This window comes from Oryza sativa, chromosome 12, assembly GCF_034140825.1.
Source record: "Oryza sativa Japonica Group chromosome 12, ASM3414082v1".
In the NCBI taxonomy this organism is placed as follows: domain Eukaryota; kingdom Viridiplantae; phylum Streptophyta; class Magnoliopsida; order Poales; family Poaceae; genus Oryza; species Oryza sativa.
This window is the reverse complement of record NC_089046.1, coordinates 7,697,441-7,815,285: the sequence shown is the minus strand read 5'-3', so window position 1 is coordinate 7,815,285 and position 117,845 is coordinate 7,697,441. Positions and strand designations below refer to the sequence as shown.

At 40.2% G+C, this 117,845-nt stretch overlaps 4 protein-coding genes across 12 annotated transcripts; 3 read left to right on the top strand and 1 right to left on the bottom strand.

The window, feature by feature from the left end:
- The first annotated feature begins 26,219 nt into the window (after positions 1-26,219).
- Positions 26,220-44,048, top strand: LOC9268322 (ABC transporter G family member 49-like). Of its 3 annotated transcripts, none has more exons than XR_010738574.1 (24): positions 26,220-26,783; positions 32,017-32,140; positions 32,253-32,338; positions 32,422-32,506; positions 32,778-32,937; positions 33,032-33,108; positions 33,384-33,437; positions 33,518-33,608; positions 34,322-34,623; positions 35,301-35,582; positions 36,445-36,758; positions 37,047-37,207; positions 37,311-37,414; positions 37,503-37,656; positions 37,879-37,974; positions 38,108-38,181; positions 38,634-38,966; positions 39,156-39,446; positions 40,333-40,416; positions 42,037-42,170; positions 42,426-42,659; positions 42,796-42,924; positions 43,029-43,361; positions 43,502-44,048. XR_010738574.1 is itself a non-coding variant. In XM_015764684.3 (24 exons), exons 1-24 carry the CDS (start codon positions 26,278-26,280, stop codon positions 43,769-43,771), a joined length of 4,443 nt encoding a protein of 1,480 aa, XP_015620170.1. In that variant the 5' UTR covers positions 26,223-26,277; the 3' UTR covers positions 43,772-44,048. The 3 variants fall into 3 exon arrangements, 1 of the variants encoding a protein (XP_015620170.1); XR_010738573.1 differs by having other exon boundaries at positions 42,796-42,936; XM_015764684.3 differs by having other exon boundaries at positions 26,223-26,783; positions 42,796-42,967; positions 43,107-43,361.
- Positions 44,049-76,298: 32,250 nt separating this feature from the next.
- LOC4351861 (uncharacterized) lies at positions 76,299-86,535 on the top strand. 6 transcript variants are annotated; one of them, XM_066306412.1, is made up of 8 exons: positions 76,302-76,676; positions 77,883-78,186; positions 78,343-78,448; positions 80,390-80,513; positions 80,617-81,390; positions 81,922-82,659; positions 82,747-83,854; positions 85,763-86,535. In XM_066306412.1, exons 2-8 carry the CDS (start codon positions 78,000-78,002, stop codon positions 86,188-86,190), a joined length of 3,465 nt encoding a protein of 1,154 aa, XP_066162509.1. In that variant the 5' UTR covers positions 76,302-76,676; positions 77,883-77,999; the 3' UTR covers positions 86,191-86,535. The 6 variants fall into 6 exon arrangements, with proteins under 6 accessions (XP_015619905.1, XP_066162509.1, XP_015619906.1 ...); XM_015764420.3 differs by having other exon boundaries at positions 85,760-86,535; XM_015764419.3 differs by having other exon boundaries at positions 76,299-76,676; positions 81,922-83,854.
- A 2,933-nt stretch (positions 86,536-89,468) lies between these two features.
- Positions 89,469-96,815, top strand: LOC4351860 (probable GPI-anchored adhesin-like protein PGA55). 2 transcript variants are annotated; one of them, XM_015764421.3, is made up of 7 exons: positions 89,469-89,868; positions 90,425-90,707; positions 90,837-90,942; positions 91,708-91,831; positions 92,549-93,301; positions 93,589-95,536; positions 96,088-96,815. In XM_015764421.3, the coding sequence occupies exons 2-7, from the start codon at positions 90,521-90,523 to the stop codon at positions 96,492-96,494; spliced, it is 3,525 nt and encodes a 1,174-aa protein (XP_015619907.1). In that variant the 5' UTR covers positions 89,469-89,868; positions 90,425-90,520; the 3' UTR covers positions 96,495-96,815. The 2 variants fall into 2 exon arrangements, with proteins under 2 accessions (XP_015619907.1, XP_066162352.1); XM_066306255.1 differs by lacking the exon at positions 89,469-89,868 and adding an exon at positions 90,080-90,161.
- A 9,107-nt stretch (positions 96,816-105,922) lies between these two features.
- Positions 105,923-110,783, bottom strand: LOC4351859 (alpha-1,3-arabinosyltransferase XAT2-like). The gene is made up of 4 exons (XM_015763037.3): positions 110,418-110,783; positions 110,053-110,310; positions 109,852-109,944; positions 105,923-107,410 (listed from the first exon to the last, which is right to left on the bottom strand). Exons 1-4 carry the CDS (start codon positions 110,572-110,574, stop codon positions 106,164-106,166), a joined length of 1,755 nt encoding a protein of 584 aa, XP_015618523.1. The 5' UTR covers positions 110,575-110,783; the 3' UTR covers positions 105,923-106,163.
- Between the last annotated feature and the right edge of the window lie 7,062 nt (positions 110,784-117,845).

The window sequence follows — 117,845 nt, the reverse complement described above, 5'->3', positions numbered from 1 at the left end:
ATTCACCTTTATTGCACATTTAAAATTTTGTGTTGCAACGGATTATTAAATGTTGCACATACTATTATCTAGGTGTTTCAATAATTATTTTCAAATGCTTCACTAGTTTATTTGCAAATGTTGCAATAGTGTTCTTTTGATGTTTCAGTACTTATAACTCGATTGTTTCATTTATGGTATAAAAATGTTTCATATACTTTTTCAACGTAATATACTTATGTGAGATCTTGTTATAAAGATTTAATTAGAATGAATACCATGATATAATTAGATGATAGATTGGATAAATAGTTTAGGAGATAAATAGTTTCAAAAATTGCTAAAGAGTGTACATGCATGTAGTAGGAAAGGGAGGGTGCATGGCACATGTTTTGCATGAATCCTCTTATCTGCAACAGGTAAGGTATTCGATCTTTTGAGTTTTATTGGTTCCGAGGTGTAGTCTTCTCCGAAAGCTCCAATATCGTTTGGAGATCACTCTTCAAATTAAGACAAGTCAAGCGTCAAGATATCTCGTTCAACCGGACCTATAGATGGCCATATGGTCCGATGCCCGTGGTCCGGTCCAAGGCACGCTATTTTGGCCCGGCCCAAGCACGGCACGGCCCGACTGGGGTCGTGCCCGTGCTGGCCCGGCCCGACAGCCGGGCCGTGCCTAGGCTACACCCTCGGTATGGTGGGCCGGTCCAGCACGGCACGATCGAATAAAAAAATATAGGTATGTACAATAGACTTAAATAACCGTATAAGGCAAGGCCCAAAGAGAGAGGAATACAAAATAGACTTATTTTTCTAGCCATATGAACACAGCCCACGGAGTTGAGGGATGAAAAATAGACTTATTCTGTGGAGAAGTACGATGGGCCATGGTGCCTTTGGGCCGGCCTAGCATAGCCCGAGTCATATTGGGCCGTGCCTAGGCCGTGTATGCACCCCCTGGGCTGGCACAGCACGGCTCGACGTGTCGGTCGAGCCGTGCGGGCCCGACTAACCTCGGCCCAGGCATGGCCGGGCCTGGGTCGTGCCGTGCCGGGCGGCCCAGTTGGCCAACTATAATCGGACCATGAAGATCGTGGTGGTTCCTGTTCGCGAGTAGGGCAACTACAGGGCAACAGGTAAAAATCAATGAGACAGAAACGTATAGGTGAATTAGGTCGTGCCCCGCGGTAAAGCCACGGACACTGATCAGAATAAATGAACATGGACATATAAAGAAAATAAAACATATGGGTGAAAGAAGAGTTATCTAGAGAATACTTCTAATGCTTATTAGTTTACTGAGGAATTTATCTTGTCAAAAACATTGTCCAACAATACAAATTGGAACAATCCAATGCCATATACATCACAAATACATCATAGGCATAGACGCAGTATAGGACATAGATTATAGACCAAGTGCGTGATTAGTGTTGGAAGCACATATAACCTATCCTGCTCCTGCATACTATATATAAAAGCATGCATATCAACCATACAAAAGCTTATGGAATGGTAACACAAGAAAGGAAATGAAATGAGAATGGTCATCTTTTGTGTTAATGGTTGTCATTTTTCACAACCAAACAGTTTCAGGAGCCTATTAGCAGGTAGGAGGAGCCTGTTTAGCAGGTAGGATGTCATGCTATCAAAGCATGATCTATTTAGTTATTTTAAAAAGGAAAAGCAATAGCATCAAAGTGAAAACTTGGGCAAAGTAAAACAACACAAAATGTTTTAAACTGAGCTACACCAAGCTAAATATACATCTATGTGGGGTAAGCAATTAATCACCCATAATCTATTTGAGCAAACTTTAAAGCTGAATGAGAATAAATAGCACATGGTAGAGGGTCCATTAGGAAGTAAATCGTAGAGAATTATTTTGTGTGTTGAGGTGCAAGTGTTTGAATGAATGTAACAGTCTTTTTTTTCTTGCAGTTACAGTATTTGCTAAGCGATCCAAAGGAATGAAATGAGAAAATGCGATCCAAAGGAAGGAAATGAGAACATATCATAACTTTTTAAGATAGGTTAAGCTAATAAATTGATAAGATTTGTTCAAAATATATACATCAATATTTGGTGACATGCAATACATATCATATATGATTGGATGACATGCAGAAACAATGACCCCATCCTGCTCTCTATACACAATGCAAAATGAGTCACTAACTTGCACGGTAATCATTGATGTTGCTCACCAGGTCATGCAATTTGCACAGAAATATTCAGGGAAAGATCTACTAATATAGTGTTAAATAGAAACTACCTCTTTTTTTTTGTGGGGGGGGGGGGATGAGCACAATGGGAACAGACAACCACATTGTGTTAACGACCAAATTTGGTAAGATATAAACCAGGTTCGGCATTGGAATCAAAACAGATTCGGCAAAGAGGTAGATTCGAAGAACAGAGTATGCATCGGCTGCGAAGGCATCGACTGAGATGGATTGGTCGGAGGACAGCCGATACGGCTGATTCTGATGAAGACGGTTGTGAAGCTGCTTCTAGAATCGATCAACGTGGTATACAAGGATTGCCACGATGGAGATAAGCTCTCAGATAGGCCATTGTATCTATTAATTAGGATATTTCGAATAGTTTCCTTAGAGATATGTTTGGGCAAAAGTCTGCCGTAAAGACTTATGTGTATCGTAGAGTTTGTTAGAGATAAGAGTCGTGTTCGGCAAGGACATATCATGTACCTCGGGTATAAATATGACCCGAACCCAATGTAAACGATAACACACAGTTAAACAACACTTTCGGCGCATCGCCACCCTTTTACTTTCGTTCTATTTCGACGAGTTCTTGCTTTCGGGTTGAGCTGCATCGGTTTCGATCTTCAACTAGAGGTAAACTTGTCATGACGGCTTGTGTTCTCGGGATTAGTGCTTCCATCTTCATGATACTCTAATCTTGTTTATGTAATTCGTCGAATTATCATATATACTTTATAATCTCTTTTAGTTGCGCTATATAACTTGCAATCGGCTGGTTTTTACTATTAGAAAGTAGCCGATAGAGTTAGATCTCATTATTAATTTAGATTGTATTGTATTTCTACCATCTCTCAGAGGTTTTTATCGACTTGTTTAGATCTTACGGTTATCTTTATGCTTAATGCTGCATCGGTTGAGTTCGATCTATTAAGTTTTATCTATAATTGTGATATCTAGTTTGTTTTATGATCATCAATGGAGATAGTTTCGGAGTTTCAGCCGATCTTACCTGATTTAGCTATTTATATTTCATATGCTTGATTGTTATGCTAAATCTGCCCTTTATATTAAGATCTTATTGCATTAAAGTATATTAGGCTTCTCATTTGATACATGCTAGATCTATTTGATCGGCTATACTATAAACGCCTATATAATCATTGTTTTAATATATATTTCGACTTAAGTGATTTATATTGTCTCGGCATGGCGACCGATCTATCCCAATCACTTAGTTTAAATATATATCGAAATAAAGATTATATGTTGTTAATATCTACAGCCGATCAAGTAGATTTAGTTTTATCTTATTCATTCATTACTGTCGATTGATTCCAACATGACATCGGCTCGAAGATAAATGATATGTCATCGGCAATTAGCCGATCGGCTATCGTTCATGGATTTAACCGTGGGTTTTCTTGTCTTTCTTTCTTGTTGATTGCAGGATCAAATCAACTGGCACGCTCGCGAACCTAAAAGCAAGATTTTGGACCTGCACAGGAGTTAAGCAGATCTCCCAGGCCAGTGTGTGTTTTTCGCATTAACAGGTGGGCAGCGGGTGGATCCGCCACCCCGCCCTCAGCGGTGGCGGGAGCGGGCGGCCGGCACTTGGATCTTTCATCCCTGTCCTCAGGAGCAGCGGGAGCGGACGGCCGGCGGGATGATCTGCCGCCCCCGTCCTCAAGAGCGACGACGGCGTGTGGATCCACCACCTCCACTCTCGAGAGCGACGGTGGCAGGCAGCGGCGGCGCGACAACGACGACTGGAGGTGACGGCTGCCCCAACAATGGTGGTGATGGTGGTTGCTCCAACTATGACGACGATGGCGGCTAGGATTTCGGGAAATTTTCTTTTTTTGGGATTTTTATTTTTTTTGCCAAAACCACTTTTGCTTGTGGTCGGTATAGGTGACCGCATGCGAAATTCCGGTTTTTGCATGCGGTTGTACTACCCACATGAAAAAATGGTGATTTTCACAGATGCCTAGATGCAAACGAGCTAGAGGCCCACAGGTGAAAATCTGTTCTGGCCGACTGGAAAAATGGTTTCTAGTAGTTATAATATGTAAAGTTGTACTCTTATGTTGAAATTATTAGTGGTTGATTAATGTCTATTTTATTTTATTAATACACTAGAAAAATACCCGTGCATATTGTAACGTGATGTATGTTTAGAGTTGAGAAGAAATCATTATCAACATCAAATGGCTTCAATGGCACGAATGGGTGGCAACATACTCGGAGTATTATTTGAATTAAATAAGTTACTGACTATTTTTTAGAAAACATCTCAAATTAAATCTTTAAAGGCACCGTTTGATTTAGATTATTACCGTGAATTAGTCCCTTCATCTGATAGAGAGAGTAGCTACGGAATGATAAAGATAAACTAAATAACTATCTATCTATCTATCTATCTATCTATCTATCTATCTATCTATCTATCTTCTATCTATCTATCTTCTATCTTTATCTATCTATCTTCTATTGTATACTAAAAGTCCATTAAACTTCCTCAAAACGCTCTCAAGCCGACACGTGGCGCTCTAATAAATTAGAGAAAATCCTAGAAAATCTGAGAAAAAAGCAAAACATCCATTCGTTGATCTTCACTTAAATCGGTGGGTCCAATATTATAAGCCGTTAGATTAGATATTGATCTTAAAACAACCTGAACAGCGGCTACTCCTTCCGTTCCCTTCGGTTCTGTTACATAGGTACCTACGTACGTAACCAACAATGGTTACTCCTTCCCGTGTACGTACGTAATTAACCTTTCCTTCTTTTTATTTTCCATGTACATAGTGGAGACAAAAATAATAATAATAATTTTTATTATTGATAATAAATCAATCTATCTATCTTCTATTACTCCCTCCGTTTCGTTTTATTTGACACCGTTGACTTTTTAGCACATGTTTGACCGTTCGTCTTATTCAAAAACTTTTGTGAAATATGTAAAACTATACGTATGCATAAAAGTATATTTAACAATGAATCAAATGATAGCAAAAGAATTAATAATTATTTAAATTTTTTGAATAAGACGAGCGGTCAAACATGTGCTAAAAAGTCAACTGTGTCAAATAAAACGAAACGGAGGGAGTATATAGTAAAATTCCATTAGTCTCTCCTGTACATACTGTTCGTTTGGAAAAAAACAAACGACGTTTACTGGAAAAACTTGCGATGGGAAAAAAATACCTTTACCTATACTGTTCATTTGAAAAAAGCACGTAAGTACGATAAAAAAAGCTATAAAACCTTAAAGAAAAATATATGTGTTAGAACCATCGTGGAAAAATAGACTATCTTTTTAAATAGGATTTTCTACACTATAAAAATATAATTTAATGCTCATAAATATGGTCATGTGGCACTTCTACAATCACTCTTAGACTGCCACGTGGAACTACGTAATCTCGTCATCAATTTTCATTTAAATTGATGGACCTGTTATGAATAATAGGGGATGAAAACAAACTAGACGCTAAAATATAGATATTTATCAAAATATAAACAATAATATGATACTCTGAAGATTATCAATAATATGATACTCTGAAGATTATCACGGTCGTATGTATGTTTAACGATACATTTTTTAATGACCAACCTCACTCATTTTAAAAGAGAATATTGTATCTATACCATATAAAATTTAAGCAGTACTGATTAACACTACAAACAAATTGTGTCAACGCAAAACGTAAAAAATAATATTTTTAAGGAAAGAATTAGTTTCATCACATCCATCTTCTCTTTCTTTCCTAAAGGGCAACAAGTAGTAAACATAATTATAGGAGGGACATACATATGATTAAGTTGAGGCAGACCCATTGAAGGCCACCGTTGATAATAGCACTCAACTTCCTACTTACTAATGATCTTTGAGGGTGCTGATAGTGAAATACGACTTAAAATTATGCTCCATGCTAGCTTTGATAGGCACGAGTACGTCACTATAAAACCCATGTTTGAAGGCAAAAGAGAAATAAATCCTTGGTAGCTCCACCTATTAGAGGGATATTGATGTCTAATTTTTATCAGTGTTATCCCATTAACCAATAGAAGCAGTGTTTTTAGAATATTTATTTATATATTTAGAAATAAGAGTTGAGATAAATATTTAGGTATGCATATAGTGGAGATTAATGTTTTATGTATTAATAATGTATTAGGCTTATTTTGGTGATACAGATGTAATTCCATTTATTAAAAAGGCATCTAGCAACAATGATAGTTAGTAATGGTGACAATAGGTGAGTTTACGTGTATTATGAACGAAAATGATTTTTGTTTGAATATAAGAAACATTCTTATCGTTTATTAAAGTCTACGGTCTATTTCACGACATATATTTTTTTAATTGTAAGGCAAAATCTATAATTTCTTATATGCATATAGTGAGATATGACTTAATTTTATTAACAATAAATAAGGTGCCCGCGCATATGCGCGGGCTTCCTTTCTAGTTTTAATAAATAGCAAAATGCTTGTGTGTTGCAACATACGAAATTAAAGCAACTTTGATTATATATGTGTATTATATACTTCATAATATCAAATATGAAGCCAATAGTTGCAGGTGATCAATTAGGTGACTTACTCCCTCCGGTTTCATTTTAATTGACGTTTCGGACAATGACACGGTCTACAAAATATATTTTTGACCTTATTTTTCTATTATAATATACACAATAAATAAATACATGTTTACTTTTATTATAGTGCTTTGAAAGACAAATCTATATATGTTGTACTAGTTTCTTTAAACTAAATATTTTTAAAGTTATTGATGGTCAAAGTTATAAAAGCTTGATCTCAACCTTGTCCAAAACGTCAATTATTATAGAACCGGAGGGATTATGTTTTTTTAGCCAATTCGTACATTGCTTTATATATTTTTCTCATAGAACAGTTTGACCGTGCAACATGACTTTTTAAGGATAAAACTGATTTGATCTTTTAGGGATGAAAACGTTTTAGACCACTTTTTTTATTCAGACTTCCCTCGATTCTGTGATAAATTAATTTATGTATTCAATTTAATTATGCTGATGAGAATTATCTGTTCAAAGCAATATATCGGTAAAAAATTGTGATCAGAGAGAAGAGAGATATCCAGAAGCCCATGCAAAATGTGAGGGGGACAGTACAAAAGTAGAATCCCACTACTGTGAGAACATTTTTATGTCGAACCAGTTAGTACTTATCACATTTTTAGAATTTTATTTTTATGTTGTATGTTTATGTATTTGCATATTCTGTGTACACCCGCTTCAAGTGTAAAGGCCAGACTTTTAATCTACTTTCTGAAAAAGGTTTATGTGTTTGTAAATATAATGGCAACAACGTACCCAAAGCATCAGAGGAGGTTCTTGGGCAAAAGATTGGAACTATTCTCTGTCTCTGCTTTTGAAAAAGAGGATAATATATATAATAAGTCATAAAGTCACCTAATTTTATCCTTTTTTACTTTTCATATGATGTACCTATATATTAAACATTTTATACTAAAGTAGGTGTCGACCAACTAAATAAGTGAATGGCATATATATGCACACATGCAATAAATTGAAACAACAAATAGGCAGAGTAGAGACAGCAGGTGCTGGCAACACCCCATATCCAATAAAAAAAAAGATCAAAGACAATAAAAGGAAATCAAAACTGGCAGTTTTTTTTTTTACCGATACGATTAAAACAACCCATTAATTAACTTCCATAACATTGGCGTGATTCAGTCCTATTCTATGCTGATCCCTATCTGCTTTCTGAAAAGGAAGAATGCAAATGAACCACAGTCCACAGTAGAGGAACAACGATAGATTACCTGCAAATATCTAAGTCAGGCACACTTACAAACAGAATCGAATAAAATGTGTCTCTCTTTTTGCGTTAGATTGTTAGACTTATTGTTAGTCAATCTGGTTTCCTGCAGCACTACTGGAAACCTGATCTTTGCTCGGTCGCCCCAAAACCACAATAGTCGCGGTTATAAAAAGAACCCGGACTAAAGATGATTTTTAGTCCCGGTTTAAAACCCCATAGCCATTCTACGATCTTTAGTCCCGGTTGGTAACACCAACCGGGAAAAAAGATGATCTTTAGTCCCGGTTCATCCCCTATCAGTCCCTTGTCAGAGGGGCGGGGATCTTTAGTCCCGGTTGGTATCACAAACCGGGACTAAATATCACCACTTTAGTCCCGGTTGGTATTACTAGCGTAGTATATAATCCCTATTCCCTATCCTCTCCCCCATAACCGGCCTCAAACTCCTCAACAACCGGCCTCTCATCTCCTCAGATCCATCTCCCTCTCCTCCTCCCCCTCCTCCCCTTCCTCCTCCCATCCCGGCCCTCTCTCCTCCCCCTCCTCCCTTCCCATCCGATGCCCGGCGAGGGCCGCCTCCTCCCCCTCCTCCCTTCCCGCACGCATCAGGCGGGGCCGCGCCCGGCGGGGCCGCACGCGTTAGGCGGCTGGCGGGGCCGCATGCAGGCCGAGTAGCGAGCGGCGGCAGGCGGCGCTACCGTATCCATTCTTTTTTTCTTTTACAATTTGTGATTCACTTAGATGTATAATTTTGTGATTTGTTGTATGGATCTGAGATGTATAATATGTGATGTATTTAGTTTGTGTGTAATTTTTTTAAGATTTGTGATATATTTGATTTGTGTGTACAAGTAACTTAAGATTTGTGATGTGAATGTTTTGAGATGTTACTTTGATTTGGGGTTTGATTTGGGAATATGCATCCCACTTGATTTGGGAGAAAATATAGGGATTAAACTCTGGCTAAAAAATAATAAAAAAAAGAAAAGGAGATATAATGGGACTGCCGCTACCCTCTCTTTAGTCCCGGTTGGTGTTACCAACCGGGACTAAAGATCGGTTATTTCACCCGGGACTAAAGATAGCGATCTTTAGTCCTGGATTCGTAGTCTCGGTTGGATAACCGGGACTAAAGGGGGGTTACGAACCGGGAGTACAAAGGGTTTCTCCACTAGTGCAGCTTAATGTTTAGCGAACAATTTTTGTAATCGGGGGCTATAGGCCTATAGCTTCTTTTCAAGAAAATGTTGGATGTAATTTCCGTTACAAAATAAAAGTAAGTCACATTTATTGTTTGCATTCTGTTCATAATAGAGTTTTTTTTCCTTTTCTATGGCAGACTGGCTCTTAAGATGAAAGTATGAATCCAGTGCACATCCAGGGAACTAGATTTACATGAGTGTAAGTTTAGAATATTTGGGATGTCGTAGAGTTTTAGCCTTTTTTTTGTCAAGTCTCCTGAATGTGTAACACATCTGGTCACCGCATTCATGTGGTTTGACGGACACATCTCAGGCTGAAGTTGACTGACAGGCTAAAGTCCTAGCAATATCCCCTATGTTGTTTACTTGAGGCTTCGGAGTTTATATCATGCTTGCGAATTGATTTGAGATGTTCACTTTGATCAGCTAATATAATGTAAAGTCTGGGTGTCCTCTACAAGCTTTTTGGTGGAGCAATACAGGCCTCCAATGTAAACAACGGGTTTTCAGTACCAGATCTATCAGTGGCCAGTATATCCATTGTCGAAAATGATATCGAATCTATATGCACCCACAATAGTGACATAAACTTTGGACCTAAGGACCAGCCTAGTTACCTTTTGAAAAGTCATCATAAATAAGAAAAATACTATGATAACAATAAGTAAAAATAATGTGTACAGTAGCTAGACGACAATGGCGGATGTAGGAAGAAATAACAGGAGGGTCTGAAGAAACTAGACAAGGTTGTAGCCCCCTTCCTATCAACTTATAGCACAAAAATTTAGTGGGGCTTCGTGGGGCTCCCATGGTCCTCATACTAGTAGTGGAGGCTCGAGACCCCGCCCCCATGCTACATCAGCCCCTACTAGATGATATTACTTTACATAAGTTGATGTGGTTTACGATAATTTAAATAGCATATAGAATGATGATTCAAATGTAAAAGTAACATAATGTGGCTTTATGAGAGAAGAAAAGAATGGAGATAATTTAAACCATAGATTAATCATCTAAGGGCTAAAGACAATTGAGGTGATATGGCTCAATGAGAAAAGAAAAAAAAAGATAATTTAGATCATAGATTAATCATCTAAGGGCTAGGATATGACTTAATGAGGGAAAAGAGAAATAACATTAATAAGTGAGGATGAACTATATAGTTATATAATAAAAAATAAATGAGAGATATATATTGAAATATCATGTGAATTATGTAAAATGATGATTTAATATGCTTGAATTTTAAAGCTCTAAAATTTAATAAATTCTAGAACTATAGATAATATAGCATGCTTGCATGATGTTTAAGTTATAATAATTATTCGTGGATAATGATGTGATATCTTTGCATGTTAAACTTTACTAGTATTTTGTGGGTTGTAACTTTACATTATGCTATCTTCCTCTGTTGGAAACAAGGGTGCTTGTAGTACTGTGGATACTTAATTCAAACCATTTTTATCCTACAAACTACTTTATCTCTTGAGCCAGTATCTTTTTTGGGTTATACTACCAATGATGAATCGATCATGCATCCGCTACGCTTTTGGTGAACAATTGCATGCCCAACCCAGCCCTGACAAAAAAAAAGGAAAAAAAAAAAGAAACTCGCAATAGGACTACTGTACTGGGTTGAAGATCAACCTACTCGGGAATTCATTTTCCCCAATCAGCCATCATTGCAGCTCACTTTTCCTAAGAGAATCCCATCCCGAACAAATTAAGCCAATAAGCAAGTCCAATGCCATGCAAGAGATCTGGTTGATGTATATCCAAATTCAAAGTCAATCGACATGTAAGCTTAGGAAATCATGACAAAGCTAGGTGGGGACTGGTCGCATACCAATGCGAGCGTTAATTTGTTTTTATGTGAGAATTTATATCAAATATATGTACAAAGTTAGTTACAGTCAATGGCGGAGCCAGGGCCCGGTCAGGACGGGCAAGTGCCCAGGCTCCACCTAATGAAGCAGTAAGATGATTAATTTACTGCTTAATCTGCCACAGCGCTAGTTCTAATGGAGTGCTCGATGTGTTCTTCCAATACTCCCATTGTCTGCTTTATGTTATGTAGCTTGAAGCCAAAGCGATAGAACTCTATACCACCATCTTCTTTTTCTTCAAAGATAATATATACTAGTCTCATATACTTGCTACAGTTAGGCTTGTCCAGGCTCAAAAAATTTTCTGAATCGCCATTGGTTACAGTTTAGACCTTAAAGTTGCATTAGGTATTATGATAGAGTAAGAGTGGGACTCTGTTCTATGCTCTCTGATAAATAGAGAGGCGGATCTGTTATAACCGCATGCATGGTGACTTAGCATAGGCGAGAGATAATGGTTGTCGGTAGCATCCAATTGATGGTCGTTGTAGCTCCGATACACTATAATTATGTCGAATCGGGGAGGAGCGCCTGCAATCAATGCTATAGGGATGTAGCACTACAAGAAAAAAGGTTTTTGCAGGCGAACCAAATCCATCTTTTCAGGCGGACCGGCGTTCCGCCTGTAAGCAAACGACTGTGACAATAGATGATTATCGCAGGCGGGCCCGCTTGCGAAAATCAATTTTTCCAGGCGGACGATATATTCACAAGCGGTAGATTCACCCGCCTGCAAAGCACATTTCAGAAAATTAAAAAAAAAAGACGCACCACCGCCAGCCTCTCCCTCCGGCCAATGATGGCTCTCCTCCTCCGTCCGCTGCCGTCCCCACAAGCATTGGCGACGTCGTCGCGTCGTGGTCCCGGTAGTCGTCGTGTTGGCGGCAGTCGTCGTCGTCGTCGTCGCGGTTGAGGGGAGCTGGCGGCGTCGTGGTCATCGTCATCGTCGAGGGGGAAGCCAGCGGCGGAGGCGGGGAGGAGGGAGCCGATGACGAGGAGGGGAGACGGCGGCGGATGCGGGGAGGAGGGAAGCCGGTGGATCCGTAGCTTCGCGGTATCGCGAAGGTCGTCGTTGTCGTCGAGGAGGGAGCCAGCGGCGGAGGCGCAGAGGAGGGAGCCGACGGCAGAGGCCCGGAGCCGGCGGCCGGCGGCAGAGGCGGGGAGGAGGGGAGCCGGTGGATCCGCAACTTCAGGGAGTCGCGAAGGTTGTCGTCGTCGCGGCTGAGGGGAGCCGTCGGCGTCGCGGTCATCGTCCTCGTCAAGGAGGGAGCCCACCGGTGGCGAGGAGGGAGCCGGCGGCAGAGGCGGGGAGGAGGGAGCCGGCGGCGGAGGTGGGGAGGAGGGAGCCGACGGAGGATTTTTTATAAGTGAGAGAGACGGAGAGAGAGAGAGGAGGGGGAGGGAAATGAGTGGTGGAGAGGAGAGGATAAGGATGGCTAGATTTATTTTTGTGGAGGCATGATTTTTGCAAGGGGACCATATAAGGTTCCGCCTGCAAAGATCATATTTTTTTCAGACGGATCACTTAAGAGGTCCGCCTGTGAAAATAAAGGTGTAGAGTCCACCTGGAAAAATTGATTTTCGCAGGCGGACGGTGAGCTCCACCCCGATGTACATTTTCCTAGGTGGCTATTTAGCTCCGAGGGTCATACCCGTTTAGAAAAATAAAAGACCATCGTTGCTAAAAATCATTTTTCTAGTAGAGTAGGTTATACTGAATCTCATTAACAAATATCATATCTAGGTGGTGTTGTTATTGTGTTTAGATATTTTATGGTGTTTTTTCGTGTTTGATTTTGAATTTCAATTGCGGAACCGGTTTTCTAACCGTTCAGTATCTTAATCATTGCTTAGCACCGGCTTGAAGGACGGAGATCTGATATGTAGGCAAATTTCTCGGTACTTGTAAGATTTGTGTCAATTTGATTAATGGCTGATTCTAATTTACAGTCAGACAGTGCTGACACCTCCCATTAAATTGATCAGAGTGTTGACCTGAATTGACTAATAGAGGGAACTAGGCAGATTTGAATTAATCAATTCAAGTCAACACTGTCAATTTATACATAAGTTCTATCTTTTCTTTGATGAAACGACAATGATTTTTTTAAGTGATCAACATAAATTGTCTTAGCTGTAGTAAGATTCAGTAGTTCTGAAAAAAAAAACTGTCATGATAGTAGAAATGTAAGTTATCCAATCAATGTTATGAAAAGAGAGATAATTCTTCAAATGTAGTGCTTGTAACGCAGTTGTAGAGCCTACAGCAGAGAGGGCGCGCCGACGCAGGGTTGGACGTACCTGGGTTTAGCCAAGCTACTAGTAGAAGCATATGCTGCCCCATGTGAGGTTGAGTGCAACTAGTCCACGTTTGCAAGGATTTTTCTTGACTTTGTTGAACGTAGTCCATCTTAAACCCCTCGTTGGTTCAGTGAAAAGTTATATTTAGACTAATAACCAAGAGAACCCTACCCTTAAAAAAACTGAAAAATATTTATTTTACTCCCCTGAACTATGTCGTCGGAGCACTTTTGACTCATTTTACACTCTCAACTATTGATAAAAACGTTCAACAATGTTGTCTTATTACCATATCAATCTATCTGGCGCTTCATGCTAGTGTAACTGGCGTGGCAACACGATACTTTCACACCCCGGGGGTTGGTATGGTAGTATCTGATCGACGGGGCAAAAGTTTCATACTTATAAATAAGGTTTTTGGAGGGTTTATTTTTAATAAGACTGGCAAGGTTTAAAATTTTAAAACATCTTTGTCGAAACATGAATTCGGCAATAATAAAAGGGGGTAGCGCACGAGACCTAAAAGTGGATGGATGCGGAGACAAATGATTTAGACAGGTTCAGGCTCTCTCAATGAGAGGTAATACCCTACTCCTGTTTGGGGATTTGAATCCGCCGAGTGTGTATTGATCTGACGATCAGGTTGTCTCATGCCCCTAGAGGGGGCTCCCTGCCCTCCTTATATAGGTTGGGGGGCAGGGTTACAAGATAGAAACATTAACCAATACGGTATCGGTTTCCTAAATCTACTTTACAATCTTATCAAACCAGGACTTTAGGCCGTTCCATAATATACAGGGAAACGTAATACCCAAGTCATGATCTGTTACATATTTCATATATATAAGTTATCCTCTATAACTAGTCGGATAACCATGCCATGTGGGTATGGGGTACCCATAATATCCACAGTAGCCCCTGAGACCTTCGCAGTCGAAAAGATAATCTTCTCTCGAACCAGATTACTCCAAAGCCGAGTGCTTCAATCATCTTTGTCATGGTCTCCCGAGTACTTTTACCAAATCTGAAGACTGTGGAGGGCTGGAAAATAAAGTCAGGTGCACCGACTAGATGCACCTAATAGGTGTAGCCCCCGACAATGTGGTTAATTGAACAAACCAAGCATATAGTCAAGGAATAAATAATCCAACCAACCGAGTGGTTTTGATAATTGTAATCAACCAAGTGACTTGATATCAATATATAGCATATGCGGTGTGAATCCTCCAAATAACATGATCCAAGTGATATACCGACTGCTTTGTAAAATATGATGAGTGTAACCTAAAGTTGGCTACATTATTGAAAATTCACATAGCAAAACAGCTATAAAGAAGCTTGTATGTTGTGAATAAATAAATTTCCAAAGTATTGGGCATACGCCATGCGCACACTGCTTTAACAGACGTGCTTTAGTCCCTAAAAGACACATGGTTTCACCACACCTGGAAATATATGGCATATGTGGTATAAAATCCGAGTAAATAAACTCATAAGGATTTATCAATCGTCTGGAAAATGACCAAAATATATAATCAGCCTAAGCCATAATATTGGTCAATAAAAATGCACACTTACGTGGCAAAAAGCAATGATGTTGTATCCAATCAATTGCTTGATAAACCCAAACAGCGCCATGACTATATAAAAAGTCAGCGGGGCAGCTATATAAAGCTTTACTGTTTGACACCTTTTAAGATGCATTGTACCAACTCCTAAAAAGTTGAGTAACTGCGGTATAAAAGGATTTTAAGGTATTGGGCACTAGATCACGCGCACTTTGGCCTAAGCAAAAAGTGCCTAAGTCCCTAAAAGAACGTGACAGGCCACACCTGAAAATATGGGCTGCAGACATATTAGGCCTAGGCCAAAAAATATGCCTTCGACACCCTTTAAAGGATGACGCATATAACATGCTCCCGAGTAATAAATCTTCCGGGTAATATAGACCAAGCGTAGCTCATATGAATAGCTTCTGATCTGAGTGATTATCCCTTATGGGATACTCCAAAATAGATGTAACAATTGAATCCCGACTGGCGCAAGTATTCAGTTGATAACCCTTACGGGGAATAATAAATAGTCCAGTCTTTGAGCATATAAAATAGACCTATGATCATGAATTCATGTTGCATGTATCCGGAGCAAGTCCAAATTGAAGATATAATACTTGTAATTGAGCTAGTAAGCCCCTGAGCACGTAGTCACGATTGTTCATTGATGGTAGCTGACGCAGTTGGCATAGAGACAAGACGACCAATATAGAGATAATATTGCCCAACAGAGGTGGCAAAAATATTGGTGGTAGTGAAGATAGTGATACCAATCAAAAGTGATGAAGTTGCACAGCCGTGGAGGCGAAGAAACCAGTCGGCAACAGTCAGGTCAGCCATCAATGAAGATGAAGGTGCCCAGCGATAAAGTTGTGTAGCCATGGCAGCGAAATAATCAGTCGGTGACAGACGAGGCAGATCAAAGGCGATGACGAAATCCACCAATCATGAAGATGACGATGTCGGTGATCCAGTCAATAGCGGTGTAATTGCCGATGATAATGACGAAGACGCTCATCAGCGTTTGCATAGTTGGTCAACCGTGAAGGCGAAATAGCAAGTTGGCGAAGTCTTAATCATCCATTAGCAACGGCGGAATGTCAGATCCGATGAAGCAGAGGTGCTGGTGATGATGTCAGTGACAATAATCCATCAAACTGTTGTAGATGCTTCACTTGGAGGAAAGTATATGCTGTTGTTCAACTCAGTGAATCTGATATGAGTTGATTGGTTGATGACTCCAAACTCCCAGACATGTAAATTTAATCTTGACCTACTGATCTGAAGCGAAGACAAAATTGATGACTCCCAGAGTTGACTTGTTGGCTGATTAATTGATTGCTTCATCTTGACATAAAGCTTGTCAAATTTTGAGCCATGTATTTGTGTAGCCCCCGACTCTTTGATTAGTTGGGAAACAACTGAACATAGAGTCGAGAATTATAGCTTCTTGTTGTCGAGTAGTCATCACTTGATTGAAGATATGTGTTGAAGATGTCCAAGTAGAAATCATGAATGTTGGAGAGCCACTTGTTGTAATTAAATAACACGGCATCGCATGCCGATATGTCGAGATTCACAACAACGTCATGGTTGGTGATGTAGCAAAACTTGTGAAGTAGCAGCAATAGAGTTTGCCAGTGCCGAAGATAATAAAGATGAAGTCGCTCCACCATGATGACAAAGTTGTGTTGCCGTGATGAAGTGAACACGAGTCGGCGGCAACAGAAGCAAACCGGTAGTGAAGACGAGTCGGCGGCGGAAGACGATGATGTCCATCAGTAGTGGTAGCTGTATAAACCAGATGTAGAGGCGAGGGCACTAGTCAGCAGCAGACGAGACGACCAGCGATGAAGATGGTAAGGCCAATCAACACTGGCAGAATCATGCAGCCATGGAAGTGAAGAAACCAGTCGGCAGCCATGGCAAACGTAGGTAGCTTGTGTTGAAGATACTGATGCCTATTAGTAGTGACAGCGATGTAGCCAGCCGTGAAGAAGATAGCATCAGTTGGCGTTATAACAGGCCAGCCGTGCAGGCGGTGACACCAGTCAGCGGCGGATGCGGCGGCCGGTCGGTGAAGACGTAGACGCCCAACAACGGCGGCATAAAGGCCAGCCGTGCAGGCGGAAGCACCAGTCGGCGGCGGTCGAGGCGTCCGGTCGGTGAAGACGTAGACGCCCAACAACGGCGGCATAAAGGCCAACCGTGCAGGCGGAAACACCAGTCGGCAGCGGCGAAGGCAAGCCGGTCGGTAAAGACGTAGACGCCCAACAACGGCGGCATAAAGGCCAGCCGTGCAGGCGGAAACACCAGTCGGCGGCGGCGAAGGCAAGCCGGTCGGTGAAGACGTAGACGCCCAACAACGGCGGCATAAAGGCCAGCCGTGCAGGCGGAAACACCAGTCGGCGGCGGCGAAGGCAAGCCGGTCGGTGAAGACGTAGACGCCCAACAACGGCGGCATAAAGGCCAGCCGTGCAGGCGGAAACACCAGTCGGCGGCGGCGAAGGCAAGCCGGTCGGTGAAGATGTAGACGCCCAACAACGGCGGCATAAAGGCCAGCCGTGCAGGCGGAAACACCAGCCGGCGGCGGCGAAGGCAAGCCGATCGGTAAAGACGTAGACGCCCAACAACGGCGGCATAAAGGCCAGCCGTGCAGGCAGAAACACCAGTCGGCGGCGGCGAAGGCAAGCCGGTCGGTGAAGACGTAGACGCCCAACAACGGCGGCATAAAGGCCAGCCGTGCAGGCGGAAACACCAGTCGGCAGCGGACGAGGCGGCCGGTCGGTGAAGACGTAGACGCCCAACAACGGCAGCATAGTAGGCCAGCCGTGCAGGCGGAAACACCAGTCGGCGGCGGTCGAGGCGAGCCGGTGGTGATGTTCTGACTGATCCATTCCTGGAGCGTAAGAGATAAGCTTAAAGCCATGAATCCCTTTTATGCATATCTGGATCTGGATCCTGCAGAACAAACATATAGGATGAGTAGTATCTGATATAAATATAATACTCGAGAAAAAATCAAGTATTTTAAAATATGTATTTCTTCTCTTGTTAATTTTGATTTCCCCGAGCGGATGACTCATTACGTTTAAACACTCTGCCCGACTAGTCATAGCCACCAAGCACTGGGAGTCGGCCTAAGCACTTCCCAAACATGCATATGAGTGACATGAGTTCGTCATTAATGGAACAAAGTTTCACGGATCGGAGTTTACTACTCGGGTACTTTTGCAATTATTAAGAGCAGAAAATAAATTATCTTATCTCTATGCTTTTGATTTATTCCGAATAATACTTAGCACCTTGCGTTACTCGGTCCATCCAACGAGCCCCCGGGTGCTAGGAATCGGCCCAAAGGCAACCATCCATTGGCAAACCAAACGGAAAGCATAGGAAGATAGAACTCCATAACTCGATAGGTACTTTTGTACTCAGATTATGTCGCAAGCAATCAAGATAAATATTATGAAAAATATGATATAACATCTGTAGCCCCCGACTCACTACTCAATGGAAGACCAATTGGTGTAGTGAGGCAGAGGAAAAGGAAAAATATCATATAAAGAATAAAATAAATGATGACTTAGCTTTGTAATATTCCCCTTGGTGATGGCAGAAGTGGCCAATGTGGGAACAAAGTCGTCCATCAATGACAATGAAGACACCAGTCGGCGGCGACGAAGGCGGTCGACGGTGAAAGCGAAGATGCCCACTAACGGCGGCATAATAGGCTAGCCGTGTAAGCGGAAACACCAGTCGACGGCAACGAAGGTGAGCCAACGGTGAAGATGTAGACATCCAACAACGGCGGCATAATAGGCCAGCCGTGCAGGCGGAAACACCAGTCGGCGAAGGCCAGCCGGTCGGTGAAGACGTGGACGCCCATGAACGGTGGTGTGACCAACCGACCGTATAGGCGGGGACACCAGTCGGCGGCGACGGAGGCAGGCCGGCGGTGTAGATGACGATGCCCATCAACGGTGGTGTGACCAACCGACCGTATAGGCGAAGACACCAGTCGGCGGCGACGACGGCGAGCCGGTGGTGAAGTCGTAGACGCCCAACAGCTGCGGCATAGTAGGCCAGCCGTGCAGGCGGAAACACCAGTCGGCGGCGGTGGAGGCAGGCCGGTGGTGAAGTCGTAGACGCCCAACAGCGGCGGCATAATAGGCCAGCCGTGCAGGCGGAAACACCAGTCGGCGGCGGCGAAGGCCAGCCGGTCGGTGAAGACGTGGACGCCCATGAACGGTGGTGTGGCCGACCAACCGTATAGGCGATGACACCAGTCGGCGGCGACGGAGGCAGGCCGGCAGTGTAGATGACGATGCCCATCAACGGTGGTGTGACCAACCGACCGTATAGGCGATGACACCAGTCGGCGGCGACGGAGGCAGGCTGGTGGTGAAGTCGTAGACGCCCAACAGCGGCGGCATAATAGGCCAGCCGTGCAGGCGGAGACACCAGTCAGCGGCGATGAAGGCGAGCCGGTCGGTGAAGACGTGGACGCCCATGAACGGTGGTGTGGCCGACCAACCGTATAGGCGATGACACCAGTCGGCGGCGACGGAGGCAGGCCGGCAGTGTAGATGACGATGCCCATCAACGGTGGTGTGACCAACCGACCGTATAGGCGGGGACACCAGTCGGCGGCGACGGAGGCTGGCCGGTGGTGAAGAGGTTAGGACTGCTGTTTTTATATGAAAACTAACAAATTAGCTAGCCCCTTTTTATATATTCCAATAGAATTTTGTCAGGCTTTGTTTGCATATATATATTAGTATTTAATTAGTGGTTGTTCTCCAAGATTTCTATACTCATGATTTTGATGGTGGTGGGATGGAATCATAACTCTGCTGGCCATTTGTGTGTTAAAAAGAGGTAAAATAAGCTAATAAAATACAGTAGTTCAGGCATATTTTTGTTTTCATAATGTCTGTTAGAAAATAATCACTATTAGACTTGATACATCGTTCTCTTGCACAATTATATTGATTTCCATTTTCACGATTCTTTCAAACAATAAGAATAGAGAAATACCAAGGATAAGTTACTTTAATTTCGCTGCATGGCATTAGTTATACATGGTAGCAAAATTAAAAGACCAAAAGGGTCTAGTTCTTAAACTATGGTACCAAATTAAAAATCAGTCAGGTCTAGTTCTACGACAAGATTTATTAATTGAGATATTTTTATCCCAGTACTATTTGGAACGGAGCGGTTTTAATTCAAAATGTGTAGATGGACCAAATTGTTTGTTCAGATAAGAACTTTCAGTGTCAAATTAAAGATAAGGTTGGTTCTATTTGCTAAAAAAAAGGGGCAAATTTTGCTATGGAGCACCGTGACTTCGCGGTTTTAGCTGTAGGACATGGCACAAAATGAATCTTGGGGGAAAACACTCCTAAAAGTTGGATATTTGCTGATGGACACCACACACACACTAAAGTAATAATTTCCGGTTGAAGAGGAGAGAGAAATCGTGTGAAATATCAAAAATACCCTTGGACCCACATGTCAGCTCTCCTATCTCTCTTCAATCTATCCCCTCCTTCTCTTCTCTCTCTCATCTCTTCTCTCGACAGGCGAGGTCCGGCGGCGGCGGGAGGGCTAGGGCGGAGCGGCCACGGCGACGCGCGGGCGAGGGCGAGGTCCAGCAGCGGTGGCGGCGGGAGGGCAAGGACGGAGCGGCAGCGGCGCCCGAAACTGGACATCAGGCGAGGTCCGGCGGTGGCTGCTTGATGACGCTCTCTCTCATGACTCGATCTTCTAGTGATGGGGATAACTCTCGCTTTGATCGAGTGCGACGTTTGTGATGTGGCTACTGACTGGAACAAGTCCAGGACGCCGTGCAATCGCTACACCACAAACGATGTCATACCAACCGTGACGCGCGGTTGATGATCCCTGCAATGCAAACGAGAGAACACTGCAAGAACAAGATAAGATGCAATCTAAATATTGCGAATAGATGATTAATCATAAAGAAATAGTTGCGATTGAAGTGGTAGATCTAATCGACCTGGCAAATCAACACACCAACAATTGGGGGCTCTGAATCAATAGTCGTCAACTAATCGAACGAGGACTAGAGACAAGGTGAATGGCACTTGGCAAAATTCAACTAAACAAAACCCAAAATGTTTTTAAGGATGTACAAAGCTATTTATAGAGGAAAATAAAGCTAGGGTTACGTGCTAATTCGTGGAGGTGGAGGGAGACACTTCTGAGGTGGGCCTAGTCTATTACAAGGCCCAAGGCCCAAGTTCGGTTTCAGCAACAACACTGTCCTATTTTGGCAATTCCTGTTGACTCGAGATGAATTTGCACATGAGATCCGATGTGTTTGAAAGGTAGCGAGATAAGCTTTCCACGAAGTCCAAGATCACCCAAATCGGAGTTGGCATGAAGGCGCTAGGTCCGTTTGAAGTCAGTGCTGTCTCCGGAGGCCGAACTGGACTTGGACTTGGAATTATCATTGGAACGTGTGAAGTTATGTGCGTATCCGACGAAATGATGTCCTCATCACTGCTGCGTGTGGAGGAGCAATGGCGTGGCTGGACAGCGACGGCAATGGTGACGCGCGGGCGAGGGTGAGGTCTGGCAGCGGTGGCGGCGGGAGGGCAACAGTGCCCGACCAGCAGCCCCGGCCGGACAGCAGGCGAGGTCTGGCGTAGCAACTGTGTGTGGAGGAGCGGCGGCGCGGCTAGACGACGACGGCTACGGCACGCAGAGGAGCGCCGGAGCCGGAGCGCGGAGTGTGGAGGAGCACCGGCGTGTGGAGTGAGGAGGACTCCGGCACTGTCGCCGCGGCCGCTCCGACCTAGCCTACTCGCCGCCGCCGGACCTCACCTGCCGCCATCATCGCTGACATGTGGGATAGAGAGAGAAGAGAGGAGGGGATAGAGAGAGAAGATAGATAGGAGAGCTGACATGTGGGCCCAAGGGCATTTTTATTATTTCACACGATTTCTCTCTCCTCTTCAACAAGAAATTATTGGGCATGTTCAGATTGTAGCCAAAATAAACCTTACCAAGTTTTGGTAATGCTAAAATTTTAGCAAAATAGCAATATTGTGAACATTGTAGCCAAAATAAATCTTACCAAGTTTCGGTAATGCTAAAATTTTGGCAAAATAGCAATATTGCCAAAATTTTGGCAGGATATCTTATGTATTGATCAAATTTGGCAATAAACTAAACGTAGATATTTTTTTGGTGACTTTGCCAAAAAATGGTATGGTTGAAAATGGCATCAAAGTGAACATGCCCATTATTTTAATAGGTGCGATGTCCACCAGCAAATATCCAATTTTTGATAGTGTTTTCCCCCAAAAGTCACGGCGTTCCGTGTTCTACAGCTAAATCCGCGAAATCACATTGTCATGTAGTAAAATGTGTCAAAAAAATAAGATACCTAACATCGAAAGTTTTAAAAGGAGTCAGTTAAATAGATCTTTCATATTCAGAGCTAGCTATTTGATATTGGTGCTAATTGTTTGGCTAAAATGATCCAATCAAGTAGCATAAAATATATAATGGATAAAAGATAGGCATGATACCTCGAGTTAATTGATTATTTACAAGATGGATTGAGGATTAACTTTTAGAAAAGTGAGGCTGTGATGATATTTTGGTAATGACTAATGATGTAAAAGCTGTTAAATATCCTGAGATGTTTTTTGCCAAAATGGGGAGTGGCATTTAAAGTAGCATGGGGTGCCCATCAGTACTACTATGGTAGGTTTTGTGGGGGATGATTGTGCAAAGCTAGATGAAAAACTGATAGAAAGGCTCGATGGATGACATAGTGGTTCTTAATTTATTGCTTGGTGGGAGAGCCACTTGTTCGACCAACTTTATTGCAAGTGCGCGAAAATCCACAATATATGTTTACGTAGGGAAAAATATGGAGTGAAAACTTAAAGACTACAGTAGGATTATGTAGGATCTAAAGATAAGCGTTCGAGATTTGTTCACATCACGATAAGTAAAACTTTTACTCATAATACCATGGACAAATATCAGATGTTCATTTTTATCCTAAACCTGTGTTTGATATTGAGGATGGGCTGAATTACTGCTGGCATGGGAAATGAGAAAGATGATTAACACAAAATTAATTAAGTATTAACTACTACAAATTTTAAATTTATGTTTTTTAAAAAAAATCTATATATAGTATATTTTTACACAAAACACGTTGTTTAGAAGTTTGGAAAATGTGCGTACGAACAATAAGAAAAAAGTTAAGCCAATAAGCAGTATCAAATGCAGCCTAAGTGAACAGAACAAAAGGATATTTTCTTTCTCACAAGAGGGGATAAAAGAAAAAAATGTTATTCCCTCCATTTTTTTAATATAAGGCATATTTTGAGTGGGTACAAGATCAGGGAGAGTATTAAATCAAGGGAAAGGCGTGCTAAAATTACCATGCTACCCATATTTAAATAAATTCTAAGTACTCCCTCCATTTCAATTTACTTTGTCATTCTAACAAATCACATAACTAAAATTAGGAGGTGTGAAAAATTATATTACTACCATTATTAATTACATTCTAATCATCTTTCCCAACACAAGCATTAAAATTCCTTTTGAGAATAGTACATATGGTTGCATTGACGAAGGGTAGGAATAGAATTACATATCTATTGAACTACCATCACAAAAATATGCTACGTATACTCTTGTATAAATAAATAAAATATTTATTATTTTTTCTGTCATTACATAAAAATATACTTTATCATGAATAATACCTCGTACAATAAAGTCATGAACATAATAGTCTTATATAACAAACTTATACACTACCAACAATATAGTCTACAAATTTTCACATTTCTTTCATGCTAATGGGAGAAATGGACCTTTTGATTGGAATTAAACGATCAACTAACGGTCGGATGATGGAATGGGCATAAAATATAAATATGTATATGCTTTATAATAGAAATATATGCATTGTAATTTTGTATGTATAAACTTTATGAGCAAAATATAGAAACATTAATTTGTAAAGAAAATACTTTAATCCAAACTTGAGTTTGGAATATAAATTTTATTAGACGTATAAACGTTAAACATATAAACATAGTTCTCTAAACTTAAAAAAGGAAAGCATGTGAAGATAAAAAAAAAGAAAAAAAAGGTGCCAAACAAGAAAGCAGGAAACTGATCACGCGGCTATGCGGGCACGCGAATTAGCATTTTCGTGTTACATGCGAAGAAAGTCCAAACTTTTTTTTGGATCCACGTTGTGTGCAGATATACAGGGCAACTAGCTATTAAAGCTAATTGTGATATAAAGTACTTTTAAGTGTCTCTCTCCGATGTTACAAATGAAAACCATGGAGTGCTTTTTCCATTTGCGAAAAGAAGTGTTAGCTGTATATATTTGCCAACAGAATGAACCACAATTGCAAGTGTGATAGGTAGCATTAATATATATTATATCCATTATCTAAAAAATTAATATATATTATATTACTACTCCCTTTGTGATCTAAACGCTAGGTGTATGTGTTCTCTATTAGCTGAATTCTTGTCAGTCCACCCAAAAATATATTTTACTGATAGTAAATTTTTTTCTAACAGTTTCGTGCCTGCAGGGTAGCTCCAAATTGGTACTCTCTCTGTTTATAAATATTTGACGCCGTTAACTTTTTTAAATATATTTGACTGTTCGACTTATTAAAAAAAATTAGGTAATTATTAATTTTTCCTATCATTTGATTCATTGTTAAATATACTTATATGTATACATATAGTTTTACATATTTTATAAAAAAAATTGAATAAGATGAACAGTCAAACATGTGCTAAAAAGTTAATGGATGTCAAATATTTAGAAACGGAGGGAGCAGTAATTTCTTACAGTACATGTATACGTATTGGCATGATCTAATGAAATAAAGAGAGAGAGCAAGATGATAGTACGTACAAGCAAATGAATACAAGAAAGAAAAAGACGTGGGCTGCAAAGCAAAGGTCCTCTTTTAATTTCGGGTGTTGTTGTCTTTTCTTTATGTTGCTCTTTTTAAGATAATGTTATATGTGAAGTGAGTCTAAACTTCTTCTTTTTTTCGATCCATGTTGTGTGTAAAAAAAATCATGTGGCAATGATTAAAACCACTGTAATTGTGATCTAAACTTTACGTGTGTTTTTTTGATCTGTTGTCACAAATGAAACCAGGGAGTACTTTCTTCCGTATGGGAATAGAAGTCTAGCTTAGCTATATATATTTGCCAACAGAAAAAGCAACGGTGCAACTGCAAGTGATAGGTGCCATTAATATTATATTACTATTTTTTTTCTCCTTGTGATCTAGACATTACGGTCCCCATCGGTTGCCCACTTCTTATTATAAGCCATAACGGCTTATTAGCGATTAAAAAATGATATATGAGTAAAACTTTTGTATGTATGTTCTTAGTGATTGAAAAGCCAAAGTTGAAAAAAAACTATGTTGAAAAAACATTAAAATCAAATTCAAAATCAAGTTTTAAAATTCAAATTTTGGCTTTGGCTTATAAGCTATAGAGCAATCGATGAGGCCCTACGTGTGTTTTCTGTCAGCTTGCTATTCCTGTCCACCCATAAAAATATATTTTATGATGGAAAAATATATTTTTCTAACAGTTTTCCATATTGGTAGTGATGTCCTACAATATTACATATGTACAAATAAGAAAAATCTAAGTAATTAATATATATGTATATAATATTAATATTATATATATATATATAACAATGTAGTAGGTTTTTCATTAAAAACCCATTTCATGCAATAATACTTGTATATATATTTATTGTTTGAAAAATAACTAATAATCAAACATGTGTACTAGAGAATAATGATTCGATGTCAAAAATATCAAATGAAAAAAATGGAGGCACTATAGTTTGGACTTTAGTGGAGTAGTCATCAATCATTAATGGTTGCGACCAGTTACTCCCTCTGTCCCAGAATATAAGGGATTTTGAGTTTTTGTTTGAACTGTTTGACCACTTGTCTTATTCAAAAACTTTTAGAATTATTATTTTTTTTATTTACTTTATTATCTAAAGTACTTTAAGCATAACTTTTTGCTTTTTATATTTGCACAAATTTTTTGAATAACACAAGTTGTCAAACAGTTCATCCAAAAACTCAAAATCCCTTATATATATTATGGGATGGAGGGAGTAGCATTTAGCAACACCCCTAGTCGTTTTAAATACCCAGCATATATATCATAGTATCGTATATCACCAACACTGACCCTGTGAGTGACACACCCGCATATGCACACCACTACACAAGCAACGCCACAAAAATCGATGGTCATGACGACGACCAACGGCGGCGGCGTAGATCCTCCACAATGGCCGGAGGAGGAGGAAGACGAAGATGCAGCCGCGGGGAGCAGCTGCCGCGTCACGGCGGCGAACGGGCACCACCACCACCACCAGCAGCTCGTCGTCTCCGGCGAGCTGGGAGGAGGAGGCGGCGGCGGTGGCGGCGGCCGCGAGAAGGAGGACGACGAGCTGAAGCGGAAGTGGGCGGCGATCGAGAGGCTGCCCACCGCCGACCGGCTGCGGTTGTCTCTCCTCTCCAGTACTCGCGGCGGCGGTAGCAGCGGCGATGTGAGCGAGGGAGGCGGAGGAGGAGCAGCGTCGTCGGAGTTGGAGGTGGTGGACGTGCGGTGGCTGGGTGCGGCGGAGCGGCGAGCGGTGGTGCAACGGCTGGTCGCCGACGTCAAACACGACCATGTCCGGATGCTCAGGAAGCAGCGGGAGAGGATGGAGAGGTACGTAACACGATCGAACACCTCTTTCTCTTAAGAAAAAAAAGATGTAAATTATATAAAAATTTTCATTAATAAATAGTAGTCAAATTTTGCATATTTTGTTTAAAAAATAGTAGTCAAAATTTCATTTTTCAACACGTAATTTATATTACACATTAAATTTCATATCTATCATTGTAAATTATATAAGTTTAATTTAATTTGCACTATGAATTCTAAATCTTATCCTATATAATCCTAACTTTTACTAGTGGGTATTCAACATTTGCACGTAGGATGCCCTGCAGCTATACTAGTGGCAGACATAGGATGGTTGCGTCATCAATAAAAATATAGAAAATTCTAAATTACAAAAAGTGATAAACTGTAGAAAAATATAGCAGCAAAATATTTATCTTTTTAGTTTGGTATCATTTTTGAACATATAATATAATATAATATAATATATGTGTTTTTTAAAGAAATATAATTTGCTTACGAAAGAAAAAGGAAAAAAAATCGGTACAAAAGCTGGGGTCGTAGGAATGAAAGCCCTGTTTGTTTCAGCTTAAGATTATTATAATCTATATTATTAAATCAGGTTACTCTAAGCTGGATTATAATAAGCTGACATTGAATAAGCTGCGAGCTGTTTGTTTCTCTGAATTATTGGAGGCATCTAAGGGTAGTGGGTCTTTAGCCACCCAATAATCTGAAAAAAGCTCCTCCAGAGGAGATTATTAGATTATAATAATCTGGCTTATAGATTATAATAATCTATCATAATAATCTACTTGTTTGTTTCAGCTTACTCCTAATAATCCAGATTATAATAATCCTAAGCTGAATCAAACAGGGCCTTATCTTAAGAGTATGAGAAGTGGGCTTCTGAGAATATGGGAAAGTTAGCTTAATTTATTTTCTGAATTATATAATTACGGCTTCTCAAAATCTAGATAAAAAGTTGGATTATTTGGAAAAGCTCTTGATTCTAAGAGAATCTGCAGTTGTTAGAAACTTCTTAAACCGATCCAGTTTAATTTGACACCCTAGAGTATAACTACATTATTATAAAAATATAAAATATGAGTATTCAGTTGAATATCGAATGTTGAGAGGTCCCGCTGTTGACTTTATATATATAGGAGGTTCTTGGAAAAAGCAAGGGCTCAGGTAACGACTAACGAGTATAGGAGGCAAAATAATTCAGACAAGCGAAAGCAACTCCACTGACCAAATTTTGAATTGTACGCAGTTTCAATTGGTCTCTCTCAAAATATTCAACACAAGATTTGTTTTTTAGTAGGACAAATACTCTTAGTAAAACAGTACTCCATGTGTCAAAAATATAAGTTTTAGACATTAATAACATGGCTATTAAGGAGAGGGATAAAGAAAAGTTTGTTTCCTCGATGTCTGTGAGGTATAGATCTGAACTAGATGAAAGGTAGTATAAGGGGGTATCTAGATTCACGGCGTAAAGTTTTAACGTGTCACATCGGTATTATATAGGGTGTCGCATGGGGTGTTCGGGCACTAATAAACAAACTAATTACAGAATCCGTCAGTAAACCGCGAGACGAATTTATTAAGCCTAACTAATCCGTCATTAGCAAATGTTTACTGTAGCATCACATTGTTAAATCATGGAGAAATTAGGCTTAAAAGATTCGTCTCATAAATTAGTCGCAATCTGTGCAATTAGTTTTTTTACCCTATATTAAATACTTCATGCAGGTGTTCAAACGTTCGATGTGACAGGGTGAAAAATTTTGGGGTGGGATCTAAACAGGTCCTAATTAGTTTAGTAATTAATGTATTAAGATTTACTCTCTCCTTCCCAAATTGATCATCACATATATTTATGCACCAAAACCAAGGATAATTTAAATCACATCAATCAAGACGCCATGCACACATTCCCCTACAATGCATGCATTGATTAAAACACTAGGCCAGTTACATCTTAGCATGCATACATTCTTTCACGCTGCATTAATTGTATTACGATGGAATCCGTGTCGATATGATTATATGATGATCAATTTAAGAAATTTTGAATTGTATTATATGATGATCAATTTGAGAAAGAGGGAGTATAAAGTTAGGACAAATATATTGAGATTTAATAAAGTAGGGGACACATGTTGAGACATCGATAAAGCTGAGAATAAATGCATTAGTATTTAAAAGTGAATGGCTTTTTAGTTTTTAAATTTTCATAGTGGTACGTGTAACATGAAAAATAAATTTATTTTAGAAAGAAGGTACGGAGTAATACTGCTACTTGCATGCATAACGTGAGCGCTTGCCGCGAGACCCCACACACGAACATTTTCCAAAATAGTTTTCCAATATCTAGCAGTTTAGGACTGTTGTAACTTGCTATAAGTCCAAGTTCCAATAGATTATGTCCACATAGATACATTTAGTTTAGGCTTTTCAAAGTTGGACAAAAAAGTTTAAAGACATGAGCCATGTGTTTAGTTGTATGCTTAATTAATATCCTTTTACACAAGATCTTGTGCCAAGAATTTAATTATTTTGTATAAAATGTTTCACAATACGCTTTACAAATATACCTTGTAGAGATATTTTACTAATACTATAGAAACATTTTTAAAATGCCTTTATAATGTTATAGAGACATTTTGAAGAGTGTCTCATAAGTGTCTTTTGGTGAATTGTCTATATGAACTAAGAGGCATTTTATAAGATGTCTTTATACAAATAGAGGCACTTTGTAGAGACATTAATATGTTGCGGCAACTATAGTAAATCAATATGAAAAAAAAAAGAAAAATATTATCCCTTACCAATCCTTGAACAACTCATGACCTCTTGAGTTCACATGATAAATTTAACAAAGTATGCTAAAAATGTCTCTAAAGTGTCTCTAGAGTAAAAATATTTTAGGCGATTTTGAAAGTGCCTCTAAAAAGTGCCTCTAGACTATAGAGCTTCAAAACATAGAGGCATTTTAAAAATTGTCTCTACAAAAGAGTCTCTGCATAAGGTTTTTGTTGTAGTGGGAGTACAGTTTATAAAAAAGTTCAACAAGATCAAACTACACAAATCCAACCTAATTTGTTTTCTAAAATTTTTCATTATTACCAAACGTGTAATTTTAATTTATTTTGCCAATAACTTTTTTAACTATACAGAAGACATATACACACCACTACGCACTTACTACTGCCCACCTGTGAGTGCCAAAGACTTTTGTCAAATTCCTAACCTCATTATAAAGGTAGCGCACCCTCGTGAACATAATATTTATGGGCATCACCATACCAATAAATACACACAATATGAGTATGCCTCTCTAACATATGCTTGAAGAGATGGCAACCATCACAAATCTCTAACTTATTAAATTCATATTAAAAGTGCACTGTGCACGTCAGAATTGAGGTTAATGCATTTGATTTTACTTGAATAGTTATGCACATTTGATGTTTTATATTTAAAACTTACAGATCATTGCAATTACAATTTTGTGCTGCTTTATTTCCATCGCTAGTCGATCTAAGGACCTATATTTGTCCTGCTCATGAGCTGCTCGTGTGATAATTGTTATAAGAAAAACTGTGCTCATCATAACGTCATGTTTTTCAGCTTGGCAGCAAAAAAACCCACTTCCTATGTGTTTAATGAGATTTGCAGATCTAAAACAAGAAGAATGATTAAATTATACCCATTCACAAACTATAGTATACTCGGTAAATTTCTCAATTTCTTAGGGGAAATTTTGCTAGTGGACATTGTGACTACGCGGTTTTAGCTGTATGACACGACACGAAGTGACTTTTAGGAAAAAAACACTTCCAAAAGTTGGATATTTACTGGTGGACACCGCACCCATTAAAATAATAATTTCCGGTTGAAGAGAAGAGAGAAATCGTGTAAAATGTCAAAAATACCCTTGGGCCTACATGTCAGCTCTCCCATCTCTCTTCTCTCTATCCATTCCTTCTCTTCTCTCTCTATCCCACATGTCAGCGACGATGGCGGTAGGCGAGGTCCGGCGACGGCGGGAGGGGTAGGGCGGAGCGGCCGCAGCGACGTGCGGGCGAGGGCGAGGTCCGGCAGCGTGAGGGCGAGGACGGAACAGCCGCGGCGCCCGAGCAGCGGTGCCGGCCTGACAGCAGGCGAGGTCCGGCGGTGGCAGCTGCGTGTGGAGGAGCGGCGGCGCGGCTGGATGGCGACAGCTACAGCGCGCGGAATGAGGAGGCCTCCGGCACTATCGTCGTGGTCGTGGCCGCTCCACCCTAGCCCTCCCGTCGCTGCCAGACCTCGCCTGCCACCGTCATCGCTGACATGTGGGATAGAGAGAGAAGAGAGGTAGGAGAGCTGACATGTGGGTCCAAGGTCATTTTTAACATTTCACACGATTTATATCTCATCCTCAACCGAAAATTATTATTTCAATGGGTGCGGTGTCCATCAGCAAATATACAACTTTTAGTAGTGTTTTCCTTCAAAAATCACTTCGTGCCGTGTCCTACAGCTAAAACTGCGAAGTCATGGTGTTAGCAAAATTTCCCTTTCTTAAAACATGGGTATGGATAGATTTTCATTGAAGGGATTAATTTTAGTTATCCGTAGACAGTCGCAAATAACAATGGGGTTCAAGCAGGATTTCCTGGTGCGATAACAGTAATGGCTCGGTACCAAGTTCAAATGGTTTAAAAATAAATTTTCAAATAAATTTCATCGTTTTTTTTTGTTTACCATAGTAATCACATATATAGAAGTGTAACAACATATTAACGCACATAGGGTGGGAGTGCCGGTGTAAAATGTTTCCGGAGAAATCGTAATTTTAAGAGTAAATTTCATAGAACCTCAATTTTTTAAGTCTAATTAAGTTACATAAAACCATAAAGATTTTGGTGTAACATTGGGTAATGTGATTCTAAAGTTTCACGAAACCACACCGTTAACCATTTTTAACATACTTCTATATCAAACTTTTAAAAAACGAATATAACATTTATATGATGGATAAAATTCAAATAAATTTAAAATTTAACTATAGAAGGTAGATCAAAGTTCTGTGTAACTTAATTATACTTCTTAGGTTATGTGTCACTTATCAAAATAAGTGTAATTTTGTGTAATTTAGACCATCTAAGGTCTTCAAAAATTTGCTCTAATTTCAAAATTATGGTACAAAGAATCCACGCATTTAAATCCGCCCCTGTATAAGCTAAAACGAGTGAAATTATGCTGCCGTCCGAAATGCACGCAGGGTGGGAGTGCGGCCGGCGACGGTGGAGGTGCGTTGGCGCGACGTGTGCGTGGAGGCGGAATGCCAGGTGGTCTCCGGCAAGCCGCTCCCGACGCTCTGGAACGCCGCGCTCTCCAGATTCTCGGTAAACCAAACTAGTTCCTCATCTCTCTGCCCCACGATTCCTCCCCCCTCATCTCTCTGTCCGTTGATGCGATGCCTGAGACGCCCACCACCTGTTCGTTCAAATGCCCCAGCTGCTCGCGGCCAAGCTGGGCTTCAGCCATCACCAGTCCAAGGTCCAGATCCTCGAAAATGTCAGCGGAATCATCAAGCCTTCCAGGTAAATTGGAAGTTAATTGGATTGGTGTTTAGGTTTTCAGGCCATATGCGAGATGCTCAACAGCTGAACTGCATATGCTGCAGGATTACTCTTCTGCTTGGACCCCCGGGGTGCGGCAAAACCACACTCTTGAAAGCACTTGCTGGAAGGCTCAATAAAAGCCTCAAGGTATGCGTAGCTGCTACCGATCACAATTCACCCTGCATTATCGCGCACCAATGCTACACTGTACCATCTTTATATGCATTTTTTGTTCAACACATTTATTATTAAGTTGATCATATGGTCAGTTTAAAGGCCTTCAACCACTACCAGCTGCATCATGTTCGCTTTTTTGTTGTATGTAGGTCTTGAAACTGTAAACATAGCGGATGCAATTACTAACCAGCAACCATGTGTACTGTTGCAAATTTAGTATCTATGCATATCTGTATTGCAGGAAACAGGAGAAATTGAGTACAATGGTGTGAAGCTAGATGAGTTCGTTCCAGCAAAGACATCAGCTTATGTAAGTCAGTATGACCTTCACGTTGCTGATATGACTGTGAGGGAGACGCTCGACTTCTCAGCAAGATTTCAAGGCGTTGGCAGCAGAGCAGGTGACTAAGTTAATACCCAATGTAATAAAGACCTTAATTTCATGAAAATTTAGCTACTCTTAACTAAATGCTATAACTTTGTTGTATAAACTAGAAATCATGAAGGCAGTGATTAAAAGGGAGAAGGAGGCTGGGATTACCCCTGATCCTGACATAGATGCATATATGAAGGTAAATACTAACATTCTCGCTCACCAAAAAGGGGGAAAAATGAAAAGGAGAAAAATAAACTGACCTTCTTGTATTTGGTTGTGTTGCATTTTATAAGCTTTATAGATTGTAATGTAATTCTGACAATATCATAACAAGAATGGAAATTATGATCATATGAAAACAAGAATGGACACCTATCGATTTTTTAATTAAAATTATACCATATATGTAAACTGCAGCACATTTTCTCGTTGCAACTCTTAGCATGTTATAATTGAGCTATCCTTTCATAGGCAATATCTATGGAAGGTCTACAAAGGAGCATGCAAACGGACTATATTATGAAGGTAGATTCTGCTCCAAACATGAATGTTATGGATCCAGTGCAATATTTTCTCCAGTGCATAATCTCTTTTTTACCTAGTAGATCATGGGACTTGACAAATGTGCTGATGTAAAAGTGGGAAATGCCATGAGAAGAGGTATTTCAGGTGGTGAGATGAAGAGACTTACCACAGGTGATTTCAATATATACAATAATATATCAGTTCTGTTATATTACCTGAACTATAATACAATGCCCTCTCATATAATACTGTAGTCATCACTCATCACATTAAAAATGGCAAATCATTGACCAGAATATAATTCAATGCTTTCTGTTTAAATTTATGATTTCAATGCTATTCAAATTGTTTCCTGATGCAGAAATCACCTGTTACGACTAGAAGGACATAACACTAGGTTTTACAGTCCTAATGTTTCACAAAACACCAATCTCAAGGAAATCCCAGCTGAACTGGCAAAATGGTCACTAAATAACTCAAAGCACTACCTTGTGCTCTTCGGGCTTCAGCCCTCTACAATGTCCTGCAGGATTGTCACTACAGTTGGACCCAACTTCTCAACTCAGCTGGATTTCCTTATGGGTCAGTAACACTTAGAAACAAAAACGTGGGTAGTGTTCCTCAAGACAATATTGCTCAGATTCTCTGCAACTATAAATATAGAATATCTGGTTTCTGTAATTCACCCTATTCTTTATTGGCATGTACTACTATAGTGTTATAGTTAATGAAACAACGTGAGTTGCAAATGCTGCAAAAATACCTTTATGATGAAAACATGAAATCCACCCTGCTGAGATATTAAATTTACCCTGTTAATTGTAAATTTATTCAGTGATGGATGTTTATGTTCTTTTTTCCTTGACTACTTGTCTTACAATCAGGGGAGATGATAGTCGGACCATGTAAGGTGCTCTTAATGGATGAAATATCAACTGGGTTGGATAGCTCCACAACCTTCCAAATTGTTTCTTGCCTCCAACAGTTGGCACACATCTCAGAGTATACCATACTGGTTTCACTCCTTCAACCAGCACCAGAGACATACGATCTTTTTGATGATATTATCATAATGGGAGAAGGAAAAGTTGTATATCATGGACCAAAGAATCTCATAATGACCTTCTTTGAGTCATGTGGGTTCAAATGCCCAGAAAGAAAAGGACCTGCTGACTTTCTTCAAGAGGTATATCATAGATCACTTGTCAACAAAACTCTGACTAAGGATTGTGTGATGCAAAGCAAACACCAAAAGCATATAGCAGTTCCTTTGCTCTGGTGCTATGACCTGTACTTATTTTATAAAATTCAGTGTGACATAAAATATATGTGGGATCCTTCATTTCACTAAAAAAGAGGTGGGCCTAAAAAAATCAGAACTGAACCTTTCTAGTTTTTACAATAAAATATAATCTTTCAATTGATGCAATCAGGAACATAGTCTAATAGCATCTAGTCTGCATTTAACTTAGTATATCATTTAGTGAAATATTCATCTATTTGAAAGAATATATTATAGGTCACTAAAATGATCTGATTAACCTTTCTTTTGGGAGAATTGGTTCAACATTCAACATTTGTGCATTGTACAAGAGCATTATGTTTTCTAAATATTCAATAAAGAACTACAACAGCTTTTAATATGTAAGAATGCTTAGATTACGTAATCTGGATTTGTCTGATTAGTATTTGTTCTGGCATACCATCAGATACCAATCTTTTGAATATACAATAAAAACCTACAACTGTTATTAACGTGGAATTATCGGATATGGATTACGTAATTTGGATCTTCCTGACAATTGTTGTTTTAAAATACCATGAGATTCTAGTACATCATCATTCTTCCAAAACTGTGAATAGGTGTTGTCAAAAAAAGATCAACAGCAGTACTGGAGTCGAAGTGAACAATGGTACAATTTCATTACTGTCGACCAGTTCTGTGATAAATTCAAAGCATCTCAAGTTGGTCAGAGTCTAGCTGAGGACCTTTCAAAGCTATATGAGAAATCAAAAGCAAACAAGAATGCCTTGTCCTGCAGTATTTATTCATTGTCCAAGTGGCATCTCCTCAAGGCATGTTTTGATAGAGAGCTTCTTCTCATGAAAAGGAATGCTTTCCTCCACATAACAAAAGCTGTTCAGGTCAGTAAGCTCTATGCTTCACAGTGAAAATGGTCTGAAACTCCATTCTTTTGATTACAACAAACATGCTAACTAGTGGATGTATTTTGTATTACAATAAAATACCAACTAGTGGATGCATTCTGTTTTACAAGAAACATGCGAACACCTAATTATGTTGAAGCTAAGTTTTGATGAGTTACACTCAATTCTAGTTTTATGTCTGCAGAATATCTGTACTAGCTGCAATTAGAAATATTCCAAAACTTTAAGGCAACATTCTGTTTTGTTTTTCTCTCTGAAGGAAACACTGGATACAGCTTAACTTAGAGAATGCAATGATGTGTTTGCTGTATATATTGTGATTTTTTTCCTATGCTAGATTTAAATCTCTGTCTGGATCACTTGATATTTAAAGGGTCTCTGAAACTGATGGTGGTTCAGGCGTTCAGCTAAGGGATATGCAGATTTAGTGTAGTTTTAGGTGAGCTCATTGGTGAAGTATTGCAGGGGATAGGCACTGTATGTTCATCACATTCAGTAGAGAGATTTGATAACAAATTTTACTACCTTGTTTTACATTTTACGAACAAAGCAGCCATTATAAAGAATATTATCACACCGCATCTCAGTCTGTTCAGCCCCTCCCTCCTACTGAACGTGTCATTTAAGAACTTGAATAATGAATGCTTGTGTGCTTTTATTTCTTAATGCACTATAGGACTACAGCTATAACCTCTAAAAGATCTGCAGGTGCTGTGTTAGTGGTAAACGAGTATGCCTGACTGATTTAATAATAATAATAATAATGTAAACTTATGCGTTATTTTGCATCTCTGAACATACCCTTCAGAAATTAACACAGTAAATATTTTTACTTCAGCTTGGACTTCTTGCAATTATTACTGGGACAGTGTTTTTCCGTACACACAAGAATTTTGATATAGTTAGTGCCAACTATTACATGGGTTCACTCTTCTATGCACTCATCCTGCTGATGGTCAATGGAATCCCTGAGCTGGTCATGTCAATTAGCAGACTTCCAGTTTTTTACAAACACAGAGATCACTACTTATATCCTGGATGGGCTTATGCAATACCAGCTTTTATCCTAAAGATTCCAGCCTCTTTAGTTGCGGCATTATCTTGGACATCAATATCTTATTACCTCATTGGATATACTCCAGAAGCCCCCAGGTACAATACAGTTCTGTTGTATACCTAAGTAGCTAATTACCTGGACGTACCAAACAAACTATGGTGCCGTTTTCTGTTGTTGGCTTTGCAAGTTATGCTGCTGTGTGTGAACTAGCTGTACAAGCTTGTAAAAGAAGAGGTCACCTCTATCTTTTACGTATAGCCAACATTATTTTTCAACCGTAATTCAACTATCTGATACTTCCATGATTACTATATGTCTATCCAAAAGTAGGTTTTAAGACATAAAAAAATGTGTTGTGTTAACATGCATGATTCTTCTGATAGATATTTCCGTCAGCTTCTCGTCCTCTTCCTCGTCCACACAGGAGCATTGTCATTGTATCGATGTGTTGGTTCATACTGCCAAACAATAGCGGTTGGTCCAATTGCTGCCACAATGTCACTTCTAGTCATCCTTCTGTTTGGCGGTTTCCTCATTCCTCGGCGTAAGACACCCCCATGCTTAAACAAACTACATATAGAAGAGTTATATTCTTATAAAAAAATTATTGTACATCACTATTAAAAATATCATCAACACTTCTACAGCATCTATGCCTAATTGGCTAAAATGGGGGTTTTGGCTCTCTCCATTGTCATATGCTGAGATAGGCCTAACTGGAAATGAGTTTTTGGCACCAAGATGGCTAAAGGTAATATTTACATAGAAATTCTGAACTGCAATATATGTAAAATTCAGTGGTTATACTCTCACATGGTACTAATTTATTATATTAATAGATCACAATATCTGGTGTAACAATTGGAAGGAGGATACTGATAGATCGAGGGCTAGACTTCTCTGTCTACTTTTATTGGATCTCAGTTGCTGCATTGATTGGGTTTATTTTGTTATACAATATCGGTTTTGCCATTGGTTTGACTATAAAACAATGTAAGTACTTGTCAATGGCTGAAATATCATTTCAATTAAACAAGAATTGAAGATATAATTTGCCTCTCAATTCTAACTGTGAATTGTGAATTTAGCTTAAACTCTGACAAGTAACAAATGAATGTAACAACTGAGATGGAGTAAAATCGATCTGTTCACAAGCACACATTATTTTCCGCTGTTACGTGTGCCATTTATTCCAACCTTTCATGACCCTCCCAGCTCCAGGGGCTTCTCAAGCTATTATTTCTAATGATAAGATAAGGATATGTCATGGAAGAGACCAAGAAAAGTCAAAGGACATCAAGATTGGGACGAGTAAGTTGCAAGCAGTGACTGCTTTGGTACCTAATAGGATCGATTAGTTTAATTGTAAACTATGCAACTAAATACAACTCATGCTACTAACAGAAAACAGGTGGACTGATTTATGTAACCAAATCTTGTGCAGGGAGGATGGCATTACCTTTCACACCCCTTACTATATCATTTCAAGATGTGAACTACTATGTAGACACTCCTCCGGTAATTAACATACAATATTAGCATGTAGACACCCGTCCGTCAATGATATATACATTTAAAGTAATTCCTTATGATCACTATTTTGTAATAATGAATAGGAATAAGGTATTACTAGCTAAAGTTAAGGCCAATTTGCAGTTCTGGTGATCATGCCAAGTAAAGTGGCACCTTAACTACCAAGAGTCAAGACAACTACTAATTGGATAAGTCTATGATTGATACATCAACACATGGAGGATAGTTTGTGCTTACCAATGAACTAAAAAGAGAGGGATACACAATTTATTTATTCAACGGTGCTGCACAGATACCCCTGTCTCCCATATAAACTTGCAAATGAAAACTTATTAGTGCTTCTATGTTTTCTTGAAAATACTATATTCAAAATATGTATGAACACACGAATGAAAGCATTATGTTTTTTTATGATAAAGGAACTGTTCTTGCTTCAGGAAATGAGGAAGAAAGGTTACATGGGAAGAAAACTACAACTGCTCCGGAACATCACAGGGGCATTCCAGCCTGGGATCCTGTCTGCACTAATGGGTGTTACTGGAGCAGGGAAAACAACCCTCCTCGATGTTCTTGCTGGAAGGAAAACTGGGGGTGTTATTGAAGGAGACATAAGAATAGGTGGTTATCCTAAAGTTCAACAAACATTTTCTAGGATATCAGGCTACTGTGAACAGAATGATGTTCACTCCCCACAAATCACAGTGGGGGAGTCTGTAGCATATTCGGCCTGGCTACGCCTTCCAGCAGAAATTGACACAAAAACTAGAAAAGTGAGTTATGTTGTTATTTTGAAGAAATTGCAGTTATAAATAAAAAAGAGAGATTGTGCAAATGCAAATATAAGAAAAAATTGTATGTACAGGGTGAAAGTTTTACCTCTTCTTATTTTAGGTGCAACTGAGTAAGAACAGTTTATATGAAAATTTGAGTTCTGCTGACCCCTATTATTTTTCTTGTAGGAATTTGTTGACGAAGTTCTTGAAATAATTGAGTTAGACGAAATTAGAGATGCTTTGGTTGGAACACCTGGGGTAAATGGTCTATCTAGAGAGCAACGAAAACGGCTCACAATCGCAGTTGAACTCGTGTCTAACCCTTCAATTGTATTCATGGATGAACCAACATCAGGCTTGGATGCAAGAGCAGCTGCTATTGCCATGCGTGCAGTGAAGAATGTGGCAGAAACAGGTCGAACTGTTGTGTGCACAATTCATCAACCAAGTATCGAAATATTTGAAGCATTTGATGAGGTAATTACCATGTGTTGTGTGTGTGTGTGTGTGTGTGTGTGTGTGTAACCTTCTCAATATATACTAAAAGTTCTAGTGACAATTTATAGAATTTTTGACCTTGAAAACTGCCAACAATTTATAGAATTTTGAGGAATACTTGTGTGTCCCCCAATGGGACCTCACACCTAGTGCCATCTTGATCAATACTAACCCTTACTAAACTAACTCAGGAACACTACCCCACAGATGAGCCAAAGAGGTTTATTATGCACATCTTGTTACATATTTTAAGAGCATAACTAGGATATAGAACTTCAGTATATCATTTAATCAACAACTACTAACATATTACAGCATCAGCATCCGGTTCTCTAGCTTCTCCTTGATGTAATATTGAGTAATGTTGATTGCCAATGCAAAAATATCTTTGTTGTCCACATTGCCACAATCGGTTTATTGACATAAGAAATCTTTCCACTTTTAACCTGTTCAAAGCCCTTTCCTGGGCCTATCATTCTAATAACCGTAGACCTGATACAGTTTCCATGTCTGTCCTACTCTGGGGTCATGATATTTTGACTGAACAGCCCTTGCCTTAGAAATATCATGTCTTTTGTGGTGTAAAGGCACCCAGCGAGTATTGCAATAAAAACACCCATTAAAATGTATCACCTGACTAAACAGAAAGCTTATGTTTTTCATCAATTTGCAATACAACAATATGAAAGTATTCATGTTCCCCTCTACACACACACACGCACACAGAGGCCCTTTCATGGGTATATATATGGGTAAAGTTTTTCAGCATTACAGATGTCCTTACTAAACTTTAGTTATTTCACGTAATAATTCATATCAGAGTGAAGGTACAATATATTTTTGTTTCACATGTAATACTTTGTAGTTAATGCTGATCAAAAGGGGTGGAGAGTTGATTTATGCCGGGCCACTTGGACAACATTCGTGCAAGGTCATTCAATATTTTCAGGTAACTATCAACCACACCCTTGTAAAAATCTAGTGAAATTCATTGGCACAATGAAAAAAACACTCAACTCTATGGGGAGAAATGTCCCTTGAGCATTGCCAATAGAAGTTGAGGAAGGTGCTAACTGCCAAACGCTAGAGGCCCAGGATGGAATTGCGTGTAACTCTGAAAGAATCTTACATTTAGTGCATTCGCTTGCCCCACCCACAATCCCTAAGTATTTTACATTTCTATGGAACAACTTGTGTCATTATCTAAAAAAAATACAAGAGTTTATTTTATACAAGGGTATTGCATGTTCATATCTTCTCTTCTTTATCTTAAAGTATTATTTTTGTTGAATGGGAAAAATATGTAATACCGATCAATTTAGGTTAGAAGACCAATGAAGCTTCACTATAGTAAATATTTTCACTTTTGTGCCTACGATTGCTACAGATATTTTGTGATTAGTTCCAATTTGTCCTTTAGTTCTTTCTTTTGATGTGACATTGTTGAAGACGCAGTCATTCCGGTGTTCCCAAATTTCCCAAGCCACTAAGATAATCAGAGAATTCATCCCTTTCTTAGCTTCCTTAGGGACACCTCTGACCACTTGGGACCACCAGCTAGAGAAACGCCCTACGGAAGGTTGAGGTGCTAAATCCACCATGCCTATCTTTTCCATAATTAGAAACCATATTTGATGGGCGAATACGCAAGGCACGAAGATGTGTTGTATTGTCTCATCCTGTTGATCACAGAGAGGGCAAACATCCGGGAGTGACATCCCAAACTTCTCAAGGAGATTCGATGTCCAACATCGGTTATTCACTGCCAACCACAAGAAGAACTTGCATTTAAGGGGGCACCCAACTCCTCCATATTCTCTTCCATGAGGCAAATTTTATCGACCCAATGAAATAGGTGTGGTAAGCAGAGTTGCTTGTGTAAGTTCCTGTTTTTGAAAACTTCCAAGTGTGTTGGTCAGGGACATCCTGTTATATGATTAGTCCATCAACTAAGTTTCATAGTTGCAGGTACTCGACTAACACTTGTATAGAGAGACTTCCAATAATGTCACCAACCCAGCTTCTGTTCACCAACACTTGTATAGGGAGTTGTTGCGCATCGCCTCAGCGACGCTTTTTTCTTTCTGTTCTCTCTTTTTCCCAATGTGTTCCTTTGTGATGCACTCTGTTGTACGTACTTTCTCTTCTCCTTAATGAAATGAAACACATGGCTCTTGCATTTTCGAGAAAAAGAAGTTCTTTCTTTTGATTTAACCTTCTCAAGATAAGTAGGCATGCAAGTCTATTATCCTACAACAAAAGAGTGTTTATTGGCTAAGCCTTTTGCAATCCCCTTAATTTTGGATCATCCTTTACTGTATGATAGTTTGAATCTTCTTTTATATGTGCTATCTCCCTCTTTTTCTGATTTTCGTTGTAAAAAATGTAACTAGAACTATTTGCCTTCTTTTTTTTAAAAAAAAAATGTGTATATTCTTAACACATAGTCATTGTTCCATTGTTCATTCCTGTGACACCGAATATACATTGCACATTTTCACTTTTTATGATAAGCGATATTAAACATAATTTGTCTGTTCTAGTTTAGTATAAGTGTTCTTTTTTTCAGTCAATACCAGGAGTACCCAAGATCAAGGACAACTACAATCCATCAACATGGATGCTAGAAGTTACTTCCACATCCATGGAAGCTCAACTTGGAGTAGATTTTGCACAAATTTACACGGGATCATCAATTCGCAAGTAAGTTTTGTAGAGCTCTCACAGTTATTAGTTCTACATCGTGTTCATTTTAACAATGTCATTTCTTTTCATGAGTAAATATTATGCAAGCTGAGAAACAAAACCATGCACATGTCATTAAAGGCAGTTTTGCTTAGTATGAAATTTTAGAATTGCCTACCGTACTTTACATAACTCTAGCTAGCTTTCATTCTGAAGGCAATAACTTGACATAATATTTTTCCTAATAATAAGTACTGTGAATTGTGATTGAAGGGACAAGGATGAGCTGATAAAGGGCTTCAGCATGCCACCACCAGGTACGAGCGATCTCCATTTCCCAACACGGTTTCCGCAGAAGTTTCTGGAGCAGTTCAAAGCTTGCCTCTGGAAGCAGTTCCTGTCGCATTGGAGAACTCCTTCATATAACCTGGTGCGAATTGTGTTCATGGCATTCTCTAGCATTATCTTCGGTGTGCTATACTGGCAGCAAGGCAACATCAGGCACATGTATGTCAACCATCACTTGATTTAATGTTTTAATCACATCACATGACTAAATTATATTTGCATTTCTAATGAGTGGCAGAGAGCCTAGCCTAGGAAAATGCATGATTGCATTAATTCATGTTTTGTTTTTGCGTAGAAATGACCAACAAGGTCTGTTCACTATTTTGGGATGCATGTATGGCATCACCATCTTCACTGGTATTAACAACAGCCAATCAGCGATGCCATTTGTCGCCGTTGAACGCTCTGTCATGTACAGGGAAAGGTTTGCTGGAATGTACTCTCCTTGGGCCTACTCCTTTGCACAGGTCAATCAGACTAATTACTACCAATCGCATATATAACATGTATTTCATGTACTGGTTGCAGGGCTCACTGCATCACGCAGTTAATGTTAGTGTCTGCAGACTTTCATGCTTTCTGTGCAACTATGTGATTTGGCAACAGGTTGCTATGGAGATTCCCTATGTTTTGATGCTGGCATTGTTGTTCATGTTGATCGCATACCCGACAATAGGGTATGCCTGGACAGCAGCGAAGTTCTGCTGGTTCTTTTACACCATGTTCTGCACGCTGCTCTACTTCGTCTACTTTGGAATGCTGATAGTATCAATCACCCCCAACCTCCAAGTGGCCTCAATATATGCATCCTCGTTCTACATGACACAGCATCTCCTTTCTGGCTTCGTCATGCCTCCTTCAGTAAGTCATGCTCGCTGATACTTATTATTCCTGGATTTTTATTCATCATGCTTATTATTAGTTTGCTCCAATTAATACTATAGATACATATATATTGGAGATGAATGAAAATGGTGGGTACTCGTTGATTTTCCATGCAGCAAATACCAAAATGGTGGATCTGGCTGTACTACATCTCCCCGATGTCGTGGACGCTGAATCTCCTCTTCACCACACAGTTCGGATTCGAGGACAACAGCAACATCCTTGTCTTTGGAGAGACTAAACCGATCGCAGCCTTCGTAAGAGACTATTTTGGTTTCCACCGCGAGCTGCTACCACTTTCTGCCATAATATTGGCAGCATACCCTGTCCTCTTCGCCATCCTGTACGGGTACAGCATCTCAAGGTTTAACTTCCAAAAGAGATAGACAGATCAGGGGTGTAAATAGGAAAATTTGAACAGGATAATAACTGAACCACATGTCCATTACCATATAAGTTGAGCCGGATTCGAATACGAACCGGATATCTGTTGAATGTGGATATGGATACAGATTCAGATTAGATATTGGTCTGTTTCAATCAGATTCGGTTATCCACTAATTGCAATGATGACAAAAATTTAATAGTCCAAGAGACTTATATACTATTGTATTAAATTTAAGTGAGAAGAAATGTAATGGCAGTCTTGTTTGGTTACAGCAATATGAAGGCTGAACTTCCAAAAGTAAAAACATACTATCATGGCAAAGTTTTATCTTCTGCTCAAAGAATCTTTGACAAAGATATGTACACTGAGATTTAATTTGTATTTGCCTACCAACTGGTAACAGAAGTCAGGGGCCTGTTAAACTTTTCTGGAATTTGCCATGGATTTAGTAGCTGTTGAATTGGATTCAGCTCTGAGCAATATTGTTCAAGAAAGTTATGTGTGTCCCCAGATTCTTTTGGGCCTTAAGAGCAAGTACAGTATTAGGCATATAGCTTGGGTGTAGGTGATTTCTTGTCTCATATAAGGCTCCTCCAAACTTGAGTTGATCTGGTACTAGTGCAGCACTCAAGGGCTCTGCTTCTGCAAGAGCTTTGGTGTTATTCACAATTGAATATTAGATTTCAACCTAGGCGACGTGGAGGGATGATAGCAAATCCTTTTAGAGAACTTATTTATCAAAAACTTATTTCGAAAATGAGTCATTGGTGTGCATGTGGTGTGCGTGTGCCCGGCCTGCTTGAGTGGTCGTGTATATGAGAAGCCGGCTACAGGGCAAACAAAGAGGCATATGGGGATTCTCCAGGAGATGGCAGGCTGCAGTAGGCCAAGGAGTAGACAGATCTATTTGGAATTTTTGAGGAAGAACGACTAGGGTTTTTTGGGTTGGCCTATAAATACCTACTGCCGTCACTGTTACATAAAGGCAGTCGGTAATTTATACTGCAGTTTTCCAACCAGGCTCTAGTCGAGCGCCTTTAGAAATAATATATTTGTATATATACTATCAGTACATTTGTCAATAAAAATTTTCCTAAGAATTGTCATTTGTAAATATAGAGTATAATAATAGTATAACTATATTGTAGCTTACATATAACTAGAATGTAACCAGGTATGTAACTTTTATGTAATTTTAAAAAACCATTAGATTTACTTTTAGATATCAAGATATGTGCAAGCGGAGAAAAAAATCACAATGCACACACAAGTGAAGGATTTTGTCCCGTGACCTCTGCTTCGGCAAAATAGCATGTCATCACTAGATTTTTTTTTTAAGTTACATCGGAGTAGTTATATGCAAGTTACGATATAATTACACTATAATTACGCTGCATTTACATTTGTCAATTTTTTGACAAATGTATAGCAAAAATATACAGTTTGTGCCAGAGCTTGCTCCGGCCCACCAGTAGGACAAATGTATATGGAGAAGGGTTGCTTAAGTTTGCATATTTTTTGTGTGGATTTAAACTCCAATTCAAGGGCCTTAGATGAAATGGAAGGAACCACCTATGTATTTATCGACAAATTTTCTTCTAAAATTTTGATAGATGTAATTTGACGTGGCTCAAAATTAGGCGCCCGATCTTTAAAAGAAAAAATGGACGCTTTTCACCTCTAATAGAGAAATGTTTCAGCATTGAGATAAAAATGTTTTAATATATTAAAATGATGAAACAAATTTAGATCAAAGATTGAAACATTCCGTTCTTCACTAATGAAATATCGAGCTTGAAGCACTGAAACACCCATAGATGTGCAAGAACCAAGACAAAAAAGTGAAACAACATCAAAGTATCCAGTGCAAATTTTTTTTATCCAACCCCAAAAACATTGAAAAAAAAAACAAATTTTACCAGTTTAGATCTAGCTTCTTTCTCTTCCGGTTACCACCAGCTCCTTCGGTCTCATCTGCAAATACATGCCACCACAGAGGCACAGACCCTTCTATCTCCACCGAAGCAGGCAGCCACCGCTCCCCTGGGGCTTCGTCACCTCAGCCACGTCGTCACACTACTCGGGTGAATGGAAGCCACCCCAGCTCCAGATCATGTGGGGGGACCATCATCTTCCTCCAGCTCCCCAGCCTTGAGCTGCATCGAGAGACCCTGCCGGTGAGCCGCCCAGGAGGATGTCCCCACCACTTGTGGCAGCCGCTGCATCCGCCACTTTGTTCGTCGGTCACAAAAACCTGCATGGGAGAGAGAGAGGAGCGATAGAAAGGAGAAAGAGTAGGAGGGGAAAAGTCACGGGTGTGGAAATGAGTTGGTTAGGAGAGCGCCCGATATATTTCTTATCCGTCGGACTCCCGAGAGAGAGTGTTTTTTAATATAGTTATAGTATGATAGTGGTGTAATTACAATATAATTAACTTGTAACTACAATGTAATTCGCATGTAACTTTCAAAAATCTCTTCGAAGCATGTTATTTTTGTGAAACAGATGTCATGGGACCGAATACTCTCACATATACATGTGCTATGATTTTTTTCCTTCCTTACTCGTACGAATCTTGAAACAAATCTAATGGTTCAAAGTTATGTACAAGTTATATTGTAGTTATGTATAAGTTACAATATAATTACACATGGTTATATTATAATTGCATCTGTCAAATTCTTGAGAGAAAATTATATTTGTCGATAAATATATAACAAAATTAAAACGGACTTAGCTTAAAAAAACATGCTACGGTTTTTTTAAAGAAAGCTTTCGAATTTTTAGTCATTGGATGGGCTTAGAGATTCATGCTGGGGTTGAGACAAAATTTTGCACACACGCAAGGGGGCAAGACCTGCAGCTTCAGCACTGTATCACATGTTTTATAAAATAAATTCTATCGAGAGTTTTATGTCTATTTCCTAGTAGATGAATAGGATCACGAATCATTAAGGCCGAAAAGCTGAAAGCATCCAAACCAAACATGTAGTGCTACTGTGTACTTCTCACGGCCCATACGAGACCAGTCTTGAATTTTGTTCGTTAAATGGACTTCTCGTTAAGAAAGGTGGCCCAAGGTCCACGAACATGCACATTATTTCTTGTTTTGGGAAACTTGTTCTTTCGAAAATGGACACTATAGTCTATGTTTAAACAGTCACACTTATTCAAAAACAGAAGTCATATATAAGTTATTCTGTTCCTGGCTAGAATATTTCTGACCAATTAATACTACATCTATTTTAAATATATTATACAGTCGAATTTTTAAATTCATCGGTATATTCATGTTTTTCAAAATGTTACTGCAAGTCAAACATACAAGACATGTTTTGATAACAGATCCGATCCAGTGATACTCTTTTCGCTTTATAACTGAGTAATTGAATAAATATTGATTGTTAAGGTATAATTAAAAACATTAACTAGGTCTTATCTTTACTATTATAAAAATTGAAGATGTTTTCGTCGGAATTTTGATACGTCATCCGTATTTGAGTTGATTATACGTCGTCCGTATCCAATGTGACGCCAGTCTAAAATAACTCTTATACACACCTCCCAGCCCAGCCCAACCAAATCGGCCCACCCTATCCCGCCACCCCATTTCGTGAACCTCCACTCAAAGCCACGCGTGTCCCTTCCCTGATCAGCATCTTTTTTTTCTCTCTTTTTTTCCTATTTCTTCTTTTATTTTCTCCCGATTATCCTGATACTTCCCCTCTCCTTCCAACATCCTCCTTTTCTCTTTCGATATTGACAAAAATATGCCGCAACAATTTGTACCTCCGTATATCGCCATCACAGACAATTTGTATCCCTCCGCTTCTTACTCTTTTCCCTTTTTTCTTTGCTTATTAGTCAACACTATTTTGATATATAATCAATGTCTGTAATTAATAATTTGTAGCCCGACACTTTTTATACAGTGAATATTAGCATAATTACAATGTAGTTTTTTTTTAAAATTTAAAACTATAATGTAGTTTCAATGCAGTTATATTGAAAGTGTATGTAATTTACATTTGATTGTTTTGGGGTAAAATTTGTGGCACCATATATAAAATATAGGTAGTCCCTTCTCTTTTTTTCTTTTTTCTCTTCTAAATTTCTCTCCTCATAAATATTTTTCTTTTGAAATTATCATCTTTTAAGGTGTGCATGCAGTATGTTTGTTTCATTGCAAATGCTTTTCATCTGCAATTAAAAAACTTTCACTAATTGAATAATCAATCTTTGATCGATGAGGTATAGAAAAATGCACATGCGTCAACTTATGGAATAGCTATCCAGTCGATTTGTAAGGCTATGGAAAGATGTATATAAGGGTTCTTCGTGTAATGACGCATGAAGCGAGTGCAACATGGTTCAATGATATATATGATTTTTTTACTTTATTTTGCCATTATTTTGTTTGTACTGTTTTGGTTTGTCATTTAAATTGGTAAAGTTTTTATCAATTGTGCACATGTATTTTTGCTAGTTCATTAAAAATTCAGAGAGAGTATATTCTAAGGTAATAAAATAATCCAGTCTCTCATGTAGTCCACGGACATAAATTAGTTTACTTACCCTAATTAAATACCACTCTTCTGTTGTGCTCTTTGGCAATGTCAATGGATGGAGTTCGTTGAGCTTTAAGCAAAGTGTGATTGATATGTCACCATCGACAAAAGATGGGCTCTGAAAGATTGCAAAGGCCCATGACCATGAGTAAAGCACAAGGCAAAATGCTCGGCTGGACTAGCTAAAATAGCTCCCAAGTGTTCCCTCATTTTATTATTATTATATATCTGGTTTCACAAAAAGATCAACATATTGTACACATTAACAAGCCTCTCCTTTCTTTCGTCCTTAAAGCAATTTATAGTTGTGAAGAAAAAAGAGCCCATTATTATCGTAAAGGAGAGCTAGCACCTCCACGTTTAGGTTATTGCTAGTACTACACTGTATTGATTCCTGCCTTTACAAGTAAGTGTACACACCGGTGACTCTACACGCTAAGTACTTGTCTTGCACTGAACTTGCTACCTAGGATTTTCTACTTCTCTAGTGCAATTTTGCTTGAAATCGTCGCCATGTCCTAGCCAACGGCTAGGTGTATCTTCATCCATTGTCAACTTATCCATGTGGATGTAGTAAATTCAGCAATAAGCAACAAGAAGAGATAATTATCTAGTTGAGTAATTTTCTGAAAATTACACATGCTTTGAGTAAAAGTTACTGTAAAATTGCATATTCAGATAATCAAATTTATCACAAAACTTTTAGTTTTGCAAAATCATGTCTTAAATTTATAGTTCTGTGATAAATCCATGCTAAAGTTGTAGTTTCGTGATATTGTGGCCTAAATATGTGCTTTTGTGATAATTTTATCAAAGCATCTACTGTTCTCTGAAATTTAATCAAGATATATCTATATCTACAGTTTTATTTTCATAAAATGAATTCACACACAATTTTTAAGTGAATATGCATATATAGTTGTAAAAGGTATACCTATGGAATGTCCAAAAAGGTACTGGATACCAGGAGTTATAATAGGGATTGCAACAACCTTGCGAAAATGATTGCCTCTTTAAGATCGAGGTTTAATGTGCACATATGTTTTCTGTAAGAAGAAAAGAGGTTGAGCACAGAGACGTGGAGGAAATTAATGGTGCAGCTATGGGGTTTGAATGAGACTCTATGGTTCACTCCATCAATATATTGTAAAAGTAAATCATTAGGTACGTACCCCCTCCGTCCTTAAATAAGTATAATTTTAATTAGTCAAAAACATATTAAACAATATTACTATTCCCTTATCGTTAATACGAAGAAAAAATAAGGATGGGGAGAAAACGAGAAGGAAAGATTATTATTGGTTCAATGGCGAAAAGAAAGAAGAAAGTGATGAAGCAATAGTATTAAAGAGATATATTAGACCATTCTAATGACAATCTTAGGGCTAAAACTACACTTATTTAAGGAATAGGTGAGTAATACTAAGGGATTGATCTTTTATGAGATTTCTTTTCGATTCGTTGATAGAAGGTATGTCCTAGAATATGTATGAAGGCAACGGGTGTTATATGTCATTACGATGGGAAAGCTAGATTTAGGTGACTAAAATTTCTCCAACTCTCAGTTGCCTTGCTACCAGTCCATTGGATTCCAATGAGTCGTCTTCAACCTCCGGCCAAGGAAGAGGCTAGGAGAGGCAAGAAGAGGAGGAAGAGGTAATACCTAGGCTTACTAGTGATGACGACGACAAGTTTCTTAGACAATATCCCTTCATCTTGTCCGTCACCAATGATACTCGACTCCGGCAGAGGATCTTAGATTAGGGTTAGGTTTCAGTGTAGGGGTTAGGGGCAACGATGGGATTTAGGGGAGGAGGAAGGGGGGTCGGTTTCCCTAGCTTAGTAGGATCATCAAGGAGGTGACAAACTAGTGGTGGGCAGCAGACAAGGGCTGGCCATAGGGCGACGGCTTTGTGTTGAAGGCGTGGAACAAGATAAAGACGATGTTCGAGGTTAACGGCGAGGGACCTCGAGTGCGTGTGTGCGTGAGTGTGGAGGGGAAGCAGCGGTGACTTCTAATGCGTGTGTGCGTGACTGGGAGAGGAAGAGAAGACATAGGGGGAGAGAAGAATGCACAAATCTCGATGCAATTCTAGCCGTTTGAAAAATTGACTGAAATTAGTGGTTTTTTTAGCTGATTGAAAACAGGACTGTCGCCATTATAATTTAATAAATTTTGTTATTTGTGAATTGTCTTTAGTGTTCATGCATCTAAAGTTACCCAATACTCTCTCCGGTTCGAAAAAGAGTGTCCTTTATCAGCCTGGACAAAAGACACTCTTTAGTGCCATGACTCAACTGCAACTTTAAATTTATTGTACATTATTTTTTAGACACATTATAATTTATCATTATATACACATTTCTAGTTATTTATAATAAATTTTATTTTCTTAAAATGAAAATTTTGAGATAAAGCAAAAAAAATACGACCTTCGATAAATAGATGTGCCCCCTATATAATTGAGTTTGTTGTCGAATGGACAACTATGCGTGGTTCTCCCAACAGTAGTTGGAATGTAAAAGCAATTGTATTGATTCGTAAAATTTTTTTGGGTATCTCCCATTACATGGCCCTAGAGGTCTATTTATAGCCTTAGCACAAGCTTGCACCTTCTAGGGTTTAGGGTTACAGGGGATTTTACATGGTTGCCCTTATGAAAGGGACATTTACATGGGTATGCAGTGTCATTTGCACATATAGGTCTTTAATGGGCTGATAGGCTGGGCCTGGTCTACGGCAAACGGGCCTAAAAGACCGGGAGCGGCCTGTTGGGCCTCCTTGATGCTGAACTCGTCATGGCGAAGTCTTTGTAGTTCGCCCGAGATGCCTTCGCCCAAGATGCCTTTACTTTCGGAGTACTGACGCGGCTTTCCAGCCTTCGCCATCTTTGCTTATAGCTTTCACCATAGGGCTTTGCCTGAATGGTCTTGATGTCTTTAGCTTGAATCCTTGCTTGTACTATGGTTTCGGCAGGTCCGGCCGAAGGGCTTCATGGCATGCCTCCAACAAGCCCCTCATGGGCAAGGGTGAGTAAGGAGCTTCGGCCGAGACCGTGCAAACTATACGGTATGGCATGAGGCGCCCCCTTTCGGCCGATGTTCCTGCCGAAACCTCTTTTTAGACTCCTGCAGAAAAAATATGAACATTGGCGTTCGCCTTTCGAGAATGGCGAAGCTGTATTATAACACTGGGTGATTATATTTTGCCAAGCTTGTCTGCTTTGCGCGATTCTTGACTTATATTTTTTTTCTTTCCCCTTTTCCCTATTGTTTTAGCGGAGATTTCACCAAAAGTCATGTGTTCGGCCCCCTTTCGGGGATTGGCGAAAAGATTTGTTGACTTTTCAGCTTTCGACTTCTGTTTTCGACTCATAGCATTTTGCGCTGGGAAAAACGCTTGTTTTTTTGCGTAAGTTGAATGTAACGGCATTCGGTATCTTTATTCCGAAACAAGCTGTCGCGTTTTCAATGTTCGGCGAGCAATGCTTCGGCCGATTCGTTTCGCCCCCCTGGCGTTTTCGTCGATCAAGCGTTCGCCTTTTATGTAGCTATGTGGTTGTCAAAATGGCAAATTGGAGGCGAAGACATCCTGGTCGAACCTTAGAGGATTACGACCGGTGCCACATCCAGCGCCGCGATTACATTGCCACACTTTGGTTAGACTTCGAAATGACTAATCGTCGAGCTGCTATCGCTTGACGTCGGTGTGTATTTCACCTCCTTCCCCCCTTAAAGTCGTGTACAGTATAGATGACGAACCGTGTTCGCCGGACTTGGTAGGGGCGAGGCAAAAATGTCATGAAACGGATGATGTAATATACTTATAAATTTTTTTGCTCCTTTGTATAACACGTATGTGCTTTTGCCCGATGGAGCTTGTGCGTGTTTTTAAGTTTCTTTTCGCTATCATAGCATTTTGTAACTTGTACGTTCGGAAGGGCGAAGCGTGTCGGCCCCCTTGCGTGTTAGCGAAAGGAATTCACATTGACTTTTTAGCCCTCATCATTCGCTCTCGACTTTTGGCATATGCGTCCAGAAACGCTTAAGTATTTGCATAAGTCGAGTGTAGCGACGATCGGTATGTTTTCCGAAAACAAGCTGTCGCGATTTCAATGTTCGGCGAGCTGTGCTTCGGCCGATTCGTATCGCCCCCCTGGCGTTTTCGTCGATCAAATGTTTGCCTTGGGGTTTTTCCACGAAATATCATACACAAAAAGGCAAAGACACCCATGAATTTTATATGACTGAGCATCAGTTTGCCATTGCCCAGCGTCGACGCAGCATAATCCCCGTTTTTCCTTCTTCACCGCTTTAAAATTTTTTGTGTTGATCTAACAACTAGTGATAAAAAAGATGCTCAAGGAGGTAGTCCTTCGCCATTGAGGACTGCTTTTGCTGATGAATCGGATGTAAAGTCCGAATGTCTTTTGGCGGGCAATGGAATTTATCTGTAACTTGTGCTTTTTGGCAAATAAATGAGGTGTGGTGCGTGTTACGGCTGTTCGGCTCATACTTTCCCCTTTTGGCCTTTGGCAAAGGTATTTTTAGGAGTAAATCCCTTGTGTACACATGAAAACTCACCTAATCCCTTCTATACCCTCGAATTTTACACGATCCTCTATGTACCCCTGAAATTTCGCTTTGATCCCTTCCATGCCCCTCCCGTTAAGTTTCCATTAGATACGTTGCTCAAACCGTGTATTGTGTTGTCAGAATTTTTAGAAAATACCAAAATGCCCCTGCCAACCCAAACTAAAGTTCCCCTTTTCTTCTCCCTCATCCTCTTCCATGCGAATGGCCTCTGCACGCCGCCGTCCCGCTGCCCTCCGGCCACGCAGGTCGTTGTCCAGCCGCCGTCTCGCTGCGCGGGGCGCCGTCGTCCAGCCGCCCTCCCGCTGCGCAGGCATCGCCGGCCACCGCCCTCCCGCCGCAAGGGTCGCCGGCCACCGCCATCCCACCGCGCGGGCGTCGCCGGCCACCGCCCCTCCCGCCGCGCAGGCGGCCGACCACCGCGCCCCCGCCGCACGGGCCGCCGGCCGCGCGCGCCGTCGTCCAGCCACCGCCCCTCCGGCCGCGCGCGCCGTCGTCCAGCCGCCGTCACGCCGCGCGTTGCGCCGCCGGCCACCGTCCTCCCACCGCGCGTGCCGCCGGCCACCGCCCCTCCGGCCGCGCGCACCGCCGTCCAGCCGCCGTCACGCCGCGCGGGACGCCGTCGTCCAGCCGCCCTCCCGCCGCGTGGGCGTCGCCGGCCACCGCCCTCCCGCCGCGCGCGCCATCGTCCCGCTTTCCGGCCGCGCGCGCCGTCGTCCAGCCGCTGTCACGCCGCCACCGCCCCTCCCGCCGCGTGGGTGTCGCCGGCCACCGCGCCCCCGCAGCAAGGGCCGCCGGCCACCGCCCCTCCCGTCGCGCGGGCGTCGCCGGCCACCGCCCCTCCCACCGTGCGGGCCGCCGGTCGCCGCTCCTCTTGCCGCGCGGGCTTTGCCGGCCATCTCCCTCCTGATGCCACTCTAGCTGGCACTCTTCCATCTACAAGGGTGTTTTAGACATTTGGAACCACACATAACGTGAAAATGAAGGAAACCTAACGGGAGGGGCATGGAAGGGATCAAAGCAAAATTTCAGGGGTACAGAGAGGATCGTGTAAAATTCGAGGGTATAGAAGGGATTAGGTGAGTTTTCATGTGTACACAAGGGATTTACTCTATTTTTAGGTACTTTAATCGTTTTGACCGTTGACGGCTTTCGGTCTTTTTTGTACTTCGACCTTTTCAACTGTTACCGGCTTTCGGTCTTTTCTTTAGTGCTGCTAGGGTTTTGCCATTCGTCCCTTTCGGCTGCCCCTTTCGTCTGCGGGGGTGCAACCGATGCAAACTTAATTTCAAGTTTTAGCCCCTCGCACATTTCCTTGGACTTCTCGGAGTCAAACCGCTTGTTATTGTCGGTAATGAAATCTTTCGGCACACCGAATCAGCAGAAAATGTTTTTCCGAACGGATTTTTACACTAGTGCCGAAGGTACTGCCTTAGCCCATCGAAGGCGCCTTAACACTCAGGTGCTCAATTGATTTTGCCGGCCCCTCAGAGCATCTTGAAAAATGATAAATCTCTTTCGGCTGCTCTTAGAGGCAACTCCTTAACTCATTTTCGCCCCCAGCCCTTGTCGTCGTACCTCGCTGGTACTGTGGCGAAAGGCGTGGGTGTGGCGAAACCTGTTCGCCCGCAGCCCTTGGCGCCATACCTTATTGGTACTATGGCAAAGGGCATGGGTATGGCGAAAGGCTCCAAAGGCTAGGGTGGCCTCGTAGCCCCCCAGCTTGGAAGCAACTCATTTTCGCCCCCAGCCCTTGTCGCTGTACCTTGCGGGTACTGTGGGTGTGGCGAAAGGCTTCAGAGGCTAGGGTGGCCTTGTAGCCCTCCAACTTGGAAGCAACTTATTTTCGCCCCCAGCCCTTGACGCCATACCTTATTGGTACTATGGCGAAGGGCGTGGGTGTGGCGAAACCTCTTCGCCCTCAGCCCTTGACGCCGTACCTTATTGGTACTATGGCAAAGGGCGTGGGTGGGTGAAACCTCTTCGCCCGCAGCCCTTGACACCGTGCCTTATTGGCACTATGGCGAAGGGCGTGGCGTGTGGCAAAACCTCTTCGCCTGCAGCCCTTGACGCCGTGCCTTATTGGCACTATGGCGAAGGGCGTGGGTGTGGCGAAACCTCTTCGCCCGCAGCCCTTGACGCCATGCCTTATTGACACTATGGCGAAGGGCAAGGGTTGGCGAAACATGTTCGCCCACAGCCCTTGACGCCGTGCCTTATTGGCACTATGGCGAAGGGCGTGGGTTGGCGAAACCTGTTCACCCACAGCCCTTGACGCCGTACCTTATTGGTACTATGGCGAAGGATGTGGGTGGGCGAAACCTCTTCGCCCACAAGCCCATGACGCCGTACCTTATTGGTACTATGGCGAAGGGCGTGGGTTGGCGAAACCTGGGCCCTGTTCGCCCACAGCCCTTGACGCCGTACCTTATTGGCACTATGGCAAAGGGCAAGGCGTGTGGCGAAACCTCTTCGCCCAGAGCCCTTGACGTCGTGCCTTTTTGGCACTATGGCGAAGGGCGTGGGTGTGGCGAAACCTCTTCTCCTGCAGCCCTTGACGCTGTGCCTTATTGGCACTATGGCGAAGGGCAAGGCGTGTGGCGAAACCTCTTCGCCCGTAGCCCTTGACGCCGTGCCTTATTGGCACTATGGCGAAGGGCAAGGGTTGGCGAAACCTCTTCGCCCGCAGCCCTTGACGCCGTGCCTTATTGGCACTATGGCGAAGGGCGTGGGTGTGGCGAAACCTCTTCGCCCGCAGCCCTTGACGCCGTGCCTTATTGGTACTATGGCGAAGGGCGTGGGTGGGCGAAACCTCTTCGCCCTCAGCCCTTGACACCGTACCTTATTGGCACTATGGCGAAGGGCGTGGGTAGGCGAAACCTCTTCGCCCGCAGCCCTTGACGTCGTGCCTTATTGGCACTATGGCGAAGGGCGTGGCGTGTGGCGAAACCTCTTCGCCCGCAGCCCTTGACGCCGTGCCTTATTGGCACTATGGCGATGGGCATGGGTGGGCGAAACCTCTTCACCCGCAGCCCTTGACGCCGTGCCTTATTGGCACTATGGCGAAGGGCGTGGCGTGTGGCGAAAGGGGTCCCATTTCGCCCTTTCGGTCTGGGTATCCCCACGGACGGCGCCAGCTGTTGTCAAATGAACAACTATGCCACGTCGAAGGGCATGGTTCTCCCAACAGTAGTTGGAATGTAAAAGCAATTGTATTGATTCGTAAAATTTTTTCGGGTATCTCCCATTACATGGCCCTAGAGGTCTATTTATAGCCTTAGCACAAGCTTGCACCTTCTAAGGTTTAGGGTTACAGGGGATTTTACATGGTTGCCCTTATGAAAGGGACATTTACATGGGTATGCAGTGTCATTTGCACATATGGGCTTTTAATGGGCTGATAGGCTGGGCCTAGTCTATGGCAAACGGGCCTAAAAGAACGGGGGCGGCCTGTTGGGCCTCCTTGATGCCGAACTCGTCATGACGAAGTCTTTGTAGTTTGCCCGAGATGCCTTCGCCCAAGATGCCTTTACATTCGGAGTACCGACGCGGCTTTCTAGCCTTCGCCATCTTCGCTTGTAGCTTTCACCATAGGGCTTCGCCTGAATGGTCTTGACGTCTTTAGCTTGAATCCTTGCTGGTACTATGGTTTCGGCAAATCCGGCCGAAGGGCTTCATGGCATGCCTCCAACAGAGTTAGTTCAAGCATCTCCAACAGCCTCCCTATCTCCCTCTCCAAGTTAAAATTTGGTAATTTTGGACGAAAAACGCACTCCAACAGACTTGCCAACCGGATGTCCAAGCCATCCGCCTGGCCAAACACCCCCTCACGCTGGCCAGCTTTGGCCAGCCAAAATTTCATCTCCAATGGTAGGCCCCAAGCCTTTTTCCCCTCTCCCGAAGCCGAGATGCCGTGGACGAGGACGATCTCTGCCGAGCACGACGGGCGCGGCGCCTCTCCGTTCCTCCTCCTCCCTTGCCGTGGCAACGTTGATGAGCACCGGCGCCGCCGGTCGGCTGTTGACGACCAAATTTGGTAGCTCCATGGGTTGGATTCGAAGTTGGGGACGAAGCCGATTTTGGAAATAGCCCATTCAGGGAAGCAAAGTAAAAGCTGACTACGAACAACATCGGCTATCACTCAAATCGGCTATGGTAACATCAGCTACCACATATCGGCTAAGTACCGGGTTCAACGTAGTCAAGCCGACGCCACCAATCTCGGGAAAGGTGGCCCCACAATCGTCATCGGGTTAGATGAAGACCTCCATAGCTATTGCCACATAGGGATAGGAGTCCTAATAAGGGCAATTGTATCTATTAATTAGGACATTTTCTAGTTTCCTTAGAGATATTTTGGTAAGGGCCCACCTGAAGGGCTCATTCGTATTTTAAATTATGTTAGAGATAAGAGTCGTGTCCAGCAAGGACCCATCATGTACTTCGGGTATAAATATGGTCCGACCCTATGTAATCAAAGGACGATACTTCAATACACTTCAGCACATCGCCATCCTTTTACTTTCATTATTTCAACGAATTTTTGCTTTCGAGTTAGGCTGCATCAAGTTCGATCTCTGACGAAAAGGTAAATCTTATCATGGCGGCTTGCGTTCTCGGGATTAGTGCTTACATCTTTATGACACTCTAATCCTATCCACAAAAGTCGCCGAGTTATCATATATATCGTATAATCTAGATTGATCTCGTTATCTGAGCTTCATCGACTAGCCTCTATCATCGAAAACAGCTGATAGGCTTAGGTCTCGGTATTGACCTGGATTATGCGGTATATCCACCGTCTCGAGTGAGCTTTCATCGGTTTGATTAGATCTTATGCTTCTCTTCACACTTAATGCTGCATCGGTTAGGTTCGATCTATTAAGTATTGTTCTAAAGCATTTCATATAATCTCTTCTTTGGCTGCTAATAGAGATAGTATTGGGGTTTCAGCCGATATTAACTGTTTTAGTCGTTTTACTTCCTTTTCTGGTTCTAGAACGTCTAAATCCGCCCCTATATCAAAATCCCATCCCCTTGAAATATATCAAGCTTCCCGATCGCTAGATTGACCTTAGCTTCTTATACTTCATATGCGCTGGTATCTTGGCATAAGGTGGTATTGGAGTACTAGCTGATACAGGTTAGGTCTACCCTATCGGCTATGCTGTGAGCATGCATAACCCCTACTTTGGAGCATGTTTAGATATAGAGCAATTTATACTGTCTCGATGTCACCATCGATCTATCCCAGTCGCTCGGTATAAGCGTGTCCCATCGGATGGATTACGTACTGTTGGCATCTACATCCGATCGAGTATGCCGAACAATCTCCAAGTTTTTATCTGCCTCCGCCGATCTGACTCGAGTTGCATCGGTGTGGCCCTTAATGATATGTCATCGGCAATCTTGCCGATCGGCTATCGTTGATGGATTCAACTCTTTGTTGTCTTCTTTCTTGTTGATTGCAGGATCAAACCATCTGGCACGCTCAGAACCCGAAGGCAATTTTTTCGACCTGCACTAGAGTTAAGCAGATCTCCCAGGCCACTGCGTGTTGATTTTTTGAGTCAACAGCGGCGCAGCTGCAAGCACCCCGAGGCCGCCACCACCTGCGAGATGTCCGCCGCGACGGCCGTGCTGAAGAAGAGGAACAAGAGGGAGGGGAGGGACGGCGAACCATTGGTGGCGTGGCATCTCCGGATTGGCGCGCGCGCTGTCCTACTGTCGGCGCCGCCTCCATCCTTGCGCCGCTCCCACCGGCGCCGCCTCCATCCCCTCCGCAGCTCACGCCGCTCCCGTCGGCGCCGCCTCCGCCGCTTGCGCCACTGCAGAGAAGAGAGGAGAATAATAGGAGAAGAATAGGAGAGAAGTTGGTGAAGAGACTGACGAATGGGACCCACTATTAAATTGGAGAGTGTAATGAAGATGCTGTTGGGGGAAAACCTAGATTTGACTCTCTAAAATTTTGGCAAGTTGCTAAATAGGACATTTGGAGAGTCAAAAATAGTCATTCTCTTGTAGATGCTCTTACTATAGAAATTATAGCTGGATTAATCAATTTTACATATCATCATTCTCCCATTGGTATCCACTAAGAGACATTTACTCCTATAAAGCAAAACATGCAAGAAGCCACATCATCATTAATTTTAAGCCATCAGATCGCATTAGTACAAATATAACAACCGTTAGATCAATAAGCTACCTATCCATCTAATTTAATTATTTATTAGTCATCGATTCACCTTCCTTTGCTCCACATAGCATTGTTACCTATTTTGCACATAACGCCATATTTTTCCCATCCAAGTCCTATAAAATAAAGCGAACTTTTTTCCGAATAAAATTCAAATTATTATTTAAGATGTGAGTTTTGTTTTATTACGCATGATTCGATAGCATATAATTGGTATCGTTATCTGACAAATTTTTAGAGTAAGCTTGAGTGAAGTACAGAGATGCAAACTATTTAACTGCAACAATTCTAATATTGCGCATGAAAATAATATTCATATGTTATAAGAACACCCGATAACGCTTTGAAAAGTAAAGCATAAATTGTATTGTAATAACGTAGTGTATATATAAAACCACATTATCATATATTTTACATGTACATAGAGTTTCATCTAACCATTTAAAACTTCAATTGTGTTTTGACGATAAAGCTATAAAACCCGCGGCAAAGCGCGGGATACCAATTTCACCTATTTTTTAATCGTATCCAAACCTAAAAGTCTTTAAGTTTTTATATGGAAGGAGGAACTAATTAGTTTGAAAAAAAAAAAGGATGGAGTTCAAGGAAAAAATAAAGGAGGACGCTGAACAATCATTTCAACAGCAGGGTCAACGCATGTCAGTTGAGCAGGTGTATGTGCATGGCTATCTACTTCTAGCCAACAACAGCAAGCTTAGCTGGCGCGCGCCTTGCATGTATGAGAGGAAGTTAGCTAACCAGGAAGATATTAAACATCTTTAATTAATTAATTAATTAATTAACAAGCATTTTATGGTGGACGGTTGCTGTTGAGGGTGAGAGCATGCTGCATGATTAGTTGAATGATAGTGCTTTTTGTTCTTCACAACTACGGAGCAGAGGGGATTAAAGATGTGTCTAATTGTCTCTTTCAGCTGGTTTCTAGCCTTGTATTGATGATATCAGTACTACCCACAAAGTTTTGCACTAATTACGAACCTTGTCCTTGATTAAGCATGTGCTACCAATATGGATAAGCCTCGCTTAATTAGCGGGGGGCTCCATCAATTTGTGTGGATGGATATATAAATCATTTTATCAAATCATTATTTGTTATTCACTACATTATGCAGTACACGTCTAAGTCTAGGCATTACTATAGAACAGGTCTCGGACGGTTTAGATAACATCATCAACACATGCATGGTTCTAACTAAAATATCCATGAGGTCTCCAAGGCAAAAAGAAAATGAACCTTTTCTCTTTTTTTTTTTTGAAATTTGTCTGAGACTATAGAGAGGAAACATTTATTTTCAAACACAGTACCAACGATTATGCTCAATATGCTGGCATACACTCACCCATATAAACACACATAATAATATATCTATGACTTATAAGAGAGACTGTGGCGGGCCGGCGGCTTACTTATAGGAGATCTCGCTGTTAATAACTGTGTGTCAATTCTACTAAAAGAATAATTAGTAATAAATACGTGTAGTCTTAAGTCAAAGACACAATTCAAGTGGATAGATTCTGCCACAAGAAACATGATCGACTGAACTAAAAGGCCAGTTCATATAGAGAGAGGAACGAATGTTCTCAAATACTTAATTATCTTATATTAGACAAAATAAACATATATAACCCGGATGGTAGGTTGGCTCGCACGAACCAACTTGGGTTTAATTCCCACCAACAAGAAGTCCCATGATAACTAAAAGAAGGAAAAGGTGCAAATACCACCCTCCCCCCCTAAACTTTGGGTGGAAATTTGCACCCTACATTTTAAAACTGAATATTTAACACTGAATATTTAACTCCCTAAATTTTATAGTACCGTTTATATAACCCCTAATGTGGTTTTGCATAATAGTTTATAACTAATTCGTATATAAGTTGAATGAGTTTAATCTCCACTTAAATCTTTTTTACCCTTTATTAGCTCTCACTTACAAATGAGTTCCCAACATAATAATTGTATGATATCATTGTGTAAGGATAAATTAATGACTTACAACTAATGATATACAAATATGTTATATTAGTTATTCAAAGTTGTTCATTTAAGCTTCCAAAATATGCAAAATCACTATACAAAACCATCTTAAGGGGTAATATGGATGGTATTGTAAAGTTAAAGGGGTTAGATATCCGGTTTTAAAATTCAGTGTACTAGACGGAATTCCATCCAAAGTTTATGGGGTATTTGGATTTTTTGCTTAAAGGAAAAAAGAAGTCATTGACCGCGTGGGATACCTACCTGGGAGGTGCATGGTTTTTCTTCTTGTTTTTGGCAACTTGAGTCATCATTGACAATTCACAAATATCATCGAAGATAACACGTACATACGAACCTTTCATAGCAATATACTCCTATATTGTAATAGTAATAGTAGTAAGGCTCAAATTGATGTCAATGGGACATCAGTGGTAAATAAGTATGCGTCACATTGAACTTCGAAGACCTCATAGATTTACAAGGGCCTCAATAATAGATAGAGAAGTTGATCGCCCCGCTTTTTTCTTGTTAATTTTGATCATATAGTAAGTATTTGTTTGTCTTGATTATTTACACCACGTTCTACATATATGTTTATAAGACATGTTCCTTTGTGAATGTTTGAATTTGTGTCATGCAATGCAACTTTACTTTCATGTGATCAAATTAAGCTGAGTTCAGGGAACACTAGAGGGTTTTTTTGCAATGGATTTGTGAGCACACGACTTAACTCACCTGAGTTTAAATTTGTTGGCCTATAATTACATACACAAGTATATGCAAAAATCGCTTTAAATAAGAATTTAGTGAGGTCCAGGGACTTTCCATTAGTCTTTTCTGTTAATACCTAAATTTGGCATCTAGAGTAAGAAAAGGAAAACGCGACCAAATTTAGAAAGAACCCGGGTTTGCCACGCAAGGCTGGTCTGACTGCTGCCATAGGGCTTGTCATACTGATGGTGGGGGGCCGGTCTGACCGGTGGTCATACCGATGGAGTCTGACTCTGATTTTGATTTATTGTGGTTCTCGGGTTTCCTTACTAAGACCTGAGATTTTAGATTCCTAATTAGTTTCTACACCTAATTGAACGTGGGAAAGACCCTAGGAAGTAAATTAAATCCCCTTCTCCTATAAATTATAGGAGGCCAAGACCGATTGAAACAATCATCAATCAATCGTCAAAATCAATTTATTACCTAAATCCTCTATATTCTACACCTCCCTCCTTCTTTTGCTACCTAAACATCAAGACTATTCTCCTCCAATCCCCAAGTTACTCGTTATCTCCCGTTTCTACGGTATTAGAGAACGTAGTAGCCTACCTGTCGAGCCTAGGATAAACTGGCACACGTTCACCCTAACGGGTCCCTCCCGGGTGTTCGTGGCCGCATCTACCTCCTCTCGGCGGCACATCTCTGGGCGCCACTGCAGGTTGCACACAATATTCTCAAGTGTGACGGCGTGACTCGACGTTAACACTTTGCAACTTGAGCATGTGTTAAAGAGGGGCATTGGTACCGATCATGGATACTTCAAAAATTGGCGTGCCTGTATGTTCGTGCGGTTGTGTGTGCGTTCACGCCTTCCATCTAACTGAAAAAATCAAGATGAATTTGATTACCCTGTCCATCATCATATATACCAAAGAAAGAGAAAAGAATCAAAGTGATCGAATTGGACAGCAGCCTGCTCTATATATCTTGTGGTGAACGATTGCATGCTTGGAATTGAAGCAAATTCATTGCGCAGAGGAACAGGAACAGAAAGGGATATATGTTTGGTGAGGGAAGGAATATCATGCAGTGATGAACGTGACCAAATATACTTGCTAGTCAAGTATTTCGTTGCTAGCTAGCTAGGCTCCCCTATCTGCTGCTGCACCTAATTAATACTATGGCCGTGATTAGTTATTTTGGCAAAAAAAAAATTTTAACGTATACGAACATACATTTGAAGCATTAAACGTAGACTAATTACAAAACAAATTGCAGATTTCACCTGTAAACTGCAAGACGAATCTATTAAACCTAATTAATCCGTCATTAGCAAATATTTACTGTAGTACCACATTGTTAAAGCATAGCGTAATTAGGCTCAAAAGATTTGTCTCGTAATTTACATGCAAACTGTGCAATTGGTTTTTTTCGTACACATTTAATGTTTCATACATATATCCAAACATTTGATGTGACGGAAAAGTTAGAAGTTTGAAGGGATATACACAGCCTATACAACAAAACGTTGAGTTGGTAGGTCACCTGTACCGTTGTGTAACCGATCCAACGAAGCTCAAACGGTCAGTTTTCTATCTAGTTGAGAGGTAGAAATTGTTGAGATGCAGAGTCACTCATGCATGCATGCATATGCTTGCTGTGAGAGTAATCTCCTATTTGCTACTGCACCTAATAAATTGGACACGAGTTGGTAGGTCACCTCTACCGTTGTGTAACCGAATTGAACACAAAACGGTCCATATTTCTTTGTCTTGGTGAGAGGTAGAAAAAAATTGAGATGCAGAGTCATGTTGTTGTTTGTGAGGAATCGTTGTTGATGAGGTCCAAATCAAGGAGGTGATTCTAAGAGAAAATATATGTAGTGATAGGGAGGAATTAGTTGGGTACTTTCCTTCCAATGAAAAGAAAGCTAGGCAGCTAGTTTCAATTAAGCCACCCTTCTAGTTGGCAGGCTGAGGCTGGTGTGTACTTCAAAGAGTCAATTAATTCATATGTGCATCAAAAGTGAAAAGTATGTACTCCTGCCCTGCCTGCTCATTGAGAAAGGAAAGGTGTGAGCTTCTAGGAAGGTGTTTATTTGTTTATTGAGATATTATAATATGTTAATGATCTGAACAAATCACAATTTGTATGTTCAAAATTTATTCCAGAATATATCAACTTTTCGACCCACTCTCTGATATCAACCAATTAAACCATCTCTTTTTTTTAATTTCTCCACTTAATTACTCCATCATTTTAACCAATCTTAGCTTTTCCTTATTTAATTTCACCTTTGTTCTTAATCTCCGTGGAAAAACTCCAAAAAGTGCTCATATTTTGCGAAAAAGAAGAGTGTATACCATGGATTGGATATACATAGCATGAAATTGAAAATATGAAAAAGAAAATCTTACTAAAATAAGCTTCATGGTGCATTTGATTCAGCGATTCGCTGTGGATTTTTTTGACACGCGAAACATGATAAATCATTAACACATAATTAATCGAGTATGAATTATTAAAAATATAAAAATAAATGTATTTGATTTTTAAAAAACTTTTATATAGAATTTTTTACATAAAATATATCATTTAACAGTTTAGAAAATATGCTAACGGAGAATAAGAAAGTTGCTTCTAGTTGCTAAAAAGAACTCAACCTTAATATGTCCCAACTCAGTTGTTCTAGTACAGTGAAAATATTTTTTTTAACGACTCGCACGAGACAATACGATTGATAGAGCAGGAAAATATTACAGGACTATAACCCTGGAGGGTCATAACCAGGAAAAAGGAAAAAATATACCACCACCCACACACTGACAGCGCCAACACACAAGACCGGGAGAAGGCTAACACCGGACCGGCCGCCGCTAAGCATGACTGATCACCGCTAGACCGACAAAGGAACGCAGACGAGATCACCTAAAAGAACACCCTCACAACCAACGCAAAGCCAACTCCTAGAGTGTGCTTGCACCAATCGATCGAGAGGCTTCGGCTAGGGGATGCCAAAACGACGTCTTCAAGAAGAGAAGCGATAGAAAACCGCCGTCACCGTCCGTCGGGGCTCAAAGAAGCCAAGACTGGCTTTCGCCCGGCAACCACCCTTGAGGGATGAGACAGCACGACAACGCCCTCAGGAGGGAGAATTAACCATCGTTGTCGGTCCGGCCAAGGCCGGGCTGGGTTTTCACCTGTTGCTCACCACCTACGAATCCACGGCTGACGCACTGATGCTCCACCACCACTCAACCTCAGCCGCCAAGTGGGACCACTGTACCGGCGCCCCCAGCCGGCCAGCCTTCGTGCGCCGAAGACTACGCCACATCCACCGGCAGCTCCTCCTCGCACCGAGGACGCCTCCTCCACCGCCAGTCGCGCCTCTCGCACCAAGCCGGCCTCCTCCACCGGACGCGCCTCGCGCCAATCCAGCCTCCCTCCATCGGCCGTGTCTCTCGTGCCAAGCCGGCCTCCATCTCCACCGCCCGCGCCTCTCGCGCCGAGCCGGCCTCCGCTGCCATCAGTTGCGCCTCTCTATGCCAAGCCGATCTCCGACCCCTCCTCCAAACGCTGCTGCGCCGACCAGATGCAGCCGTCTGCCATGCCCACGACTAGCCGTTCGAGGCCGCCATGCCTCCTTCCACCACCGTTGCCGCCACCATCGTCCTTTCACAGCCATCATCGTCCATTTCCGGTCATCGACACCGCGTTCTCACCCCTCTGGACTCCTCCTACTTTGTCGTCGCCCAATGCCTTCCCCATCGCCACATCCGCCACCGTCACTAGCCGCCGCCGCCGTCGCTGCCGCCAGACACCGCCGCCACCACCGCTGCCGTTGCCTCGCCAGCTGCCACCACAGCAGCCATCCGGCCACCGCCACAGCTCGCCAGCCGCCTCACAGCAGCCGCTGCCTCAGCAGCCGCCACTACAGTCACCATAGCAGCCGCCGCCTCGCCACCAACCGCCGCCGTCACTGCCGCCGTCGGCAGCCGCAGTCACCACCAACCGCCGTTTCCAACTCCCGCGCCGCCACGTCGTCCATCACCGCCACCTTCATTCCCCGCTGCCGGCTGCCGCTCCCCCAGATCCGGCCGGCCATGGCGTGGATCTGGGCACCGCCTCCGTCGCTCCGAGCGGTGTCCCCAGCCGCCAACTCCCACGCCGCCGTGTCAACCACCGCCGCCACCTTCATTCCCTGCCACCGGCTATCGCTCCCCCAGATCCGGCCGGCCACGGCGCGGATCTGGGCACCGCCACCACCACTCTAAGCGGCGTCCCCAGCCGTTGGGCGCAAAGGGGAGGTGAGACAAGGCCCCGCCGCCACCGTCCTTGCGAGCGCACGGCTTTGCCAGCGCCCGCTCAGGCGGCGGCGAGGTGAGGGAGGAGGCGTTGAAGAGGAAGGGGGCGGCGGCAGCGTCGTCTCTCGAGTCGCCCGGGGAGGACGACGCGATGGGAGAGGAGAGGAGGGGACAATGAAAACAATTCAAAGTGAGGATACCAAATTGATGGCCAGTAGCCACCAACCAGTGATCCTAGCTATGTACTAGTAGTACACATATTCCCCATTACAAAACAAAAGCGCTTTCTTTCAAAAAGCCACATGGATAACTAACACAACAATTACAGAAAACCCAACAAACTAACTATAACCTGAGCAAATACACAACAATCTCACTCCATTCTTTTTCTTCGTCATAACTGCTAACCGATTAAGCAGCAGGCTGCTTACCCTGCTACAGGGCAGTTTCAGTTCAGAGACCGTTCTAGCGTCCATATATCCATCCCCACAGCAGCAACCAGTGGGAGCAAATCAGCTAAACTCCAATGACAAACCGCCGTGTCCTGTACAGGAGACGGATCTTTATTTGGAGTTGGACAAAAAGGTCCAGTCTTCTTTGCTAACGGTAACTGCTCACCTACCGCCCACACCACCACGCCACACCACACCATACCGGCCTTCGGCCGAGTTCTTTTCAACAACTACAAACAATAACTTCCTCATATTTTTATTATTAAACTATATATTTTATACTCCCTCCAGATTAATAATACTTGTCGTTTTGGACAAGAGCACGTCCAAAAAAACAACTTTGACCATTATTTTTCATTATAATATATATATAAAAGTGTTAATAAATATGTGATTTTATTAAAGTATTTTTTTAGAGTAATATATACATGTAGTCACCATATTTGAAAGACAGATATTTTAAAAATAATTTATAATCAAAGATTCTAAAGTTTGATATCACCCTTATCTAAAACGACAAGTATTATCAGCCCAGAGGGAGTATAAAAATATTTTATTTTTTAAGAACGAATACAATAAAATAACGTAAATGGGTTGTACAAGTTGTCACATCTAATTTGTGTTTATGTAGAGAGATGAGAGGAGAGAGAGAAAACAAGCTACATATTTATAGCCAATTATAGCACGAGCTTCAATAAACTTTATGAGAGAGATGTATGGATTAGGTATTAACGATGCAGTATAAATCTTTTCTTTAGATAATAGAATAAAACATCCTTACCTTTGCTCAAACGAGCTACATCTAGCTATTACAGAGCTCACATAAAAACAAACTCACACAGTGAGTTCAGAACCATAGTAACAAAACATTAAGCAAAGCATAATTTAATAGACACCAACACAAGATAAAAATTACAGTATATATCTGCAACTAATTATTTGATAAGCGTACTTGTAGATTAATTATAGATGTTTTAAATTTTGAAAGCTAATATTTTGACTATATTATTAAACTTGCTCTAAGAGCAAGTATAATAGAGGTTGTAAAAATGTTAAATGCGGATGAGAGATGAGAGTAGGGAGATGAAAAATGGGTGATAAGTTTACAGCCGGCTTAGGCACGTGAATTTAGGGCCCGTTTAGTTCCCAAAAACATCACATCGAATCTTTGGACACATGTACGGAGCATTAAATATAGATTAAAAGAAAAACTAATTACACAGTTAGGGAAGAAATCGCGAGACGAATCTTTTGAGCCTAATTAGTTTATGATTAGCCATAAATGCTACAATAACTCATATGTGCTAATGGCGGATTAATTAGGCTCAAAAGATTCGTCTTGCGGTTTCCAAGCGAGTTATGAAATTATTTTTTTTTATTCGTGTCCGAAAACTCCTTCTAACATCCGGTCAAACGTCCGATGTGACATCCAAAAATTTTTATTTTGCGAACTAACATGCTAAAGGTGGACCAATATTTAGTGAAGAGCTAACTACAGTATGCATCCGTGTATACCGAAGGAGATCCCCGAACATGTCATTGATGTATGTGCGCGCCGTTTTGGCAGCATTGGTCCAGGGCGGACGCGCGTACGTGAATCGAAATCGATGGAGTACGGCGCGGCATGGCGCGGCATGGCACGTGGGAGCGTGGGATTAGTAGGGGTGTCGTCGAAAGCGACGGCTCATGGACCCATGGTTGATGTGCGGGGGTGGCCAACCCCCCCTTTTCCTTCCCAATTTCCCATGGCTGCCCCTGCCCGGTTGTTCACCACCACCGTTGTTGTTGTTGCATCAGGAGGCCGAGAGATCTTTCCAGCGGGTCACGCTTTATGCCTTTTCTCGCAATAGTATAATAATCGAACATACTTAATTTTTATTTAAATTAAGGATTTATTTATAAATCTATTGGGAGAAAACTGGCCACATATAATTTACTGTAACAAATGTGGAAAAAATATATAAGGATCGATATATCATATCGAGTGGAGGGTTTCATGGCATCATATTGTTATAAATATATCCAATTCTACGTATCAAAGCTTTAAATTACTTTTTGGAGAAAGTAAGTACTTTTTCATTTTAAGATATAAGGTATAGCCACTCTTAACTAAAAACCAAGAAATATTTCTTATCATCTTGTTTGGATCACTATAATAAATACACTGTATGCATACAACAAAATGAGAGATCTTAAGATGGAGAATTTAAAAATTAATAATTTATGGAGAGGGGGTGCTACTTAATTGCATGCATGCACATCATATATTGTGGAATTTCTGGAAAAATAGTAAGGCCTTATATTTTAGAATAGAAGTATAGCCTCTAGCATCTACATTAACTAAGGATGAAAAAAAATCATATTTACCAATATCAGGATTATTTGAACCGTGTTGGGTGTGAATTATGCACTCCCCACTTCACCGGTTCACCGTCGCATTAATACTGCTTCTCCAAAGACTTTAAATAAAATATAGTGAAATCAATGATCTATACTAATATAAACTTATGAGTGGGCTCTCTCGAAGCCTCATATACTGAACTATAAACTTATGAGTGGGCTCTCCGACCTGGAATCATTTTTATATGAAAGGAGGACTAAAATATAAGGGAAGTGCTAGAGGTTTTTTTTAAGCGAGTCAGCATAAGACGGTGCCAATTTTAGTGAATAGAGACAGAATAAATGTATTTACAAATATAAAAGCAAATATAAAAGCAAGAGGAGCTATATAGGTTTAAGGTAAAAACTCCGCTAATTGCTTTGCACGCCTAGGGCCTCCCCCCCTCTTTTATCTCGCCGAGCAGCGTCCTTATCGGGTTGTATGAGTAATATGCTAGACTGCTCTGGTTTTTTACAATGTATTATAGATGGTACTCCTCCATTTCATATTATAAGTTGCGTTGACTTTCTTCTAAGTTGAACTTATTTAAGTTGATCAAATTTATAGAAAACTATAGCAACATGCACTATAACACCAAATTAATTTTGTGAAATCTAACATCGATATTTGATAATTTATTTGTTTTGTGTATATTTTTCTATAAGTTTGATAAAAAAACGTCTTGCAATATGAAATGGGGGGAGTATAAAATTGTGTTGAAAATATTGCTATATTTTTCTATAAGTTTAGTAAAAGAAGGTCTTACGGTATAAAACGGAGGAAATATAAAAATGCATATTAAGGGAAGGCAGGATGGTAGTATGTATAATTAGACAACATAACCCATATAAATTGATTTAATCTGATTACATATGCCATCAGCTTTAAATACATCACAACACAAGCATAGCCACGAACTAAGCCTAATTAAGAGACCCTCGTTTACTTCACTATCTACCAGTTGTCATACATTTTACCCACACCACAAAATGATTATATGACATTATCTAAAAAAATGATTATATGAATTAATAGCACGCCTCAGGCACGTACACATATTTAGTCGCCAGAAAGAAAAAAAAAAGAGAGAGGATATTGTCCTATGGAATTGAGCAGGTCGCATCTCTGTCGGAGAATTTGAAGAGAGGAAGGCCCAGGCCAAGACAGAATATATTCTTTGTCGCAATTAGACAGCATGGATTAGCCTGTATCCTACTTTGATTAATTAGTAATTAATTTGTGTATACACAAACATCATGCCCCACCAGATTGGGAGTTGCCAGGGACGTTGCAATGCTAAAGGAAGCCAGACAAATTAACAAAGCAAACTTGTACTAGCTAGCTACTTGTTGGTAGTGTAGTAGTGTCGAGTGCCAACTGCCAAAAAAAGTATATATATTACATGCCAATAATATGTTATTACTGGTGGCAGTTTGTTGGGGTGATTAGTTAATTTGGGGTTTAGTGTGCAGAGAAGATTGTTTAATGATCAGGATTATTAGAGGTGATTAAGGCCATCATTGTGCATGCTTTCGTCGTATGACAAAATGGTTTTGGACACATCTCAATCGGTTCGATCAGGTGGTGGTGGTTGCACGTACATATGAGCCTTTTTCTTTTCATCATTTTTGTGTTTCTTTGTATCTATGGATGACAAAAAGAGATTGTTTCAGAATATAAAATATATCCAGAGCTACGCGTACCTTTACTTAATTAATTACTACCTTGGAAAAAAATGAGTTTTTGGATGCTGATGATTTAAGTCCTTGTCTGTACTCTCCCTTCGTTTCTTCGTAGAGAAACCTTCTTAAAAAAAACTTAGGGCTATCCCACCCCAAAATTTTACACCATATCATATCGAACGTTTGACACCTGCATGAAGTATTAAATATAGGCTTAAAAAAATAACTGACTATACATATTGCGACTACTTTGCAAGACGAATCTTTTAAGCCTAATTGCTCCATGATTTGACAATGTAGTGCTATAGTAAACATGTGCTAATGATGGATTAATTAGGCTTGATAAATTCGTGTCGTAGTTTACTTACGAATAATATAATGTAAGAGAAAATCCATTCTATACCCCTGAGTTTACTCTAGTTCAATGATTTGCCATCGACTTTGTCTCCCTCTATAATATGCCACCGACTTTTTCAATTTTTTCTATAATATGCCATCGAGATGTATACTTTTCAAAAAATGTCTAAAATGCCCTTCAAGCCATATAAGGGTTATCGATTGATTGCCTCGTTATAAGCTTCAAAATATATGAAAGTTTTGGTGTAGCCTTCATATACGACATAAAATTTTGTGTACATATTTTAAGATTTTCTTCATTTTTTTGAAAAATTATTTTTATGTGGTATATGAAAGATGAATCGCGTACACAAAACATAGCTAGATTAGAAAAATAATTTTGTGTATGATTTACATAAAAGAAATCAATGCTAGGGTATTTTTTTTACTTAAATGCTAGGGTATTCTATTAGCATGTGAAACATAAATTATATTTTTTTAAAAAAATTATACATGCAAATTAAAAATCTCAATATGTAAAGAGACTATGCAAAAAAAAAAATAATATTTTTCGATACTTCTGGAAGGTAAATTAATTGTTAACCCTCTATGTCTTGAAGGGTATTTTAGGTATTTTTTAAAAAGTAGCTACTCCAATGACATATTGTTGAATAAATTGACAAAGTCGGTGGCATATTATAAAGAGAGACAAAGTTGATGGTAAACCGTTGAACTGTAGTAAACTCAGGGGCATATAATATAATGTAATTATTTTTTATTAGTACCCGAACACCACATGTGACACCCTACATAATACCCGATGTGATATATCAAAACTTTACACCCATGTATCTAAACACCTCCTTATAGGCTGCGTTTGTTTTCTCTAGTTGGGAACTCATTCCCTCCGCATGGAAAACAGAGCAGTCCATTAGCGCGTGATTAATTACGTATTAGCTATTTTTTTAAAAAAAATGGATCAATATGATTTTTTAAGTAACTTTTGTATAGAAACTTTTGAAAAAAACGTACTATTTAGCAATTTGAAAAGCGTGCACGCGAAACACGAGGGAGAGGAGTTGGGAAGACATAGCAACTAGCACAGCCATAATTTCTTTTCCAACAGAGAGTGGCATGCTTGTTCTATGGTAGCACCTTACATGCAGGTTTCTCAAACCGTGCTTACTGTGGCGATACGATGAAGGTTACCAACCATAGGAACGAAATCTATTCAGATTTAAATTTTAGGAAAAATGAGAAAATTATCAAAAATATCCTATAAGTCGTACATGATTTTGTGAAACATGCTAAGTAAACTCCATATTTGACATGACTACAAGGCATCGTGACTTAATTCTCAGAATTAAGTTTTGATGCATGTGGATATTATGTTGTGAACGGTATGATCTATATAGTTCTAGACATTATATTATAATACTTATATCTATTATATACTAAAAGTCCATTAAGCATCCTATAAACGCTCCTAAGTCGTCATGGAGCACCCTACAAACACTTCTAAATCGTCATGTTTCATTCTAATAAATTAAAAAGAAATCTAAGAAAAAACAAAATATCTAACCGTTGATTTTCATTAAATCCGATGGACCCATTATTTACAACCGTTACATCTATTTTAAGAAAATATATCTGCCTCCCAAACCCGGTCCCACCCAGAGCCTATACATTGACATACGTACGTGCATCTATGCGGTACGCCCTGTCCCTCAATCCCTTTCTCCTATTTTCCTTCAATTACCTCTCCCATTTTCATGCTATAATTAAGTTAAAAAGTATAATTTATGTTAAAAATTAAACATATCTTAAAATAAAAATTTGTACAATATATTGAAATTATATTCATAGTAGATACTTAAAAAATATGAATAAATAGTAGTTTCATGACTAACCTAATAGTGTTATTTGGACTTATCATAATTTCATAATGAGGAGAGTAATTTTTTTAAACCACTTATAGTATGTTAATTTTACTTTCATAATCATTGCAGGACTAATTAATTGTTTGATAAAATAATATCATTATTTTTTCATGTTTTTATATAATTGTTTGAATGGCACGCAAAAGTCAACCAATATAACCCAAAGTAACACATTTATTTCAAATCTTAACATATAGTGAATATGGGCCTTTAACTGTGAATAAAAATTAGTTGTATAATTTCATCCTATTGTTTTTCTGAATTTTTTATGACAAATTTTGCTTTCTAATTGGTACAATAAGAAAATAGGATAGGGAATAAAACATATAGATAAACAGCGTGAATAACGGGGAGTGGTGGACAATGGGACTAAGCATGACCTGGGTAGGGTTTTAGATGTGGATTTTTTTTAATCTATTGGTTGAAAATAATGGATTTATCATATTAAACTAAAATTGATGCCTAGATGTGTTTTCATATGATTCATAGAAATATCACACAATTTATTAGAGTGTCAGGTGTTGGCTTAGGAACGCTCCACAAATATGAAATTATGAAGTAAATTATTTTTGCAAGCTTATTAATTTTTATGTGGTGGCTTAGTTTACTAATTTTGAATTATAAAGCAAATTCTTAGGTTAATAATAAAATACATCAATTTTTAAGTTAAAATACATCTCAATATGGGTCTTTAAATTGCACCGTGGACAAAGACCAAGCTAATTAGGTAATTATGCCTCTCTGCGGCAAGCTTGCAGTTGCACCAACATGAATTATATATGTCCGGCATGCATGTATACATCAATGCACCAGCTAACCTTTCAAATTTCAATTAATATATACTCCATGGACAATGGTACCTGGATTCCATGAATTCATGATTTTATGATTGATAAATAGTAACATACTAAAATGTATATAAATAAAATCAAATATCTCTGATTAGATTAAATATCTTTCTCCTAAAGAATCTTTCAACGCCTCTAATAAGTTGAAGAAAATTCCACAAATTTTTATAAAGAAAAAGGCAAATTGAACCTCGAATCCATAAATGATTGTATGATGATAAATACTCCATAACATAAAAAAGTATTTTTAAATCGAAGCAAATATCTGTGATTACATTAAACACCCTTCCCCTAAAAAGATTTTCTTAACGCCTCTAATAAGTTAGTGAAAATTATAAAAGTTATGGAATAAGACAAATTAAACATACGATCCTTATTTCTGCTTAAATCAATCAAACCTGCATATCCATCCCCTCTACCGTTTGATCTCATCTTAGATATCTCACATTTCTCTTCTAATATAACGGTGTGTAAAAGTGTGCAAAAAATATATCCCATATTGCTCAAATGCATTAGTCAGATTTAAACCATGTGAGATATCTAAGTTTTGAATGTCTATTACTTTTGAATCATAAATTGTATTTTTCATCTATTTGTATCTTTTTTTAATAATTAAATGTTGACTACCCCCGTGAAATCTCATCGTATTTCTATTTTTTTAGTGTGACGTATATATACGGTAGTCATAATTTTCTATGATGAATTACGTCACCTATGATTAGTCGATTACGTTTGCTATCAAATAATACATTAATTATTGATTTTTTACACAAATTGGTAGAGAAATTAGTTACATATGGTTGTATATCCAATATCTTTTATAGCAAAGTTTTCTCTCTTTTCCGATAGAACTTCAAGAGTCAGATGTCATAGGTAGCATAAAACCCAATCTCAAGTAGGTAATTTTATAAATGGCATAATTAAATTCGTCATGCAATGTTAACGGAGAGAACATAGACAAATCGTACTTTTGAAATGTGGCAGGTATTATTTCATAAGTATACAACTAAGTTTCTCAAATGCAACCTATGATACATGCATGCGCGCCTAGTTATCCTTAAATGTGAAGTTGTAGTTTTATTTTTTTTTCAAGTCAAAGATCACAGTTACCGTGGCTTACCGTTCGTGCAGTAACATGACTTTACCATGGGATTTGAAAATTCTTAATCCAAACTTTCCTAAAGATAAAATTCGTATGGTTTTTGACGGTCACTGCACAATTATCACGTTTACCGTCGTCTTACCATCGAGGAGTTGTAACCTCCCCGGTGATGGTTTGGGAAACCTTGCTCATAGGCATTATAGCCGTATACAAGTTTATTTCCTAACTTTATTGGAAGATAAATTTGCATAGGCACATATACTTCTTCAGTTTCAAAATTCGCTTTGATATGCCCTTATTGAACATATGGGATATATGGAAGTTAAATACCCTTCCATTACCTGGGCAGTGCTTTGATTTGTCTGTTTACTCGTTATGGTAGGTAATTAACAGAATACGTTCGGTTGGCACCGATTAAATAAACTTTCATGCAACAACTCCAAATATGATATCCCACGTCACATCCATATGCTCGCATAGCGTGCAGTTTATTTAACGATAGGAAATATACAATATCAAGGTGTTAAAAATAAAATGGAAACAATTCAATTAACTATTGTCAGGTACTATTAGACCATATGACGTCGTGGGAGTAAGCTACTAGGTTATAGCACACGTTCTATTAAAAATATATGTTGCCCAATAACATCAAAGATAATTTAAGTAAAAAAACCATAGTAGAGAGAACATGAAGTGGTAAAAAAACCATTGTCACGGGTTTTGGTTAGTCATATTTGATTACTCGTAAATATTTTTACTAAAATAAAAGTGATTGAGTTTGAATGTAAGCAACTTCTAACGATAGTGCATTCTAAAGTGCTAATGGACAATGAATTATGGCCAGAATTGAGTTCACGACAATTTCGAGGTTTTGATAAATTGATTTAAAACGCTTTATAAGAAGTGTCAATGAAAAAAAAGCTTTCGTAAAATCGTGCTGTGATAAATTAGGAAGCTTTTCGAGGCGGAAGCGGATAAGTTAAATAAAAAAGTCAATAAATTAATTTAAAGACGTTTTCTAAAGTAATGACACGAAAAAGGATTATATAAAAAACGTGCCGTGACAAGTTTAGAAAACATGCCGTGATAAATTTAAACTAGAAAGGTAGCCACGGAGGGAGTACTCTCCTTCAGCCAGATAAAACGTGACGATATATAAACGGAGTGAGTAGATTAACTTAGTTAGCTCTCACCAAGTGTTATGTTAAAAAAAGAAAATTAAATACAATTACAACTGTGAACTTGACGAGTGACACATTTAATCAACGGTGTGTACGGTAACTTGTTACAATCATACCGAAAACCCCTCATCTAGCCACACGGAATAGCCCACACAATGGTGTAGTCTTAACGCAAACAATAAATAAATCGCCATTATTTAAGCCCAAAAAATGCCTCCAAATCATTTGATTAATTTAGCTCTGCCTCCAGAAATTTCATCTCCTCTTCCTCTCTCAGCTCAACTGCCTCCTCCTCTCTCTCTCTCCTCCTCGCTTGCCTCCGTCTCACTCCTCCTCCCCTCGCCTCGCCTCGCTCTCGCTTGCTTGCGGCGGAATCCGGCGCGGCGGCGGACGTAGCCTCTCCCCTCCTTTGCTTGCTTGCGCGCGCGCGGACGCCGGCGAACGCGGCGCGGAGGTGCGGTGTGTGTGGGGTTTTCTCTGCTTCTCTCGTTCTGGGACCCGCCCTAGCTTTTGTCTCTCCCCAGTGCGGCGTTGTCACCGGGGGAGCTCGCTGGATTGAAGCTAAGCTGGAGGCGACGCGGATGGTTTGAATCTAATTGGAGGTATTGTCTCTGCACTGCCCGCTGCTTCCTGAGCTGTTCGTGCTGTAGGTTGGAGATCCATTTTTGGGCTGGATTGGATTGGATTGGTTTCTTCTTCCTCTGCAATTAATCCATCCGATTTCTTCTTGATTTCGATTTTTTTATGCGTGCTGGTGCGGTAAGAATAGCAGTTTGTTTGCAAAAAAACAAAAAAGAAAAAAAAAGAAAAGTAGAGAAAAAGTTGTGGGTTCAGCTGGACTCCTCCCATCCCCCAAGTTAGGTCCGCATCGGGTGGACTCCGTTTTGGTTGCGGTTTTGTTTGTTCGGCATCGATCTCCCTCTCCGTGTTGTTGATTCAGTTGCGCTTGCTGCTTGTGGTGCCGATTTTTTTTCCTTTTTTTTTTTACCGTTACGGCGTGTGCAAATGTTTCGGGGAATGGAGGCGGGCGTTTACAATGTGTTTGTGTGTGTTTTTTCCCCTTCACGTGTAGTTCGAATTTGTCTAAATCATGTGTTTTGTAGTTGCCGAATTTCGTCCAGTTAATCTAAAATCTAATTGCAAGTCATGAAATGTGGGGGCAAAGAGTAAATTTGGAAATGTTGTGTGCTCTATGCATGAATTCGATTTTTGTTGTTGCCGTATGCTGCTTTAAGTTCTTTTTCTTTTTGAAGAATTACCTCGTGTGTTATTGTTTGAGATGCTTTGTTTGCTTGGGTAGGTTTCATTGTTTCATGAGTCATTACATACAGAACAAGTTGCATCATGGTTTGTATAATAGCCAAGTAGACCCGAAGCCTTCAGGCGTGATTTTATCTAATCAATTTATTTTCGAGGAACTCATCTGCGACCCTAGCTCATTTGGCCCAGTTGGGTGGCTGATTTCACCTAGGCCTGTGACAGATTGGGCAGTTTGGGCAGTGGAGTGGGAGAAACTACAATAGCTTCAACTTTTATGTGTGCTTTTCTGTTCCTTTTTCTTAGATAGCTCATAATGTTAGTAAGTACGATAGATTCTTGTGTGTAATTGGGTGGATACTTTCTTTTCACGGTGTGATGGGTTGTACATTTGAGCAATTCATGATAAAAATAAATATTATTTATCTATTTTTTATTCGCAGCTTATGTTGTCGATCTTTTTGTATTACTGTTGTAGCTACTATAATTCCTTCCTTTTGTTTTGGTTCATCTCTGTTTTTCAGTCCTTTAATGGAACTGTCATGTCACAGATTGCAGGTTATGGTTTTTGGTCCACTTGTTAGGTTACCCAAGACAGGTTATGATTCTGGTCTTATTTCTCAGAAAGGAGCATAGAAGCATTTAGACAGATCAAAAGGCCGTAAAAGATGCCACCCTCACCCTCAACAAGGAGATCTCCTTCAAGGGAAACTTTCCTCAGGAGGGTCAACAGTTTTGGGAATGCTCTGCCTGCTAAACCAAAGGATGAGGATCTCACTTTGTTTGCTGATATGCAGAAAATTGAGAACGATAATTTCTTACTGGAACCCTCTGAGGATTTTGATGAGTCAATCTGTAATGCTCTTATAAACCATTCTCGTTCTCGTCCTTTATACAATACTTCAGTTTCTATAAACTATTTTCCGTTATAATACTGCCTAGTGTTAAAAATGTTTTCTACTGCAAATTGCCATTAATTTCCTTTGTAAAACAATGCTTCCTGTGTATCAGCAAAATTGAGTTATTTCCCTGATGTCAAGCTTGGTGTCAACATCCCTACACGGAGAGAAAGCCATGATTTGCTTGACGTTGATGGTGACAAAAATGATTATGAGTGGTATGTAAACTAAATAGCACATTACATTTTGTTCTATCTCGATTAGTATAGCCATATGCTGGTTATCAACATTGCTTGCTTTATACTCCCAGTTCAAGCTAATTATGTACAGTTTTAGTGATACAGAAGTGTTACCTTACTGCCTTTAGTATTTCAGTGTGCTTCATATGTTCATTAGTATTTTCTAACTAGTAGCAGTTTAATAGAAGAAAAACTTATGGTCAAAGTTCGATTTAAAATACTGCAACTTGGGGAGTATGATTCATCAAGCCATCCTTTATCCTATTCTGTGATGTTTCTTCCTGACAAGATATAGTTTAGCTATTATATGGATTAAGGTGCATTTCTTTCCTGGGCATATTGGTGCATGCAGACTGCAGTTGTTGACTTGTTATACCTTGCATATATTGTTGGTTAAATTGGAATAAGGCAAGGTTTTATTGATATGGCAGGGGTATGCCAATTTTTTACAAAGAAAATTTACGCTTTATGCTAAATATAGAAAGTCGCATACAAATTCACATGCATTTCAGTTGAGCCTATTGTCTATTATGATTACATATTCATTCATCAGCTAAGTAACAAACCAAAAAAAATAATGATGTTATGGGGCACGTTGATTCATGGATTGATTAAGAGTACGGACACATGGGGATAACATAATTTCCCTCAATTAGCACCAGCAGATCTTCTCCCAGTCAGAGCCAAGAGAAGCTCTGAATCTTATTCGACTAACTTTAGAGATTCATTGCTTATAATTGATAATATCTGCTTTCTTTACAGTACATAGAAACTTGCCCCTTAAAAATGCAATATCTGTTTTCTTTTCAAACCATCTCTCTTCCTAATTACTAACTTATAACTTTCCTAACAAAGAAATAGGATGCCGATTGACTAATTCCTGTCATAGGAAACTATTTAATTGTTTAGGAAAATAGATAATCTAATCCTATTACTACAGTTTGCGGGGTAATGTTCGTGCACGGTATTGCTTCCATAACAGATGTGTTGTCATGCATGGGTAGGAGCATCTAGTCAAACTGCTGCTAGAGGTGCTAAGGGTGAGGTCCATCAACTGGGAATTAAGACATGTTTGTACATTGGCAAAGATTGATTCTTTTGAACAGAAATAATCTGTCATGACTGGAACTATGAGCACGAGGGAGGTTGTCTCCAATGCAGTTTCTAGCAGCAGTTCAGCACTAAAAAATTAATCCTTATAACAATATAACATACAAAAAAAATAGAACTAAATGTATGTGGCCTATGTAAGGTCCAACGGCAAATAGATTATTGGAGAAAGCTGCCTGATCCTGTGATTTTTCACTGGCTGAATCTGGAAATAGTATTCAATGTTATCTGGACTTCTAGTTTATCCGTGGCCAATTGCAACCATAAATTTGTACCAGGTAGACTGCAGTTTGAAGTTGAGCAGTGCAAGGTCTGTCTCAGTCAACTTTTTAGTAGGTTGTGTGACTAGTCATGCAATGCTGGTTGGACTTGGTGATATAGTATATGACAATGTGACAAGAATCCCATTATGTGAAATTTATTATTCTCTACTCTGTCAAATGCTAATTTGCTTAAACAGTGGGATGGAATACCATCATAAAATGCTAACTTAGCAAATAAGATTAGTTCTCATGTCTGAAGAATGTTAAAAATGACCTATTATTGATAAACTGTTTTGTATGGATAACTATGATACTAGTCACTCTTGCTATTGGAGGATCATTCCTCAGAAGAATTAGCAGCACGGCTCGACCACTGACTATAACTTGGTTGCCTTAATTGCAATGCATCTGTAGTGTAACTTACTCAAATTGTGTTTGATTGATAGATTACTAGACCTGTTCATGCTACCTACACTTATACTTATATTCAGCATTTAAATCTTGTTTGTGTCTAATGACTTGACTACCATCTGTGTTTTTAATACAGGTTGTTGACTCCTCCAGAGACCCCACTTTTCCGTTCATTGGATGATGAAGAAGAACAGTCTGCTGGTCAGGATTCTAGGGGCAGAACTAAGAGTAAGCCCATACGAATTTCGGGGTCATCCACAGTGAGTGCCTATGTACAGCATACTCTCTGCTAGGGTTCTAAACTGCTCCTTGTGGCATCCTAACTATCAATTTTATTATTATTTTTGTGTAACTTATACACAGGTGGACAATACTCAAAGGTCTAGTAGAAGCAGTGCAAGCCCTATTAGGCTTAGTCCATCACCACGCTCCATGTCAAGGACAAGACCCTCTAGTGCAGCTTCTCGCTCTAGTCCACCATTTGCATTGCAACCACCAACACCATCATGGAGACCTTCAACTCCTCCATCTGCAAAAACATTAACACCTCCACGGAGATCTCCAAGTCCTGCCTCAACATTAACACCTCCACGGAGGTCTCCTAGTCCTGCCTCAAGGAGGATGAGTACTGGTTCAACCCCAGCGTTAAATAGGACAAGGGGTCCTTCTCCAGTTAAAACTAACCGCATATCTTCTTCACCAAAACTTCAAGGATGGCATTCAAATGTTCCTGGATTTTCTCATGATGCACCTGCAAATCTTCGAACTTCTCTGCCAGATCATCCATTATCCCATTCAAGGGGTGGATCCCCTTCTCCTCCTATCAGTGGAAGGGACATGGGTTCCAGAGGCAGACGCCAATCACTATCGCCTACTCCATCTAGAAGAGCAAGTTCATCTCATAGTATTGAACGAGATCGTTTAAGCTCGTATAGCAAAGCTTCTGCAACATCTTCTGGTGAAGATGATCTGGATTCCATGCAGTCTCTACCAGTTGCCTATTCCACCAGCCCAGCTGTAAAAAAGAGCTTGTCTATGATGAAGACCAGAACTATTGCTTCATCAAAGAAGCCGTCCACAACTTTTTCCACTAGTTCTGTCCCAAAGCGGTCATTTGATTCTGCAGTTTGGTTGATGGTAAGCATTGTTTTGTTTTCTGTTATGATGATAGATTACCTCCACCTTACTGAAATAGTACCTGAGCCTCTTGTGTCCAATTGGTAAATCAGTTTAGAAAATTTGCTTTTAATAATTGTGCAGTTAATCTGATTTGTCTCTTTCTTTCTTAGCTATTGTATATCCTTTTAATAATTTGCTTTTAATATTCCTGCATATTTTTTGGTTATATTGCTTTTATCTAGTGCCCAAACGTTTTCGATGTATGGTATCATGAATTACATATTTGAATATTCTTTTGGTAGAGTTGCTTGTTCTTTTACTTGTATTATGACCATGACCATTTTTTAAAATTATGAAATGTATATTCATTCCCTTTAGCATTGTTAATTACTTGCTCTAACCATTCCATTTCACTCGATAAATATATCTTCATCTGCTAAAAATACTTGCATATGCAGCTAGTATACTGCAATCTTTCTTATTGTTCAACTTGTTCTTGATTTTTGTCAAGTTGCACTTACGATGAGAAATGTGATCTTTCCTTTCTAGGATCATCGCAAAGCTCCCAATAATATGTTCCGGCCACTGCTATCAAGTGTCCCTACTACGACATTTAATGCTGGCAAAGGAAATGTTGTGCAGCGGCCTATGTTTTCTCATAATTCTTATATGACAACTAGCAGCAATGCAAGCTCTGAGCATAGTGCCAGTTTCGGCCCATATGTGGATAACGACCAAGAGCAGCATGATCAGATTAGTGAATGGGATGATAACCATCAAGTTCATGGTGATATATTTATGTTTGATAAATTGGATGAATTGAATGAAGAAACCAGTCATGAGGAGACTACAAAATTTGTGGAAAGTGATAGACAGGACATTGACATGGAAAAGGGTTGGGCAGCTAGTCAGACTTCTGGTACAAACAGTTCTCATGTTGGATATGGTGAAATGGCTACTTGCACCAGGTGCGGGAACGTTTTCAAGGTTATGGATGTGGATAGACAAGGTGACTATTGTGAAGAATGTGGTTTATTGCTTAGCATATGTTCTGCAGGCCCTGTGACACAAACTTTACAAGAAGCACACCAACAGGACGAAATAACTGCAAATTGTAAATCATATGCTGAATCTGGAACTTCTATAGCCTCGGATTGTGTAGAGTATAGGGAAGAAGCATCTCTTGGTCATCAATTTAATGATGAACCTCCAGCTGATTGTATAAAAGCATGTTCCCCACTTCAGTCAATGGTGGACACAAATGAGGAAATGCTGCTGGCTCATGAGGTAATGAATCATACCAAAAATATAAAGCCATATCATGTTGATGACTCTCTAAGAAATAACAATGATATTTCATTTCATCCATTTAAGGTAAGTGATAACCAACAAGCATCTGCAGAACACGAGCATTTCAGGGACCAAATTAACAGCCACAGTGAAAGCTTGCCACAATGCCTTCCTGAGCTAAACCGCCAGCATAATGATTCCATCTCTCAAACTGCCTCTGGTGATAATTATCAACTGGGATCAACAGCATATTCAAGTCCTAAGGTAGAAAACACTGATGCCACTGGGATATCGGTACTCTTACTCCAGAAGTCAAGTAGCAATAAATGGCCTGTTGTGGAAGGAAGGACTCTGTCTGCAACAAATATTCTTTGTTCAGAACCCTATTATACAAGGGATAGTATCAGTGCTATGAGGCGTAGCTTTGGACGGGATAGCTCTTCAGCAACTTCTTCCATTGATCTAGGGTCATCAAGGCAATCAGATGTACGTTTTGAGCGTCTCAGGAGTGGCAAGAGGGGTGATTTCGAGAAGGCTCGAATGAGCAGTACCATGAGCCATCAAAGTGTTGCTTCAGTGTCAGATATGTCAATTAGTGGTTCATCAGCTTCACTTTGCCCTCAGAGTGATGTTATTGGTGACACTTGTTTCCCAATTGACACGCTGGAAAGGAGTGCATCGAGAACAACAGTCTCTATTGAAGAACATGACAGCTCTTGTATGGATGCTTTATCAAGTGGTATGGAGTGTTCATCTGCTGTGCAGCCGATAATCAATGATGAAATCCTTGTTGACTTGAACACCTCAGGTTTTCATAGGTTAAGTGAAACAGAAGATATACTTATTAAGAACCATAATATGGAAATGGTGGCTGACAATGATCATTTGAGCACTAACTTGTGTTTATCAGATATTGAAATGCCAAGTGATGCCCTAGAATCTTCAGCTGCTGAGGAAAGTTATATACCAAAAACTGAGGAAGATACTTCCACCAAAGCACACTGCTATACAATCAGCACCCTAGAGCATCCAAGCGATGAGAACAACTTTGATGATCTTCAAATGCAGTCTGAAGCAGTTCAGTCTTCAAATGAGGAAAATAAATCCAATGGCTGTTGCACGCTTGCTGTCTCTGAGGATGACGTGTTGGTTTCTGGAACAGATACTAACATAAAGGAACTTCCTAATGATGGTATGGTTTCATGATTTCTAAATATGAACTTTTCCATGTCAAATATTCTACTTTTCTCATAACTTATTAACTCATGCTTATTCTGTACTTGCATAAATCATGCATTGCTCCTCTATGTTAAAGTCTTGTCTGGGAATCATGCTTTTTGTATTAAAGGATCTCCGGCCTCATCTTTTCACTTATGCTTATGCTTATCAGCCAAAATTTAAATTTTCAACTTTAAATTTGGAATTGATTTTAGGGTTTTTTTCATCGAAATTTATTTTTCAGCCTTTGCTTTTAGGTCACTAAGAACACGTATATAAAAGTTTTATTCTCAAATTATTTTTCGTTTGCAAATATGCAGTTTCGCTAAACGATGGGGCCGCTCCTTTTTTTAGTTCTACAGAAATTATTTACTCTTTCAAACCAAAGAAAAAAATATACAGTGAAGTAATGCATGTAGATTGTGTATTTTCTTGGATAAGAGGTGCTGTACAGCAGTATATAGAAGATTATGTGTGACTTTTTCCATGTTAAAGATAATATTTATCTCATTTTGCAACTTACCTAAAGGAACATGCTTCATGTTATTTTCGCTTTATTTTTCCTTTGGGGTTATGCACGCTGGATCATGGGAACTGTTTGGTATGGCATTCCTAGCTCTAATCTTCTACACACATATGGTCTGCTGCATGTGTTGAATGGTCTTGTAGATGTTTCCATGCTTGGTGTAGTGACTAGTGCCTTCAATAACATATTAAAACCACCTGAAGATAGTACAGATGCACCTGCTACTGCAGCTTGTAAACTCAGCATACCATCACCAGATTACAGCTGTTGCACCTCATTTCCATGTCTGACAAGTGACAACAGATGTAGAGTGTCTAATAGGATATATATAGTAGTAGGAAGCGTGGTAGTGTCAATACAAGGTATTGAAAAGTGGGATGAAGGGGTTTAGAAAAGATGGGGGCTGGCAATTATCACATCAGACTGAGCCGCAGTACCATCCTCGATAGCTGAGGAGAAAAGAGTAAAACATGATATACTTTTAGAAGTAAAGAAGGCAAAAAAGGGGAAAACGAAATAATGAAAAGTTTTCTTTAAAATAGGCCAATTGATACTGTTGCACAATGTTGGCCATAGTTGATCTTCAATTCTTCATTGCTGTGCGGGGTCTGCAAATATAAACTTCTATTTGACACTTCACGTGTAGGTGGTAATTTTTTGATAAGATGCAGAACGGTTATTGTCAAGTAAGGCATAGAAACAATTTTATTAATAATCATTGCACTATTCTTTCTACTTTCTGGTCAGAATAATTCTGTATCAACAGAGGGTTTATGTAACACATTGATTAACATCTTGAATTTTTTTAGAACATACCCTCGTTGATAAATTCATAGCTGATTGCTGTTTCATGGTCTATGGATACATGTAAATGTTCAGACAGGGTCTCTACTTACATGAAATGGTTTGCGTTGAATGTGTTCCTTTCCTTTCCTCTGATAAAAAACATTAACAATTTATATAGTCCCTCTGTTCTTTTTACTCGTCGTTTAGGACATCAACACAATATCCAATCCACTTGTTTTATTTTAAAATTGCCTTTCTGAATAAAAGTATTAACAATATAAGTATATACTGCATGAAAGAATTTTTCATGTCAAATCTCCTAGTGTAATTCACATATCAAATCTTAATATTTTATCATTATATTAGTGAGTTAAAATTTTGAGATTTGAGTACTTACATTCTAAAACAACATATAAAAAAGAACAGATGGAGTAATAAATATGAATACAAAATTCCTGAATGCCAGCGTCAGCAGAAGTTGCTCTAAAATATTCCAGAATAAACTTTGAGTTTCAGGGTGGTATACCATTGATTATGTATTTAACGTATATCTCTCTTCACTTGTAGCAGAATCACCCGAGGCAGTTGAAGGATCGAGGAAAGAAATTCAGAGATGCTTCACTTTGGAAGAAGCTACCGATACAATTCTCCTCTGCAGTTCTATTGTTCATGACCTTGCATACAAGGCAGCGACAATTGCACTGGACCATGAGCAGGAACGAGTACACGCAGAGCCTACTCGCCCATCTGTTACCATCGTTGGAAAGTCTATTCCAAAGGAGGATGGTTTACTTAAGCTGACTCACAGACGAACGCCTAACCGTAAGGTTAAAAGGAAAAGATTGGAAGGTGAAACAACCATAACCGAAAATGCTGAAAAGAAAGATGATATCTCTACAGACCACTCACCCGTGCGTTCCTCTTCTGGAATTACAAGGACATCTGAGAGCATGAAGCCTCCAAAACTGGAATCCAAGTGCAACTGTATAATTATGTAAGTTACTCAAGCATCTGGTACGGCAAAGGTGACTTGAAATAGAGGTTGGAATTGATGTATTATGGTAGTTCCATTCCACGCGCAATCAAGTCGTCCACAGTTGGTGAGTGACACAGGGCCTTAAGTTAGATTTTTTTTTTTTTTTGTGATGGTGCATTCCGTTTTTTAGGTAACAGAAGTGCACCCCAGAGCTATTCTTTTGTAAATTCTTTTTTCCCCTATGTTCCTGTTTTGTCAGATCTTCTGCTTGTTATGTGGTCTATCAGGGTTGTCCAAAGTGTGAATTTACTAGATTAAATATCTGTATTTATAGCCTGTTTTGTTGCAATGCATGAGGCTTGTTAAATTCTTATGAGTATTATTGCCTATTGCCTGTGTTATTAAGCAGACCAGGATCTATAGGTGTTCTTGCATGCATCTGTCATCATCAGCACTGCTTCAATCACTTGTATGACAACCTATAGCATTTGAGATATTTCTCCATTTAATTAAAAAAGGGTCACTTCTAAACGTTTTCATTGTTGAAGAGTGAAATGTCAAATTTTCAAAAGAAAAACAAATTTAGTTTGCTTCTACTGATATTCTGGTGATAAGAGTGATGTAAATCTACTGATATTCTGGTGATAAGAGTGATGTGTACAAAGGCAGTAGTCTAGAAAATGAGCAAAAAAAGGTTGAAGCAATTGATATGGCCGTATGGTTTTAGATTGGATTTGGTCGCTCTTCATTCGATTAAGCCCTAATTAATGAAATGAAGAGTGACGCAAGAGAGTAGATGAGTGCGGTGCCCCCACAGTGATTGGATGATTACGGAGGCCACGTGCATAAATGGGAGCACTCATTGCAAAGCGACAAAACGAGCATTGTGTGGATTTTTCCCTGATAAAAGCCAGAGGGTAAGTAAAAAGGAAAATAATATTTGTCTTCAAATATACTTTTACAGCATTTTCACTTTTGTTTTATACTATATATTACAGATTTACAGTCTATAAACTGATTAATGGAAGTGTTTTAGAAAGCATAACGACATCGAGAGGCAAATTTTTTTTTATTTGTATATATATACAAGTTAGTTTAGCTAACTGTTGAGGTTGCATTTTGTAATGCACGTTGACATCGATAAGGAATACTCCCTCCGTCATAATTTAAGTGCAACCATAAGTTTTCGTGTCCAATTTTAATCGTCCGTATTATTTAAAATTTTTTATAATTAGTATTTTATTGTTATGAGATGATAAAACATGAATAATACTTTATGCATGACTTATGTTTTTAAATTTTTTCAAAGAAAATCTTAAATAAGATAGATAATCAAAGTTGGATACGGAAAATCATGATTGTGGTTAAAATGGGACGGAAGGAGTATTTTTGTTTTGACCCCAATAATGCTTATTTTTGGCACTTATCTAGTGTATACTGCTAAGCGACAAAAACATTATTTTTTCATGAACATGTAAATGATACACTAGATTTTTTTTTCTCAAATTGTCCTTGCATATTAATGTATTTTTTATTACACGAAAGATATACATGCATACCCTATTCACACACCTAAAGTACGCTCCTAACAAATAGACGAAGATTAGTGATATATCTTACGCCTTACTACAAATCCTATTAAAAGCACATTTTCATGTTTCTTGTTTTACTAACAAGTTCCTGGTAAATATGTTTGGATTTGATATCAAAAGTAAACTTGCTAGAGTTGAGGGATGCATATTTTTGAGCATTTAAAAATATATGATACTTCCTCTATTCCAGTTTTATCATCACCTAAGATTTTTTAGATTTTCTCAAAATGATCATCATATAACCAATATATAACCAAGTATCTCTTTGTTTATTTATGCAAAAAGTAAAATGGGCATCGTGAAATACCTTATTTATGCAAAAAGTAAAATGGGCATCGTGAAATACCCTACATGCATGCAAGTGTATGCATGCGGTGAACTAAAATTAATTTCTATTGGTTCAACCCATGCAACATTTAAAATGTGAATTAATTTATGTTGGATGCTATACAACATAGCACCTTGATCGACGAGGATTAATTTTAGAATGATAAATATGTTGATGTCTTTGGTCCTGGTACCTTTTGCTTAAGAGATAATAAAATTGGGATGGATGGAGTAAGGCTAACATGTGGGTTGAAATGACCTCTTGGGTGGATTTAGCAGTGGATGTGTATCACCTTTTTACTTTCCTGAGGGTAGGCAATTAGGCATATTTTAAAGGGATGTCCTCACAAGTATGTGCATGATATGTGTTAATCTTTCTTGTAATAGATTTTTTTTCCAAATAATGAGCGCTTTGTGGGTTCTCATTACACAACAAACTGAATTATTATATATAGCATGATTTCAGTGAGCTCAGAGATTTCTTATTGATAGGCTTGTTGGTGTGCTTGTGCGTCTTTCATGTAATCCAAACAAAAATGGGTCTGTTCGCTGCAGCTAAATTGCAGCTGTTGTGCAGCTGCGCTACAGTGCATGATAGAGAAAATATATGCACTGGCTGTACAACATAGCCAGTTACAGCTGCATAGCAGCATTGCCAAACAGAGCCAATAATTATAAAAGCATACCAAGTAAAAATCTTGTGTGCCATTCGTTAGATCTTAGTATTCTCATACCCTTTGGTTTTAACATATGACATTGTTGACTTTTTTATATACGTGTGACCATTCTTATTATTCCAAAATATTTTTGAAACATGTTAACGGAAAAAAAAGTCACGCATAAAGTAACTGTAATGATAAAAATGATTGAAAAAATGATAATTATATAATTTTTTTAATAATACAAATAACCAAACGTATGTAAAAAAAAGTTAGTGGCGCCGTATATTAAACCTAGATTGAGTACTACATTATAACATATAGTAAGAAAGAAGATTTTGTCTCGTTCTCCGCGCGCACGCTTCCTAAACTACTAAACGACGTGTTTTTTTTAAAAAAAATTCTATAGGAAAGTTGTTTTTAAAAAAAATCATATTAATACATTTTTAAAATTTATAATAATTAATAATTAATTAATCATGCGATAATAGATCATCTCGTTTTGCATATATTCTCAATCTTCTTCTCTCCTATTCTCTCAAACACAGCCTAGTCAACCAAAAAGAAGAAAAAAAAAGAAATACCAGTATAAAAAGAGAAAAGAAAAAACACCCAATAAAAAGAAGAAGAAAAGGTCTCTCTTCCCGTTCCAGCTCGCCGCCCTCTCTCCTCACACAGTCGCAATCGCAGCACAACAGCACACACGCACACTCTCTCTTCCCAGTCCAGTCCAGTCCAGTCCACCCCCACAGCCGCGCCCTTGCATTGCTTGCTTCTCGCCGCGGCAACGCACCGCATCCACCTGCAGCAGCACGGAAACCCTAGCCAACCCATCCCCACACGCCGCGGAGCTCCGAACGCTGCTGCCGCTGCTGCTTTTCCGGCGGCATCAAGCCGGATCTGCGCCCCCACCCACACTACCCGCTTGCCGAGATTCGGCGCCTCCGCTTGCCGGGAGGCGGAATGCGGTGAGGAGGAGGAGGAGGAGGCGGAATCCGTTTGCCTCTCTGAGCTCTCTCCCCTCCGGCGAGCGAGCCGTGGGGGTGGCGCGGCGTGTGGGACGGCCACACCCCCCTTGCGTGGCCCCTCCTCGCGCAATTCTCGGTTCCAATCGAATTGGAGGTATTCATTGCTCCAACTTGGGGTTCCGTAGATTGGGAGATCCATCCGGCCTTGGAACGGATTGAATTGTTCATCTCCCATTAACCTATAATCCAATTTCTCCTTCATTTGATGCGTGGTGGTGGCGTGGTGCTGTACTAACAGGCGCAAATTGCTTCTGAGATTTTTTTTTCTTTTCTTGGGGTTCAGCTGAACCCCAGTGCCTCCACGTTAGGTCAGTCAGCCTCAAGGCTCAAGCCGTCCCCAACATGGGCAGTTTTGGTTCTTGGAGGGTACCTTTTGAGGCACTTTTGGTTGGTCCCTGATCCTGCTTGATTGCTTTCGAGGAACCTACTAACCATGTTAGTGTAGTTGTGTGGATAATTTCGCTTGGTGGTGTGATTGGTTGGTTACTTTAGGCAATACGTGGATGGCACAAGAGTTCTCTTATTGGCTTAGCTGCTTTTTGTGCCTTAAGATTTCGTATGCGCTATGTTAATGCGTCATCGAATGGGTTCTTTGTGTTTTGGTCTCACTTTGTATGTCGAGTTCTTAGTAAAATTGCTTAATTTTGCAGGTAATTGTTCTGAATGGACTATCGTCTCCTCGATCTGATATATTGGAAAGGAGGAGGATAGCAAAGTTTTCTCGAAGAGACTTCTAGTCTATAAAGATGCCACCCTCTCCCTCCCTGAGGAGATCTCCTTCAAAGGAGATTTCCCATAGGAGGGGCCACAGTTTTGGGAGCACAGTGCCTGCTAAACCAAAGGATGACGAACTCGCATTGTTCAATGATATGCGGAAAAATGAGGAGGACAACTTCTTGTTGGAGTCGTCCGATAATTTTGATGAAACGATCTGTAATGCTCATAGCATCTTCCCCATTTCTATAATCAGCTTGTTTTTTTGTTATATTCTATTTCTATGGTGAAATGTGTTAAGTAATTGGTACTTGCTGCTAATGTTGGTTTCTGCTTCACGTGTACCAGCAAAATTGAGCTATTTTCCGGATCTCAAGCTTGGCGTCAACATTGCCAGACGAGAAGAAAGCCGTGATTTTCTTAACACTGATGGTGACAAGAATGATTATGATTGGTATGCAGTATGCATGCTTAGTATCACATATTGCTTTCTTTTGTTTCAACTTCATAGCACATGTCTCTTTTCATATAGCACACATAGCTTTGAGATAGATTTCAACTTCTCTTGTTTGTTTCGGCTATTTGCCCTTGTTTTGTTCAGTACGTAATAATGCAGGATTTATTCTCATTGCCTGTAGATAGGCTACTAGATAAGCGTTCAGTTGTGAATTGCTAAGGCTCTTGTTGGTCATGTATCCATGTGGTGTTATTTAGTTGTCGAAAATGCAACGTTTGTTTAGCTGCTTAAATTGAGATCTCTGAGTCTATTAGTATCAAACTATCTATGGCAATTTCATGCTTCTTTTAACCTGGACCTAATGGTTGTGTTTAAGTTATATTGTATTCTTAGGAGCAAAATGATGATCTGCAGATAGATATTTTAGTAGTCATTTATTAAACATCTCGTGAATGTTTCAAATGTATAAGTGATATTGTTAATGCAGCACTCCTACTCATTCTTTGCATGTGATGAATTTCTAAGAATTATTAACTGCATCCTTTTCTGTAAGCATCAGACAGCTAGCATGGTTCTGAATATTTCTGTGTTCTGAACTTCTGATGCTTCTATACTGTAGCTTTGTGTTTTATTTTATTTTATTTGGTTATTGTATTGATAGGCTTCTCTGTATGTAAAACTCTGCTTTTGCCTATAGTGCTATTGGTCATTATTTTCTGTGTCAATAATTACCGTTCTGTCATCTAACCTTTTGGATAACAGGTTGTTGACTCCTCCAGAAACACCACTTTTCCGTTCATTGGATGATGATGAAGACAAGCTCGCTGGTCCAGCTCCTAGGGGCAGGGCTCAGACAAAGCCAATATTGATTTCAAGGTCATCAACAGTAAGTGCTTAACCTACCATAGACTATATGAGTCCCATTTTAAGTAATATTAAGTGCTTGTCAACACTAGGTTCTTGCATCACATTTTAAGCAAATTGTGCCATCTATACAAATACCTTGAGTTCCCATAAATACAGAAGCTGGTTTCCTGTAAACTCAAAATAATTGGATAAGCTACCATGCAAAATCCATTATGCATGAATAAGTGTCACATATTATTGTAGTTTCATGGAAAATCTTCACCCTATCATCAAAACAAAGAATCATGCTACGAGTAATATGTTTATGCGCAACCCCACCTGTTATGGTCCAAGTTACACAAAACCACAGAAATTTTGGCACGTGACTCATAACCTGGGTATTATGGTCTTAAAGTTTCACAAAACAACAAAGTTAACCATTTTGACATACATTTATATGTTGGATAAAAAACTCATAAATTTGAGATTTGATTGTAGAAGAACTAAAAAATGTGGTAGGTCAAAGACAAAATAGTTACCGGTGTGGTTTTGTGAAATTTTGTAACCATGATACCTGGGGTTATATGCCATATGCCAAAATTGCTGTGGTTTTATGCAACTTGGACCATAATAGGTGGGGTTTTATGAAATTTACTCTTTTACAAAAGATTAAGGAGTCATCATCATTACAGCTAACTCCAATCTTTTATATTAGGAAAGGTAATCATTACACTTACTTATTCTGGTTTGCGCACAGATGGAAAATGCTCAAAGATCTAGTAGAAGCAGTGCAAGCCCAAATAGACTAAGCTTGTCACCACGCTCAAGTAGCAGCAATACAGCTCTGACAAGGACAAGATCAACGAATTCATCTTCTCGTTGTAGCCCACCACTTTCTCTGCAATCATCCACACCATCTCGAAGATCTCCAACTCCTCCGGGTAATAAGACATTAACACCACCACGGAGGTCACCTAGTCCTGCCTCAAGGAGGATGAGTGCTACTTCAAGTGGACCAACGCTGAATGGAACAAGGGGAGCTTCACCTGTGAAAACTAATCGTAGGTCATCTTCTCCAAAATTTCAAGGATGGCAGTCAAGTGATCCCGGTTTCTCTTTTGATGCACCTCCAAACCTTCGCACATCTATGTCAGACCGCCCATTATCCCGTTCAAGGGGTGGGTCCCCTTCATCTTTCAGTGGATTAAACATGGTTTCAAGAGGTAGAAGACAATCAATGTCTCCTACCCCGTCAAGAAGAACTATTTCGTCCCATAGTACTGAACGAGATCGTTTCAGTTCATACAGCAAAGCTTCTGCAACATCTTCTGGTGAAGATGATCTAGACTCTATGCAGTCTGTGCCAATTGACTATTCCAGCAGTCCAGCTGTAAAAAAGAGCCTGGCAGTGATGAAGACCAGAACAATTGCATCATCACAGAAGCCATCCAAGAGTTTCTCTCCTAGTTCTGCCCCAAAGAGATCATTTGATTCTGCTGTTTGGTTGATGGTAAGCATTGCCATTCTGTTTTTGTGGAATTGGATATTTTTATTTCACTTATTTGGGAATGCTATAGATCCTGTAAAGGATTACATGTCATAAATTGTTATACAATAATTTTCTTCGGTGAGTCTCCCCCATAAACTATACTCTTGTACACATAGTCTGACTGACATTTTAATGCAGCCTATTTTACGGCAACTCAAACTCCTTTTTCCTTATTTAGTAGTTCTTTATTAATACTTCATTTAATTGTCCCTACTTGCTAAGATGAAAAGCATCTTATTCCTTTTTAGGATCATCGCAAAGCACCTCAAAGTATGTTCAGGCCACTTCTGTCAAGTGTCCCCACTACCACTTTTGTAGCCGGCAAAGGAAATGTTGTTCATCGCCCTACGTTTTCACACATTTCCTCAGTCACAACCAGCAGCAACGCAAGTTCTGAGCATGGTGCCACTTTTAGCCCTTGTGTGGACATTGACCATGAACGACATGATCTAGTTGGTCAATGGGAAACAAATGACAGTTCCAGAATCCATGAAGAGATATTTATGTTTGATAAATCTGATGAGCTGAATGAAGGATCCAATTGTCATCAGCACAGTTTATCAACTACTTGTAGTGGTTTAGAGAACTCATCAGGCAGAGTCAATTGTGTAGAGAGCACCAAAGAAGGCCTTGATATGAAAAGTAGACGAACAGCTGATCAGATTTCATGTGGTTTTGCAAGTAGTTCTGAGGTTGGAGATGGTGAAATGGCCACATGCACTAGATGTGGAAAGATTTTTAATGTGATGTATTTGAGTGGTGATAATTATTGTGAAGAGTGTGATTTTGGGGATGGGATATTTTCTGCAGGATCTAAGATACAAACTACAGAAGGACTACATCAGAAGGACCATAAATTTACGCAATCTAAAGTTTGCATTCCATCGGAAGATCGTCGTCCTATAGCACTAGATTGTGTAGAAGATAGCAGTGATGTATCTCTTGACCATCAGTTAGTGAGCAATGAACCTCCAGCTGATTATTTACAAAGGTACTCCACTGAATCAGTGGTGCACACAAATGAGGAAAAGATGTTGGGGAAGCATTTGATGAATCTTAAAGAAAATATCAGTCCACATGATATTGGTGACTCTTCAATGGGAAATAGCAATGATATTTCACCACATACATGTAGTGTAAGTGACTATCAAGAAGCTGAAGCAGCACATGTGACAGAGTATAAGCTTTTCAGACTACAAAAAGGTAACCAAAATCATGAAATGGCCCAATGCCTGTCAGAATCAGATTGCCAACATAATGGATTTATTTCTGGTATGGTGGCCAGTGGATCTCATGAACTGGGGTCAACTGGGCCTCCAAGCCTTAAGGTTGAAAATGCTGAGGGCAACGGTATATCGGTACTCTTATTGGAGGAGACAAGAAGCAAGAAATGGCCTATTGTGGAAGGGAGGACTTTGGTTACTACCAACATTCATTGTTTGGAACCCTATTATACAGCAGATAGTGTCAGTTTGATGAAGCGTAGCATTGGACGGGATAGCTCTTCAGCTGCTTCTTCCATTGATCTAGGGCCATCAGGGCAATCAGATGTACGCTTTGAGCGCCTTAGAAGTGGTAAGAAGGGTGACTTCGAGAAGTCTCAAATAAGTTGTCAAAGCATTGCTTCAGTGTCGGATATGTCAATTAGCGGTTCATCAGCTTCACATTACCCTCAGAGTTATGTAAATGGAGATGGTTGCCATCCAATCTATAGTTTGGAAACAAGTGCTTTGACAGCTGCGGTTTTTACCGAAGAACATGATGGATCTTTTAAAGAAGCTCTCTCAAGTGCTATAGAGTGCTGGTCTGTTGCACAAGCCATTGTAAATGATGATTGTGAAGTAGAAGATGAAGTAACTCAGAATCAAGATAAAGAAAGGATGGCTCGTGATGATAATTTAGGTGTTGACATGTGTTCATCATACACTGAAGTGCCAAGTGACATGCCCCAGTCTCCTGCTGCTGACGTTAGCTTCATAGAAAAGACAGAGAACGATAGTCAAGAAGTTCCGGCCATCGCTGACTACTCAGTTGCAACTCCAGAACATCCATGTGATGAGAACAATTCTGACATTCCTAGAATTCTGTCTGAAACGGTTGCAGCTTCTGATGACGAAAGCAAGTTGGATGATTGTGGTGTATCATCTGTCCCTGAGGAGGGTGCATTGGTTTCTGCAAGAGATGAAACCAAAGATGGTATGAATTCATGGCTTACACTTTTTTTAGTCTCTTATCTGCTCAAAAAGTCAATTCCTTTTATCTTTTCATTATATGAACTTGCAACTTGTGTGTTGACCTGATATATTTTGATATGGAAATGCTGCAACCCTTCAGAATAATATATTTGGAGGGATAGAGTTGTTGCTAGAGAGTAGAGACACAAGGATAAAATTTGAAAGAATAATTTCTTTGCTTCATAAAAGGCCATATTTGTAGTAGCATTAAGGTATTTGTTATATCATAAAAATACAAACATGACCAAACTTGGACTTTCCAAGTTTTAAGCCTGTATAGTAGGTGGTATATTTTACTGTTACTGAAAAGTTTTGATGTTACTCCATCTTTTATTTTTGCCCTTTTGCGTATCTGTTATAGAATTAAATTCACCTGTTGTTTTGTATGCATAAAAAGTCGTTCAATTATGTGGTAGATCCAGACATCTAAACAGTACATTTTCGTTTTTCACCTTGTACAACTGCAGTTCACATAATTTTCATCCATACATAAGTTTTATGTCTCACCTGCAGAAGGAAGGAGGAAACAATTTCAGAGATGCTTCACTTTAGAAGAGGCTACGGATACAATTCTCTTTTGTAGTTCCATTGTTCATGACCTAGCATACAAGGCTGCAACAGTTGGACTGGAGCGAGAGCAGGAAGCTGAATTCGCTCATGCCCCTCGACCAACAGTGACCATGGTAGAAAAATTCATTCCAAGGGAAGATGGTTTGTTGAGAGGTCCTCAGAGGCGAACGACAAGGCGTAAGGTTGAAAGGAAAATACCAGAAGGTGATGGAGAATCCATCACAGATACTGCCAGGACAGAAGTAATTACTAAAGAGCCAGCACCTGTACGTTCTTCTTCTGAAATTACTACATTTGATAGCTTGAAGCCTCCAAAGATGGAGTCGAAGTGCAACTGCACAATTATGTGAATTGTCCATGATTGGAATGTACCAAGGAGACCTGGGATCTAAGTTGAAGCCTATATATATAGTAGTTTCGTTTTGGGCGCAAACCACTACTGCAAGATGAACCCTGCACCAGTTGAGCGCAGGGGTTTCTTGTGAGAAAATTTTCTGGCCACGGTGCATTTATTTTCTTTTTTTTTTGTTGTAATAGAGGTGCTTGGGCTATTCTTTTGTAAATTCTTCCTTCCCCCTTTTTGCTCTGTATGTTTATTCTACGTTCTGCTTGCCGTGTGATTATATTTTAGTTTGCTAAAGAAATGAAATTTCAGTTCCACGTAAAGAAAATTTGTACAACCTCTGCTTCAGATATTTGTGTTACTTTTTTCTAATGAAACTAGGAATGTAGCTTATTTAATATTGTATTGTGAATATTTATATGTGGGTGACTTTTTATTAAAATATTCTTTGACTCTATGCTAAAACAGTTTTTTTATTAATAATCTGTTAGGGATCGTGTTGATTATCGGTTATGATTTCCTTCAAATTATCCTTACAACATATAAATGTTAAACTAAAATTACTTGAAAAATGTAGTCGTATAATTAGTATATGTGTAGCAAGTATATGTAGAGCATTTATAAATGTTTAAGCACCATATACTAAAGTATATTATATAGCATGATATTAGTTTAAGAGTGATAGGGTTTGTGTTTCCTAATTAACCAAACATGGGATGAAATATCCATATAACATGCATATTTAATATGAATAAAGGAGGAAATATTCTTTTTTGTATTTTTTAAGAACTGGATTAATACTTTTGGCTGTCGTCATATGGCCAAATAAACTAGAGCCTACATGTTGAGCATACAAATATAATATATATCAAAGCGCCAAGATATGATATGTTATTTCTGAACTAACAATGGATATATAGTGATATACTCTACATTTTCATCCTTTCATAATTTGCATGTTTCTTTTTAATTATGTGCAAAAAAGAATCAAAATATGACCTAAAATATAATTTTCAATACAGATCCTAGAGTTATTACATGGTAAACAATAATATAATGGTGTAAATTTTGTTTTCAAACATTGTAGAGCTAATAGAAAGAGTAAATTTCACTTTGGCCATCCTTTTATTGTCAGTTTTTCGCTTTGGATCACCCTTCAACCGATGTTTTCATTTTAGATTGGGTAATTTTATCTTTGTAGCACTTTAAACCACCCTTAACTCTTTTATCCATTTTCATCCAGCTTGTCATATTTTTTTTTAAAAAAATGTCTACATATAATACTCCGTGACCCATGTGCGACTCAATGCGGGCGTCCCTAATGGGTGGGTGATCGCTCCGAGTGATCAACCCACCCCTCCCCCCTATACTCCTCTCCCCTCCTTTCATCATAAATTTCAATAAAAAAACAAAGTTAGTAAAAAAATTAGAAAAAAAATCTAATACTCTCATTCATGTGCATAGACTTTATACCGTAAACTTTGCACGCATAAACTTTATGTATAGAAATATTCTATATAAAAAATATTTGAATCCAGATTTGAATTTGAATCGGGTATATAAATTTTTGACTTATAAACATTCACTCTACAATCTTTAGATGGATAAACTTTAGATGTGTAAACTTTAGGTGCATAAACTTACTAAAAAGAGGAAAATAATGCACGCATAAACTTTATGTATAGAAATATTCTATATATAAAATATTTGAATCTGAATTTGAATTTGAATCGGGTATATAAATTTTGACTTATAAACATTCGCTCTACAAACTTTAGGTTGATAAACTTTAGATGTGTAAACTTTAGGTGTATAAACTTACTAAAAGAGGAAAATAATACGGTGACCAAAAAAGAAACCAGGTGGGAAGGGGAACCGATCGTGTGGGGCGATTTCGCCAAGGATGACTAATGGGCGAACGTTCGCCCATTAGTCATCTTGGCGAAATCGCCCCACACAGCAAGGCACGGCATGCGGGCTGCTGGCTGCGCGGGCTTCGCCGGCGAGCTCTACAACATGAGTGAAATCGCCCATTAGTCATCCTTGGCGAGGGGAACCGATCGTGTGGGGCGATTTCGCGAGGATGAGCGGAACGTTCGCTTCCTCTCATCCTCGCGAAATTGCCCCACACAGCAAGGCACGGCGTGCGGGCTGCTGGCTGCGCGGGCTTCGCCGGCGAGCTCTACAACATAAGTGAAATCGCCCATTAGTCATCCTTGGCGAAATCGCCCCACACGATCGGTGACAATCGGTTCCCCTTCCCACCTGGTTTCTTTTTTGTCACACGGGTCAGACTATGCTCATCCGCGCTCCGGTCATACTCGTCAGAAACCCAACCAGCCGGTGGAGCTCGCAAGCCCGGAGGTCGTCGCGTCGGTCCCGAAGAACATCAACACGACGTGGATGCCAGCAGCTTCGCCACGCGCCCACGCCGACGCCGTGGTGCTCCGTGGCGTGGCCTACTGGACGCTGCGGCACGCGCGCGGTGCGCTTCGACACGCCCGGAGCCCATCGAGGTGGCCATGCCAGCGCGTGGCCAAACAACCGAGCATCTCCAGCAATAGTCCCTATTTTAGAGTCCTCAAAGGTTGAATGAGGGCTGCCCCCATTTCCTGAGAATTCAAAAATTACCTCCAACTCTACCAGCAGACCCTATTTCTTAGCCCCCATTTTTTTTCTCTTGTATTTCTGATTTTACTCTATGCTTACACCTAGTTTAACACAGTAATAATTCAAATACGAATATTTATAATGCATAGAATTCAACTGTATTCAAATTCATGATTTTAAATACCATAATTCAAATTCAAAATTCTCAAATATGAGAGTGAAATCCTACCGGCAAGTATTCAAGACACCACGTAGTTCAATTAAATAATAAGAACTATAATCAATTGATAAAATTAACTCTATACCTTTTCCAATCTAATCTATCTGGAAATTTCAAAAAGAGCTTAAATCCTCCTAGAAAAAAAACCTTGAAGTTAAACTTCAACTCACAACTGACACAAAAGAACAACATTGCAGAATAATCTTTGAAGGAACAACTGCATAATTGCAAGCAGCCTAATTGTCTCAACCTACCAAGCACCACAAACTTTAAAGGAACAAAACAATATTTTTTATGCCAGAATCGTTTAGAACCATATAGTGCATCAGCGTGCGAACTGATCAAGGACAACGAAAAAACAAGCAAGCGGGCATGCGGACAACAAGCAGTGGCCGGTGGAGGCACTAGATGGTCACACCATTGGCCACGAGCGGCGGAACCAGCGAGCTGGTGAGGATAGGCGCCGTGGCAGCGATTCCATGGGAGGGATGACAGGCACCACACGTCAGGAAATTTCCTCCCGCGTAGAAAAACGGCGATAGGGCCTCGGTCTACAGCCCCTAGGCCTAGGGGCTGCGGAGGGGTATTTAAGGTCCTTCCTATTTTAGGGTCTAGTAGGGGCTTTGTTGGAGTTTATTTTTTGTCCTTAGCACCTAAAAACTGTTTAGGAATTGTGTTTAGGTCCCTGCTGGAGATGCTCTAAGCAGATCAGAATCAACCTGGAGCATATAAAGATCACACACAAGGCCGTCAAGGTTTCGAGCTTTTGCCGATATGAGATGGACCACGCTGCCTCCATTGTGGGCTGAGTATTGCTACACATACGGCCTATCTTTATGTGGTTATATGGGACTTAATGGTTCCACTAAAATTCGAGGTATTTATATGCTTTTTTTTTATAAGGAAGTAATTTCAATTAAGGATAACCTGGCAAAAAATAAATAGAGGTTGGGGTAGGGGGGCACAAAAGATAATCTAATATCTTTTAGAGTTAAGTGTTTTTTTTTTTTTGCTTTTAAGGGTACTAGCAACGCAAGCTACACCAACTAAGTTGCGTTTTCTTGTAAAAAAGAGAACTCCACGTAGGAGAATCACTGACAAGTCATATATTCCACAGTGCAGGGTACCCTTCGCTCCTTGCTAGGACTGACAGGGACTTATTTATATGGACCATCTCGCAGTGAGGAGTGAGGTTCTAGAGACCGCATCGCAGCGGAGCACCCGTGCCCAAACTGAGCACTGAGCAATCATGTAGGGGCACAACAAAGCGCAACATGGACAAAATCTTTTACTTGGCACCTTGAATCCATGCGCCATGTCACTGCACCGTGAAATGCCTAATATACCTCCACTCCGTAACGCCAAAAATATTTTTGGTAAATGGTTTATAGGGGTATTTAGGTCCATACAAAATATGATTTTAATTGGAGCTAGTGTTGTATGTTGGTCAAGTTGGCGTTGTCGTAATGATAAAGTTTTTAATGGTAAACAATTATTTAACCCAATGCAGATTATTTTCATGTCTTTCTATTGGCTCCACTTTTTGGTCTACGATGCTACACTCTTGGAACAGGTAACCAAGGTCTTTTATTCCACTATGGGTGTTGTAGTTACGTTAGAACTGCTAGCTAAAAAAAACCCTATGTGGTTTAGCGCTAGTTAATAATAAAGGGGAGTTAAGGATTTGTCTCGACCTTATGTCTTATTTTGATTTATTTTTACCTTTACCTTTTTTTAACAAAATTGTGGCTATATGTCTTATGATAAAAGCCAAAGATATAATTCATTTCCATTATCTAAAAATACATACGGTCCATCTGTACAACTCTTATACGACTAGCGATTTATAACTATTGATTAATCAAAGGAGAGGCTATTCATATACATTGCAGACATTTGTAATTATTAATCAAATTCAGTTGTACGTGAGTCAAACGATTGGGTCGTATAAGTAGCAATTTCCATTGTGGGCTAGCTATCCATGCATGCACAACTTTTCTAAGACAAGTTAGTAATTGGAGTAGCTAATGAATGTTCAACAGTTTTTTTTTTGAAAACTTTTTTAGATAATAGGACTATAGGAGTGTAATTATAGTTACTATAGTAACAATAACTATGTCACTCGTTTGTAATAAATAAAAAATGCCATGCAACCTTGTTGTTTGTAGTTTTACAATCTGGAGACGATCCGCGATCAACAATTTAAACATTTTGGGGAGACAAAATTGTCGCAAGTTTTAATATATAACTAGGAAAGTAGCCCGCGCGGTTGAACGGGCACTTTATTTGATATTGCTTGAATTTTTACTAAAAACTTTTCATAATTGATTGTTTAAGGGTTCTATTTTTTCTAAAAATATTCCAAAGCCATTATTGTTTAATAAACATGTTCTATTTGCACAATAAAGCTAGTGCCCTCTAATTAGTTAGCTTTTTGTTGCATACTTATCACACACTTAAATGTAATCATCTAAGAACTCAAAAATGATGCAATGCTTATGTTAATGGGTGTTGTAGTTTAAGTGAAAGCTAAGAACCTATTTTTTTCTACGAATTTTATAAGTTTTTCTATAATTAGTTCACTTTACTCCCTATTGACATTTTGTATTTTCTATTTTATTTTATATAATCTTATTTTAACATCAAATTTTTTGAGATGATAGAATAGTGACAGAGCGTGATACCTTACATGTCAACCTTTTTAAAAATATGAGTCGACTTTTGTATAAACATCTAATACTAAAATAGGTTTTCGTTGTTTATTTATTCATGGATTGAGGGGATTCAGAACTATGTTAAATACCCATTCTTGTAGAGTCCAATTCTATTGTGCAATGTAGGAGACAACCTATATGGGATAATTTCATGCAAGTGAGCGAAGCTAGCGAGAACATAATTGGATGGATAAATATAACTATGAACATATCATTATTTTTGGACTGCGATTTTTTATGATTGTTCCCATGATTTCATTTTTTATAAAATTTGTAGTTAAATATTAGGAATTATGTACTCGAAAGTAACCAACCCACAAATATTTTGTTTAGCTAGTCTGCACTTGGCATGAATAAAGTACAATTAGATTTTATAATCATTTATCTGAAGCCAATAATGTCTATCCACTTGTCATAATTATTAAATATTCTATGAAGTTCTAAAAGACCGTAGAAAATATGTGTTTCAAAGATCGGATAAATTATTTGAATGCTTTTTTCATTTCTAGCATGGAATTTGCTTGGTCACTATACAATCTACTTGCACCTTCTACTCCATATGCCCTATGGCGACAATAAAGCAAGGTCTAGCTAGACTCAATACGACTCCTATCATCCTCTATTGATGCATTATTCTTATCTCATTAAGACTGGTCTACTCACTCTCTCCCTGCTTCACTTTCTCTCTCATTCTAGTTTGCGCAAGAAAATTCTTGGGTTCCAAAGTCCAAAAAAATAATTCTAAAATTTGTCTATGTCTTGTAGATGACAATTGTTTGGTGATAATTGTTTTCTTGCACCAAGTCATCATGTTGCTTGGTTGTAAAACTTGTATAGATGCTGAGACATGGAGGTTGCCATGTATTCCATTGTAGTAGTGTTTACAGTTTCGATCAAGTTTAGTTAATCTTTGTTTTCATGTCTCGGTGTACCATAACATATAAATGGATTCCAAACTTAATTCTTCAAGTGAATATATACATGGCAATATGTTTATTGCAAGTTAATGTTCATATATAGGGATGATAAGATATTTTTAGTGGTTTGTGAACAGAGAAAACATACAATTTTTTTCATACCCGGAAGGTATGGAATAGAAGCACATAGCCACCGACACATATCTCTAATTCTCTATGTACCATATACTAAAAGACCTTTAAATACCATCTAACAAATACATACGTACAACATCGCCAAGCCATCCACTCCCTCCACCCTCATTCATGCCCTCTCCCCTCCTATTGTCTCTCCTGTTTACATCATATATTAGTTAAGAACCCTAATTTATTATAATCTTTTAAAATAAATATCTACTTTTTATTGACTTATGTCGTTGGACTATTAACTATATTTCAACTTCTAAAATAAGTATGCTATTTTTGGATTATATTCTGACTTTTTTTCGTATCATTTAAACAATGATTAAAATATATGATAAAAAACCAATGATATATATTTTACTGGTTGAAAATGTTTTGGTGAATTTTCTTCAGATCTATATATAATGTAGGCTTATTACTATTGAAATACCAACCAAATAGTTTCGAAAAATTCCAAAATGATTTGAGAATGTTAATCTCACACAAATTAAATTTTAAATCGGATCTACTTTTAAAAAAACACAACTAAATTGCGTGGTTTGCATTTATACATTAGTTCAAATTACCGTTGTATATTTGTTAAGTAATATTTGATATCATAAATTATATAGCATGATGTGATTATTTTTGAAAAATTGTTATGGAATTAATTAATGCATGTCAATGTCCTCTGTCGCAATGTATTCTATGCCAAAATATAGCCAACATAAGTCATCAATGTAAAATCATAATAAAATAAATGATAAGTACGTACGTTATTAGTAAGATGAATAATCAAACATATGGTCAAAAGTCAATAGCGTAAAAAAGTAATATAAAAATACTATATGGGCATCCTAGGTAAAATAAATAAAAGGAAGAGTAAAAAGGGTGGGGTACGTACGGACTACCTACATACATATGTGTGAGGGAGGGAGGAGTATGTACGTGTACGTGGGAGGGTGGGAGGAGCATGTACGTGCAGGGAGAGGAGAGGAAAGGATAAACTATTGTTTTTAATCTAATCTAATAGTGTAAAACAATGATCCATCAGTTTAAATAAAAATAGAGGGTTAGATGTTTCCCGTCTAATAAAACGCCACATGTCAATTTTAGAGCGTTTGTAGGGGTGCCACGTGGTGGATTAGGAGCGTTTGTAGGAAGTTTAATGGACTTTTAGTATATAATAGAAGATAGATAGATAGATAGATAGATAGATAGATGGTTTTGACTTTGTAAGATATGTTTGACCATTTATTTTATTTTAAAAAAATGTAATTAACATTTATATATTTTGTTGTAACTTGATTTATCCTGGAAGGTTCTTAAAGCGTGTCTTTTTTTTAATGTTTGCACAAAATATCGGATAAGATAAATGATTAAACATATATGTGTTAAAAAAAACAGTATCATGCATTATAAACCGGTGGGAGTATGAATTAAACCCGATTTACATGTTTATTGTGCACAATATTGAATAATTCTTGCTAGGAGTATTATTCAAGGAAAAAGATAGCAATATCAGATTTGTAGCTCCTTTTTTTATATAATTCACTAACCAAATCAATAACCCAACTAGTTTAGTTTCTTGGTCTCCCAACCTATAAATTGAACCAACAAAAACGCAAGTTACATGTTGTAGACCAATTTTTTTTCTTAGAGAAGGGTATTTTTTTTACTCGACCTCTATATCCAACCGGATATATGCAGCCATTTTAAATTAGAAACTTAGCCTATCAAATATGTAACTTAGCCCTCAAATAACCCAATTTGAAATTCGCTCCTATAGAGATTTGAACTCAGTACCTTGAGGTGCTACTCAAGTCACTGCAACCACTAGGATATATGTTGTAGACCAATGGCCAAGAAAAAGAGGAGGGGGGGGGGGCGATGCAAAACCCCTCAAAACAAAGAAATAAAATCCCTCAACGGATCATTGGCCTCCGAGAAATTGTTGATTACTTTTTTTTAATTTTTGAATGCGAGCGTTCTCATGCCTTACACGGAGCAGTGGTAGCTATTGTACTCTTGATGGGACGGAGTTCCTCCGACGTAACGTCAGAGGGGACGTGGGTCGCTGACAAGTTGGGGCCACCTTCATGGCCCCACACGTAAGTGACCATGTCCCTCTACCTTTTCGTCAGAGGAGCCTCTTCGGCTCTTCCACTCTTGATGCCATAGGAAACTGAACATGTTTGCAGTTATGGCGGCACAGTCAGAAAACATAGAGATGGGTTAAATTCAATTAGACGTTGAACAGCACGAACCATGCAGTGATGCGAACTAAGTAAAGATGCATTGGAAATTAACTCCCTGTCTAACATCCTCTTATATCCAATTTAGCTTTTACTAATTTGGTAGGCATGACGTCATTGTCATCATCACTATCATCTCTATCAATAGCAGGTTCTTGGCAGTAGTATCTGCCTGGAGATGGGGTGGGTGTCTCTGGAGACAGGAGGCGGCACTGAATGACTGAAGTGGCATTGTAGAACCATTACAATTACAACTTAATGGACTATAAATATTTAAATTGACTAGTGCACCGGCAAAGTTTTAATTTTGAGACATAAGATATGGCGTTATATTATTTTACTATGTTTTTGCTGTAAATTTTATGATATACTCACCTTGTTATCAAACATATAACGATGTTTAACTTTTAGACATAATAGTGTTTAGATTAGATTATTGGAGGGGCACAACAGCTAATTAAGCTGAAAATGCTGATTAGCGAACAACATGATGCCCTGCACTCGAGCACATGCTCGTTGTGTGATTCCACGTGCTCCTCTTTCTTTCTTCGGGTATGTTCATGAAGAAAAGGGTATACTTCAATTCAAATTTGGATTGAAATGTTTTTATATAAAATGTTCCTATATTAAAAGTTTTTTATGTAAATTCTGTGTCAATTTTTTCTAGCACAGTGTCTCAAGATGGGCAAGACGCATGTGGGCCAGACCGAACACGTTTGCGTGCTTAGGCCGAATGCAGAACGGACCCTAGACTCATCCATTAGACTTGCGCTAGAGCTCTGCCAAACAGACCCTAGGTTAGCGCGCGAGGCTGTTGAGTGCGCGGAGCAACACCGGCTTGAAGCGGTCGATGTCGACGATGATGTCCTGGCCGTTCAGAAACGTGTGCCTCATGAACGTGAACCCCTTCTTGTGCAGCGCCGTCGGGTTGGTGAATATCTCGTGGTCTCGCGGGTACTTGTCCTTGAGCGTGCTCTCGCCGGCGGCGACCTCGTACTGGATGTACCTGAGCCCCATCGCCACCGCCGGCTCGCCGAAGTCCGCCCGCGCCAGCCACCGGAGACCGCCCCACGGCACGATCTGCACCGCCGCGGCGCCGGGTGGCAGGAACACCATGTTCGTCAGCCCGGCGCCGTGCACGCCCACCACCGCGTCGAACGAGTTGACGAGCCGTGCCACGCGCGCGACGTCGTCGTGGTCCGCGCCGGCCATGTCCAGCTCGCTTGCCACGGCCTCGAAGCCGACCTGCTCCGCGGCGCGCGCCACGGCGTCGGTGTTGAGTAGAAGCCGTGTTCCGCGGCGGGAGATGATGAGAAGGCGCGGGCGGGGTTGGGGCTTCGTGGCGTCGCCGTGGCCGCCGCCGGGGCGCGTGGGCGCGTCGCGGGGCAGCGAGAGCGCGCGGCGGAGGAACCGCGTGAAGTCCGGCATCCCGAGACCGTCCGGGCTGCGTTCGCGGTCGATGATGAGCTCCCCGTGCGCGCGCAGGCCGACCACGGTGTGCCCGAAGCAGTGCACCTCCCCGCCGCCGGCGGCGGCCTCGGCGGCGAGGTCAAGCGGCACGTGGCGCGACAGACCGCGCAGGACAGCGCCGTACCTGGCGAGCCACCGCCGCGTGGCCGCGTTGCCGTCCGTCACGACGAGCTGCACGTCGCCGCAGTAGCGCGCCGCGGTGTTGTACAGCGGGACGATCACGTCGGTGAAGTCGTGGAACAGGTTGCCCGTGTACCCGCTGATCGAGAACACGACCGCCGGCGCCGCGTGCGTCGTCGTGCACCGCGGCGGCGGCGCCCCCGCCGCGGTCGTGCGCACCGTGATCTCGGTGACGCGGCCCATGCTCGTGGCGTCGCCCTTCCGCGGGTACGGCCGGACCTTGTACGTCGGCCCGTCCGCGCCGACCGCCGGGTCGACGACGACGACGAACGCCGAGGCGTTGGCGTCCATGCGGATGTCGCCGGCGAGGTCGCAGACGTCGGTGCGGTGGTCGGACAAGTCGCACAGCGGATGTCGCGGCTGGTCTACCGAATCCGCACGCGTCGTGGTCTCCCCTGGAGAAGATCCAGAGTTACAAGCCGTCGCATGATCAATGCTGTTAACGAGGGAAGGTGCCATTTTGTTGCTTGAGGTAATATCCCATCGTTTTATTTTTGTCAATTCAATTAGTTATGAGATTTTAAAAATAAAAAGATAATGTATATAAATGTGAGGTATATCACTCAAAAAAAATACAAGGTTAAATTTGAGCTATGAAGTCTTTTTTAAAAAACAATATACTACCTCCGTTCCAAAATAAGTGCAGCCGTGAGAACCCATGTTCAACGTTTGACCGTCCGTCTTATTTAAAACATTTATGAAAAAAATTTTAAAAGTTAGTCACACATAAAGTATTATTCATGTTTTATCATCTAGTAACAATAAAAATATTAATCTAAAAAAAATTTAAATAAGACAAACGGTCAAACGTTAGACATGAACAGTTCAAAACTACACTTATTTTAGGACGGGGGGAATAATAAAATGTAAACAATATTCTGTACGCGTATTCTGATGAGCAGGTCTAGGGGCTGTTTGGTTGCTATCTTCAATTTGCTATGTCTAAGGTTAGTTAATGTACAACTTTTTGGCAATAGTTCGGTTCATTACCACAACTGTGACCCACCACACTTTTCAGCTATATGGTCCCACGTGTCATTAATCCAATTTTTTAACTAAGCTTGTCTAATATATGACTAAGGATTTATGAGCCATAACTTGCCTCAATTGTGGTTTGGCAAAGTTAGCTACTAACCAAACAACCCCTAATTTACGCAGATGCCATAAAAACATCTCACACACCACACCCGCAGCATAGCAGCAGTGATCCTCCCACGCTTAGCGCTAACAGAGATTAATGTTAAGCTAATAGAGATAGTGTTAGCACGCTGTTTTTTTTTTTTGCAAATTTTTAATGTACTTTAGAATTCAAATCTTTCACATCAAATTTCAAAACATTCTATTAAAAACTTTCAACTAGAATTTGGAACTCAAAGTTTAAAACTTTCATATCAAAATTTAAAACTCTCAACTCAAAAATTCAAATCTTGCTTGAAAGTTTTCAAATCTAAGCTGAAAGTTTAAATCTTGATTTGAAAGTTTTCAAATATGAATGAGAAAATCCCCTATATATCCTCGAGAATTCGTTCAATCCCTTATGTGCCCCTGAATTTTGCCTTATTCCCTATATACCCCTGAGTTTTTATTTTGATCTCTTCTATGTCTATTCCGTTAGTTGACTGTTAAATGTTTTTGAAATTGACTATATTATCCCCTCTCTTATATTTATGTGCTAGTTTAATCATAAAAACACAATTCTTATATAAAAGATCTATTTGTAGAAAAACAAAGGGAATATAATTATTTGACAACAAGTTTTAAAAATAAATCTAAAATTTGTAAATAAATTTTTAATTGACTTTTATGAAATTCAAACATTGTTTTCAACAAAATTTGAACCCAATAAATAAATAATTTTGGTTCATAATTTCTAGCTAAAACTCTTATATATGGATTTTTTTAAAAAAAATAAATTTATTCAACAATTTAAATATTCTTTTTCGAATTTTACAATAAGTAATTATGCCTCATTTGATTTTTTTTATGAGTTCCAATTTTTCACATTGTGAAATATGAAGTAGATAGCATGTAAGTATGGGAAATGGATGATATGGTTATTTTAGAAAAATCTAACGGTCAACTAACGGAATAAGGATGTAGGAGATCAAAATAAAAACTCAAGGTCATGTAGGGGGTGAGCCAAAATTCAGGAGTATACAAGATATTACAAAAAAATTTAGGGATATGTAGAGAATTTTCTCAATATGAATTGAAAATCTCAAATCTTTATATGATTGTTTTCAAATCTGAGTTGAAATTTTTTTATATCTTGACTTGAAAGTTTTTAAATCTAAGTTTAAAAGTTTTCAAATATTAAAGTTAAAAGTTTTTAAATCTAAGTCTTTTTCCCGCAAAAAAAAGTTAAAAGTTTTCAAAACCGGATTAAAAATTTTTAACAAGAAAAGGAAAAGAAAATTAGATAAGATATGTGCGCCAATTGAGATCTATATGCAGTACTGCTCACTGACATGGGCCGACAACCTACATTCTATGTGCGCTATTTAGGCCTTGTTTAGTTCCCACTACTTAGGCTTTGTTTAGTTGCCAGCTTTTTCTTCAAACTTTTAACTTTTTCATCACATCAAAACTTCCTTGTACACGTAAACTTTCAACTTTTTTCTTCAAACTTTCAATTTTAATCGAACTTCTAATTTTAGCGTGGAACTAAACACAACCTTATTTTGATAGTGTATATGCATTAAATAGGATTCCTATACTAAACTGCACACACAAACGTGCATCCGGATTGGAATTGTATTCTCTCCTCCTGGAATTTACTACCGAGCATGACTCAATTTCAGAGTAGTTATTACTACGGTGTAGTAGTATTACACACCTGGTTGTTCGTGCCGTGGAGGAGACGTTCCGGTGGCGGCGGCGGTCCGCAAGGATTTGTCGTGGCCCGGCGCCGCATCCACGGCTGCTGTACCTGTAAGTGCGCCGCATCCACGGTTTGCAGAATTGCAGGTCAAATTTGGAGTCCGTGCACTTGTCAACTACTGTAGATAGTGTCGGTGCGCGGTTGTGGAAGACGAACCTGGTTGTGCTTCTTGATCGCCGCCGGAGATGGCTGCCGCGGCGGCCGGCGCGGCGTTGTCGCGCTCCGCCGGCTCCGCCCCTCTCTCGGCGCCGTCGTCGTTCGTCTCCACCCCGGTCACCGTTTCTCTAACCCCTGAAGAAAAGGCCGGCGAGGAGGGAGCCTCATGATTCCGGCGACCAGCTGAGCCGGCGTCCGGCAGGGTGTCGGCCGCCGCCGGCGAGCGCAACGACGCCGCCGTGGGACGTCCCACTCCCACTGCATGACGTCATGGCCGGAACACTGTGAGATCATGGTGCCGTGCGGGAGGGAGAAGAGAACTCAACTAGTGCAAGTGCAAAGTAGTTGCAGGCAGTGGCACTGACGACGGGTGTCGAGGAGAACAATGGCGTCGTGGCGGGAGGAGAGGAGGAAGACGATGAAGAAGAGGAAGCAGCCGGCGGTGACGGTCAGCAGCCGCCGCCTGAACGTCCCCCGTGACTCCACCCGCGGCCGCCACAATCCGCCTCCGCCGCCTTTCATGGCCGGCGACGACGACGACGAGCCCGGCCGCGAGCTAGCTTAAACTAGCTTCGTCCAGTGCTAGTGCTAGGTACGACGACGATGCAGAGAAAAAAACAAAGTGACAAATCAATGGAAGTTGGAGCAGAGCTGACGAATTGCTACTTGCAACGAACGATCGCACAAGAACTGATTATTGCAACCCAATTAGGATATGAGGGGATAAGCGCGCGGCTCACTGTGAGCCGCTTATTATATTTATATGATATGATATTGGAGTAGTATATGATATATCGTGTGTGCCGTGCATGTGCCCCCGTTCCATGCGCCCATGATGAGTCATGAGCCTGCCGTTAGGTGGAGAGAAAGCGGGCAGCTGAAGCTTCTTTCGTTAATTTGCTAACCTTTACTATCGTTGCCAGCCTAAAATTGCCAACCTGGTTGAACTTTTCTTGCATTGTATATTGATCAAGCTAGTATATGTCATGACTCATGAGCAGGCAGGGGCGCACTAGCTAATTAATTGGGGTTCATTGTATGAATGCGCATGAACTTGTAGGAAATCTCTACAATGACAAGGATGGCTGATCACAAAGCTCAGATAGACCACACGTGTCTTCAGGTGGGCTTAACGGCCGGTGTTATAAAAACCGGCACGTACAGTCTGATGTCGAAAGAGCACTCACCACTACGGAAACCATTTTTAAATACGGTCAAAACGTATTTTCGCGGGTGGACTCTTTGCCCACCCGTCCCCAAAGTGTCAGCGAAAATTGAAAATTTTTCCACGAGGATGGTCAAACCATATGAAAAATAAATTTTCACATGCGACAAGGTATGCGGCTCATAAAAAACAAAATTTGGTAAAAATAATTAAAAATTTCAAAAAAAATCATAAATCCCCATTCCCACCGCCGTCGCCACCGGCAATCTGCCATCATCACCTCTGCCACTCACAAGGCTAATGTTGGCGCCGCTCCTCGCCACCCCTTCAGTGGCGGTGCCGGATCCGCCCGTCGTGGGGCCAGCGGCGGTGGATCCACACGAGGGGGCGGAGAGACGGCAAGATCCCCGTGGGAGGGAGAGGGCGAGGGAGAGCGGAGGCTAGACACCACGAGGTCGACCACCACAGCGACGAGGCCCGGTGGTGGTGGTGGATCCTGCACGCCCAAGGCCCAACAATAGTGGTCCCATCCGCTCGAGGCCCGAGGGCGATGGATCGGGTGCTCCCGAGGCAATGCAGTGACAGATGTGTGCCCGAGGCCCAAAAATGGTGGATCTGCACGCCCAAGACCCAACAAACAGTGGTCCCATCTGCTCGAGGCCCGACGGCGACAGATCAAGTGCTCCCGAGGCAACGCAGTGACAGATCTGCGTGCCCGAGACCCAAAAATGGTGGATCCGCATGCCCAAGGCCCGACGGCAGAATCCCGCTCACATCGCCGTCGTCTCGGCCATCATCATTGTTGCTGTTGTCATTGTCGTTGCGGTCGATGTCGTTGTGGCCGTCGCCGACCACTGCCAGTCGGTGCGTTGGTGGATTGAGAGGGGAGGATGAATTTTGTCGCCGCCGTTGCCGACCTCTGCCAACCGGTTCGTCGGTGGGTGAGAGGGAGAGATGAGATAGTCAGAGAGTGAAAGGTAGATGGAGAGGTGGAGAGAGGGATGAGGCATCGTGTGAGTGTTTTTTTAAAGGAGAGGGTATCGGTGTGGTGTCTAAGCGTATTTTCGCATATAGGTCTCTCAATTAATAAACTTGCCTACGAAAATAATTTTATTTTCGCAGACAGGCCTATTAAGAGATTCATATACGAAAATTTTTCGCATGCAAGTCTTAACCGAATACCACCGAAATCTTTTTGATATGCAGACGTTGTTTTAGTCCGCCCGCGATCAATTAGGGGATCTCGCTTTTAAGTAGTGACTATAGATGGTACCAGGCATGGTATTAGTTAACGAGTTTTAACCAAAACTTTTATCCTCGGGCATACAGATTACGAGTGCTATTCCTAAACTATTAAACTAGCATAATTAGAGAGCATGAGGATATAAAATATAAACTGATTACGAATATATGCCATACCAATCTAAATTTTCTCCATACGTGAACCTTCATGTTTCTAGAATTTATATACTTCTATTATACATAATTATATATATTATATATTGTGTACAAAATACCTAATCATATATACCCTTATCACCAGTTTCAAACTATCTACCGAAAACTATATATAAATGCATATAATAAATTTCAGTTTAACTATATTTATAATTTGTTATAACCATCATATTCATAATAAATGTCACTATCCTTTTTTTATAAAAAAATACTAGATATTTGTAGGATTGTTGAATAAAATCTAAGTATATTTATTGTAGGAATGTCCTATAAAATTTTTAGAGAGAAGTTCTCTCAATTCTTACAAATCTGTTAGGCAACTATATAAGTAAAGAGCTTGGGTGCAAGGTTAGTGACCGTACCTAGTGCTACCGTTATCGATGATGGAGAGTGACGATAAAAAATGGAAAGGGAAGAAGAAACAAAATTTTAATTTCACACTGCATTGTGGTAAATTAATACTCACTCATTTTCATATTATAAATCATTTTGACTATAAAAAGTCAAAAAAACGACTTATAATAGAGGAAATAGATTGGTACTAACAGTTTCAATAATATTATTTGTGATTTTGATCTATTGCGCAATAATTGATTTTATCCATTGCTACACGGGACGAGGCTATGCTTGGATATACGATGTTGTCAACGTACCCATTTTTGGTACTGCACTCTTTTGTAGCACTCTTACACGTTTACTAGCTGAGAGCTTTTAAGGTGCTTGAGAGGTACCAGAGGTACCTTCCTTACTACTTAATCCACCGTTGATCTGTTAAGGGCAACTTAGGAATAGAAAACAATATATTATAAAAGTTGATAATTAATTCCTTTTACACGTAACCGTCTCTCTCTTTTTTCGCATCCAGTTTGTTACTTATCTTCGATTATGTCGTTCGCATCGTTTAATTCATTTTTTGCTTTTCAGTACATGAGATCATAAATCCTAACACTTGTCCAAAATCCAATTTCCCTAATTAATTCTTCAGGTTCTCATCTAAATTTAGAGTCCAAAGAAACACATATCCTCTTTCATCCATACACAATCCACAAGTATGGCACGATCAACCAGTATGTTGAATCTTAATTTGTATGTATACAAAATTCTTGGTCATTTTGGATCATCAGTGGTGGTGGCGTTTCGTCTGTGCGGCACTTGCTGAAGAAATTGTTCTTATCAGCAAGCAGGGCTTATCGATCCTAATTCTTTTACTGATTAAAGCCCCACCCTCTAATCTGTATAAAAGTAAAGTTACCAATCTAACCTTCCACCTAAAACATCAAGTTAGTACCTGGCTCACTTTTTTAATACCTTTTGAGGCATACCTTTTATCACAGATCGTTAGATGGCAAGTAATCAACGGACACCATAACTTTCAAGCACCGGAGGAAGTCTCTTACTAGCTGAGTGTCTCGATTTTAGGAGAATATCATGTTGTAATACTTTCGGTTTGTATTTGTCGAAACATGATTTCGGCAATAATAAAAAGGGGTAGCGCACGAGACCTAAAAGTGGATGGATGCAGAGACAAAGGATTTAGACAGGTTTAGGCCCTCTCAATGAGAGGTAATACCCTACTCCTGTTTGGGGATTTGAATCCGCCGGGTGTGTATTGATCTGACGATCAGGTTGTGTCATCTGCCCCCTAGAGGGCCTCCTGCCCACCTTATATAGGATGAGGGGCAGGATTACAAGATAGAAACCTTAACCAATACGGTATCGGTTTCCTAAATCTACTTTACAATATTATCAAACCAGGACTTTAGGCCGTTCCGTAATATACAAGGAAACGTAATACCCGAGTCATGATCTATTACATATTCCATAGATATAAGTTATCCCCTATGACTAGTCGGATAACCATGCCGTATGGGTATGGGGTACCCATAATATCCACAGTAGCCCCTGAGACCTTCGCAGTCGAAAAGATAATCTTCTCTCGAACCAGATTACTCCAAAGCCGAGTGCTTCAATCATCTTTGTCATAGTCTCCCGAGTACTTTTACCAAATCTGAAGACTGTGGAGGGCTGGAAAATAAAGTCAGGTGCACCGACTAGATGCACCTAATAGGTGTAGCCCCCGACAATGTGGTTAATTGAACAAACCAAGCATATAGTCAAGGAATAAATAATCCAACCAACCGAGTGGTTTTGATAATCGTAATCAACCAAGTGACTTGATATCAATATATAGCATATGCGGTGTGAATCCCCGAATAATATGATCCAAGTGATATACCGACTGTTTTGTAAAATATGATGAATGTAACCTAAAGTTGGCTACATTATTGAAAATTCACATAGCAAAACAACTATAAAGAAGCTTGAATGCTGTGAATAAAGAAATTTCCAAAGTATTGGGCATACGCCATGCGCACACTGCTTTAACAGATGTGCTTAAGTCCCTAAAAGACACATGGTTTCACCACACCTGGAAATATATGGCATATGTGGTGTAAAATCCGAGTAAGTAAACTCATAAAGGATTTACCAACCGCCTGAAAAATGACCATAATATATAATCAGCCTAAGCCATAATATTGGTCAATAAAAATGCACACTTACGTGGCAAAAAGCAATGATATTGTATCCAATCAATTGCTTGATAAACCCAAACAGCACCTTGACTATATAAAAAAGTCAGCGGGGCAGCTATATAAAGCTTTACTGTTTGACACCTTTTAAGATGCATTGTACCAACTCCTAAAAAGTTGAGTAACTGCGGTATAAAAGGATTTTAAGGTATTGGGCACTTGATCACGCGCACTTTGGCCTAAGCGAAAAGTGCCTAAGTCCCTAAAAGAACGTGACAGGCCACACCTGAAAATATAGGCTGCAGACATATTAGGCCTAGGCCAAAAAATATGCCTTCGACACCCTTTAAAGGATGACGCATGTAACATGCTCCCGAGTAATAAATCTTCTGGGTAATATAGACCAAGTGTAGCTCATATGAATAGCTTCTGATCTGAATGATTATCCCTTATGGGATACTCCAAAATAAATATAATAATTGAATCCCGACTGGCGCAAGTATTCGGTTGATAGCCCTTACGGGGAATAATAATTGGTCCAGTCTTTGAGCATAGAAAATAGACTCATGACTATGAATCCATGTGGAATGTATCCGGAACAAGTCCAAATTGGAGATATAATCCTCACGCTTGAGTTGATGAGCCCCTGAGCATATAGCTTGTCCTTCTGTCATAGTCAAAATTGTCTATTGGCAATAGCTGACGCAGTCGGCATGGAGATGAAATGACCAACATGAAGACGAAATTGCTCATCAGAAGTAACGGAAGATGTCAGTGGTAGTAAAAACAGTGACACCAATCAAAGGTAATGAAGTTGCATAACCATGGAGGCGAAGAAACCAGTCGGCAACAGTCAGGTCAGCTAGCAGTGAAGATGTAGGCGCCCAACAACAACAAAAGAACAGTCGGTGGTGACAAAAGCAAACCGACGATGAAGACGTAGACGCGCATCAACGGTGATGGCGAAATCCACCAATCATGAAGATGAAGAAAATAATCGGCGGCGACAAACGCATCCGACGGTAATGATGATTAGCGGCAACAGAGATAGCCGACTATGATGACGAAGTTTCCCATCAACGGCAGCAGAGTAGGCTATGTTGAAGAGGCTTAACAAGATGTTGATGAAGATGACGATGTCGGTGATCCAGTCAATAGCGATGTAGCAGCCGATGATAACGATGAGATCCTCTATCGGCAGTTGCGTAGTAGGCCAACCGTGAAGACAAATAATTGGAGGAGAGTTGATGTTGTTGCCCAACTCGTCTAAACCGAAATATTTGAAGTTGTTGAAGTAGAATGTCTGTTCCGAAGCAAAGATGAAGATAATGACTCCTGGAGTTGACTCATTGGCTGATTAATTGATTTCTTCAGCTTGACATAAAATTTGTCAAATTTTGAGCCTTGTATTTGTGTAGCCCCCGACTCTTTGGTTAGTTGGGAAACAACTGAACATAGAGTCGAGAATTATAGCTTCTTGTCGTCGAGTAGTCATTGCTTGATTGAAGATATGTGTTGAAGATGTCCAAGTAGAAATCATGAATGTTGGAGAGCCACTTGTTGTAGTAAAATAACACGGCATCGCATGCCGAGATGTCGAGATTCACAACAACGTCATGGTTGGTGATGTAGCAAAACTTGTGAAGTAGCAGCAATAGAGTTTGCTGGTACCGAAGATAATAAAGATGAAGTCGCTCTACCATGATGACAAAGTTGCATTGCCGTGATGAAGTGAACACGAGTCGTCGGCAACAGAAGCAAACTGGTAGTGAAGACGCGCAGTTGTGAAGATAAAAGCACTAGTCGGCGACAGCATAACCAGTCGGCGACGGAAGACGATGATGTTCATCAGTAGTGGTAGCTGTATAAACCAGATGTAGAGGCGAGGGCACTAGTCAGCAGCAGACGAGACGAAAGGCGATGAAGATGGTAAGGCCAATCAACACTGGCAGAATCATGCAACCATGGAAGTGAAGAAACCAGTCGGCAGCCATGGCAAACGTAGGCAGCTTGTGTTGAAGATACTGATGCCTATTAGTAGTGACAGCGATGTAGCCAGCCGTGAAGAAGATAGCATCAGTGGCGTTATAACAGGCCAGCCGTGCAGGCGGTGACACCAGTCAGCGGCGGTCGAAGCGGCCGGTCGGTGAAGACGTAGACGCCCAACAATGGCGGCATAAAGGCCAGCCGTGCAGGCGGAAGCACCAGTCGGCGGCGGACGAGGCGGCCGGTCGGTAAAGACGTAGACGCCCAACAACGGCGGCATAAAGGCCAGCCGTGCAGGCGGAAGCACCAGTCGGCGGCGGACGAGGCGGCCGGTCGGTGAAGACGTAGACGCCCAACAACGGCAGCATAATAGGCCAGCCGTGCAGGCGGAAGCACCAGTCGGCGGCGGACGAGGCGACCGGTCGGTGAAGACGTAAACGCCCAACAACGGCGGCATAAAGGCCAGCCGTGCAGGCGGAAACACCAGTCGGCAGCGGCGAAGGCAAGCCGGTCGGTAAAGACGTAGACGCCCAACAACGGCGGCATAAAGGCCAGCCGTGCAGGCGGAAGCACCAGTTGGCGGCGGACGAGGCGACCGGTCGGTGAAGACGTAAACGCCCAACAACGGCGGCATAAAGGCCAGCCGTGCAGGC

Bases quoted from the DNA above. Each gene is read 5' to 3' on its own strand.
- LOC4351861 (XM_015764417.3), top strand. From the start codon at position 78,000: ATGCCACCCTCACCCTCAACAAGGAGATCTCCTTCAAGGGAAACTTTC. The intron at 78,187-78,342 runs GTAATGCTCTTA...CCTGTGTATCAG, and splicing joins GGATTTTGATGAGTCAATCT to CAAAATTGAGTTATTTCCCT. The intron at 78,449-80,389 runs GTATGTAAACTA...TTTTTAATACAG, and splicing joins GACAAAAATGATTATGAGTG to GTTGTTGACTCCTCCAGAGA.
- LOC4351859 (XM_015763037.3), bottom strand. From the start codon at position 110,574: ATGAAAGGCGGCGGAGGCGGATTGTGGCGGCCGCGGGTGGAGTCACGG. The intron at 110,311-110,417 runs GTCAGTGCCACT...GACGTCATGCAG, and splicing joins TGTTCTCCTCGACACCCGTC to TGGGAGTGGGACGTCCCACG. The intron at 109,945-110,052 runs GTTCGTCTTCCA...GCGCACTTACAG, and splicing joins CGATCAAGAAGCACAACCAG to GTACAGCAGCCGTGGATGCG.
- LOC4351860 (XM_015764421.3), top strand. From the start codon at position 90,521: ATGCCACCCTCTCCCTCCCTGAGGAGATCTCCTTCAAAGGAGATTTCC. The intron at 91,832-92,548 runs GTAAGTGCTTAA...GTTTGCGCACAG, and splicing joins TGATTTCAAGGTCATCAACA to ATGGAAAATGCTCAAAGATC. The intron at 93,302-93,588 runs GTAAGCATTGCC...ATTCCTTTTTAG, and splicing joins ATTCTGCTGTTTGGTTGATG to GATCATCGCAAAGCACCTCA.
- LOC9268322 (XM_015764684.3), top strand. From the start codon at position 26,278: ATGCACACCACTACACAAGCAACGCCACAAAAATCGATGGTCATGACG. The intron at 32,938-33,031 runs GTGACTAAGTTA...TGTATAAACTAG, and splicing joins AGGCGTTGGCAGCAGAGCAG to AAATCATGAAGGCAGTGATT. The intron at 33,109-33,383 runs GTAAATACTAAC...ATCCTTTCATAG, and splicing joins ACATAGATGCATATATGAAG to GCAATATCTATGGAAGGTCT.